The sequence below is a fragment of the Elaeis guineensis genome, chromosome 11, assembly GCF_000442705.2.
Source record: "Elaeis guineensis isolate ETL-2024a chromosome 11, EG11, whole genome shotgun sequence".
Lineage (NCBI taxonomy): Eukaryota > Viridiplantae > Streptophyta > Magnoliopsida > Arecales > Arecaceae > Elaeis > Elaeis guineensis.
In genome coordinates, this window is record NC_026003.2 from 3,726,117 (window position 1) to 3,870,295 (window position 144,179).

Here is a 144,179-nt window from a genome sequence, read left to right on the forward strand (position 1 = left end):
CGTCACTTATCTGATCATGAAAAATCTTTTGCTTGTCTCAAGGTCTTGAAGAAGGGCAAACATCTTTCTGCCAACCTCGAGATGAATCAGGTAAGTACGGCGATCCTCCGATTAAGTTGTTGTATCTCTTTTTTGGAGCTTAGATACTTCATATTGATGATAGTTTTTATTTTCTTGAGATTGAATTTAATTTTTTATTATGACACAAAAAATTTAAAAAAAATTTAAAAGTTACTCCGAATGCACACTTAGTCGGATTCAAGTTCATTTAATATCGTCAAAGTATGCTGAAGGCTTCTTTTAAATCTCGAACATGATAAAAAATTTGAGAGGTTTTCACCAACATATCATCAATATAGACTTTTATATTTTGTCCGATTTACATCTTGAATAGCTTATTGACCAATCATTGATAAGTAGCTTCGACGTTCTTTAAATTGAACAGTATTATTTTGTAACAGTAGATGCCTTTGTTGGTTATGAAGGTAGTATGCTCCTTATCTTCAGGTACCATTCGAAATTGGCCTGCAAAGACATCCATAAAGTTTAAAAATTGATGTCTCGAAGTCGTATCAACTAGTTGGTCAATCTTTGATAAAAAAAAATTGTCCTTCGAATAAGCTTCATTTAGATTTATATAGTCGATGCAGATCCTCCATTTCTCATTGACTTTTCTCACCATACTATATTGACGAGCCAATCGAGATAATTTACTTCTCTGATGAAGTCGGCCGTGAGAAGCTTGTCGACCTCTTCATCAATGACCTTCTACCTTTCAGGAGTAAAAAATCTTTTTTTTGTCTCACTATTCTAACATTAAGATCAATGTTCAATCGATGGGTTATTATTTTCGAAGAAATTTCTGATATATCAGTTGCGGACCAAACAAAAATATCGATGTTTGCTCTTAGTAGATTCACCAGTTGTTACCACTCCAAATCAGCTAATTGTGATTTAATTTGGACCGTCTTCTCAGGATCTTTCTTTTTTAACGGGATAGAAATCAGTTTCTCTATCGGTTCACCTTTTTCTTCATTTTCTTTTTGATCCAATTTACCAACGGACAAAGAGTCTTCAGATTGACTATTCTTTGTAGAGATTAAGAAGCAATGTCGAGCAAGTTATTAATCTCTATACATTTCTTCGACTCCATTTTCTGTTATAAATCAGTCCAGTAAATAGTATGTTAAAACTATTGTTCTCAGGATATTAAGTCCAGATCGTCCAAGTATGGCATTGTAAGCTGATGGAACTCGAATGATTGTGAATGTTAGGAGAACAGTACTTTATTGTGGATCTATTTTCATGATTAAAGGAAGAGTAATTTCTTCCTTTATGATAACTACATCTCCAATAAAATTGACTAATGACATCGAGACTCTTCTGAGTCGGTCAATTGGTAGTCGCATTCGGGAAAAATCAAGTAAAAGAGAACATCAATTAAACTTTCATTACCAACTAAAATTCTTTTTACATCATAGTTTGCTATCATCATCGAAATGACAACAGCATCATCATGGAGAGTGTGTATTCTCCTAACAATATCTTTCGAAAAAGAGATTACATTGTCCCGTCATCGTTTCTTCATCGACTCTTCTTCGAAAGTTGCCCCTCAATCCTTCGATCACCCAGAGATCATATTGATTACTTTCATCATTGACCAATTGTTGATCATTTTCTTAGCTTGTGGCTAAGACTATTGGTCGGTGGAAGGTTGAGTCTGGCAATCTCGTCAAAATTTTTTGAGGTAGCCAATCTAATCAGGACCTCTATTTTATCTCTGAGTTAAATACATTGTTTGGTATCATAACCATGATCATAATGAAATCGATAGTACTTCTTCCTATCATGACTCCTCAATGGCATTTTCATCGAAGATGTTGAAGATACTCCTCTCCTTCAATCTCCATCAAGATCTATACACAGAGAGTAGAAAGAAGAGTATAGGAGTCATACCTGTAATAATTATTCAACCTTAGACTCCATCATTGAGGTGAAGCTCGCTTATTGGTGGTTGACCGACTTGGTTCAATCGGAGCTTCACTTTTTTTTTGCTTCTTTTTCTGACCTTTTCCTTCTGTTTGGAACCGGTCTGAAGCATCTTCGTCTGTGTGAATATACTTGTATGCGTGCTCCAAGAGTTCAGCATAGATTCAGAGGAGAGTTTTATATAGAGAATAAGTGAATCTGGATCTCTTCAGACCCCTCTTCATGGCCGATATGGCCATATCTTCATTAAGATCCCTGACCTCTAGTGTGGCCATGTTAAAGTGAGATACGAAATCCCTCAATGTCTCTATCTCATCTTGTTTGATGAAGAAGAGATTGTCTGATATTCGTGGCATCTTTTGACTGGTGCTGAAATGGACTACAAAAGAATACTCAAGCTGTTCGAAGGAGTTTATGCTCTCTAACTGTAGCTCAAAATACCAAGCTCGAGTAGCCTTCTGAATAGTCATCGAAAAACCAATACATAGGAGGGCGTAAGTTGTCCCCTGGATCATCATGAGAATCTTGTAGCTCTTCAGGTGATCAATTAGGTCAATGGAGCCGTCGTATGGCTCCATCTATGGTATCTTGAATCGAAACAGAATCTACTCATCCAAGATACGTTAAGAGAGAGGTTGGGTAGTGTGAAAGTCATAGTTGTTGGATGACTTCCGACCTTCCATCTAAAGTCGGACAAGTTAGCGATCGATCTCTTTGAACCTACGCTCATCATCAAGCCACCGTTGCTAAAGTAATCCAAGGGTAGAGTCTCCCAAAAAACTTGAGGATGGAGAAGGAGAAGGTTCACGCGGCCTTTTCCCCTTCTTGATGCTATGTATATGGAAAAGAAAAGAAGATCGCCCCGAAGGATGGGCGGTGTGATGAGAATGTCGAGAATATGATTGCTCGATCTGATGAGAATGTTGAGACAGCCGTCATTCTGGAGATGAAAAAGATGAATGTCATGGAGGACGGTGACTGTGCCTGGATGGCACCGAATGAGCCACCGGCTCCTCCATCGATGATTGCTGCTATTGTTATATTTGTTGCTATTGGAGGCTGTGGACCGCCTCCATTAATACCTACATTTGCTGCATTAAAGTAGTAATTTATACGTCCGTGGTAATTACTAGATGTGAAGAGCTTGGCTCTGCCAATGGATGTTGGGGAGGAAGATCTCCCCGATGAAAAGATTGCCTCGCTGATCCAGTTGAATATTGAGCTTTAATTTTAGCTATAATTACTCATATTCTTCTCCTATCTGACACACCAATTTGTTACAGTCAATCTCCTATTACGTCTATTGTCAGTGAAGAGCACCTACAAAATAAAGTCCATACTGATCGAAATTGTGTCTGGCGGGAACCCTCTGATACTTAAGTAAGCGGAGAGTGGTGAATAATAGATAAAAATTCAAAGAGACAGAGTTTTAGCTCTCAAAAGATCTTATCAAATATTGTTCATTTACCTCCTTTTATAAATGAGTAGTTGGTAACCGTCTGTAACGGTTGGAAACATAGGTCCTGCTCGTTCCGGTATTATATGATCGTAGGATGGATGGTTATACCTATCACTGATCATGTTCTAGCCATTATGTGCTTTCTGTGCTGACAGTTTCAGATAAACTGATTATATGTCGGTAATCAAGATATGTCGATCATACGTTGGTAGTTGTGAAAGTCTGAATGACCATCGATTGGTAACTTTGATATACTAACAGTCATCGATCTGAAATCAATCGAGTTGTCATAATTGGAGTCTATTAAATTTGCAAATAGCCAACTATCAGTCGGCCAACCTATTGATAATTGGCAAGTCATGCTTATCAGGCTAATTGAAAGTCAGAATCGAAAAGTTGGCTGAATAGCCCCAGCAAAACTTACTTGACAAAAAGTTTTGTTTATTTTTACTTTCTTCTGTTGTTTGGATTCAGTTCGTTAGATAATTTGATCTAGTATATCATTGTTGCCTATTTTGTTTTTTTAATCCCTTGTCAAGTCTTGTAAGATGAGAACTGAGTCTCCCATTTTTATTTTCAAGTTTCCACTATGAGTACCTCCATGAACCTATATTGATATTGCTCCTTGAGTAAAGGTGTTCTATCAGGAGTTCATTACTCAAATAATATTTAAAAAAATTATTTATTAAAGTAATATACTTTTTAATTTATTTACTAAAGTAATATAAATCTATAAAATACTATTTCAAATGATATTTTATAGTGTCCACGTCACTACCTTTCCATCCCACGTGGACCACCACAAAAAAAAAATTAAACTCATCATTTGAAATGGTGTTTTTGAAAGTGTCATTTGAAATGGTGTTTTCAAAATCATCATTTCAAATGATGACTTTAAATTTTTAGAACAAAAAAAAATCTAAAAAAAAAATTAGTACCAAAAAAGAAAAAAAAAATCGTCATTTGAAATGGTATTTTTGAAAGCACCATTTAAAATGGCATTTTCAAAAATGTCATTTCTTATGGTGTTTATACCTTTTAAATACAAAAAAAAAATACCTGCTTTTCTTCCCCCTCTCCGGTGGCGAGCCCCGGTGGCACCCTCCTTGGCCCGATGATCTCCCTCTCCGACGGTGGTAAGGTCTCTTCCTCCCTCTTCTCTCTTTCCTCCTCCTCTCTTCCTCCTTTTCTCTCCCTCTCCTTGGCCTGCTGGTGGCGGCAACGTGCGCCCCCCCTCCTTGGCCCGACGGCGACTGCCCCCTCCCCACCCGCCCCCCTTCCTTGGCCCGGTGCGGCCCCGCGCCCCTCCCCCCTCCTTGGCCCGACGGCAGCCGCCCCCCTCCTTGGCTCGGTGCGACCCCGCACCCCTCCCCCCTCCTCGGTCGGTGGCGGCCCCATCCATGGTAGCTGCCCCCCCTTCCCACTCGCTCCCCCCTCCTTGGCCCAGTGCGGCCCCGCGCCCCTCCCCCCTCCTCGACCCGACGGCGGCGGCTGCCCCCCTCTCCTTGGCCCGGTGGTGTCCCCGCATGCCCGCCCCCCCCCATCGGCCCAACGACGAACCCCCCGATGGCGACCGCCCCCGACGGCGGCCCCCTTTGGCCCGACAGTGCCCCCCTGGCACTCCACCGGCGATGGCCGCCCCCCAGCCCAAGGCCCCCGAGCGATGGTGCCCCCCACCCCCCGGGTGGCCCCCCTTCCCCGAACCACCCCCTCCCCACCTTTGGCCTTTTGCCCGCGGCCGCCACCCCTCCCCCCAGCCCAAGGCCCTCGGTCGGTGGCAACCCCCCTCCCCCCCGGGCGGCGGCGACCCCCTTCCTCGATTGGTGCCTTCCCACCACCAGTCGGTGCCTTCCCGCCAACTTTCCTGCCCGACATCCTTCAGTCTTTTATTTTTTTATTTTTTATCTCATTATTATCATTATTATTATTTATTATTAATATTGTTGTTTGCTATATTTTATTTAGAAATAGATTTAGACTTGATTTAAAATTGGATCCGAGCCTAATTTAAGAATTTTAAATATGTTGCATTTCATAAAATTGTAGATCCGTCAATTGACCAATGTAGGATATTCTACGACATCCAAATAAAATATATATTTAATTATATATTTTTGTATGGATGCCATAAAATATATACATTGATCAATTAATTATTCAATTTGGACAGTTTGAAAATTATATTTAATTCTATGGATAATTACATTAATCAAACAATATGCAAAGGGTTCGAGAGAAATTTCAAATATTATTTTTCTTTAGTTCACCTCACACATTTTCAGCCGTGTGGAAAGAACTAAAGAGAAATACTGTCGAAATTTCTTTCGATCCTTATTGCGTATCATTTGATTACTGTAATTAACCTATAGAATTGATGTAATTTCTGAATGGGATAGGACCTATCTTTGTCTATTAGTTGATGATAGAATGTATTTATCATGTAAGTCTTTTGAAATGATAAAATAATTACTAATACTAAATTTTTTGATTTTGATATTGTCATAGATTTTTATGAGAAAATGGCCAGTACTCGGGTTCATCTACTATTGTATTATGGTGGCATGATATAGAATGATGAAGCTGGCGTGCAGTACAGTCACCCTGCAAATCGAATGATTAGGGTATCTTCATCATTATCACGTCAAGAATTATTGAACCATTTATACAGTAGTATTCCTGTAGATAAAGAAAAATATGAAATAAAATTGAAATGAAGATCTCCTAATCTATTCGGACAGTTAATGTAGAGCAAATATATCTTAGTTCTAATTGATGACGATGAAGATGTCGAAGAAATACTGATATTTTTTTTAAATATTTAAAATATAGATTTTTAGAATTATATATTAAAAAAGAAGATGTATTGAGCTTTAGATACTATAGTCAGCTTTTAACCTAAGTGGACAATACTCATGGGCCTTCCTCGCCTTTCGTAACTGGCCCAAACCGATAGTGTTGAAATCATATTTGCATAACAATAATCTATTACTGCTGACCCTAGTTGTCTAATTATTCAAAATCCTATGGTGACTTCTTCTGTGTCTTCTACTTTGGTGACTTCTCCTATGGTGGAAGTAGTAATAATTGCGGGATATGACACTCATATAGAGAACGATGACTGGGTAGGTGATGGAATAAATTCTGATAATGTAGACTTTGAGTCAGATGAAAGTGATGATGAAAACTATTGGATGGATGAGGACAGTAGCAGTCATGATGATGATGATGAAGTTGAGCATGGTGATGAAGATGTTCAGCCTAATATTAATATGGAAGAATCTCAACCTCATTTGCACGAACTCTCATAATTTTTTAACAACATAAATTTAGATGATGGTGGTTGTGTTAGTGCTGGTCAAAGATTAAACTCTGACTATCAATTTTGGGACTCCTCGATGACTAAATTTTCTAAAGATCTAATGTTTGAGAGTAAAAATTATCTAAAGAGAACTGTTGATCTTTATCACATTATGAAGTATCAGACATACAATGTAGTTCAGTCACATTCAAAGTTGTGGTCCGTATGATGTGCATCATCAGGTAATGTTCAAAATTATAAATGGAGGCTTCGTGCTGCATTATTGAAAAAATATGGATATTTTCAAATCACAAAATATGAGGATCCTCACACTTGTTTATTTATGGGGTTGAGTCGAGACCACAAACATGTCAGTGGAAGGATGATTGACACACTAGTCCAACATATTATTGAGAAGGATCTCGATGTTAGAGTTGAAGCTATTGTGGCAACCGTTAATGATCAATTTCAATACACAGTGTCATTCAGGAAAGCATGGTGTGGAAAGCAGAAGGCATTGTTTGATATTTATGGAGAATGAGAGCCGTCTTATGCAAAATTATCTTATTATATGGCTGCACTCCAACATACAAACCCTGGTACTATTGTTTCATGGGATTTTTTTTAAATTGTCAATTTCAATGTTCGAATTTTAAATTATATTTTCTAGGCTTTCAAACCATCCATCTAGGATTTTAGACACTGCCGTCCTGTAATCAGCATTGATGGCACGCACTTATATGAAAAATTTAAAGATAACATATTAATTGCAATAGAAATTGATGCAGAGAATAGGATATTTTCATTAGCATATGCGATTATAGATGAGGAGACAACTGTCAGTTGGAGTTAGTTTCTTTTCCAGCTTAGAACACATGTCGTCAAAGATAAAAATTGAGTATGCTTACTTTCTGACCGGTATCCAAGTATATTAAATACCATTATAGATGAGTCTATTGGATGGAGTCTGTCACGTGCCTATCACCGATACTACTTAAGACATATTTGCAATAATTTCAATACTCATTTTAAAAATATATAGATCAAAAGAGCAATATGGCAAGCAAAAAGTATTCATCAAGTTCGTAAGTTCAACTTTATCATGGGTAAAATCAGAACAGTAAATGAAGAGGCTTGGAGTTGGTTGTCTGAGTTAGAAAAAGAAAAGTGGACATTGGCACATGATGACGGCCTACGCTATAGTGCCTTAACTACAAATTTATCGGAGGTTTTTAATAGTATTTTACAAAGAGGTAGAAATGTGCCGATTACAGCTTGTGTTCAAATGATATTTTACGGTCTTATGAAATACTTTAATACGAGATATGCCCCAGCTTTAAGATATGTACAGGAGAACCTAAATAATCTTTTTACTCCTCATGTTGCTATTAAGATTGTTGAAGATCAAGTTAAAGCTAACCAGCACCGAGTAACAGCATTTAACCTTCAAAGAGGTATATATAAAGTGCTTATGAGAAGAGCAAGTGCAGGGTTACGAGGTGGAGAAAATTTTCATACTATTACTTTAACTGAAAGAAAATATTCTTGTGAAAAGTGGAGCATATATAAATATCTATGTTCACACATTTTAGCTGTGTCAAAAAATTATTGTATATTTTAGTGGATTTGTGGATGATGCATTACAATTACAGCATATATGAATGCTTGGAGTTGTGAGTTTAATCTATTACCACATGAAGATTATTGGATGCATACATGTATATTCAAATGTATTCCTAATCATCATCGTTTGAGACCTAAGTAAAAAGACAGATCAAAGTCAATAAGACTACGAAATGAGATGGATGATAGGCAAATAAGAAGTAAGAACCACTGTGGCATTTGTAAAGAACAGGGTCATGATCGCCGTCGCTGTCCTAGGATACTTCAATACACTTCAACTTCAAGCAGTGAAAGAAATTAAAAGCTTTGAAGATATATTTTCACTATTATTTTATATATTTTTGTAAAATTATGTTTTCAATATTATTTTATATCCAGAGATGAACTGAATTATGTATTTAAGTTGTATTATATGACAATATTGTGTTTAAAATATATTTCTCATAAAATAAATGACTATCATATTTTTCATGTTCTAATACACTTGGGCTAATACTATTATTTTAGATTCATTAGCGTGTTATAGCTTACAATCCGCGGCATCCCGACCCTCGAGATAGGAGTATTCTTATATTGTAGGAGCACCATCGATCACAGACTATTTTAGATGACGGCGTAAGCATTCCAATCCTACTCTTACTATTTATATTTTTTATAATTTTTTTTGAAAGTCATATATGTTATCTAATATTATATCTTATTGCAGGAGCCCAAACATCTTCGACTATGATGATCCGATGCTGACTTCTGGAAGATAGAGCACATTCCACCTAGAGTGCTGGATTATTTACGATATCTTGGATTCTATGGAGTGTATCAGATTGGTCGCATACAGATGGATGTTAGTCTTATTACTATCTTGCTTGAGAGATGGTGTCCAGAGACACACACGTTTCATCTTCCATTCGGTGAGGCGACCATCACGTTACAGGATGTCAGCATCCTTACCAGACTACCAGTTATGGCGATCCAGTTATCAGAGTTGATCCCACGCTTACCATTCTGGAGTGGCAGGTTTTGTGCTTATGATTGCTAGGGTTTGAGCCCGATATCCAGTTTTTTGATCATTCATGACTCAGAATAGAGTGTTTGGATGATCGTTATCAATATTTTCACATTGAGGATGATGCACCAGATGAGATGGTGTAGCAGTATGTCAGGGGCCAGGTGCCGCGGTTGCTAGGTGATGTTCTATTACCTGATACTTCATCGAATAAGATGAAGTTGATATTTTTATCATTATTGGAGGATTTAGACTTTGCTCGTAAGCTTAATTGGGGTAGTACAGTACTAGCTTGCCTGTACAGAGCTATGTGTCGAGATTCTTATACTGACCAGAGTGAGATTAGTGGTTATCTTATATTATTACAAGTATGTGAATTAAAAATTTTTATTTCTAATATTCTATTGTAGCTTAGATTGGGTATATCATGTATAATTTTTTTGAAATTTGCAGATTTGAGCATGGAAGAGGATGCCAACTATCAGTCCAATGGTGACAGTTGCTCTAGATACCACCAGTGCAGCATGACCATGATGTTCCTTTCAGACTAGACGAACCGTTAGGATATGGTATAAAAATATTACTTTCTTTACATGAAATTTAATACTGTTTTAAATCTAATAAAATTTATTTAACATGAGTAGACTGTCAAGCTGATGGAACGTTGCATTCAATGTTCACCACGTATCGACGAGAGTGGCACAGGTTTATAGGTGCCAGCTGGATACGTTAGTTGATACACATAGACGGATAAATTTAATTTATTTATAAATATTATTTTATAGTATTCATAATCTATTAAAATTTTAACTTACTAATTTTTTTTATTTAAACTCTATCAGTTTTTGTGGGAGCCATATACAGATGAGATATTGACTATATTACCGCAGATGTGTACAGTTGGATATGACATATGGACTGCTAGGATGCCACTTATTTATTTTGATGTGATAGAGTGACATCTTTTCAATCATGTCATGCGGTAGTTCAACCAGATTCAGGACATCCCAGAGCAGTTTGATACCAGTTAGAGACTTCATCGTATTGATCGATGAGGGAGAACTCGTATTGACTGGCGTATCAGATATACAGAGTACATCACTATTTGGAATGCACATCGAGATCACATAGTTCATGGTGATCCCACTTTGAGAGGCCGTCTATATACCGAGGACTACATGGCTTGGTTTTTTAGTATTATAGTGTGAGTCATTGGACAGCCTTGGTATGCAGTTCCAGGATACGAGGGTGAGAGTTCTGTTGTGCATCTTTTGGTAAGATCACAAAAATTATATTTTAGATCACAAAAATTTTGTATAGTTCTGTTATATCTTTGTTTTATATTTTATAATATATTGCTAATTTTATTTTTATTATGTAGATTGATCCTATATCAGGTCTTATGTTGAACGCTCGTCGTGCTTTATCTACGACTGATGATGATGAGCGGATCCAGATACTGCATGAGATAGAGAGAACAAGTTCGAAAATATTGATGGCGATTAGCGTTGACCCAGATAACTGTGCGCATTGGTATGGAGCAGTCGATGCATCAGATATGAGATATACGACATCACCATATGTTCCACATATGCCATCACCGCATATTCTGCAGATGTTATCACTAGATGCTGCACAGATGCCACCACCTTTTGATTCACAGATGGCAGGGCTTTCTTCCTCCTACATGCCTCAGATGACATCATCAGATACCAGTTGGCGACATGAGTATGACACTTTCTTTTCAGGCCTATCCGTATATCCAAATGAGGGGATTGAAAGGGTCACTCAGCCCACAGATGCTCGATAGTACTAGTTATTCCTGAGCAGCATGACCAGCAGACCTTCACTGCTGTGGGGGAGGAGCTATTACAGCAGAGACAGGAGCAGGAGCAACCGTTAAGGACCTTCTTGAGAAGGTCCAAGCGACCACAGGCACCACGACATCCTTATGGGACTAAGTATTTTTTAGATTTGTACTTAATATTTTTAAAACTTTTATTGTACTATTTTTATACACTTAACATTTTTATTCTATTTTATATTATTAATTATTATATTTATCAAAGATTAATTTAATTTCAAGTGATCGGATGTTATGCTTTATGTACTGGATATACATAGTCTCACGTGTCTCAGAAGATTAGAAGAGAAAAAGTTATGCTAAAAGGGCTATAGAAATTATAATGCAAATAATAATAATATGTCGGATTATTTAATTACATCTCTTGAAATACCCAAAAATAAGCTAAATTTGACAAGTCGGTGGGGAACCAGCAAGGTTCAGACTGATTTTTCGGCAAATGAGATGAACCAGACCGTACTAATACATCTCAGTATGGTACGGGCACGAATCGCTACGTACGGTGCGGTATGGGTCGGTACAGATCGGTAAGATATCGGTACAGTATGATGCAGGCACCAACCACTCGGTGCGGTGCAGTTTGGGCTAGTATAGATCGGTACGGCACCGGTACTGATCGATACGGAGATGATACGACACCAGTACGGTCGGTATGGCTCCGGTACTAGTCGACACCACTATGTTTGTTATTTTTTTCTCTTCTTTTTGGGGGGGCGTTGAAGGGCTTTGAAAATATTATTTAAATTTAAAATTTATTTTATTTTTTTACAGTTAAAATTTATTTAAAATTAAAATTTATTTAAAATTAAATTTTATCTAAAATTAAAATTTATGTAAAATTAAAATTTATTTTATTTTATTTAAAATGTTATTACAAATGGTGATTTTTTATTTTCCTTTGAAAACGTCATTTGAAATGATGATTTTTTTTTCATTTTTTCTTTTTAAACGTCATTTGAAATGCCATTTCATTTTTACCGCCGTTGGAGAGAGAGATCGTCGGGCCAAGGAGGGTGCCGCCAAAGCTCGCCATCGGAGAGGGGGAAGAAGAGCAGTTTTTTTTTTTTTTGTGTTTAAGAGATAAAAATACCATAAGAAATGGTATTTTTGAAAACGTCATTTCAAATGACGATTTTTTTTTCAGATTATTTTTTTTCAGATTTTTTTTTTGATGCTAAACAATTCAAAAATATCATTTCAAATAGTGAGTTTTTTTTTTAGGTGGTCCATATGGGATGGGAAGATGATGACGTGGACATTATAAAACACCATTTGAAATAACGTTTTATAGATTTACATTAGTTTAATAAATAAATTAAAAAATATATTATTTTAATAAATAATTTTTTTTTAAATATTATTTGGATAGTGAACACTTCTCTTTCATATGGCATCATTGAAAAAGACAAACAGGAATCGTCCCTCCTTTTGTTTCTAGAGTGTATGCTAAGAATTTAATAGAACATTTTTGGTTCTGTATGAATGTTGGTAGTTAGCAAGCTTATAGTAGTAAAGACATTTTTCTAGATTGTACTGAGTTCACTCATCGATATTATAAATATCTTCTCATGCCACATCTTGTTCAAACAGACCTGCTATAATGCTTTGTCTTTCTTCTTTTCTTTTTTTGATTCTTCAAGTCATGCTTTTGCTTGTTTTCAAAAAAAACATGTTTTTGGTGTATGGTTACAGTATGGCTTGTCCATAGAGGTTGGATCAGCTTTCGGCGGAACTCGTTAAAATTTGGAGACCCTTTACATACATATTTCACCACTGCAGGACTATGGATCTTATTGCATCTTTGTGTTGCTGGTTTTATTTGAAATCCTAACTGTGACTTTTCTTTATTGATGTTAAAATTTACAGTTTACTGCCGCATAGTGCCTGATATTATAATATCATGGAGTAATCAAAAAGTTGGAGAAGTTTATCAGGCGTCAGTGTGGGTTGTGTGCTCTGGTGCGCTTGCTGGTTTTGTATTATTCAATTACTATGGGCTAAACTCTTGTCAAACATGTTACATTTGATGAAAGAAATAGCAGGGTATCGCGGTTGCTCCAGACAGGAAATACACCTAGCTTGGATGCAAACGAAAATGTTGGTCGGTAGGAGGCCACTGAATTCTCAATTCCAAGAGGAACCCTGTTTGCGAGGAAGAATAGATAGGGCAAGACTTTGGGATGGAGCCAGCAAGACAGCATTACAGTTATCAGTCTTTCAGTGATGTGATATATCTAGGGGGGCTTAGGTATAGGAGACAGCATTTATTCAGTATTTGCTAAAACTTTGCCTCTTGTATTGCATAAATTTAGTTGTCAACTGTTATCATGCCCTTTCATATAACCTGACCAACAAGAATACCCTGCATTGTCATTGAGGCTGTGATTTACGTGTGCTACAAGTTTCTATAGTTGTTTCATATCTCAAGCTCTATTGTTGCAACAATGGTTGAATATTAGCAGTGAAGTTTTTGTGACCTTAGTTAAGTTGGAATAAGGCCATATTTTCTTGTAATTTTGTCTCTATTTTAATTGAATAGGAATGCTTTTTGTTACGGTGATTACCGTGAGCGCCTCGGATCAGCGCTATGTCACAAGACATTTTAAGTTTTCGGATTATCAATACGATCGCTGACTGCCGTATGAACTCAGGAGTCCAGCTCCATACTGAGTTGAGGCATCCTTGAGATTTGACTTGTGTATGAGCTGCTCAGCCGACTTATCTCTTCAACGTACGCGATAGCTATCTATCCCGAATACATAAGATTTGGTGTAACCATCTTCCCTGATCTCATGGAAGCGATTAAGGGCTGAATTATGTCGTCCAGTTTGGCATATCCAATGGTCTGGCAATCTCAAAATCATGCAATTTCACAGTTAATAACCCAACTGTTCGACATCTTTCTATATAAACAATCAGAACCCCGAGGATCCAAGTAAGTTCAATCGAATCTCTCTCAGAAAATCTGTTGCTGCTCTCTTGTTCTCTATTTTTCTAACTTGAGCGTCGGAGGATCATTGCCGGAGTTATAACCTTCGGTTTAAGACTTGTTTTACAGGTGATCCAGCACCAGCATCGTCGTGCGAGGTTTTCAGGTGTCTATTTTTCGACCCCGATCGAGTCCTCGTTGGAGCCACAATCTCTTATTTGAGACTTGTTTTGCACGTGACTCCGGCATCAACATCGTCACATGAGGTTTTCAAGTGTCCATCTTTCGACTCCGATCGATTTCAATAGCAACAGATAGAAGGAGGGCTAACTAATTAGACCCTCAGAATGTTATCGAGAAGTACAGGATGCCATAGGCACAAGCTCGCTGCCGGTGCATATTGCCTCTTGTGCGAAGATGAGAAGTGCTAGATACTATAGGCATAAGATCGCTGCAGGCACACAACGCCACTCGTGAGGGTTAACTTATCAGATCCTTGAGAAGACCTCGGTGACTCCGAGGCAGGGCTAGCTTACCAGATCCTTGTAGAACCCGAGTCGCACGAGAAGCAGAGGGAGATCCTTGAGGAAACCTTTGGATGGCTAACTTACCAAATCCCTACAGAGCCGAGTCACATGAGAAATGGAGGAAGATGCTTGATAGAATCTCCAGAGAGCTAACTTATCAGACATCTGCAGAGCTCGAGTCGTGCGAGAAATGAAGGGAGACCCTTTGGAAACCTCCAGAGGGCTAACTTACCAGACCCTCAAAAAGATCTCAACAACTTTGAGGTGAGGCTAACTTACTAGATCCCTGCAGAGCTCGAGTCGCACGAGAAGTGAAGAGAGATCTTTAAGAAAATCTTTGGAGGGCTAACTTACCAGACTCTCAAGAAGACCTCGACGACTTCAAGACAGAGCTAACTTACCAGACCTCTGCAGAGCCCGAGTCACACGAGAAGCAGAGAGAGACCCTCCAGAGGACTAACTTACCAAATCCTCGAGAAGACTTCGATGATTCTGAGGTGGGGCTAACTTATCAGACTTCTGCAGAGCTTGAGTCGCACGAGAAGCGAATGGAGACCCTTAGAAAATCTTCGAAAGGCTAACTTTTCAGACCCTCGAAAAGACTTCGATGACTCCAAGACGAGGCCAACTTATCAGACTTTTACAAAGCCTGAGTCGTGCGAGAAGCGGAGAGAAACTCTTAAAGAATTTCGTAAGAGCTAACTTACCAGACCCTCGAAGAAGATCTCGACGACTCCATGGCGGGGTTAACTTTCCAGACCCCTACAGAGCCTGAGTTAAGCGAGAAGCGAAGGAAGATCCTTAGGAAACCTCCAGAGGGATAACTTATGAGACCCTCAAAATGCCATCGAGAGTGCAAGATGCCGTAGACACAAGCTCACTGCTGGTACACATTAACTCTCATGCGAAGACGAGAAATGCTAGATGTCGTAGGCACAAGATCGCCACAGGCACATAACGTCACTCATGAGGGCTAATTTACTAGACCCTCGAAGAAAATCTTGACGACTTCAAGATGGAGCTAACTTATCAAACCCCTACAGAGTCCGAGTCGCACGAGAAGCAGAGAGAGACTCTTAGAGAACCTCCAGAGGGATAACTAATCAGACCCTCAAAATATCGTCGAGAGTGCAGATACCGTAGGCACAAGCTCGCTGCTGGTACACACTGCCTCTCGTGTAAAGATGAGAAGTGCTAGATACTAAAAGTACAAGATCGTTACAGTCACATAATGCCACTCATGAAGGCTAACTTACCAGACTCTTGAAAAGATTTTGATGACTCCGAGGTGGGACTAACTTACCAGATTCCTATAGAACCCAAGTCGCATGAGAAGTAGAGAAAGATCCTTAGAGAATCTCTGAAGGGATAACTAATCAGACTCTCAGAATATCGTTGAGAGTGCAAAATACCGTAGGCACTAGCTCACTACTGGCACATATTGCCTCTCATGGAAAAATAAAAAGTGCTAGATACCGTAGACACAAGATTGCCATAAGCACACAATGCCACTTGTGAGGACTAACTTACCAGACCCTCGAGAAGACCTCGATAATTTTGAGGTGGGGCTAACTTATCAGACCCCTATAGAGTTCGAGTCGTACGAGAAATGGAGGGAGACTCTTTGGAAACTTTCGAAGGAATAACTAATCAGACCCTCAGAACACCACTGAAGAGCTCTAGATATCGTAAGCATAAGCTTATCGTTGGTACATACTGCCTCTCGTGCGAAGATGAGAAATGCTAGATGCCATAGGCATAAGATCAACCGCAGACACACAACTCATTTGTGAGGGATAACTAATCAGACCCTCAGAATACCACTGAAGAGCCCTAGATGCTATAGGCACAAGCTCGCCACCGGCACACACAATCTCTTCAGAAGAAGAATAAAAAGATAGATAACGTACGATCAGAGACATTATCTCAACAAGTACTCCTTCCACCTGAGGCATTCTCTCAAACTCAAGAGTAGGGGGTAGTATTGAGATAATTATTATGATGCCTCATATTCATAAATGGCCGGATATATTCAAGTTGTGCTAAACTGCTCTAAATATATTTACTTCAATCGAAGTTATCCTAAGTATATCTATGCTAAAGTTGAGCAATTTAGAACCTTATTCGTGCTGAGCTGAGCACCGAGTATTTTCTCACACTGATCTGAGCACCTATTTGTGTTGTTCTCTACAAGCCGAGTAAAATTCATAAAATCCACAGATACAAGAGGTTCTTCAAATACTCCACTGCAGATTGGAGGATCTCTGTTATGAATGGAGCACGAGGCGTCGGATCTGAGGGTCCTACATGAGCAGTGGATGTAAGAAAGTGTCTAGCAGGAGTCGCCATCTCCAGAGATCCCCCCATCTTCATCATCATTGTCAGATCTTTCTCCAGATTATCGACCATCTTCTCCATCCGTGCTACCTCAGTTGGATCTTCTTCAAAGCATCCCTCGACATTTATTTTTGGTGTCGTCTTCATCGGCACCCCATCGATCGAAATTTTTTCTGGAGAATCCTGTATCACAGTTTCCAATAGTAGGGCCAAGGGTTTAATAGTAGGAGTGGCATGTTCTTCTTCTCTGATCGTGGATCCTGTTTCAGCAATCGAAACCACGATCTGCCTCCTACGAGCCAGAATTTGCTCAAGTCTCTTCACACACTGTGCATCCATTTTGCTCCAAGAGATCACGATAAATAATCAGTACAAAAAAAGATCTGTGACCACCTCTGCAGACCTGTGGCTATCCGTGCCTTCAAAGAGTAAATTTAAAGAAGAAAGAAAATGAAAAACCACCGCAAAGTAATTAAAATCTCGAAGAGACCGTCATCTTCTGAGTGGTTCCATTAGTTATGTTGTCTGTATTAGTCGCATTAGGCTGACGTCACCTGCTTTAAATACAACAGAAGCAGGTGTGAAGGCAGAAGCGCGTGGCATTAGATCCGAGGTATTTTTTGGAGTATTCCTTTTACTTAATCCTCAGACTCAGGAGTAGGGGGGTAGTGTTACCGTAATTACAGTGAACATCTCGGATCAGCATTATATCACAAGATATTTTAAATTTTTGGATCATCAATACGATCGCTAACTATCATATAAGCTGAGAAGTACAGCTGCATGCTGAGCTGTGTCTCTGAGGTCTGATCTGTGTATGAGCTGCTAAGCCGACTTATCTCTTCCACATGCGCGACAGCTGTTTATCCCGAATAAATAACATTTAGCGTAACTATCTCTCCTGATTTCGTGGAAGCGATTAAGGGTTGAATTATCTTGCCAGATTGGCATGTCTAACGGTCCAACAATCTCGAGATCGGGCAATCTCATAGCTAACAACTCAGATGTCCGACATCTTTCTATATAAATAATCAATCTTGCGGACTCAGGTAAGTTCAATCAAATCTCTCTCAGAGAATCCGTTGCTGCTCTCTTGTTCTTTATTTTTCTGACTTGAGTGTTGGAGGGTCCTCAACGGAGCCCCAACCTTCGTTTTGAGACTTGTTTTGTAGATGATTCCAGCACTAGCATCGTGGTGCGAAGTTTTTTGATGTCCATCTTCCGACTCCAATCGATTTTAGCAGCAATACTTTTCATAGTAGCGTGCTTTGGAAAAAAGCACGGAGGAGCAACAGAAATGACATAATTAGGAGAAATTCTAACAGTCTTAATTGATCATCCAGCTAACATGACCATAACTGCAGATTTTCTGTGGCGAAGGATGTTTGTAGTTAGAAATAAATCCGACGAGTGATGTTCATTGGAAGATGATGCATCTAGCTAATTCCTGTCAGAATTTCAAGCATTTTGTAAGCTGCATGCCTTGTGCTGCATCTCGTGCCAGGCAAAATTCAAGAGTTTATGTCATACTGAATCGGACATGATTTCTGCATGCCAAATGTTCAGTAGTTCTAGGAATGGCAAGAAGAAATTTGATTCTTAACTATAGCCAGCCACATAGTTTGCTGCGCGATTGCCTGATATAGTACTCCAAACCTAAAAATTAGTTACTTACAGAGAGTTGGTATAGCCCAAGGATCAACCTAGCTCATTTACACTCGATCTAAGCTCAATGAAGCCACACGAGAGTGACATGATTTAATTGGCAGCCCCAGCATGGAGCCTAGAATTGGATTAAATGGTAGCAGGCTAGTTCCAAAGCCTGGTTGGTCTTTCTCGAGCAAAACAATGGAAGGCTCCATTTCAGAAATGGAGTAGCACTTGCATCAGCTACACTTACAGGTATGCTCAGGAAGCTTTCTCTCTCAAATTTTTAATGTGATAATTGCATTGTGATGAACTAACTTAATCCCTAAAAAAGAAAAGGAAAAAAAACATTTAACCGCTATCTTTGGCTACGATTCGTCTCAACAGCTCGAAAGCAAATTCTACTTATTTTACAACAATGCTGATCGGCAAGAATAATACAACTGCGAGACATGGAATCCATGGATTATGTTGACTGTTCAATAGCGACGTATGAAGTACATGGGTGTTCGAGGTGATGATACGATAGTTCTCACTCAGCCTAGGAGCTAGAGTGCTTTTTAGGGAATTATGTACGATTAGATCCATATGGAAGGACCCCCTACGGTCTTATAATGAATTGATCATCTTGTTTGTAGCATTTGATAATTAATACCAAAATCCAAGCCATGAAATATCATCAACTGCATATTTAAGTCGAACGTCTCTGTGTTTGTCTCGCGTCTGATGTCCAACGGATGGTACGAGACTCGACACCGACATGATGGTCGAATATGGGGCAGGGCAAGATGGTTTGGATCGCGTCTCGACTCGAATTGTAAATTTTTCCCCGCAGGTCACGGGTGGCTGCGCGGAATCAGAGTACCATCTTTGAGAGGCGCACTCTGCTACAACGATACTCTCGGTGATCCCTGCGGGACCTTTTTCTCACAACTATACCGACCATCTATTGTAAAATGAAAGGCCAAGATGGCTCAATAGATGACCGCGTGAAATAGCACGCGGGATACGCACCTAGTTTTCTCTTTTCTGGCCGTCCCGTTCCCAGCCCCGCCGAGAAGAGAGAGAGAGAGAGAGAGCGAGAGGAGCGTGGGAGAGCGAACGGTGGGTTGATTGTTCCAATGGCGGAAGCTCCGTCCGGCCTTCGGATCCTTCTCCACCAACACGTCAAAGAGCGGGCTCCTGTTCACGTCTCCAGCCACGCCGATCGAGACCGAGTTCTTGTTAGTATTTCAGTCTCCTTCTCTCCCTCTTCCTTCTTCCGCTCTCGTTCCGTTTGAACTGTTCTTCCTTGTGGTACCATCACAAGAGAAAATAAATCGTAGCTTTCGGTTCTTCGAGCCCTAGCAATATTCTTGGCTGCACCCTAGGTTTCGAGGTAAGAGTAGGGGTCTCTCTGGGCTCGTGAAGAATAACGGGACGTTTTGATGATATGGTAATGAGTAAAACAGTGAAAATGTGGTAAAAGGGGAATGCTCTTAACAAAGTCATAGCCCCAATTGTTTGTAATTTCTGGGATTTGTAAGATGGAAAGGAGATATTTTGCATGAGATACTGAAAGGCGGACGATTTCTGAGGAGAAAAGTTGAGAAGATTAGGTCCTGGCTACCTTAATTATCACCGTGGCAGGATCTGGACTTAGATGTGGTTAAATTAACTTAAAGTAGCCTATGATGCGCATCTGGGGACTTAATTTCTTGTTCAGATGATTTGGAAGGCAAGATGGACTAGAAGTGCGGTGGAATTTCTTGACTTCATTGGGTAAAATTTATTTCATTGTTCTGTCCATTACCAAAATACATGTTGTATTGCTTTAAGACCACGTCCCCATGGTGAAGAATGTGACGTTCTTTTTGCAGCTTAAGTATGATGCTCACTTACCTAGTCCTATCAGCAAGAATTTCATTACGTTCATCTTTGGATGTGGCGGGACAGAGTTGACCCAAAACATTTTGGTTTGCACCATGTGGTATGAGCAGCCTGATCTGCAAGCAGGACCAGGGAATACTGGAAACATAACCTTTTGTGTGGGATTTTGTGATAACTATAATGAGAAAGACTAAATTATCTTGGAACAATGATAATTTTTTGAAAAAATAAGATTTAGTGGGACGGTTATGAAATGAGAACATGAAGCTGACCAGCAGACTTATTAATGTGAGAAGGAATTGGAGGAACAAACTAGATAGTGGTTCAAATATGAAGTAAGGCCACAAAAGGAATACTTTTTTTTTTTTTTCAAACAGAAAAAAAGAAAGACCTCGTAGTTGCTCTCCTTACACAACAAAAAATTCTATTTTCTCAACCAACCAGGATTAATCCTCCTGTAGTCATCATTACGTCTCTTTTATTATAATTTACTTAGTCGTTTCAATGTGACATTCCCACCACTTCACTTGGTTACTCAGTTTGAATCATATGACACCGTTTGGTCTCCCAAGGGCATCTTTAACATAAAGTTTTTCCTCAATTTAATGGAAATTTGGAGTTGAACATTTGGTAAGGCTTTAAACTCACTTCAAGGAACTGATGAAGCGTCTAAGATCATCATTGTTGATTGGTGTTGGGAGCATTCTAAATTTCTAGCACCTACATGAACTCCTTTTGGAACGGTCAAGGGAGTGCTTAAAATTTAAATGTGAGAAAGAAAAGCCTAGCTTGTCCCACCATACCAAAAAACTTGCAAAAAGCTTAAATGTGTGAAAAATTTAAAGTTTGGGGGCCAATAGCTTAGAGAAGTGTATTGAATGAGTAATCATATTTTGGAGAATAGTGTGTCATCATTTTAACAAGTTAGGGAAAAGAGAAAGCATTAGCTTGAACATGAATAAGGTGAAGTTTATATGGAGGCGTGATTCTACAACTATAGGGTCTGGGAGGGGTTAGTGATTCCAAGTGTTATCTAGTAGTAAATGGAAGTGAACAAATTCTTTGAAGAAAAAAAAACTGAGCTGGATGGTCGGGAGTTTTGGACTAGGATGTTACACGAAAGAAAATTGACTTCTAAGGATCGAATCATGGGAAGCCCACAAGTTTAGAAAGTCATGAAAGGCTGAGGATGTAGAGATGAGATTGGAAAAATGTTCACTGGTTAAGAAGGGAGACTACTGGGAGTACAAATAAAAAAATTGAGGACATTGATCTGAATAGTTTTCGTTTTTTCACTTGTCGGGATCTTTGACAAATTCCAATTTAACAAACCCAATGGAAATTTATTTATTACTTTTAATTTTTAAGATAAGGTAATTATTATGTCATATTTGAGCTTTTTGAGTAAAAGAAACTTATATGATGAAGGTTTGTAGTGATTAATCCTCTTTTGATAGTGACTGATTAAGAAGTGAGACTGCTTGTAAAATTGAGGGCATTGGCCTGAATAGTTTTCCTTTTTCACTTGCTAGGATTTCTGACAAATTTTCATTTAACAAACACAATGGAAATTTATTTATTACTTTAATTGTTAAGATAAGTTAATTATTATGTGATATTTTTGCTTTTTTGGGTAAAAGAAACTTACGTGATGAGGATTTGTAGTGATTGATCCTTTTTTGGTAGCGACTAGCTAGGGTGATGCATCATTGTCATTCCATGTTGAAGACATTGTAGGTTGTTGAAATGGAGGACTGTCCATGATGTCAAGAGGATTATTGTTTGAAAGGATGAAGTTAGGATCGGCGTTCTTCTGTTATGGAATCAAAGTGTTTGCATAGGAAAGAAGATGATCTTAAAATTGTAAGGGCTTATAATGCATACAGCCATACACAATGGCTACAGAAAAATGAGGTGGTATGCAAAATTAATTTAAAAAATGCTACAACAATGACAACACACATTTTTAATGATATATAATTTGAGGAATCTGAATTTGAGAGAGGTAATTCAATGAGGCCAAATTGGAGTTTATAAATGGCATGCCCGTATGCATTTATAAATGGCATGCCCGTATGCAAGCTGAGCACACACAAGCCTCTGCATAAGTAACTATTTAAAGTTAGTCAGCACATGGAAATACGTTACTTCCACTTCCATGATTCATATGGTTACTTCTATATTATGATCTAGGGCAACATACTAACTTTGAAGTTAGTATGTATCTTCTGCAAAATGATGCACTTCGTCATTCAATTCAATTGATGCTTAAGTAGATCTTCTATGAAGTTTAAATTCATTAACCTGATGTCATTGGAGCCTTAATCTTTATTTGCCATCCAGAAAAATTGAACTTAACCTACTTTTTTTTTATTCCAGGAAGTATTTAGAAATGTTATATTGAAGACCGAGCCCCCAGAAAATTTTGCTCTCCAGGCTGTGCAAGAAGCTATTAAACCTCAGGTAGCTATTACTTGATAACAGGATTTTTACTTACAGTATGAGGCACAGTCCTTTAAAATATCTTTCATATTTGTATATGCTTGTAAGCATGAATTCATGCATGCGTGTGCGCATACACTTCTAGGTTATCTTTACATCTCAGATGCCTTTTTTTTTTTTTTTGTTGGCACCATGACTAACCCTTTTGGTATTTGCTTATTAAAATGCTTTTATACATATTTAGTTACTTCTGAGTTGCACCAACAGCAGTAAACACCAGGACAGAAAAAAATTATTAGCACAGAACTAAATTAAAAATGATGCCTACAAGTATATAAAAAAAAATCGATAAGAAGGTTCCTCAAAGATATCATCGTTAGAATTCATATTGCTTAACTATATTCTGCAGGATATTTGGTGATGATTTGTGCCATTTTTATGATAATATAATAAAATCCAACATGCAAATGTTTTTAATATGAGTTTATCAAATATTATCTGTCTTAAATAAAAATTTAATTCAAAGAATTAATACGTACTAATTATATGATGTAATTTGCTAAGATCTTATAAATATATCAGCATTGGCTTTATATTTATTTCTTATTCCGATTGCAACCAATACAACTTGGATTCATACAACTTGAGACTGTATCTCAAGGTTTTAAATACCAATGGGATGGTGGAGCCTCCCACAATCCTAAATGTCAAGATGAAACAAGTTGGGAATTAGACTGGTACAAGATGAGCGTCCCACTATCCTAAGTGTTGGAATCCGGGGCATCCTATTCCATGGAAAAACCAAGATGATCCCATCCCATGATATTTAAAATCTGGATTTATCCATTAACTTTTAATCATCAGTAAAGATGTGGTTTTCCTGAAAAATTTATTATGTATGACTGTGATGCAAATATTATATGTATGGCTTATTATTATTTTCCATATCATAATATGTGAAAAATTATAATAAGGTCCATTAATGATTCTATGTTCTTTTGAAGAAATATTAAGTAGTATTGTAATAAGTTGTGAAAAATTGCGTTTGAGTTTTGGAGAAAAAATTAGATAGTCTACAGAAAGAAGCATATTGTACAAAGTATAATAGGTTTGTGTTGATTTTTTGTTAATGAACTTGTTTCTTTCATATATATTTTCTATTCTCCATGTTTTCTATTTAATATTGTTCTAAAATATGCAAGTTGTGGTCAAAATAACACAACACATTTACTGTAAATTCACAGATGGTTACATAGTTGTGGTCAAAGTTTTATTTATTTTTATTTTTATTTTAGAACATTTTTTTCTGGTATTTATTGATGCACCTATGTGACGTGATTTAGTTGTTCAAGGAGAATATAAGGAAAACATAAAAAGGTCTGCTCATGCGATAACCTCTATTTTCTTTGTTGCTACATTTGCCTTACAAATGGATTTGTCTACAATGCAGAAGTAATTTGATGAGGGCAAGGGGGGAAGAGGGAGGGAGTGGAGAAAGTTATATTCATGGACTTGTTAGAAAAATACTTATTATGTTATTTCTTACTTTTGTTTTTCTTTTTATTATTTCAAATTGACTTTATTTTGAACTGTTGAACTAGTCTAGGAAGACTGCTTTGTGAACCCTTTCTCTCCTATAAGTGAAAATTGCGGCTCTCATTATCAGGAAAAATCCATTGATTTTGTTATATTATCTTATAAGGCTTAGATACATCAAGGATGGCATGTAGATAAATAATCATTTTCTGTTTGATTTCTAACGCCTCATCATTTCAACTTCTCCTTTCCTACTTTCCATATTTCACACCTTGTTCAGTTTCGAGCAAGGTCCACAACACCGGTACCAGGAAGTGTATCAGTATGTTACTTGTTCGATACAATACCGTATGCATTCCATACTAAGACAGGCTCTCAGTACTTTTCTTTCACTCCCAATCATCATATTGCCCAACATGGGCATTACGGTATGGTACTGGGAAATACCAGGCAGTTCTTCTCAGTTTGGACTGGTATGGACAGATTCAACTTATACCGGTCTGAACCTTGGTAACATAAGAGTACCTTACCAAGATGGTTGGTGCAATAGACCTTAGTTTTGAGTGCTGTTGGAATAGGTCAATCTTATTTTTTCCCTTTTGTTCCACTTGGTAATTAGAAGAGATCAATTCATTTGCTTGCCATGCAGTACAAGCAACATCAGCAAACATGGTTTTTAAAATCGAACTGGACCTGCTAGGTAAACCAGTAGTATCGTCAATTGGCTAGGCTTTTGTTTTGAACAGACTACTTAGATGATTGTTTGAAAATTTGGATGATTTTTTCCTTCGCAATTTGACTATTCCTCTCCTACACCCTTGGCATCTGTCAATGATTCTGACAGCGAACAACAAATATCAGAAGACCAAGAGATGGTGGAATAGGGGTGAACTTAGAGCTCTGGCAAGGACAAGTATGATCACTTCTCTCTCCCCCTGAGCACCTCCACTTCTGTCACAATCCTCTTTCAGCGAAGAATTATTATTTTTTACTTATTGGTCAATTGGAATCATTTCCTATTTCTCCATCATAGTAGGACGAAGGATTGGCAGACTTTAGAGTTGTCTGATAGAGAAGTTAGCACTAGGATGACTTGGTTACTTTAATCCTTCTATTGATGGTGGATCCTAGGGCATGAGAGAAGAGTGATCCATATGCTATGTATCAACGTTCTATCCTCACTATTAAAGTTAGCTTCTTTTTATTTGAATACTATTTGCTTATGCTGTATACGACCCTACGCTTCGCCCCAACTAAATGATTCTAATTATTTTGTTTTTCATTTTTAACTATTCTTTGAAAGTGCTTGAAGAACTTGATGAAGTTTTCAAAGTTCTAATTTTTTTAGATATTATATATTACATTTATAATTCCAATTTGTTTTTATTGATATTTATTGCATCATGATGATGTCCTGGTTTGATTTTGATTGACCGCATGGTTGAATTGGTGATGCATAAGGCGGTCATTTTTCTAGTTCGATCAATAGTCTGGATTTTAAATCATTGTTTGCAAGGAGGGATTGTTGTGTCTTTGAAGATAGTTGCAATACTATGCACCTAAGGGGACAAGTTCTCCCAGGACGGCATCTGATGGGTTTCGAAATTTTTTTTGCAATTGACTTGCTTTAAAATTTCTCAATTTGTTTTTATGGTACAGAAATTTGCTTTCACCTTCGGACAGATCTTTCTCTTTTCTTCCATTCACAATAAAAAAGTTTGGGGCATAGGAACATATGTGATCATGATTGCTGCAAATTGTCGGATTTCATCTGCAAGGCCATAGAGGAGAAGTGGAACTACCTAAAAAATGAAAAATTTTTATCTTGCAAAATTGAGAGAGAATAGGGGAAAGAGAAACAATAATATGTCCTTTTGTTTCACAATATATGGGATGATAAACCATAATGATGTTTTCTGATTTGTAAACTCTAATTGAAAAATAATGACAAAAGAGATAGAAGGAAATTTTTGAAGATCCAAGCTTCCAAGTTTTCAATATGTTATCAATGTGCGTATTGCAACATGTAAATACGTGAACACATAGCATGTACAGGCTACAGACCAGTGTATGTAAATAGACATATGTATCTTTGTTTATATATTTGTATGCGTCCATCCATTATGTTGCATAATTTATTCAATGTTCTTGTGCCATATGATTTTCCTCTGGTTGCAGTTCCCGTGCTACAAAATTTGGATCCCTCATTGACTAATCATTTGGTAATTTGTTTACTAATATTTTTTATTTAACATCCTCAACAGAGGCAAACTGTATTGGTCCAAGATGAGAATCAGTCTCTGGAAAATGCTCTTCGAACATTACTTCAGGAACTAGTGGTGAGCTGCTATATCGTGTACTCTTTTTTATTATTTTTATGCTTTATCCATCAATCACTGCATTATTATATTGGAAGAGGATGCAATTATGTTTTTGTTACTGTTCCTATTTCTTTGTAAAATATGTGAGTTTTCTTAGAAATAATTACCTGTCTTTGCTCATAGCAAGTTGTTCACAATGATCAGAAAATTTTTTCACCATATTCTTAATTCACATTATGCAGTGAATGGTAGATAATATGCTCTTGGCGCCTCAATTTTAGATGCTCATATTGGTTTACATTTTTTTTTTTTATGCTTAGTCAGCTGCAGTTCAATCAGGTGAAAGGATGATGCAATATGGACAATCAATTGATGATGGAGAAAATATTCGTGGGCAAATACCATGCCTTCTTGGTATGTAGATGTCAATTTGGTTGCTAAAATTTTTGTTCTTCTTGGAAAACTCTTCTTGGTCTATGTTGTGGGGCTTTAAATATGGACACCATTGGATGCATTAAATGTGCACATAAACATCTCCCTGATATCTTTCCCGTTTTGTTGGTTTGTTAGACATTGTGCTATATCTTTGTGAACGAGGACATGTTGAAGGTGGTATGATATTCCAGCTATTAGAAGATTTAACAGAAATGTCAACCATGAAAGACTGCAAAGAAGTTTTTGCATATATTGAGAGCAAGCAAGATATCTTGGGCAAGGTTTGTAGGAGTTGAATGTTGGAGAGCTACTATAGTTTTTTATGTATTGGTTATCCTTTTCTGATAAATATTTTTTACAGTTTTCTCCATTCATGGCTATTGTAATATTGAATATTCTGGTTGTATTGCTTGCAGCAAGAGCTCTTTGGGCGAGGAAAACTTGTCATGCTGAGGACATGCAATCAGCTTCTTCGAAGACTTTCAAAGGTTTAATTCCTAGAAACTGATTTCTTTTCCGTAGAGCTAAATATATAATTTAGGATTTTATGCAATTAGTATCTAATCAGTAACTGTGATAAATAAAGGGGTTGAAAATTATCCAGATAATCCTAGTCTAAACTGAATTATTTGCTGTATTCTTTGTATGCAATGAAAAAAAATGATATCTTCTATATGTAAGTTTTTTCCCAGCTTGTTGAGCCTAAATGTTTAAAGAGCATTTACTATTAATTGAATAAATAGAGAATAAAATTAAAGTTTTGTCCTTTGTAATTTCCTTGGACAAATATTTCCATTTAAAGGTTTTTTGTATGTATTGGAGATAAACAGTATTTTTTGGGCAAAGAGAAATTATGTGGAGAAGTGTGTTGCAATGAGGCAAAGTTAAACAGAAGATCATGCTTACTAAATGCTGATAGCATTGAGTTTACATGTTAATGTCACAGAAGTTAATTTAGCATTAAAAAAAGGTGGGTTCATCTTTGACCTCATGGATGGATATAAAACTGCATGCATTCATATATATTTGTTTATTGCACTGTCATTTTCACTAGACAAGTGCCTCTGAAGATAGGACCCAAGTTGCCACTCCCTCTAATCTTTGTTATAAAATCTTTAAATTTGGTTATTTTAAGACCTCCATCCAACTTTGGACTTCGTTATGGCATTTCCCATGTTATCATTTCCTACCTTGTTGTCCATTACAACATTGCCACCCTAAAATCACAGGGTGCTTGCATTTTCTTTTCCCCCTCCACTCCTTTAACAACTTGTCCCTCTTCAACCATCTCTGTATGAGGTGCTAGATATGATTGTAAGCTTGGAGAACTAAGACTCTGACAAGGAGTCACTTGGCCTAGAAGCTAGGATTAAGTGCCTAACAAGCCCCTAGTTTACCTTGACATGTGAGGATATCCTCAAGCTAGGGAGGCATGGCGTGCTAAATGCTGTAAATCAAGACTACAATTAACAGAAAATCCTATCTTTTGATGCTTGAATGTTGAAGAAAAAAAGCTATTAAACAAGCTGCAGCAAACTCTACATGAATTTTACCATCAAGAAATCCTAAGCACCCTAATACCAGGGAAGTGGGTGCAAATCCATTCTTTTGTGGGAAAAATGAAGTATTTTTAGTCAACATTCTTTTAAGATTCTGTGGGTTGCTAAGGTAGTATAAATCATCAGGCACCATTTTTCAGCATTATAAGATCATAGTATGCGTAATAGATTATGCCTTTACCAACCTTTCTCGTTACTCACTGCAATTGTGTTAAGCAGTGCCTTTGTCACTTCGATTTTAAGATATTTGGTAAAATTTTTGAAACAGATCTCTCTCCTTTAAAAGCTGAAAAAGGTCTATTAGGAAAAAGCTCTACTTAAGACATGTTGGGAAGTTGGTTTTTTGGGGAAAAAGCTCACTTGATAGACCCAGGTTCAGGTCTCGACAATGAAATTTTTTTAGAAAATAAATTAAAATACTTTTTATTGCCGTAATCATGCAATTACGGATTTTGAATTTAATGTTGTGATGATGAAGAGGATTGTCTTTGTTTTTCGGTGAGCCTTAAGTTTGTATCTTTTTATTGCTGTTATGTTTCTTTATTGCTTGGTATCAGACTGTAAAAATAACTATATTATTAATTATGTTATGTAGATTAAAACATAAAACTAATTTATAAATTAGCAATACTTTATAATAATGGTTTTTGATAATATAATATAATATTACTGTATTGTAATAGTGTTATAGTAAAATGCTATTGTAATATTGTATTAAGATAATATAATTATATTCTATAGCAAATATAAAATTTAATTATTTATTATATTATTTGGACTAATGAAAATAAATAATTTACAAGTTAAGAGCTTCTGATAGTACAAATAGTTAGACAATTGAAAGCTCTATGCAAGATCCTTATGCTGATATTTTTGGATACTAAAGGTACTTTCTTAGTTTGGTTACCCAATGGATGTTAAAGTTCCATGGCACTTGAGACATGTAGTTATCAAACAGCAAATAGCTTTTTGTTAATAGCTCTATAAGCAAAAGCTCTATTGTTGAAAGCTCTACTATTTATAGAAATGCCAAATAGGGCCTAAGCTCGACTATGTAAAGGAGGGAGGGGGCCATGGAGTAGTCCTTGTATTTGGTAATGCTATATGTAAAGGAGTTAGGATTTACAATGGAGATGCTTCAGTGACGTTATTTACCTACCAAGTGTATTTATCTAACATTTTTAACTTTTATAAAGCATATCTCGAATAGCAATGGTGAAAGGATTTGTGGATATTTTATACTCGTTTGAAAGTCTCTAAGATTGTAAGAATGAAGAAGAAGGTTGGGAAACGAATATGTTGGGCTGGCCAAATCGGCCAAATGACTTGGCCTGAGAACAACCAGTTTTGTGCTAGGAATTTTAACCTTTGATGCTTGATCCTACCTAATTTTGGAAGAGCTTAAATTATTCCAGGCCAAGCCTAGCCTGAGGTATTAGGTTAAAACAAATAGTGGCCTAAGTCGTGAAAGCAGTTAAGCAATTCTTAGTTGATAGGGATCTTAATTTCCTAGGACTGCCTAGGGAATTAAGCAATCCTTTTAATGGGTAAAAATATAGTGTAAAGATTATAAAGATAACATGGCTAATCTCTTTTTTCGTCCAAATGATACATATAAATAATGAAGTACACTATTACAGCATGAGGGGACTTAAGATTAATCCAAACCATGGCGTGATTTCATCACAATTTAACCGGCCAAGTCAAAGATAAGAGTAATAAGTTATAAGAAAAGCAAATTGTCAAAGTTAACTTTGAAAAGTACAAAAACCTAAAGCTCATAAATCATAATTGAAATCCCATATTTGGATTCTAAAAAATAAACATTGCAATAGGGGGGCAAATAGTGAATGAAAAGAAAAAAACAGAGGAAAAGAACTGTAGATAGACAAAGGATATGGATGAGGAGGAGGAAGAAGAGAAGGAAAAGGAAGTATCTTTCAAATGAGAAGGGAAGAAAAGGATGAATAACATGAGAAGAGAAAAAAGGAAGAAAAAGAGTATGAGAAAACAAAAAAGGCAATTTGAGACCCTTTGGTAGTCTAGTGACTGTTGGCAACCTCTGTAGGGCTGTTGGAAGTAGAGCGAGCGTTGGAGACCTCCATGAAGGCATCTAGTTTGGCAGTGCATAGGTGGATGGGCAGATGGTAGAGGGCTAATCAGTTGCCTTAGCTTCGAGTGATGAGGGAGGCTTTGGGTTGGGAGAGATTGTGTAAGGAATGAGATTGGTGAAAATATCTTTTTAAGTTATGCTATTTTTGCTTTTAGTTAAAAATTACAATGAGTTTATTCGTCATAATAGTAGAAGTAAATTATAGTGAGAAATACACAATAAGAAAAGGACTATATACGTCTTGTAGTATAAGAGTGCCTAGTCAACTACTACCTAGGCAGTCTAGGCCTAAAAGCCAGGCTGTATGCCTGGGTTCCTGGGCTGCATTTTTGACAATGTTGCAGGGGCCTGGTGTGGGTGTAGCCTAGCCTAAAATAATAACCAAAGATGGATGTGGCTTAGGCCTGGGAAATCTGGGCCTAGTTCAGGTTGTGTTGGTTCAGGCCTAAGCTTTCAAGTCTAGGCTTTCTTTGGGTTAAGGTAAAGCTAAGCAGCATTACAAACTAAGTTTGATTCCTTTTTAAGTTCCTTATGAAGCTTGTGTATAGTTGATGAGCACAAATTTGAGTTCAGAGTATTTGTTTTGGATCATGCAGTCTCTTGAGGTCGATTCGTATCTCTAACTATTTCTGTCCTAGAATTTGGTACATGCAATGTGCATGATATGGAGCATAAATGGCATGGCATAATCTGGGATAAAGAGCCTATTATACATTGTGATCAACAAATTTGTTTGGAAAGTTAAAAATGAAATCTCAAAAGTTCCATGTTGCACAGTTATGATCTTGTATAAAAATAAGCTTTAATCAGAAGTGTGGTTTTTCCTCGGTTTTTTTTTTTGTGGGGGGGGGTGGGTGGGTCCCTTTTCACCCATTTACTTTACAACAATGTTTGAAATTCTTTGGATGTTACGAATTTTCCTAATTATAGTTACCCATGATGGCAGGACTTGTAATGGCTGTGGTATTTGTGGATCTGTTGTGAAGTTAATGGACGGTAGCAGTAGTTGATCAACATAGGAGAGCGTGGTAATGATTTTGGGGAAGTCTAAGCATAAAAGTAGAGAAATATTTAAGACAGAATTTAGGGGAAAAAGCAGTGCGGCCTAAGAGAAATATGAGAAAATAGTTACATGAGAACTGATGGAATCCTAGCATGCCATTTGAAAAAAAATAATTTTCTAGTCTGGCTCCAGGAGGGAGCCCACTTACTGATAAAAGTTTGGCTGCTACAGGGGTTCTACTATTATATATATAGTAGTCATAGAAAATACAAAAACATAAAAAGTATTGGTAAGAAAATGGAGAGGTATCTTATATGCAATGCATGTGACAGAAAAGAATGAGGCTCCACAGAATCTTTTTAAAGAAATGCACTGTGGCATGCAGTCTTTTGGAAGTGCTTGGATTGTTCTTTTTTTTTTTTTTTTTTTTATACATATTTTTCGGTGATTTGATGGGGCCAGGAGACTTACAGGTAGCAGGTATGGTGGGAAAATTATTTTTTGGGATCCTGAAGCGGTGCGTCTTCATGCCTTGGCTGGTCCCTTGAAACCAGCCTCCAGGTTCTTCCATTATATATGGTAAGAACTAAGAAGTAAGATAAGTAGTTCAGAGGCATGGAGGAATATATTTTTCACCTCCTATGTTGTCTATTGTTTTCTCAGGAGTTTTTGGTGGGGATTTCTGACTGTGTTGATTGAACTTAAGGAAATCTGAAGTTGGGTTTTTGTAATTCTTTTGCTATTACGTCAAAAGATATATAAGAGTAGGACAAAGAGGACAAGGGGGAATGTGACCAAAGTTCTTTTACTCTTTGTACTAAAGGATCAGTAGATATTTTGAATGTGGAATTCTTGGGATTTCAAAAGCTTAAAATGGAGCATATGGTTATGTTTTGTAATTGTGACTTGTCATTGCAGTAGGTGAACCTTAGCTGTCTACTGTACTACCTTTTTGATAGTTACAAATAAAAACTTATAAGTTACTCGATGGTAAAACAATTGGCTTTTAAAGATTACTTGTATTTCATTTGTAAATGAATGTCTGGTGTCAGTAACTGATTGCTAGTATCACGAGAATATGCTTGAGTTACATATATTTGCAAGTGTCTTCAAACTACATTATCAAAAGATATGTGATAAAGAATGTAGTATGTTGATGAATGAGATATGTGATATTTTTCTATCTGATATAATGTTGTCTTCTATCTGAGCAACTCTGCTCCATCTTCACAAGTTGTAGCTGTGATTTGTCATTGAATGCTTTAGATTGTTATATTCAGATAGGCTTTCTATGAGGCAAATTTATTTTCTACTCTTAATGAATTAGTTACAATATTTATATACTTTTTGTTTAGTTAAAATTTCCAATTTTATGATAATCATACTCTATAGATGACTCAACAGTCAACAATACTGCTCCATTGTAACATTTTCAAATTTCCAGGCAAATGATGTGGTATTTTGTGGACGTATTCTTATGTTTCTTGCCCATTTTTTCCCATTATCAGAGCGCTCAGGTATCTTTTATCTCCTTGTCCTTACCTCTCCTGTCTGGTCATTATCTTTTGTCAGTCACATCATTTCTTTTACAATCCAATTTTACAGCTGTTAATATTAAGGGAGTCTTCAACACATCGAATGAAACAAAGTATGAAAAAGATGCTCCTGTTGGTATGTAAAATCAAGCAATTTGTGTTTTTTGTAGTTAGTTGTTGCTGCATTTTGTTTTCTTACTTAAAGTAATACTTTTTCTTTTTGGAATTTTCATTTTTCAATATGATGCCCTTTTAAATGTCCCAGGGGTTGCAGTTGATTTTAACTTCTACAAGACCTTTTGGAGTTTACAGGTTAGATTATCCTACATTAGTCGGTCAAGGATCTGAGTTATTAGCATGTTGCCTTTCATAGTGATTTTCTTGCTGAACATTTAGAGTTAGTACGAGCTCTCTAAACAAGATAATTTGGAGAATGCAAATGTAAGATCACATATGAATGATCGCAATATTAACTGATTAAAATAAATTGTGGATATTATAGAGAAAATATTTTCGGGAAAAGATGTTGTACCATTGTAAATGCCACTTTTTGTTATTTAAGATTGAGAAAGTTATAAATATTTTGGATCTCAGATTGGATCTGCTGTCAGAGATATGATGACTCTTCTAAGGTGGATTTTGGTCCTTATATGATATGATCGACTTGCTAGAAGGACCTTGTGCCATCCTGCCTGTTGTGCCTATTAAAATTGATGAAACCTCTTATGAAAATTGTAGGATATAATCATGTGAATAAAGTTTTTGACTGTTGAGATGGATATATTGTGTCAAATCCTTGAATTTCTACAATGGAATAACAAATATTTTTGAGATCCTTATAAATCCAAAAGTATAATGGTACTTGCATCATAATGGAATTCTGAAATTTATCACTGTACAATTACATGGTGCAGCTTGGACCATGTCTGATGACATGTGCAGATGGTAGACGGCTTATCATTTCTGCAGAGAATGGACAGGTTTTCTGCAGTGTGCTTCATAGATAATGAATCCGGCAGAGGTTGTCCAAGAAGAAAACAAGGTTTATACCAGAGCATATATTTTATATCACAGTAACCACCTATTACATTTACATGTAAGAAGTGGATAACAGTATACACAATAATAAATTATTAATATGTCGATCATTTATCAATTTATATGCTTCATGTCCCTACTCTACTACCCAATTTAGTGGAGGGGCACACTAGATACTATCATTATCGCTAGGACAATTAGACAACCAACCCATAATTATGATGACCCAAATGCAAGATCGGAGCTCTACCAACTGAGCTATATCCCCCTAAACCAAGTTGGTTTCGGCTGCTGGATTTTGGCCATCTAGGGCATAGCTTTCCACCACTTCACATGGTAGCACGATGCTTGTATTGTTCTTCCGCTATCCTATTTTCATGGTTTAGCCTGCTCCAATTTTACTCGCCGCTGCTATGGATATTGCTTTTGCTCTCTTTTCTTTTGGTGACTAAGATGTTTCAGTTCGCCAGGTTGTATCTTGCGTGCCCATAGATTCAGCAGCAGTTCGAAATGTTGACCTATTAAAAAATGTGGGAAATCCTTTCAAAATCCTGTGAAAAATCGCATACATTCAGAAACTATAGCATATAAACTTTATATCTTTTAGCTATTCACTCTGCATGTACTAGTTGAACATATGGCAAGTTATATCAAATTCAAGTACTAAACTCATTCCAGTTCTATGCTTATAAGAAATTTTGTGGTTCTTGTGAATTTATTTTCCCCCCCCTTTGCTCAGGAGCATTTTAGTAACCCAGCTTCCACAACACTTGCCCCATCCAAATGGCAAAAGTTTGCATCTAACTTAATGGTACATATCTTTGTTTATATTTTACTAAATTCTCTTAGATGTCCTTTTGAGTTATCTCATGCCATTCTGCAATGGAGCTTCTTTTTCTGAATCACTTTAAACTGCTTAAAATTCATTGTTTACTGGGATCATATTTGTTTAGGTTGTATTAGATACATTTGAAGCTCAGCCTTTGTGTGATGATGATGGAAATGTGAATACTCTTGAACAAGAGGAAGCTACTTTCAGCATTAAGTACTTGACGAGCAGTAAATTAATGGGGTTAGAGGTAACTATGGTTAAAAGAGTATGTTTATTGATCTTATGAAATATATGTCTTTTAGATGTTCTAATATAATTCCATTGATATATTTAATTGTGCAGTTGAAAGATCCTAGTTTTCGCCGCCATATCCTTGTTCAATGCCTTATATTGTTTGACTATCTAAAGGTATGCTACCTGTTTGCACACATCTTACAAATATTTGTATATGTGAGCATCTTTTTCTTTTCATATGTGCATTACATTCGTTTGGAAACTGTTTAAAATCTATGTTACTCGAACCCTTACCTAAAGTATCAGCATTTGTTGCTTAGAAATGGGTATGAATATGGTGTTTGGTTATGAATCTGCAATAAGAAATTTTTAAAGATTAGAAGGATCCCATGCTTTGATTTGCACCCTTCTGTGACCCTCATTTAAGTCCACCATAATTGAAATTTATAATTTGGATGGAATAATTGTATTTCACATCGAACTTTATATGCTCTTTCAGGCTGAATTTACCCTAAATTGTTCTATCATTAAAGAGGCAGCCCACCAACTTCCCATCATTTGTCTCACATGGTTCTTGAAGTTTGAGGGCATGCATGGGTGTCTTAGTTCCATATCAGGCATGTGTTGGGGATATCTTAGATATTTAAGCAAGGCCAAGGACCTTATTTGATAACCTTTTGTCAAACACATTTAAGGTGAGATTCTAGGTTACAAATGGCATGAGCCAACCTAGCTCAAGGTCACGGGCTCTCTTGGGTCTGACCATGAGTTGGTTATGGTGTTTGTAAGTGGATTTTTTGCTTGGCAAGAATGCTAGGGCTTAAAAGGGAGAGCATTTGAGAACCACGCAATGTGTATTTAGTTCCATATTTGGTGTGTATAGGGGAGGCCTTGGGTACTTAAGCAAGGTCAAGGACCCTAATCTTGAACTTTTGGCAAGCCCTTTTGGGGTGAGGATTTTGATTATTACATGAAGCATGATTTTTAGTGAACCCAATACAAAGTTCACACTGAAAACTATAAAAGCATGCCTAAAATCTCTTACATAAGAAACCTTTCACATTCCCAAAGTACTCATTTCCTTCTCTTAAACTCACCTTTGCCTAAAATAACTAGGATGAAGGTTTGCTGAACCAGTATCATGATACATACTAGTCAGCTACCGGTATGGTGCATGTCTGTATCATACCGTGCTGGAATGTATTGAAATGGGGAGAGGGAGGGGAAGCAGGACAGGGAAAGGGAGGAAGGGAGAGAGAGGGATGGAGGGAGAGGGAGAGGAGGAAAGAGGAAGAAGAGGGAAGGGGAGAGAGAGGAAAGATGGAGGCAAATTCACCACGTTACAGCCGCCTCCAGTGGAGTTGAAGGGGGGTTGGTGAGAGAGAGGGATTTGTTGGGTGGGGGGGTGGGGTTGGCGTTGTCCTAGCCACCAACCTTGTGGCTCAGCAGAGTAGGGAAGAAGAGAGGGGGGGAAGGGGATCAAGTGGGAGGAGAGGTGGAAGAGGGCTCAATGGCTCGATCATCGGTGGAGCCAAGTCTAGCAAGGTGGTGGAGGGTGATGGGCTTGGTCACAAGAAGGAGAAGAGGAGGGTATTCTGCTCTGGTGTTGGGTAAGCAATGGTGATCTGTGGTGGCTTTGGCACAAGCTTGGTGACCAGTAAGCCAGTGAGGTTCTCCTACCACCTAACCCCCATGAGCAAAGAGAGCAGCAGGGTCTGGCAAGGTGACCGGGATCTCCATGGTGGTAGGTAGAGAGAGAGAGAGAGAGAGTCTTGACCCTTGCTAGCAGAGAGTGGGTGAGAGAAGAGACATCTTGAACCTTTTGGGACTGATCGGGCATCTTTTATAGCCCGAAACGATCCACACAGTCAAACCAACCTGAGTTGGTGCCGGCTCACGTTGGTGCAGCCCAACTGCCCATTTCCAGTTTGTTTGGCATCCCTTGACCAGGATTAGGGTTCAAAGGATCAGAACTAAACAAAATTAGGATACAGCAGTGAGCTTGTCCATGGGTCTATAGACTAACAGAATAACCTTTGAACACTATGTCCTCGAAATCTCACCATTGACCATCTCTTTTTCTCCTATAAAAAAATAATCAGTTCATTAAAAACAAATTTGTTGGATAAACACGCATATGGTATAATGGGGTAGTGTTTGATGAATAAACCTGAACCTGTACTCCAGCTGATTGGTAGTCAGTTTAGAGTTATGGTTGGATCTTGTCTCCTTGTTGAATTTGTTTTATTTTTTCTTGTTTGGATCAGATTTTAGTATTACATAGACCTAAAGCTTGGCCATTTAAACTGTGTCTATGTATTGCAAATTCATCTGAAGTTCGCTTTTTTGGTATTTTAATTATCTCCAGTAACTGGCTCTATTGTTGTCATATTGTATCTAATGTTCCTCATTTTAAGACACATCCTCATTGATGTAGCTATCTTAGCTAGGCACATCTTTTTCTTATAAAACCTGGTCACTGCCTCTTTTATGTGTATGTGCATATGTATTAGGCCAAATTTCTTGAAGTTCCTTCTTTACTTTAATCTATTAATTCAACGGGTACTTGCTTCTTGTAGCTAGGCTACAAAGCAGTGCTCAGAGATCTTATATTCTTCTTTCTAGATACTATACACCTTCAAGCTGATTTTAGCCAACAATATATTGTTATATCTGAAGTTGGTACGCAAGAGTTAACTATCCAGTATTCTAAAGGTATTATAGATTTATATAAAGCATGGTTGTCACATCATGATGCTGTAATTATATCTTTCTTTAATTTGATTGCCTTAGGACATAACCAGCATTAATGAGATGGTATAAAGTTTGCTAATTATTCTTTGAGTTTATAGTTCAGATATTATTGTCTTACTCAGTACACTGATGTGTTTAATATTTCTTTCTATATAGGCACCTGGGAAGAATGACAAAGACGGCCCCCTAGAAAGCATGGTAAGTACCTGTGTAACTTGAAGTCCTTCAGTGTTTTGTTTTTCATTTTATTTTGTAGATAGGATATCATAAATTTGAATCTCCGTGTTTCTTACGTTCAGAAGGCTTCACACCTTTCCAATTAATGTATCTTCCTCCTCTTGTATTTATCCATTTGTGTTGGCTTGTTTTCCATTTCTAAAATGCATAGACCTATGCTTCCCACTTAAGAGTATCTTACTGAAATGTGGATGTACCTTCCAAATGGATGCTTGAATGTGATATTGTGTGCATTGTTGTTTCACTCATAAGATTAACATGTTTGATTTTTTCTCCCCATGTAATATAAAGAATGTGTAATGTACTTTGTGATCATATACATTGCACACTGTACTTTGTGGCTCAGTAAATTTTATGGTAATCCTTGTACTGGACTTTGCATCATGCAGTTCCTTGTAATATGACTTTTACACGTTTACCTGCATGTCTAAGTACATATGCAGCTGATAAATGCTTCGAGGTCATATTTCAGAGAAAGCTTGAACCACCTCTTCTTTTGTTATTTTTTTAACCATACTTTATCACCAATGTTAGCTTATTTCTTATTGATCCAGAAAGAAGAAATTAAAGCTTGTGAAGAGCGTGTCAAGAAACTTCTAGAGATTATTCCACCAAAAGGGAAGGAGTTTCTTGAAAGCATAGAACATATATTAGAGCGGGAAAAGAATTGGGTGAGCATTATGTCTTGAACTTATTTTATTTTCTGTCTATTATAAAATGATTGCTTTCTTTTCAGAGGTGAGTTGTTCTTGACCTGGGTCTATTTATTTGAAGGTTTGGTGGAAACGAGATGGTTGTCCGGCATTTGAAAAACAGGCAATTGAGAAAAAGACAGGTCAAGATGGAACAAAAAAACGGTACATGTGTTTTTAGTTAGCATGCTTTTCTATCATGCATGAAAGAAGTTTCTATGTTTATCCATGAACGTAAATGATGCTTTATGTTTGGTTGTTTTCTTTCTCACTCTAATGCTTATCTCATCTAATTATATTTACTTCTTTTTCTTGCAATTATCTTTGGGATAATATTGCTTAACTTAACTACATTAGAATTCTTGAAGACTAGAACTACATGGTAAATTCCAAAGGAGTATTGGATACTATCTCAAAGATTTTTCTTCAAACATTTAATCCCCCCACCCTCAAACCACACCCCACCACACGGCCTGCGACATTTGCAAATTTTTCCTTATCTATTTTTTCTTAAAATTTTATCTATCTATTTATAATCATTATTGTTACATGATTAATATTTATTTATTTGAATTTAAATATGCAAAATTTTGTCAGCATGATCTTCAAAAAATTTCCCATGAGATCTCACATTGTTCTGACAAGCTAGTTAGTCATATCATCTGCCTTCTTCTGTAATGGGTCTTTTTTTTTTTTCTATTGCCTTCTCATCCTTATTATCTTCCATATTTGTGTATTAATTCTTGGGAACTCCATAATTGCATTTGCATCCTTATCTCTGCAATCATTTAACTTACTGCTTTGGGGTCTCTTGTGTTTGCTTAACTAGATATGAATGATATATCCCATGTTTATTCCTTGCTGATGTTTTTCTAACCATACCCAGTTTTTGAATGAGTTTGCCCGTAGCTCTTAACCAATAAATGCCTTCACCCCTCCACCCTAGCCGCTTCCCTCTAATCCTGCTGGTGAACAGCCCAAGCAAGGGCCACCTTCTTTCAAGGCAGGATACTGGCAACCCTCCCCCCGTCTTCACCTCCCCTTTTCTCTTCTTCCCATCTTCTCTTCTTTTCCTCCTTGAAACTTCTCATTCCCTCCTCTCCCTTCACTGGAGCCTCTTCCCATCAAGTGTGAAGCCTTCTCCTTAACCATCAACAAACATAGTGGCAGAAGTGAAGACAATTAGGAGGCGAGGAAAATCATGACACAGGCAGCGGTGAAGACCTTGTGGGGTTATTCGCAAGAAGCAACAAGAAGCCCTCTCCTTTATCCTCTATGGAGAACTAATAAGTAGAGACAGTGGTGGCGGAGATGGTTCAGTACGGAGATGGTTCCTTGACACTAAGGAACAGTTAGGTCCCTCTTCCCTCTTCACTTCAGCCCTCTCCAAGGGCTTTTGCACCATTCCCCAACTGTAGTGACCCTTAACCAACATTTGGTTAACACAAGTAGAAGGATCGGTATGCATAAATGGAGTAGTTTATAGGGATTAATTTGCAAATACGGAGTTCTTGGAGATTACTATGCAAATATGGAAGATTGCAGTGATGTATATGTGGAAAGCCCTCTTTGCTCAACTCTCGAGTGTTAATAGTACTTTTCCCAACAAATCAATGCAAGTGTGTCCGTTTATTATTAGAAACCCTTGATTTAACAATGGTAATGTATGCCGGTACCAAATTTGTAATAGCAGCAGTATAATAATCAAAAACGAGGTTTGCCATACCATTCGGTATGGGGCATACCATATCGTATCGGTACGGTGTACCGTTTCTTACTGACACTATCGTATCATATTAGATCACATACCGACATCGTAATAGGATGGTACTGGTATGGGGTCCGGTACTGAGATGGTGAATCTTAATCTGAAATGTTTGAGTAAATATTATTTACAGGAGCCCAAAATATATCATCTATGTTTGACAAACATAAGATGTTGGCTTTTCTTTCAATCCATTTTATTGATACTTCAAATGTTATATGATTCCCCAAACTAGAGAACAGCTTCATAGAGAATGGAGAGGTGCAATTATTTCATTCATCTATGGTTGGAAAAGGATCGTAACCCAAGGTTGCGTAGGATCCTTATAACTTGATCAATGGTGCTTAAAACTGCTAGTCTACTGCCTTCACTATGCTCTACAAATGTTTGAGTTGTATTCTGTCACTATCTGATGATATTCATGCAGATGTGGATTTTAATTGTCAGGTTTGCTATTATACAAGTGGTTTGATTTACTCTATTTTTATGATTGAAGGTCTCTGTGAAGACAAAACATTTGCAAAAGATCAATTGTTTAATGATATACATATAGCCATCCCTGTTATTCTCTCACCCTAGAAGGGACCCTTCTCACTTACCTACATGGTATTGTACATGTTTATATCATAGCCAACCATGCATCTCTTTTGACCCAGTACTAATATTTCTTATTCTCTTGTGCACCATTGGCATCCTCAAGCATCCTTCATTTGGTAGGAAAGGGACTCCCATGTGCATCTTTGTTCCACCACATTTGATCTTCCATGAAGTGACATACTTCCATGAGTTCCATCAAACATCTGATAGATGCATAGATGGTACTGACCTTTGGACAAAATTCTTTGTATATGTAGATGTGACCTCAAATAATTATTCTCTTGTCCTTGAAAATTTTGCTTTTGGTAGATATACAGGTTTGCTAATTTCTCCTGATACATCGTATTTGCATTTTTATAGCAAAATAAGCATAAAAAAATACTTAAAAGTTCTTGCAGGGGCAAAGACACCTTATAAATTGCATTGTTGCTAATAGTATGGCATGTCAATGAACCCAAAATGCAGATTAAATGTCAATATCTATTCATAAGGTTGTTTAAAGTTGTTCCACTGCTATATATCCTTCGAATACAAAAGTTGCTACATCCCAGACTGATTCATATCATCTATTTTCATTTTGTAGTAAGCCAAGGTGGAGACTGGGAAACAAGGAGCTATCGCAATTATGGAAATGGGCAGATCAAAATCCTGTATGTAATACTTTTCATCTGTTATTTGGCTCTTCCAGTGAGCAATGTAACCTTACGAACAGCAATTTAATTTATGGAAGATATTTACTTTTGTATAATACCTGAGCAGTATGTTGTTTTCTAATTCTTTTCTAGTTTTAATGAAAGATAACGGAACCTGATTGCTGGAATGCTAACAATTTCTATATATTTTCATGTGGAGTGGACTTGTTTGTTTTACATAGATAATCATCACAAGAAAAATCTGGAAGGATTTGATTAATTTTCTTTAAGTAGAATCATTTTACTTTTGTTTCTAGTTCTGCAAAATGCTATATTTCCATTTATGAGCCTAAATAAAGACATCAGAGGATTGATGTCAGGTTGAGAAGTTAAGTTAATGTGTGTTGTGTTTATTTACTTTTTGCAAATGTTATGATGATGAGTAGGAGGGTCATAAGGGCAATGTGTGAGAACCCGTGCATGTATTTAGTCTAAGATCGGTTGTGTTAGGGAGGTCTTGGGTATTTAAAGAGGTCCAAGGAACCAAAATGATAATTTCTAGCTAGCCTTTTCAAGGAGAGTAAAGTTTGTGGTATCGGTCGATATCATATCATAGTGGACGTACCATACCATATAGTACTAAATTAGTAGTCTTGTACCATACGGATAATCGATATACCTTGCTGTCTCGTACCATACCGTGTATCGGTATTATAGTAGGATGATATTGGTACAGGATTCGGTACCAAGATAGCGAACCTTATAGGGAAGTATCTATGTCGTTACGTATAATATCAGAGTAGACTCAGCCCATAGCCCATGTAGACTATGAGACACTACAACCCGGGCCTTTTTAGGGATGATCATGATCTGTCATGTTGTTTCCATTTTGATTGGACACTCCCCCACACAAGCAAGCTAAATCATGCGATATTAAATGTCATTACTATGACCATTAAGCCTTGTCCCATTTATGCAAGATTGGCTTTAAGGACCAATGGAGAACATTCTATGACTCGTAGATCTAATATCAACCCTTTAAATGGTGCAGATTTATTTCAAAGCAAATGCTAGATCAGATTCTTTATTTTGCAATTTACAAGATTCTTTTTTGTGTCCTATAATGCTCCAATGTCTAAGAGAGAATCTACATGTTGGGATATCGGATATCCAAAATGTTAGAGTTCAATGGGCTTCAGATCTAATTTTATTGAAGTAGTATGTTGTGTAGTCTTGAGTAAGAAAATTTAGGCATGGTCAGAACTACTTTATGATAGAAAAATTTTTGTTTTCTGGTTTTTCCTCCTAGTGTTCAACTTGGATTTCTCTAGTGAATAAAATATATTACCAGGTAATTGGTATGTGGTGCTTCCATTTGAAAGTAGTTCATCTTATATTTGAAAGCATGTATCATAGGTTGCTAGGTAGTCAATTCATGTAAGCCATCTTGGTAAATATGTTCAGTAGGGAAAGATTAGAATATGTATGGGGATCATTGAATATGATGTGGAGTAAGAATTAAAGTCCTGGTCCCATTGTGGCCCAGGTCAATATGACATCAGGATGGGTAGGGGTGGACTGAAAGACTCTTAACAATAAGAATGAAGAGTGGAAATGAAAGAATGTATCAAAACACTTGCTGTCCCAAGTTTTGGACACAGCCATCCTCTGGTTGGTACCAACCAGGAGGTCGAGATGTCCTGGGTACTGTTCTCTTGTTGAAACAGTATGGTGATGTCAGTACACAGTGGGTACCATGGAGAATAGATATACGGACATCTGAATGTATACAGGGAAAGTTGATTTCTAAGTTACAGTGGTAGATGCGGGGATTATGAAGAAGTGGAAATAGGACTTCTAAACCAACTAGACACGAATGATAACAGAATTTATAAGGCAACCTAGGGCAATGGTGAATTTTGATTTCAAGTGCTGACACATGTTGATCCATGTCTGCTTTTCGATCGATTTTAATATTTTTTGTGTGGGCATGGGCGACATGATGAAGTTAAGGACTTGGTTCTTGTAGCATAATTTACATCTTGACGATTCAATCCCTTATCCAATTATTTGGTGCTCCAATGGAGCACGATGCAATACCAAACTATCAGATGATCCAAATTTGTTTATGTATTGTGCTTGTATTTGTTTAATATTCTATTACTCATGGCCCTTAGGTTATGTTGCCCTTGAGTAACTTGGACTATTTGGCTGTAAAGCTTCTTGGCGTGCATTTGGCTGTAAAGCTTCTCGGCATACATGTTAATTGGGCCTCATGTTACTTGATTTTTTTAATATGTTTGGTTGCCTGCTCCTTAAGTTGGGGTTGGCTATGTTTACATTGGGAAAGATAGATAGACTTGAGCTGTATTTTGATTTGAACTTAGGATTGAGGAAAAGGTGCTATCATCATCATCGCCTCTCTCCCTCTCTTTTGTCTTCATTTCCTCTCTCCCATCTCTAATTTTTTGTCTCTTCTACCATTTCTTCATCTATTCCTCTCTTTTTGTCTGCTGAAATCTGAACTATATCCTGAAATTATATTTTAGATTGATAACAAACCTTCTACCCTAATCCTAAAACCCTAAGAAAGTTCTTCATGACACAAAACCCTATTACCTAAGCCCTAAGGGGGACTAAAAAGCTTCCCTCTTTCCATCAATACACAAAATTGTTCACTTATGCCCTGTGTTCTTTGATAGGATAGCAAACACGAAAGTCGGGGGCAAAACTCTTTAACTTCCTTTTGTTAGGTCCATCAGCGCATGAGCAAGCCATTCCCAAGTTGTCTTGCATCACCACATGTGGTTCAGCACAAGGAACAGCACCTGTTGTCATATTGGCTCGCATACTGTTCCAGTGGGACTTATATCCTTTTGACAAATGTTCAAACAGAAGTAGAGTAATTGCTGCTTGTTATTTAATAAAAGTTGGTTCAGTAACTGCATCAAAGCACTTGACAGAGCAAGACATTCTTCATGCCTTTTGTTAGTCCCATGTAAGAGAGATGTCTTATGAAGGGGTTTGGACCTTGTAGAAGAGATTATTCACTTGCAAGAGAATTGTAAATTATTGGTTATGGCAATGAAAGAGACTGATGAGGGGCACATTCGTATTGCAGGATGTCACTTGCCATGTAATTTGGACATCTATTTTGACTGAAGATAAAATAAATGTTCCCTGGCTTGTCTGAAAGTTCTGCTTAATGAATTGAGAACCTGTTAGTGAGAGGACTTTTGCCTGTTGGCTTAAGAGGGGAAGGCATTCCATGAAGCAGTGAGGATCAACTAGAAGCAATGCCTGACTTCTTGGAAGGTTGAAGGTCTTGGTCATTTATCATTAAATTGACATCAGGCAAAGTCACTGGATCAGTGAAAATAGTGAGACCCTCTTTGGTTGCGGGGATAAAAAAATGTAGGGGATAGAGTTCCCTATTCTTGGAGACCCCTCCAAGATTAAAGGAATTAGTCAAAATTCTATTTGGTTACTGCAGATCCTATTCTTTCTGTAATGATAGCCAGAATAGTGCTAAATGTTGTTTGGTTGCAGGACTGGAATAAAGTAGAAGGGGCAGAATAGAAAACAGCAGCCAGATAGAGCAATAAAGTAAAGAGGAGGGGATACAGTTAAGCCAAATCCAGGGTTAACTTTATATCACCCTGCTCAATATAATAAACTTAACCTATTCAACAGGGATAACTTGGTTTAACCAGAATATGCTTATCCCTGACAAGGTAAGGCTGTTTGGTGGAATAAGGACTTATTCCACCAGTTATTTGGACTTATCCTGGTCCTTATTCCACCAGTTATTTGGACTTATCCTGCAAAACAGGGTCTAATGGTTATTTTTGGATTGCTGATTTAAGTTTGAGTATATTAGTACTTGTTAGAACTCAGAAGTCTTATTTTTCTTTTTGCATAGAACACTACTTGAAACCTGATTTGAATTGCCAATTAATGCTTATTACAGGTTTTCATTTAATTGTTGTCTGGAACCATTTTGTTATGTTTTTCTCTGGACATGCATTTTGGAAGATCTGTTGTTTTGTAGAATGGGAAAATGGAATAAAGGAAAAAAAAAAAACTAGTATTTCCTTGGTTCACAAGTTGATGACTTATAAATTCGCAGCTTATCTCCTGGGGCTTATACTATTTTGTCCTGTGGGATGGCATATGATTCTTTTTTTCCTGAATTGGATTTTTTTTTTTAGTGCTTAGTGTTTCCTAGTCTAATAGCACTTTCTACTACTTCACTTTGTTTGACTTATTTAGCATTCTTAGGATTGCCTTATCTTTTATGTGTACAAGCATTTGACCTTTTCCCTTCCGAAATGGGTTTGACCATGGAGCCAAGTCTGAGTTAAGAAAGCTCAACTTGTTTTTGCATGACTGCCAGTGACTCTTCATGGCCGCCATAAGGCAAAACCCTCGAAACAATACATAAGTGGGAAATGAGAAAAAATGGTTGAGAAATGACCTCGATGCAGGAAACTACAAACATAGTCATAAAATAAGAATGTTATAGATATTCATTTTAGAAGACATGGGAACAAAACGAATTCAAAACTAGTTCTTAGTGAATTCCTGGTAGTCTCTCAAGTCAAGATCATTTTGGTTTATAATCGCAAACTCAATTTGAGGACATTTATTAGGAAACCCTGCTTTTTTTAGTTTATAGTTTCATCCTACAAGATAAAAAAATGATATGATTCAATATTCTGGAATGGAAAGGTGGTTTTATGAAGCTCATTAAATGCCTCAGTTTTTCCTTTTTCCCTTTCCCCATTTGTTTCCAATCATGTTATGTATAGACCCCAAAGAAAGGGGCCGGTGCAGTGTATGTGCATTGGCAACTGGCAAGGGTCAAAGACAAGTTATAGCCTCTCTCAAGTATACACAAGCAAATATTGGTAGGGGATGTCATTTGCAGCAGGTAGCACCAAAGGTCTCGATGGTAGATCAGTAGCCAGTTGCACGATTGACCAACATAGAACCTCCTCTCTCACTGGTGGCTGATGATTTTGCAGGAGGTAGCAACAATGGTCTCAGACTGATTTGCCATCTTCGTACCATGTACCATGCTGGTGCAATGTCGGTGTGCCCGATATAGTGGTTGGTTTGGCGCACCAAGACTCGTTATGCCCCTTATGCTTAGTTTCGGTTCTGTACCAATACGGTATTCCTGGTATGGCACAATATACACTGGTATGGCAAACCTTAGTCTCAGTAATAGGCTAGCAGCTTCGAGTACCAATGACCAACTTCTAACTTCTCTCTCTCTTTTCTCTCTTGGGTCATCCTATCTTACATTTCTTCCTACCAGATCTCCTTAGCTTTCAAGCTTCATTTTGGAGCACATGTTCTGAACAAATCATATGAGTGTTCCAATTCAGTGTCCTTAGTTGCTCCTAGTAATTGGGTTCATGTACTCTAGTGCTGTGCCTAAAACCAGACTTGCTTGCTCAACCCCACCAACATCTTGAATGCATCCATCCCACCAAATGAAAGTCATTCTTTCCATTATCACTTGAAAAATGATATTTGTTCTGTCAAAGTATTCTATGCATCACTTTGTAGTTTCTTTTTTTAATTTTTAACTTCATGTATCATTTTTCTTAAAAAAATGCAAACACCAAACTCTCATAACAAAGAAAATAATCAAACAAGTGAAAGTGGAACGGTATATTATACTTAATAAACATATACTTTTCAAGTGCCTAACTTTGCTTCCTCCTTCCATAGTTAAAAGATGCTTCTTTGCCCTTTTGCTGTTTTGGCTACCTGGTTATTTCATGTGTATTCATGTTCTTGGGCACTAGGGCTTTTTTATTTGTATGTTTTTAAACCTGTTTATATCAAAACAAGCTACCATTTGACTTTGACCAAAAGTGGTGTTGTACATGAGCCATATCAAATTAGGTTACTATCTCTTGAAGATTTTTATTTTTGTGTGCAAAATGGAGAAATACCTTTCTTCTATTATCTGTATATCCTAGTTGCCTTCTTGGTTATGTCCATACTTCGATGACTCTTTAGAGAAAATAACATTATTCTCTCACTGCCAACCAAGGTTTTAAATCTTGTGAGATGGGGCTGTTCTGATTTTTTCCATGGAATGGGATAATCGCTGTCTCGCCTTGCTTGACACTTGGGACAAAGGATGTCCCAAGGCATCCCGATTGGGATGCTAGCGGGACGGCTGCTAGCGGGACGGTTCTGTCTCGACACATGGGATGGTACCTATCACGCCTCCGGCCCGAGATCGCGAGCAGGAGGTCGCGGCAACCGCCGCATACTTATGAAGAACTCTCTCCATAAGCATGCAAGGCATCTCATCACGATATCAATGCATCACAGCAGAATAAATTCAAATAATTATTATTCAACTTTAATTCAAGTAATTAAATCAAATATCTTACATCCAATAAAATTTTACTAAAAATAAAATAATAGATCTAAGTTCAATGAAGTTGACAACGCTAAATCTCGCCTTTAAAAGTTCTGTCCCAATATTTCTTCCCACGCTCGTAATTAATTATCTGAATCTGAAAAATAGAAAGAAAGGTAATGAGCTAGACAGCCCAGTAAGTAACAAATATCTCAACTAGATATTTCAGATATTATATAATTTTCAAGAACAATGCTGCAAATAAACATAAAAATATATTTCATGCTGATTTTATACAAATCCAATCTTTTCAAATATTCACATATAATATAATCATAAATCCGATTTGATTCAAAACACTCGTAACTCAACAGTCTCGACTATGACCAACGTTTAACCCCCATTGGCAGGGTCCACTGAATACTAGCGCACAATCCCCACTGGCAGGGTCCACAAATACCAGCGCACAACTTCCACTGGCAGGGTCCACTAAATACCAGCGCACAACCTCCACTGGCAGGGTCCACTGAGTACCAACGTATAATCCCCATTGGTGAGGCCCACTGAAACATAGTTAGGCTGAGAGCATAAATCCGATCTGTATCAAAATACTTTTGTATCATAATATATCATAATTTTTCACTGAACATGTGCATAATCGACGTACCATAATATTTCAAAAGCACTTTTCTTTCAAAACATAATTTCATAAATCATGCATAATTTCAGAGAATAATTATTTATTTTTAGAATAAATATGAAATATCTCGAGAAGATGGTTCATTACTTACATTTCACAGAGCACTGGATGAATAGATCGACTAACTTCTAGGAGATTCTTCAGTGCCTATTATATTTTTACATTAATTTTAATTCAAAATTAAATCTAAACAAATCTCAAATCAAAATCTCACTTAGAATTACTCTTCCCTAAACTCGATCAAAATCATCAAAATGAAGCCTTCACTGTGCTAATCTTAGAAGGATAACTTTGGAGAGAGAAATCCATCAAGAGAGACAATCTAGAGAGAAAAAATTCTAGAGAGAGAAAGTAGAGAGAGAAAGTTCAATTCTAGAGAGAGAAAGTAAGGGTTCAGACTGAAAGAAGAGAGAGAAATTCTCTCTCATTTTTATTTTATTATTTATTTATTTATTTATTTCTTTTTTTTCTTTTTTTTTCTTTTTTCCTTTTTTTTTGGGCTGGGTTTAAGACCCAATGGGCCGGATGTTACATTCTTTCCTCCTAAAAATAAATTTCGTCCTCGAAATTTTTTTTACCTGTCACCATTGTATTGGAAGCCTGTGTATTCTGTTGAGTAAGCGCATAAACTCTTCTCTGAATTTTAGAAATTTGTCCACCACCCTTATGTTGTCTTTCATAAGTTCTTTGGCCAACTTGATTTTCAGTATTTAGCGGGCAGCTAGCAATTTTATGATTCATCTGGCCACATTTGAAACAAGCACCTGTATTCCAATGGCAATCCTTGTTTGCATGATTTTTGCCACATCTGGAGCACTGCTCACCATCAATCTGTTGAGTCTTATTATCTATTGCTCCCTTAGCTGAACTTTTGATATTTTTATTATTCTGCCTTTGTGTATCATTTGATTTTGCTCTCTTTCTTTGCTTTCTTTCTCTTTTCATGCGTTCTTCATTGACTTCTCTTTCAATTATCAGTGCTTTGTTTACCACATCTGCATAAGTTGTCAATTCATATGGAACCACTTGTTTTCGAATCTCAGTTCTCAGTCCCATCTCAAACTTGTGAACACGTTCTTGCTCACCATCCACTAATCTCGGAGCAAATTTTGCTAACTCTGTAAATTTTACTTCATATTCAGTCACACTCATACCTTTTTGCTTCAAATAAATAAACTCTTGCTCTTTCTGGATCTTATACTCCGAGGAAAATACTGATCGTAGAATGCAATCCGAAATCTTTTCCAGATAAGTATTTCGCCGTCTTGTTCATACTTGCGCTGTAGTCGCTGACAACAGTTGTATGCTTCTCCTTGTAGTAAATAAGCTGCATATCGAATCTTTTCTTCATCAAGACACTCTTGGACAGCGAAGGTCTTCTCCATCTCCATTATTCAGTTATCAGCCTCCAAAGGTTCAGTAGTCCCCTTGAAAGCTGGAGGAGCAAGCTTTTTAAATTCTGAAATGTTGTTCCGTTGTATTGGTTGCTCTCTATGTTGTGGTGGTGGATGCTGATGTTGTTGTGTATCTCGTTGTATCTGCTGTTGTTCAAGCATTTGCTGCTGTATTTGTTGTTGCATTTGTACCATCCTGATTAGGGTCTGCATTAACTGAGCCATATCTGATTCCTGATGTGCTCTCGAAGTACTCCCATTAGGATCTACGACTCCCTCCTCCTGAGGGGTGCCACTGGTCAGATGGAGAGTGCTACCATCCCGTGGTTGTGATGTCTCTTTTGTAATTTCTTGAGTAGTTCTTGTCATTCTACGGGGAGGCATGATAATCTTGTAGTAGTAAAACCTTATTAGATTCATTTATTTATTTGTTAGGATGGGTTTATTATGATGCTTATATTTTAACGTCCCAATATTTCTAATGTTTACCCACCTACACTCATACTATGTCTAATTCTATGTGTTATAATTTATCCACTTATGCTCTGATACCATATTAATTGTCATGCCCCCGGCCCGAGATCGCGAGCAGGAGGTCGCGGCAACCGTCGCATACTTATGAAGAACTCTCTCCATAAGCATGCAAGGCATCTCATCACGATATCAATGCATCACAGCAGAATAAATTCAAATAATTATTATTCAACTTTAATTCAAGTAATTAAATCAAATATCTTACATCCAATAAAATTTTACTAAAAATAAAATAATAGATCTAAGTTCAATGAAGTTGACAACGCTAAATCTCGCCTTTAAAAGTTCTGTCCCAATATTTCTTCCCACGCTCGTAATTAATTATCTGAATCTGAAAAATAGAAAGAAAGGTAATGAGCTAGACAGCCCAGTAAGTAACAAATATCTCAACTAGATATTTCAGATATTATATAATTTTCAAGAACAATGCTGCAAATAAACATAAAAATATATTTCATGCTGATTTTATACAAATCCAATCTTTTCAAATATTCACATATAATATAATCATAAATTCGATTCGATTCAAAACACTCGTAACTCAACAGTCTCGACTATGACCAACGTTTAACCCCCATTGGCAGGGTCCACTGAATACCAGCGCACAATCCCCACTGGCAGGGTCCACATATACCAGCGCACAACCCCCACTGGCAGGGTCCACTAAATACCAGCGCACAACCCCCACTGGCAGGGTCCACTGAGTACCAACGTATAATCCCCATTGGTGAGGCCCACTGAAACATAGTTAGGCTGAGAGCATAAATTTGGTCTGTATCAAAACACTTTTGTATCATAATATATCATAATTTTTCACTGAACATGTGCATAATCGACGTACCATAATATTTCAAAAGCACTTTTCTTTCAAAACATAATTTCATAAATCATGCATAATTTCAGAGAATAATTATTTATTTTCAGAATAAATATGAAATATCTCGAGAAGATGGTTCATTACTTACATTTCACAGAGCACTGGATGAATAGATCGACTAACTTCTAGGAGATTCTTCAGTGCCTATTATATTTTTATATTAATTTTAATTCAAAATTAAATCTAAACAAATCTCAAATCAAAATCTCACTTAGAATCAGACTCTTCCCTAAACTCGATCAAAATCATCAAAATGAAGCCTTTCACTACGCTAATCTTAGAAGGATAACTTTGGAGAGAGAAATTCATCAAGAGAGAAACAATCTAGAGAGAGAAAATTCTAGAGAGAGAAAGTAGAGAGAGAAAATCTAATTCTAGAGAGAGAAAGTAAGGGTTCAGACTGAAAGAAGAGAGAGAAACTCTCTCTCATTTTTATTTTATTATTTATTTATTTATTTATTTATTTTCTTTTCTTTTTTTCTTTTCTTTTTTCCTTTTGTTTCTTTTTCTTTTCTTTTTCCTTTTTCTTTTTCTTTTTTTTTCTTTTTCCTTTTTCTTTTTCTTTTTTTTTCTTCCTTCTTCTACTTCTTCCCGTGGCCTCCCCTGGGTGAAAAAAATGAAACAGGGGACCGAATGGTCCCCTCATACAGTTGGCCGACCGGCGATCGGCCGGCACAGAAATGGCCGGTAGCCGGAGGAGAGCGCACCGCCATCCCAAGGGTCCCAAATCGGTGGCCGGCGACGACCACCGGCGTCCGAAAATCAAAAAAAAATCGAAACCTCTCTCACAACAAAATCCGACAACTCCGATCACCGACGAGCGTGCACACCGGCACGGAAAGAAAGAAAGAGAAAAGAGGAAGAGAACCACATGCTTACCTCGAGCTCCGGCGACCTCTCCGGCGAGGAATTGCGGTGGGCATAATGACGGGTTCTGCGAGCGATTTCCGACGATCTTCGCCGTTTCGCTCCAGGATTCTTTGGTAGGAAGAAGGGAGAAGGGTCTCCCCTTTAAATAGAATCGGAGGAGAGGAGTTTGACTCCTCTCTGATGAGATTTCCGACTCCGATTAGGAGCCGGTCGGGAGAAGAAAATTCCCTGCGGGAGTCTTCTTCATTTTTTTTTTTTTTGGGCTGGGTTTAAGGCCCAATGGGCCGGATGTTACAGTACCCTATTCCGATATCTTTAGGACGTCCCATTGGGACCTGAATCCTTGCTGCCGACACTATCATTGGAACCATGGCAACAACACTATTTATTGCCATCATCTTTGCCAAAGATCCTAGCATAATCACTGCCCCTACTAAGGTTCTGCAAGAACCAATGCATTGCCCCTTGGATTGCATTTAGCAATCAACGTGTTACTTGGAAATGAAACTACCCACTCTGTCATTAAGTTGTCACTGTATACAATGTACATATTTTTGCTACCAAAATCTAGCCTGGTTTGATGGATCTTGTCGAGGATTTGGAGATGTAGAGGGTGCTGTTTGATCCATAATGGCAGAAGATGATCTACCTTAAAGTCGCGGATTTGTGCACAAAAAGAATATCAAAACTTATCGGATTGGCTCCGATCGGACCCTCCGATGTCTAAATTAGGTCGGACTTTAGAATAACAGTAAGACAAATAATAGATGATTAGAGCGGTGTTATCTTGTTTTGGTCAATGTTTGATTGATTTAGAGGTGGTCGGCTTCGAGTTCCGATCTGGTCAGTATGTAGCAGATTTGGAGATGGTTGGCTTCGAGTTTCAATTTGGTCGGTATCTAGCTGATCTAGAGATGTCGGTCTTAGATTTCGATCTGGATGGTATCTAGCCAATTGGAATATGGTCGGCCTTGGGTTCCAATTTGGTCGGTATCTAGCTGATTTAGAGATGGTCGGCTTTGTGATGGTGATGAAACAATAGACGTAGGCGGCAAGGTCGATGAAGTTGACACTGGTGTTGGTGGGGGTGAAGCAACCTAGGCAAAAGGAGATGTTGAGAATGGTGGCGTCAAGGGTGACGAGGCCATTGATGAGGAGGGCATTGGTAGGGCATGATTGTGGGCGATGGCTACCTAGGTGTCAATAGAATCGGAGTTGAGAACCTCAAACGTGCCTTTGTTTTTCCTCTTGTTGGCGGCTTTCATTGTTCTGTTGGGGAGTTTGTTGGCAAGGACCAACTCCATCTGAAGATAGGAGGATAATGTCATGGCCACCTCTTCCTTGTTCTGTCTCTCCCTGTATCACCAAGAAATGGTGCTTGCCCATGTGATCAAAGCGTGTCTTGAGATCCCAAAATCGTGCATCTATATAACATGGCCTTGTCCCCGGATGGTCTTAATACCACTTCTTGCATTTTTATTGCATTAGGCACTGCACCTTGTGCTATGTTCTACCACTCAGTCCATTTCAAGCTCAATAACAATTGCATTTGCGCAGAAGTAATTGAATCCTATGGCAATTGATGCAACCATTGGGACCTTGATCAGACACCTTGGAATGCCGCGAGATAATAGCTTCAAAGATCCCATTCCCAATGAATAAAATATAAGGCTTTGTTATGGGAATGATCACCTCCTCTCTATACATTCTTGGAGAAATGAATATCTTCTCTATCTTCACTTTCTCCCCCATGTTCCTTCTCTTTTCTCTCTTGAGATGAACAAGAAATGCCCTTTCTTTAAATAGAATGGACGTGGGCATTGCATGATGGGAAGGAATTGACAATTGGAGAAATAGAAGGATGTGGGTGTTGGAGGACAGGCATTGGAGAAATAGAAGGACGTGGGCATAGGTGTTGGAGAACTAAAAGTGTCATCATACCATATCATATGCCCCTCACTTTCGAGCTCAAACCATTTTCTTTGGCTTGGACAAAGGAAGTATTTAGATTGACCTGTTTCAGGATCAAAAACTTAAGTGTTATTGACAATCAGTTAGGTGGTATCCGTACCTTTTGATGATTGTATTTGGGGTCGGTATATTTTCGAGCTTGTTACTTTTGAGGTTCCTATTAGGGCCGGGAGTCTCCAGTCCATTATCCTCGTAGTTGAAATTTGGAGGTCTTGGTCGGAGCCAGTGTTTGTAGATGATTAGTTGGAGCCAGAGTTGGAGCTCATATTTTGAAGGTCCCAACCGGAGTCAGGGTGTTTCCCGTTGATTGGCCGAAGCCGAAGCCGGAGCTCGTATTTTGAAGATCTCAATTGGAGGTAGGGTGTCTCCAATCGATTGGCTGGAGCTCATATTTTGGATGTTTTAGCTAGAGCCGAGGTGTTTCCAATCAATTCGTCGGAGCCGAAGCTCGTATTTTGGTGGTTCCAACCAAAGTTGGGGTGTCTCCAATCAATTGGCCAAAGTCGAGGCCGAAGCCGGGGTGTCTCTAGTTGATTGGTTAGAGTTAAGGCCGGAGGTTCAGACCCTTTCTTGGGCACCAATTTGTTGCCACTAAACTTCAGGGAGCTTGGTAGGAGACCGAGCTAGAGATTGGCAAGACGAGCTGGAGGGTGACACCATAACTTGCAACTAAATGTCCACTAGTCGGAGTTTGTGTGGCGGGGGATCCTTCGATGCTTAAATTGGCCGGAGTTTAGGGAACAATCGAGAGAGAGAGAGAGAGAGAGAGAGAGAATTTCTGCTTCAAAGAACTTATCTGAGGGTCCTCTCTTCCCCTCTTTATATAGAGGGGGGTTTATAGGCCATTACGCTTGATCTTCCGAACACAGTTATGATATTTATGGGCCTAAAACGTGGGTAGTTACTACACCCATGATGGCCCGTCGTGGATAGTTATTGCACCCACGATTGCTGGATATGTCGCCCCACATTTGTGTGAATAAAGGAAATGGCCCGAAAGTTTCCATTAGAGCCGGACAGCCCTTTGATTGTTAGTCATCGGTAAATAATCGAGGGGAAAGCTCGGTAAGTAACCAAGGTTGAGAAAGTTACCCCCAATAAAACTGAGGCAGCTCGGTAAATATCCAAGGTCGAAGAATTTGGTTATTCTTGCAACACATATATACATGTCTGCAAATATATATACATCTTTACTACGCAACATTTGTAAATAGATAATGACTATATATTTGATATGTAAGATCCTTACTTAATGAACATCAATATATTTGTCTAAGTTGCAGCTGTTGTGGCATGCAATTTTGAAATCTTTGGCTCATTCAAAGCTGCAAAGTTTTAAATGCATTTGTTCAATGCTGATATGCAAGAACACAAAAAATGAACAAGAAAGAAATGAAGAAAAATATAGTTAAGTTTGAAAAAAAAATGGTGAAACACACCCTCCAGTTTATAGTAGTTTATAATTAGCACACGCTGTTTTGAATTTTGGCTTTATGGCAACAAAATAAACAAGGGATGATAGAAAAAGTAGCACCTAGGATTCTAGCACTAAATAAAACTATTTATTTGCTCCATCTCTCCATCTTTCTTTAGTTTTGAACTTCATGACCTATCTCCTTCTAATTTTGTTATTGTATTTTTGTAGTTGTTTTTCTATTGTCACATCTTTCACTTGCTTATTTTTCATGATTCCTTTCCATGTAGATTTCCTTATTGTATCTTCATTTTGTTTCTCCTTTCTTTCTTTGTTAACCTAACAACCTTTATTACATTTAAGTATCTGTTGCTGTACAACTTTATATCAGATGCTTTCTTAGTATTAATTGAAAAAGGGATTAATATGGACTTCTGTGACTACGGCATATTTCTCTTTCTGGTTTCATTAAAAAGCATTAATGGTCTTTCGCATGTAGAAAACTACAGTGAATGGTCTTCTAGTGAAAGAATTGTTTATTGAAAATGGTCATCCATGGAGGTTCATTCTGACTTAAATAAGGCAAACTTTTCTTTTGTTTTCCAGTAAACTTGAGTGAAATGTTGTGTTTCATAAATAAGAAATAATTATATTTATGGACCATTGGATGCTAGTATCACCTTGCCTTGAGTAATAACCTGGCTCGCTGCCACTGATTTCCTGTAACTTAGTTGTTGTACTTTCATCTATTTTGGCTCTTATTCATGTGTTACATTGCTTGTCTTGATGTCGCTTTCTAATCACTGTGGTGCGACTTTACAATTGTATGATCCTTCTACAGTACTCTTATCAAATTTTCATGGCAAATGCAGAATGCTCTGACAGATCCTCAGCGTGTTCGTATGCCCTCAGTCACCGATTACTGGAAACCCCTTGCAGATGATGTCAGTACCTCAGCAACATCGTTTTGGAAGATACTGATATGATTAATATTTATGGATTAGTTCATTTACTTTTACTTCCTTGTAAACAGTTATTCCTGAACTAAATTTAGAGGCATATAGACGTCTCCAGTTTTGTGTTGTTTTTTCTTTTGTTGCCTTTGCATAATTTAATCAAGTTTTACCTGGTTTCAATATTGCAGATGGATGATTCTGCTGGAATTGAAGCCGAATTTCATCATAAAAATAATCGTGTAAGTTCTGCTCAGTAGCTTGCTTAGAGACCACTAGCAGAATTGACACAGAGATATATGTGATGCTAATTTATCCTTCTACATTTTAATGGCAGTCAGCATGGATTAATAATGGATTGATTCTAATGGATCAATTCATTAATTAGAGGGAAATGTATTTGTTTAAATTCGTTGAAGGAAAATCTTGGTATGCTTGTGGATGTGGTATCCACAACTTGCAAAGGAAGATCTTCAATAAAAAAGTCATTTTTTTGGTTGCTTTTGATATGCAGGTTTACTGCTGGAAAGGCCTTCGTTTTTCAGCTAGACAAGATCTGGAAGGATTTTCTCGAGTATGGCTGGATCTTTTTTTTTTTTTTTGATGGGCTCTAGATTCCTAGTAGGGAGCAACATTAGTCTATTTGTTGTTATCAACTCAAATTGCAAATGCGTGTCGTTAATGCAGTTCACTGATCATGGAATTGAAGGAGTTGTGCCTCCAGAACTTCTACCTCCAGATGTTCGTTCCAAGTTTCATGCTAAACCTAGTGAGAAGACAAAACGAGCTAAGAAGGAAGAAGTAAAAGGTGCTGCAGCACAGCCTGATGACAACCAGGTAGTTCGGGGCAAATATCATCTGTTGATTTTTCTCTTGATGCTGATATCTTATATATTTTCTTCCTATACAAAACAATGTGCTAAAATTGATTCTGTACAAGTATACTTAAGGCATTTGCATGATTAAGGTACCGAAGTGGTTTCCTTGCATCTTCTTGTAAATCTGGAATGAATTAACTCAGCCTCTGATTTTGTTCAAAGATTCTTAGCTTCCTTGGTATTGTACGCTTCTGTCTATTTTGATACCTGAACTGCCAAAAGCTTCTGGAATAAATAAATTCAGCCTCTGATTTGCTCATGTATTTTGAACGTGCTACTCATTTGTCCACTTTATACTCGGAGATGCTGAAGGAAATGTATATTGGTTTATCACTTCTGTGATATTGTTTTGAAGATTATAGTATTATTCACATTTCTTCTTTTCTTTTTCTCTGTCTGGCAAGGTTGCAACGCCAGCAGTGGAGACTGATGGTGGCGGTAATGGTACTGAGCTAGAAGATGGAGTGGCTCCTATGGATTCTGATGCTGCAGCTGTAGAAGAAAGTCAGAAGCAGAGTCCTGAGATGGACTCTGGCCATGAGGCTGGGCAGTCTGAAGCTGAAACAGAAGCTGAAGCAGAAAACAGAAGTGATATCAAAGTGGACGCTGTGACTGGGGTGGCAAGAGAAGTAAATCCAGATACAGATCCCAATTCACTGAGCAAAGATTCACATGGTGGGGATAGAGAAAACCCTTGACTCACTACTTTTATTGCAAAACCAAAATCATCATTGGCATCTGATGGAAAATGGGCGCTGAAAGTTGAAAGCAAGGTCGCGATGTAGCCCCACTCTTCTGGGAGTCTCTGTCCCAGATTTATAATGTGGTAATTTGGTGCAAAAAACACTAATATCTCATAGCCAGAGCACTGTCTCTCAAAGCACAAAAGGGGAGCACATAAGGTTATGTCTTTTCACTACTGACTTGAAAGCTAAAGAAAGCAGAGGTTAGAGGGCATGTTGTTGTTATCCATTGCTTATTATTGAACTCGCCTGTAGGCCATCACGCTTAAAACTGCAACAGCACCACCACACTTAAGACTGACAACAATGACCGGATTTTCAGAACTGAGGACTCTACCGATAAACTATTTGATGTCAAATTCTACATGTATGGTTTCCATTTCAACTTTTTCGTCTGTATTTTGGATGCAAGTTGCTTGAATCATCTTTCCCTTCTGCCTGATGTGTCGTGCAGCCACTTGTTTGACATTAATGCTTTAGATGAACGCGAAGAAACGGAAATATTTTCTGATGGTCGCTGAGGATCAAGTTTACTAAGGACTGGACGTACCAACTTATTTTGGTTAAAAGGCCTGCGCCAGTTTTGTGAAGCATCCTACATGGTCTGGATGTCTGCAAGAGCCTACAGCGATACCTATGCAGAAAGCAAGAAACTAGGAAACACCGATATCTGTTGGCGAAGATTACATGGTTTTTCTTATCAACGAAAGGATCGTCGTTAAAGGATTGATATGAACTGGCTGTTCGCCCACCTTTACAAACTATAGTTGCTACAACACAATAGATGCAAAAAATAAGGAACATGGCCCAAAAATAAGACAAATTCTCAAAGCTGGTACGTAGAAAGTGCCCATAAGCTTGCTTAAGATGCACAAATGCACAGAAATTATAGTTGCTGAGAGAGAGAGAGTATTCACGAAGCATTAATGGGAACTAGGAAGCAAAAAATCCTATTACTGGGGGATCAAGCAACCGATGTTTGAGTGCTTTTCGTTGACTCAAGCTTTGGCTTGTTTTGTAGTCGAGCTGAACTTAGCCAGTTTATTTAATTTCAACCCAAACTTGTGCTGTTTAGAAACTCAAAATCTTTTGAGAATTCCACTTATTCACTCAGATAATTATTTCTACTGTTTCTTAATTCAATAGTTTAAATATATTTTATTATACATAAATCACTTTAAGTTATAATAACTAAATACAAAAATATTTTATATTTAAAATAATTAAAGCAATATATTAATATATGCAAATTATCTATATGTTTATATAGATTAAATCTAGCTCTAGCTTGGATTGTTTGCTAATTGCCCAGTCAGAACTTGCTAAGTTTGAAGCTGAATGAGCTAGCTCATAAACAGTCGCTTGACAGTACCAGTTGGTTTAAGTGAGAGACCGAAGGCATATTTGGGATATGAATTGGGGATAGCCCTTCATGTAGGGATGCCCCTATTCAGATAAAGGCAAGATTCAATCCTATGCTTGTACCACAAATACAACAGAGTTTACCAACAATCTAGTTAGCAAACTTTGGATAAAGAAACTAGTAACCCCAGCTCAACCAAAGAAGAATCAAAAATTGAAAATTAAAGCTAATAAAGGCAAGAAATTGCTATTCTCAGTTCTGTTGTGCCAACAATGAGATGACCGTACGTAGGATGTTTGAAGTTATATTGATATCGGGCTTTGTCTCAGAAGGTAGGTACTCGTGATAAACCAATGTCTACAGATGGGTGAAAGGTTTGAAGCACCAACAGAAGCGGAAGTAGAACAACCAGAGCGGTATTTTTTTTTTAATTTTATTTTTGGTAAAAAACAGCATCAGTCTCACTGCATCGAGATCAAGACCTGTAAAGGAATTTTGTTGGATTAGTTGAATTAACTCTTTTAGGAAACCTTAATTCCACACCATAACCTTTTTTTGAAAGATTTCACACCACAAAGCCCCCATCCCCATCCCGATCCTCTCAAAACCTGAAAGAAATGCCCCTACCAAGCTTTGAAAACTAGTTTAGTAGCTAGATGGCATCTTGATAGATGTGATTGACTTATGAACAAAACCTCCCTTGTACTATTCTTTTACAATCAATGGTGGAAGGTTCCATCTCCAAAAGTAAGCTTTTTAAGTAACATCATGAGAAATTAGTTATAAGGTTAAAAGAAAGTTATCTAATGAAAGAAAGGATTAACATGCTAAGCCATAAGTTTTATAAAGACGACAGAGAATGGGTGATACACCTAATTGCCAGTGAAAAGAGAAGTTCACAAGGAACTCCATTTTCTCCACATTCATCTCACAAGAAAGAATATATGCAAAAGCATCTTGTCTGTTGTCGGCCATTATGACATTCTCATGCAAATTTACCGAGGTTCAAAAAGCCAATGTGCAATAACTCATTTGTATGATGACATGAAAATTGGTAGGATTAATCTGAGAGTAATATTTCAAATGATCAAAGACATATCAAGTTCTCTAGACAAAAATGTGGAGTCTTGGTACCTGTATACCAATACATTTTAAGGTTACAACCCACTTCATAATATTTTAGCGTCATGTTCATTCAGACAGACATAAAGGGACAAAGGTTCACAAACGATAGTATAGAACAAATACAAAAATGAGAAAATATTTACCTTGACCGTAATTCCATTAGAAGCATCATAACTCCTTCAGAAGCATCGTAACAATCAGAGATTTGCATTATTCTAGTTTCTAATCCAAATTCCAAAAACTACTGATGATGCCATAAATTGGCATTCACCACTTAAATTGTTTGTATCAGTTAGGCATCAAGCAGAAAATGATAGATAAAATGCATCAAATTGTATTAATGTTAAAATGCAGCATTACATTTTATTAATGTTATAGCCCAAACCAAGCCCAACAGATCTCAGCCCACCAAAGCCCAAAAAAAAAAAAAAAAAAAAAAAGAAACAGGGGAATCAAACCGGGAAGAAGACTCCCGATAGGAGTCTTCTTCTCCGGCGAGACCCGGGCAAGATCGGACTCCTAGGACCCCTCGGAGTCCTAGGGTTCCCTATAAGAAGACCCCCTCTCCCTTGAGACCAAACATCGGCCTCCTCCCTCTCTCTTTCTCTCCGATTTTCCCGAAGTAGAGCCGCGGACACCGTTTTGATTCTCGTCGTGATTGCCCGCCGACGAGGTCACCGGAGGCCGAGGTAAGTCCTTCTCTTCTTCCCCTCTTCCTTCCCCTTCCTCCCATGCCCTTGTGCGCGGCGGCCGGCGACGAGCGTCGCCGATTTTCGGTCGGGAAAAAGACTCTGTTTTTGGGCCTCTTTTTCGTGAATTTTCAGGCGCCGGCGATCGGAATCGATCGCCGGCCACGCTCCTCCGTGACCGGGGGAGTGGCCCCCCCTCTGCCGCCGGCCTCCACCGCGGCGGTGATGGCCCGAACGGCCGGTCAAGGCCGGAGGATGCCGTCCCCTGTTCCGGCACTGGAAGAACCAAGAAAAAGAAAAGAAAAGAAGAAGAAAAGAAAAGAAGAAAAAGAAAAGAAAAGAAGAAAAAGAAGAAAAGAAAAGAAAAGAAAAAGAAGAAAAAGAAGAAAAAAAAAAGAGAAAAAGAAAAGAAAAGAAAAGAAAAGAAAAGAAAAGAAAAAAATAAATATAATAATAATAATAATAACAATATATATATATATACTTATATATATATATATAAATAAATAAATAAATAAATAAAAATAATAAAAAAAAATGATAAGAGAGAGAGTTTCTCTCTCTCCTCTCTCTTCTTTCAGTCTGAACCCTTACTTTCTCTCTCTGGAATTGAACTTTCTCTCTCTACTTTCTCTCTCTAGAATTTTCTCTCTCTAGGTTGTTTCTCTCTCTTGATGAATTTCTCTCTCTCTAAAGTTATTCCTCTAGGATTAGCGAAGTGGAAGGCTTCATTGATGATCTTGATCGAGTTTAGGAAAGAGTCTGATTTTAAGTGAGGTTTTGATTTTGGGATTTGTTAGATTTAATTTTGAATTAAAATTAATGTAAAAATATAATTTTGGATAATAGGCATGGAAGAATCTCCTAGAAGTTAGTCGATCTGTTCATTCAGTGCTCCATGAAAGGTAAGTAATGAATCATCTTCTCAAGATATTCCATATTTATTCTGAAAATAAATAATTATTCTCTGAAATTATGCATGATTTATGAAATTATGTTTTGAAAGAAAAGTGCTTTTGAAATATTATGGTACATAGATTATGCACACGTTCAGTGAGAAAAATTATGATATATTATGGTACAAAGTGTTTTGATACATATCGGATTTATGCTCTCAGCCTAACTATGTTTCAGTGGGCCCCGCCAATGGGGATTATACGTTGGTACTCAGTGGACCCTGTCAGTGGGGGTTGTACGCTGGTGTTTGTGGACCCTGCCAGTGGGGGTTGTGCGTTGGTATTTGTGGACCCTGCCAGTGGGGGTTGTGCGCTGGTATTCTGTGGACCCCGCCAATGAGGGTTAAACGTTGGTCATAGTCAAGACTGTTGAGTTACGAGTGTTTTGAATCGAATCGTATTATATGTGAATATTTAAAAATATTAGATTTGTATTAAATCAGCATGAAATATACTCTTATGTTTATTTGCAGCATTATTCTTGAAAATTATATAATATCTGAATTATCTAGTTGAGATATTTGTTACTTATTGGGCTGTCTAGCTCATTACTTTTCTTTCTATTTTTCAGATTCAGATAATTAATTTCGAACGTGGGAAGAAATATTGGGACAGAGCTTTTAGAGGCGAGATTTAGCATTGTCAACTTCATTGAACTTAGACCTATTGTTTTATTGTTAGTAAAATTTTATTGGATGTAAGACATTTGATTTAATTACTTGAATTAAAATTGAATAATAATTATTTAAATTTATTCCGCTGTGATGCATTGATATCGTGATGAGATGCCTTGCATGCTTATGGAGAGAGTTCTTCATGAGTATGCGGCGGTTGCCGCGACCCTTGATTCACAATCTCGGGTCGGGGGCGTGACAATTAATATGGTATCAGAGCATAAGTGGATAAATTATGACACATAGAATTTGACATAGTATGAGTGTAGGTGGATAAACATTAGGAATATTGGGACGTTAAAGTATGAGCATCATAATAAACCCATCCTAACAAATAGATAAATAAATCTAATAAGGTTTTACTACTACAAGGTTACCATGCCTTCCCGTAGAATGACAAGAACTACTCAAGGAATTGCAAGAGAGACATCACAACCACGGGATGGTAGCACTCCCCATCTGACCAGTGGCACCCCTCAGGAGGGAGTCGTAGATCCTAATGGGAGTGCTTTGAGAGCACGTCAAGAACCAGATATGGCTCAGTTAATGCAGACCCTAATCAGGATGGTACAAGCGCAACAACAAATACAGCAGCAAATGTTTGAACAACAGCAGATACAACGAGATACACAACAACATCAGCATCCACCACCACAACATGGAGAGCAACCAGTACAATGGAACAACATTTCAGAATTTAAAAAGCTTGCTCCTCCAGTTTTCAAGGGGACTACTGAACCTTTGGATGCTGATAACTGGATAATGGAGATGGAGAAGGTCTTCGTTGTCCAAGAGTGTCTTGATGAAGAAAAGATTCGATATGCAGCTTATTTACTACAAGGAGAAGCATACAACTGGTGTCAGCGACTACAGCGCAAGCATGAACAAGACGGCGAAATACTTATTTGGGAAAGATTTCGGATTGCATTCTATGATCAGTATTTTTCTCGGAGTATAAGGATCCAGAAAGAGCAAGAGTTTATTTATTTGAAGCAAAAGGGTATGAGTGTGACTGAATATGAAGCAAAATTTACAGAGTTAGCAAAATTTGCTTCGAGATTAGTGGATGGTGAGCAAGAACGTGTTCACAAGTTTGAGATGGGACTGAGAACTGAGATTCGAAAACAAGTGGTTCCATATGAATTGACAACTTATGCAGATGTGGTAAACAAAGCACTGATAATTGAAAGGGATGTCAATGAAGAACGCATGGAAAGGGAAAGAAGGCAAAGAAAGAGAGCAAAATCAAATGATACACAAGGGCAGAATAATAAAAACATCAAAAGATCAGCTAAGGGAACAGTAGACTATAAGACTCAACAGATTGATGGTGAGCCGTGCTCCAGATGTGGCAAAAATCATGCAGATAAGGATTGCTGTTGGAATACAGGTGCTTGTTTCAAATGTGGTCAGAAGGATCATAAAATTGCTAGCTGCCCGTTAAATACTAAAAATCAAGTTGGCCAAAGAACTCATGAAGGACAACATAAGGGTGGTGGACAGATTTCTAAAACCCAGGGAAGAGTCTATGCGCTTACTCAATAGAATCCACAGGCTTCCAATACAATGGTGACGGGTATGAAAAATTTCGAGGACGAAATTTCTTTTTAGGGGTGAAGAATGTTATAGCCCAAACCAAGCCCAACAGATCTCAGCCCACCAAGGCCCAAAACAAAAAAAAAAAAAAGGGGAATCAAACCGGGAAGAAGACTCCCGATAGGAGTCTTCTTCTCCGGCGAGACCCGGGCAAGATCGGACTCCTAGGACCCCTCGGAGTCCTAGGGTTCCCTATAAGAAGACCCCCTCTCCCTTGAGATCAAACATCGGCCTCCTCCCTCTCTCTTTCTCTCCGATTTTCCCGAAGTAGAGCCGCGGACACCGTTTTGATTCTCGTCGTGATTGCCTGCCGACGAGGTCACCGGAGGCCGAGGTAAGTCCTTCTCTTCTTCCCCTCTTCCTTCCCCTTCCTCCCATGCCCTTGTGCGCGGCGGCCGGCGACGAGCGTCGCCGATTTTCGGTCGGGAAAAAGACTATTTTTGGGCTCTTTTTCGTGAATTTTCTGGCGCCGGCGATCGGAATCGATCGCCGGCCACGCTCCTCCGTGACCGGGGGAGTGGCCCCCCCTCTGCCACCGGCCTCCACCGTGGCGGCCATGGCCCGAACGGCCGGTCAAGGCTGGAGGATGCCGTCCCCTGTTCCGGCACGGGAAGAACCAAGAAAAAGAAAAGAAAAGAAAAAGAAAAGAAAAGAAGAAAAAGAAAAGAAAAGAAGAAAAAGAAGAAAAGAAAAGAAAAGAAAAAGAAGAAAAAGAAGGAAAAAAAAGAGAAAAAGAAAAGAAAAGAAAAGAAAAGAAAAGAAAAAAAAAATATAATAATAATAACAATATATATATATATACTTATATATATATAAATAAATAAATAAATAAATAAATAAATAAATAAATAAAAATAATAATAAAAAAATGATAAGAGAGAGAGTTTCTCTCTCTCCTCTCTCTTCTTTCAGTCTGAACCCTTACTTTCTCTCTCTGGAATTGGACTTTCTCTCTCTACTTTCTCTCTCTAGAATTTTCTCTCTCTAGGTTGTTTCTCTTTCTTGATGAATTTTTCTCTCTCTAAAGTTATTCCTCTAGGATTAGCGAAGTGAAAGGCTTCATTGATGATCTTGATCGAGTTTAGGGAAGAGTCTGATTTTAAGTGAGGTTTTGATTTTGGGATTTGTTAGATTTAATTTTGAATTAAAATTAATGTAAAAATATAATTTTGGATAATAGGCACGGAAGAATCTCCTAGAAGTTAGTCGATCTGTTCATTCAGTGCTCCGTGAAAGGTAAGTAATGAATCATCTTCTCGAGATATTCCATATTTATTCTGAAAATAAATAATTATTCTCTGAAATTATGCATGATTTATGAAATTATGTTTTGAAAGAAAAGTGTTTTTGAAATATTATGGTACGTAGATTATGCACACGTTCAGTGAGAAAAATTATGATATATTATGGTACAAAGTGTTTTGATACATATCGGATTTATACTCTCAGCCTAACTATGTTTCAGTGGGCCCCGCCAATGGGGATTATACGTTGGTACTCAGTGGACCCTGCCAGTGGGAGTTGTGCGCTGGTGTTTGTGGACCCTGCCAGTGGGGGTTGTGCGCTGGTATTCTGTGGACCCCGCCAATAGGGGTTAAACGTTGGTCATAGTCAAGGCTGTTAAGTTACGAGTGTTTTGAATCGAATCGTATTATATGTGGATATTTGAAAATATTAGATTTGTATTAAATCAGCATGAAATATACTCTTATGTTTATTTGCAGCATTATTCTTGAAAATTATATAATATCTGAATTATCTAGTTGAGATATTTGTTACTTACTGGGCTGTCTAGGTCATTACCTTTCTTTCTATTTTTCAGATTCAGATAATTAATTTCGAGCGTGGGAAGAAATATTGGGACAGAGCTTTTAGAGGCGAGATTTAGCATTGTCAACTTCATTGAACTTAGACCTATTGTTTTATTGTTAGTAAAATTTTATTGGATGTAAGACATTTGATTTAATTACTTGAATTAAAGTTGAATAATAATTATTTGAATTTATTCCGCTGCGATGCATTGATATCGTGATGAGATGTCTTGCATGCTTATGGAGAGAGTTCTTCATGAGTATGCGGCGGTTGCCGCGACCCTCGATTCACAATCTCAGGTCGGAGGCGTGACAATTAAGAACAACAAAAAATGCATCAAGGTTTGCTATGGTTCATATTAGTTGAAAGCTAACAACTTGGTATATATTGTTGTTCCTAATCCTATTTTAATGAAAGGAGCACAAAGGTGAATTAATTGGAGTCATTTATAACGCACAACCTCAGTTAATTTGAACAAAGGACAAAAAGATTGTATGAAGGAAAGAAGAGGGTTGTTTAAATAGCTGTGATTAATCTAATTCAACGTTCATAATTCACTTAGTGAAAAGTCATCTTCATGTCTCACGTTAGAAAGACAAGGAAAAAAAAAAAAAAAAGAGAAGTTCCTTTTACGTTCTGTTAGTGACTGTATGTCAAAGACATCTACATATGCGAACATAATAGAAACCACAGGCTAAATCATCAGTGAGCTCATTCTTACTATTGTTCAAATAATATCATAATTGAATTATCAATAGCTCTTGAACCATTTTCAAAACTTTCACTGCTTTCCTAGTTTTGTTTCAGATTCATAAAATGACTGAAGTTTCAAAATGACAAAGTTCATGAACGATTGATTCCCCTTAACTTAAAAATCATGGAGTGTCAGCTTTTCTAAGTTCCATTCTGTTCCACCCTTTGATCAAACTGTGTATATTACTTATTACTTTGGTTCTCTTTTTGATTTAAATGTCAGTTTGCAGAATTTTTTGAAGTTACAAAATTGTCCTTGCCATTTAAATCTCACATATTAATGTGTTGACTATCTCCAAAAGAATTTTCACTGCTTCAAGACATCACTAGTGGGACTCGGTCCTGCTGGTTGCTCATTATCTGATAGCTTAAGGTTTTGGCATCAAGTGGTTAGTTAACACAATCAACTTCAACAACACCACTCCTCCTATCCAATTGAATAATATTCTTGGTTACTAAAACTATTTATTATATCTTTTTTCTGGTTTTTGTATCTACTATATGGGAAAAGGTATGCAATTAGAGGGCTACCCTAATTTTCTTATAATTTTCTTATTATATCCCTTTTTTTTTTGTTTTTGTATCTTATAATTTTCTTCTCCTCTTTTGTAGAAGATGTTAGCAAGTATAGTAGTGATGGTTCTTTGTTCTCCTCACAGTTGCACCAAAGACCTGGGATTTAATCCCACCTTTAGGATTGGCTGGGGATAAATATTGTGAGAGGGCTACCCGTTATGTAGCCATTTAGAAGACAGAGAAAAAACAGCTTATGTGTGGGTTATGGTATGTAACATGGGTACTTTCTTTCTTTTCTATTCTTTTTCAAAGTCCTGATGCCTTTAAAATTTCTTGGAGTAAGAAGAGCAGGAACCAATGCCCAACATCTCTTCCCAACCCCTGTTTAGGAAGTTCAACAGGGGAGGTAGCACACAAAGACTGTCTTTTGTTTGGTATGGTTGAGCAGTGACACAGATTTTTCTTTCTGCTTTTCCTTTCCTTGAGAATAACGTCATTTCAAAGGGGGGAGATGGGGAAAGAGAGAGAGGGAGGGAGGGATGGAGGAAGGTGGGGAGGGGGTGATTTGGGGGGTGGGGGTGGGGGGGAGAGAGAGAGAGCCTTCCTGTCTTAAGTATATTCCTTTATAAATTCTATAAGAACTTACCAATGTTTGACTAAGATCTTTTCTTTTTTCTAAGAATCCTACAGTCTCAGAAATGTGCAATATATCAGATAATATCTGCTGTCACCTAATCGACTTTATTTCATGTTTATGTTCAGAAGATGTGGTCCAAACAGATGAGGTATAATTTAGATGTCAAAGATAGTGGACAAGGCTACAATTCAGCCAAAAACAGAGCAAACTAATATAATAAGCAGACTAAATAGGCTAAAACTACACATGGAACATTAATAAAAGTCAGAGCATGTAAAGAAAAATTCCAAAAGAGACAATGGAGTGATTCTATTTAATAGAAGCTTGGAATCAAATAAAAAAAAAAAGGCCTTCTAAAAGGGTGGATACCATGATGTATCGCTATTGTTAGTCGGATGTACAGAACAGAGGTTGTATCTATTAGCCAAGCATCCTCCACTAGAGGCTGACTTTCATACATTCAGATCAGAGCTAGAAATCTAATCAATTTCCATGATCTTCACACCACATTTTCCCTTTCGTATTGCAGACAATCTACTACTACGTACACTGAAGCTAGCAAACTTGATGCTTCCTTCTTTTCTCTCCTTCAGCTTATTAGAACTTCTGCACCTTGGAAACGATTGACATTGGTTGACTTCAGCATTTTTGGCTTTCTCGCATCTGAAGTTTCTGCATGGTTTATGAAAGAGATGACCAAATCCACAGAGATAGCCAAAGTAGTGACGAGGATTGATGTAATAGAATGATGAAGAAACAATTCCAGTAACAACTGACGGCTTGATAATCTTCACAAACTCCTCTATCTCAGTGAAGCATGAATGTTCAGAATACGGAACAGAATAGGCATATCGATGAAGCTTTCTTGGAGGTTGTATTTGATTTGTCTCAAGCTGTATCCTGCTGGTAGCACTTCCTTTGCATTCACAGCAATTTTCAAGTGATGTTCCAAAAGTATCATCTACTTTGGGGGATTTCAACCCCCATGGAAGACCGGAGGGCATAATTCCAATGGTGGGATGTATTGTGTTCAATGCCTCAAGTGTCTCAAAGGTGAGACTGTATCGAGGAACAGCACGCACTCTTGTAAGACTGGTCTTTGTTGTAAAAATATTATCAAACCCAAGAAGATGCATAGTTTGCAAACGCTCTGGCCAGACCCAAATCTTGAGTGGGGGAAATCATACAAAATGAAGGTATCAGTTGCGTGCTCACAAGTATAAATGAACAGTAATGCAAGTCATATGGAATGCACACTAATAAGCATGGACTGGAAGCAACTATTTCAATTTTTGACATTCATGTAACTATTATGAGGAGAAAATGAAAAGGCAGTCATTGTCTTATCAATATTAAGTTCTACAGATTGATGAAATTTTGGGTAAGTAAGAATATCTAACGAGTGGAACTGAGTCAAAACTTCTTGATTACAATGAAGGGAAGCACCAGATTTCATGTGAAGAAATGAAGCATGTAAGAACATAAAAGGGAGCAAGCAAACCTTTGTACTTAGAGCTTGTGATATATGAAGCAACAGGCCTTCCTTCCCAAGTGTGTCGATGCCAACGACAATTTCATGGTTAGGATGCTGAGTAATGATATCGACTACCTGCCAATTTGACATCCCTAACAAACTATAAATTTGTATAAGTCAAGTTTAAAAAAGCCATGATTACTCAAGAGAAGACAAGCAAGGTTAAGCATGAAGGATAAGTGAGCATCACCCAACAATTAACAAAAGCAAACTATAGGAAAACGCAGAACTGAACAAAAAAAAGGAGGTTGATGTGCTTGGAAATCCTACTGTGCCAATCATATTTTCATCCAACTTCTCATCTAGTCAAAAACATCCCTCTTTGTCTCTAGATGCTCTTCCACCACAAGAATCAAATGTACATGATATTGAGCTTCTCCTGTAAGCATCAATGGGCCAAGTAGGGCCCAGGCCTGGATCCAACCCAGGACTAAAATGTCAGGCCCAAACCTGGCATGGCCCCTAGATGCCCTGAGGATGCAAGGCCCAAGCTTAACCAAATCCCCGAAAATCTTTAGGAAGGGCAGGGCACTAGTCAGGTCCTGTTCATCGTTTACTTAATATAGCATGTGCCTGATTTTTCTGATTGGGCCATAGGCTGCTAACACTTGCCCAGTCCATTAACGGCCCTAGCCTCGCTCAGATTCTGTGCATTTATACTGTTTTTAGTATCTACTGCTAATGTCAGCATAAAACATATTCTTCCATTTCATGCTACTACACACCGAAGAAGAAGAAGAATACAATCCATTTGATAGGCAATAAGAGAGGCATATGAAATGAATATAAATAGTGTTAGAATACAATCCATTTATGGTGCCCATATGGACTCCTGCACTGCAAAAAACCATTAATAAGGCTTATCTTAGGACTTAACTTTCTGCACTTGTTACAGTAGCATTAATTGTTAATCAGAAGAAGCCCTTTTATGCATGTTCCTGGCAAATAACATAACACTAGATGATGCCTGTAGGAAAGAGGATATGTTAAACTGGAAATAGAGAATCTTAAGAAAAAATGAAGGTTTGATAGTACAAGAAGTGCAGCTTTAGTACGAACATAGGTGGAATTGAGGTTTCAATGAGCTTAAAGAAAGAAAAATGTTACCCAAACATAACATTTACACTATCATGATCCAAGTGCACAAAATGATGAAGAGATAAATAAGTTCTCATTTCTCAAATATGTAGAAGTAGATTAAGGTAGATGATGAGGTGATGTGCCTCTGTGGTAGCTCTTTAAGTGCTGAATACCACTGAAAGGACAGACAGTCTGAAAGAAATCTATAATTGGTTTAGTATGAATAATAATATTCGTAGAGAGAAGAGGATTCTTGAGCATAAGATGAATGCTATAGTGATCGAAAGTTGAGCTGGATCATAGTATCCGGAATCTTCTACCAGAGTTCTATACCCACTTTGGTATATTTTAGAACAATTAAACAAAAAATTTTAGAGCTAGGAGTGATAGCATGCAACAAGGCTATGAGCAGGCATGACAGCCGATAATGTGAGAGATCACAACGGAGATATTATAGCAACGTAAAACATAGGGCAGAGATAACACCATTGAGAACAGAGTATTAGTTTAAGAGTGCAAAAGGATGAAAGAAAAGTCAAAGAAACTCAAACAGAAGTACTAAGAAATAATTTTAAGGTCATTTTCTTCTTTTAAGGACTCAAACTTCATAGAGGAAGAAATGGCCAATCAGAATTCTTAAAATTCATATTAATTGCTATGTTACAAGGCTTGTTTTTGGTTCGTCTGCTTCTAAAATGAAAAATGTAACAAATGAAATGAAATTGCATCATCAAATAATTCGATCAGTAAACAAAGAAAAACAGCTTGGCATCTTTTTACGTACTAAATATTGACTATGGTATCACTTATGACAAAACAAACTATGCTGAATCAAAAGAAAATTGATTTAATTACCAATATCTCTTCGTTCATGTCATTTTGCAGGAATTCCAACACACCTACACTTCTGAGAACAAATTACAGAGCGATGAACATGAGGGAAAAAAAAAATCCAGCAAATGCGAACCTGCTGGGCTGCAACTTCACGTGGAGGAAATGAGAATGATGGATGACAATAGGTATTGTCCAAGTAAAGATTGTTCACTTTATCTCCTTGGAGAGCATCAAGGAGGGTTTTCTTCGCCAGCTTAGCCCTTTCTGATTTCAGTTCCCACCGGAAGTCTCCCGTGTACAAAACACATCCAAACTCCCCACGGAACAAATACATTACAGCACCTACGCAAAACCAATATTTCAGGGTAATCAACTTTTGGTTTAAAAAAAAAGACACAAAAACAAAAACAAAAACGAAATCATTAGAATCAAATGGAAAAAGGATTAACCGTAAATCATAAATGATCATGAATCGATACGACATGGGGAGAAGCTACTTTATATTCAAAAAAATGAAATCTGTTTTGCGGTAAGCTGTAATTAGCAAGGGTCAATGAAGTATTCCTTCAAAAATTCAAATTGTTATAAGATCAAGAAAGAAAAACTGAAACTCAGAAACAGAAAGCCATACCAGGACAGTGGTGAGCATCGATTGGTGTGACGAGGATCTGGACCTCGGATCCGTTGGTCGGGGAGGAGAGAGAAAGGGGATGGGTGCGTCCCACCTCCAGAACCCTAAGCAAGGAGAGATCGAAGCCGGGGAATTTGCAGGGGAAGAGCCGGGCGGAGATCGGGGAGCAGAAGATGGGACCGCCGGACCAGTGTGGGGAGAGGCCCTCAGTGTGGTCGGCGTGGAGGTGGGTGAGGAAGTAGGCCTGGCTCTTCTCGCTCCACCGATCGATCGAGATCAAACCCTTCTGCATTTCTCTCTCTGTCTCTTCTTGCCCTAGACGGGAGCCGCGACGTCGGTGGGAATGGCGGGGAAGACAGGGATTTTGAAATGGAATTAACCCAGTGCGCAGGAGGTGCTTGTTTGGACCTTGGAGACAGAAGCCACGTAAGGGGGCGGGTCAGCGGGATCCAAACTCTAAACCAATATTTTTCATTCTTTATCCAACTTTTAAGGAACATTTGCTTTCGGATCCGAATCAGGGTCGAAAACAAAATCCGAATCATATTCGAAAAATATTGGAATAGGAACTGGGATGACCATATTTCCTCGAAGCATTTTGTTTATGACATAATCAAAATCAAATAGGATTAGAATACTGAAAGAGGTTATGGATTAGGTTTTAGAGATTGGAGCATTTTCTTTTTTTTTTTTTCGCTTTTTCTTTTTTCATGAAATGAGAGGTGGAAGCATCCAGAATTCATTCATAATATTTACAAAAAAAAAGAAATGAATCAAGCCGAGAATGCTCAATTTAGTACAAAATCGGGATAATTTTAGAAGCTGATTACAGATTATCAGGTTAAAGTAGTTCAGAGATTCAGAACTGTAGGTTACACGCATTCAAATTTTGAAGGTGAGGAACAGGACTGTCAACTTCTGAAGACCAGAGTGTACTGCTGACTAGTGTGAAGTTATGGCTTGAGGTAAGATTATAGTTGGCCTATAAATAATTTGATTGCAGCTCTTAACTATGTCAAGTTAAATATGAGTTGTGACCATCAACGTGAAGATATCCTTGGCTCTGTTTTGCTCTGCTCTGACAGCAGATATTTCAAGAAGTTGAGCAGGGATTCAGCTAGCTCCTGCTTCCACCATTTAGATGCCTTGATCCATTCTGTTAATAGAGCGGAACAAGATTTCGTGGTCTATCTGCATCTAGAAGAAACTCATGCATGGTGATCCTTGGCTTGAGAGTAATTTTGAAGAGATTTGGGAACATATCTTGCATACTCTTTCCTTCAAACCAGCGATCGGATCAGAAAAGAGTTCGTTCTCCATTTCCGATTCTGCTCTCAGTACAAAAGTGAAAAAGTGGCCGGACCTTTAATGTACTTTTCCAAGATTAGGAAGCCTTTGAAGATCCCAGAGTTGAAGCGGTAAGGACATTTCTGTCTCTGTAGTATATGTTTTGTATCAACATTCTCCAAGTCGTTGTAGATTCGTTCACGTATATCCACCACCGTTTCAGTAGAAGGCATTTGTTGAAGCTCCTAAGATTTAATATACCTAGATCTCCGAGTTTCTTTAGTTTATAGATGCTCTCCCAACTTACTAGACAATGGCCACCGTTGCACTATTTTTCTCCTCTCCATACGAAATTTCTTCTCTTTCTATGAATCTGTTTGATCACCGTCACAGGAAGGAGGAAGCTTGACATCCATTATGTTGGCAAGGCTATTAGTATAGAATTCACCGAGGCGAGGCCAAGCATCCACCAAGAGATAATAGTTTACCTTTCTAGGAGGACAACTTCTTATCTGTCTTCTATAGTAAGAAGTTTCAGTCAGTTACTCTCATGGAGCCCATTGAAAGAGGAAATCCGAGATATGTGGTGGGCAAATTTGAGAGCTTGCAACCCAGCATCGCTGCAAATCTTGTAGCATGATTTTGTGAAAGATTACTTGTAATTGATATTTAGCGATGCTGGACATGCCGGTAATTGGCATTGAAAAATAGAAGAGCGTCATCAGCATATTGCAAGCATGTGATTTTTCTGATGATGGATAGCGGACCTATACTAGCAATAAGGCCATTTCTAGTTGCATGCTTGAGGATCTGGTTCAGAACATCTGTTACAAGAATAAATAAAATGGGTGAAAGAGGGTCTTCTTGTTTCGAACCCCTCCTCATTTTGATCCATCTCGATGGGCTGCCATTTAGCTGAAGGGCAACCTTATTTGTTCTAAGAATACAGTCCATCCATTTGCACCAATTATAGCTGAATCCTCGTGCCTTTAAGACTGCACGTAAGAAAGGCCAACTCACATGATCGAAAGCTTTCTCGAAGACCAGTTTTAGAAGAACTCTTGGAACTTTCAACCGCGGACTAATCCCTGGATTTGTGCCCTTTTATAAATGCCGCCTGATCACGGACTATTTTGCATTCTTTCTTTTTAGGTATGAGTGTTAGATAAGTATAATTCAGCCTGAAAATATCTATTTTGCAAGCATGAAACTGGTCAAAGAAGGTGCAAATGTCGAACTTGATTATCTCCCAATAGTTCTAAAAAAATTCATTAGGGAATCCGTTTAGGCCTGGAGCTTTTTCCTTTGGAAGGCTGGAGATCGCTTTGTATATTTCCTCCTCTGTAAATGGATTATCCATCTCTTGAGTTTGTAGCAGTTGGACTGGATAGAGAGACTTCCAATCAGCTATTAGTCGTATAAAAAGAGCTGTGCCAACCAGTTTGGAGTAATAACTTAGGAAGGTGTCCTTGACTCTTTGGGTGATGAAGTTGTTGATCCCCTACGTTCAATGCTTGTGATGAGGTTTCGTCTTCTTCTCCCACTGGCATAAGTATGAAAAATTTTAGTGTTACGGTCACCATGCTGAAGCCAATTAACATGGGATCGTTGCTTCCATAGGATTTCCTCGGCTTGCAAAATGCCTTCTAGATGCTCCTTGAGTTCTTTCCATTTGCATTGTTTGGTAATAGATAAACTTCTGATCTCTTCTTGCTAATCAAGGTCCAAGATTTGCACTTTTAATTGATTTTTTTTGCTCAGTATGTTTCCATTAGTAGTCCGGTTCCATGCCTTAAGCCTCCTCAAGAATCCCAATTTCATAACAAGAGTGGCTAATTCATCAGAGGAGATGGGTGCATTCTTCCACCAATCTGCAATCAGATCCCTGAGTTTGAGCTTCAGAGTCCAAAATAATTCAAATCGAAAAGGTTTTTTGAGTGAAGGTTGCTTATCGAAATCCAACTTGATAGGAAAGTGATCAGAGGTAATTTTTGGGAGAGGCATAAGCACTACCAATGGATGATGTTCCATCCACTTAGTAGAGACTAGGCATCTGTCTAGCATTGACATTGACGGAGAGTCATGATAGTTCGACGATGTGAATGATAATTGGTTCATCTTTAGCTCTATTAGCTAATGCTTATCTATAAAGGAGTTGAACTCTTTCGAGACAGAAATGATGTTATTTTTACCTTTCCTTTCATTTGGAAATCTGATAGCATTAAAGGTCGCCAATTATGATCCATTGCCCTGATCATTTACTTTGGATAAGAGCTAGTTCTCGTTGAAAAATTCTGGTCTGTTGCAATGGTCATTGGGTCCATAGACATTCGTTAACAACCATTGCGGTTGTTCCAGTGGATCCTTACGAAGGCGGTGTAAGGAACCAAGGGAGTAGGTACCTTAGTGGAAGGTTAAACCATCGACCAAGGAGGAGTTCCATGCTGTAAGAAGGCCACCAGATGTCCCATTAGCATTAATCGTGCTCCAGTCATCAAATCTAATTCCACAGGAGATGGTTATACTCCTGCTTGTTGTTTCACCAAGCTTGGTCTCTTGAAGACAAACTACTGCATAATTGGCTTGTGTTATCATGTCTTTAACCAGCCTTCATTTTGATGGTTGCCCAAGACCTCTGACGTTCCAAAATAATAGGCTTATTTATCCTAAAGAAGAAACCAAACACCCTTCAGAATAGAGAACTACAGTAGATAGGTAAACAGGGTATATAGTTTACCACCAAAACGTGGTCGAAAAAGCTCTTTGAAGCATGGTGAAACAGCATTTTCACCGACCAAAAATAGGGTGATTTAAAACACAGACGAAGTAAAAGAAGTCGTATATCTAAGGTGCCTCTTGATACTATTTATCTGTATCTTCCTCATGATGCGGAACCAATAGGTGACCATCGTCATCAGTTGCTTGCTGTAGCTAGTGCCATCTCACACCTCTGAACTTGTACTTCCTTAAGCTGGATGATGTCCGATGTGTCGGTGTTGTGGAAGAGTATACCTCTTTTTTTCCAAGGGCTCTAACTTCTGTCGAAGTGAGAGAGTTGAGGAAGAGAACATCCGACGAGTTTAAGTCTTCTTCAATCATCCCAAGGCTCGCCCGGATTCTAGCGCTCCTCTTGATCGGTGTAACAGGAATCTTCTTAGGGCATCGAGGGTTAGGGCTACAGATTGCGGGAGGGGGTGACTGACTTGTAGGATGAGTATTTAAAGCACCTAGGATGGACGAAAGAAGCTGTTCTATCGCGAATCTATGGCCATCCAGCGCGTTTTTGATTTTAAACAAATGCCTATTCCTTGCGTACACGCGCACACACAGGATTCAGCCACGTGGTGGATGAAACTACACCAATTTGCTTCTTAGGTAAGGCTATCTACGGCTCATTGAGATCAAATAGATGAAAAATATTTTTTTTTTTCCCTTGGAGACCGGCCCTCGAAAGTAAGGACACTTTGGGCAGAAACGACTATCTTTCATGAATATCTAAAATAGAGATAATCATTGAAAATGTGAAATATTTAGTAGGAAAAACAAATAGTCTTGAAACAAACAAAAAGAAAAAGAAAGATGAAAACAGTCTTGAAAGTGCAACGATTGCTTCATCTCTCTTGGGAGTGGGTTTTGTGGGAGGAGTTAGGGTTTTGATGATCCCTTGGTCAGGTGGAGCTGGTATCATTCATTTCAGAAAAATAAGAAACTGTAGTAGAAGTTTTGAAATCTTTGAGTTTGGGGGGGTGTAGCTATTGTAGGCTAGACTTTGGAAGGTGTTCAGATGCGCAGAGGTTTCATGCATGCATTTTAAAAATTTTCAACGGAAGAATATTAGATTAAACTATTTAATCTATAAATACATGTATAAGATCTGATCTTAAAATATCTACAAATAGATCTATGATATAAATTTATATGCATAAAAATCTGAATCTAAAATGACAAGCATGTGAACTAAAAAGATAGTATTTAGTAATAGATCTAATCTACCACTTCTAGGGCCCGAATCCAATACCTGAGCATGGATAGTTGAACTCCACGATCGAGAATATAGATCTGAAAATTTTCTCTGATCGCTCGTAGCCGCACAAGCATCCGACCTTTTCGGATGGTCCACACGAAGCCCCTCAAACCGATCAGCCCTCCACGGGAGTGCTAGCTCGCGTAGTCGGCTTCTGATGATGGATTTGACTTGATCTCCTTCTTCAATCACCTCGAACTTTTTCGATGTTGAAGATGGATCAGAGAAGGATACTGAATGGTGGAGAAAAATCAGATGAAGACTCTTCTTTTTGATTTTTTCCTCATCCAAAAATCTAGAACAGTTCTAGGTCTCTCACCCAAGAGGAGAACGATCTCCTCTTTTGTTCACGCTAAGGAGGAAGGAAACCCACTCAATCCTCATGTCTTAAAAAAGTATTTTCGACCCTCTTTCTCTCTGGTATCTCATGGTGAAAAGCTCTCCTTTTTTGGTGCACAAAATTGTGATCTTTTTATGGTTGTCGCATAAATCAGATAAAACAGGATAAGGGCTGGAGTTTATTGCAATTTAAACTCTTTTGAATTTTAATTCAACTCTAACTTTTTTTCACCCTTATCTAACTTAAAGAGGGACTTATTAGAGAAAATTAGATATGAAAATCTATTAGAAAGACCTCTTTTTCTCGTACACAATAGATCCCTTCAAAAATAGCCAACGTATGGGAGGATATGGATAAGGTTTTAAGTTGAAATTTAAACTAATTTAAATTCAAATCAAAATCAATCAATTTTTATCTTTAATGGGTGATAAAAGAAGGATTATTTTTTAATTTTCTCACATATAAACTAATTTTATACAGTGAGAAAAGGCATGATACAATTTAGGTGGTGCTAGGGATAGAGTCCTATTCATTTGGGACTCTAGGATTTAGCCAATTGGATTTCTTTCAAACCAATCCAATTAGACTCAAATAAAATATGATGAATCTAATATAATTTGGCTCCTATAATTTTAATTAAATTTAATCAAATTAATAAATTAATTGAGCTATAGATTCGATCAAATCAAGATCATTTCTCCCTTATCGATTAGGTCATCTCATAACCTAATCAGACTTGACTTGATTGAATCAAATTCAATCAGACTTGATCCAGACTTTAATGCTCAATCAAATTGAGCTAATTAGTGATATAATCACTAATTAATCATTCATTAATAATAGAATTTAAGTCTAATGAGACTCTTCTCTAGAGTCCCTGTCTAGTGAAACTCTTCAGCAGAGTCTCCATCCAGTGGAACTCTTCACCAGAGTTCCGTTGACTGAGATTCTTCAAATTAGTCATATGATCGGAGAGAAACTTTTAATGTGTGTGACCCCATAGGTTTGAACCTAAGTCGGTAGCATAGAAACTGATTTCTGTACCAATCGAAGTAACCATCTAGCAATGGTACCTGACTGACGTCCGATAGGCCGAATGTATGCAAAGCAACACTCAAGAACCTATTTGAATATAGTTATCGTATAATTTATCCCTTTGACCTTTGATGCTAGGATGACTTAGAGTTTAAACTGTCAATTCTTAATGGTACATCCATTATGTATCTCAACCTGATAAATCTTGTGACTCCTCACAAGGATTGCCCTGACCAAGGTCTTACTAAATTGAAATACAAAGCATTCTCTCCAATCTCTTGGAGTGGTTAATTTCATCTTGACTGACGCACTGACTTCACAAGTACTTGACTATGCCCAGAAACCTTTCAATCCTGAATTAGAAATTCAGGTAGTCTGACATCAAAGCACAGTGAGTTGCTTGCAAGTCACCATGGTGATTTCAGATCGGAGGGACACTTATACCTATATTCCTTCGGAGTGATTCTTGATAGTAGAATGCTCCGAAATTGGTCACATTCAGTGAAATATACTTTTACATTTCATCTGCATGCCATACCAGCATTTTCACGCTCCTTGATTAAGAGGACAACCAATCTATATGGCACATAACGACCTACACTTGATATGTCTATCATTCTAGTAATAGCATATCATTTGATCGTGAACTCATTTAAGGACTCAATGATAAATCATTCTTTATCGATTTAAAATAATCCTAAGGACTTTCATCATAACACAGAAGTTCGATACAGAAGATATACAAGCTTATGATGAAAATTATCAAATAATTATTTTATTAATTAATTCATATCTAATTATATCAAATAGTATGACCATCAATAGGCTAATGATTGACTTTGAGACATATTTTTTAACAACTCTCACTTGTATTAAAGTCAATCAGTATAGTATCGTATACCCATCTTCATTTTGTGATCTTCGAACTCCTTTACCATAAGAGCTTTAGTTAATGGATCGATCAGGTTATCCTTTCCGTCGATCTTCTAAAGGTCGAGATCACCATGTTTCATGATCTCTCGGACAAGATGATAGCGACACTGAATATGCTTTATCCATTAGTGTGCCTTCGGCTCCTTTGCCTGAACTATGGCTCCAGTACTGTCGCAATAAAGCAGAATTGGACCATCGATGGAAGGTGCCACTCCAAGCTCGGAGATGAACTTCCTCAGCCACATAGCTTCCTTTGCAGCATCGGATGCCGCAATGTACTCCATCTCGCAAACAGAATCGGCTACGGTGTGCTGCTTGGAACTTTTTCAGCAAACAGTTCTACCATTTAGGGTAAAAATGTATCCTGATATATTTTTACTATCATCACGATCTGACTGAAATTGAAATCAATGTATCCCACGAGTTTTAAATCAGATTCTCCATAAACGAGCCACTGATCCTTAGTATTTCTCAAATACTTAAGGATGGTTTTTGCAATCTTCCAATGATTCTCATCTGGATCTGATTGGTATTTACTCACTACTTCTAGTAAGTATACCACATCTGGTCTTGTATATATCATGGTATACATTATAGAACCCACTGTCGAGGTATATAAAATTTTACTCATACGCTCTCTCTCTTGAGGGGTTATCGGACAATCCTTCTTCGAGAGAGAAATTTTATAGCCTATCGGAAGATAGTCTTTCTTGAAATTCTCTATACTGAACCATTTTAGTATGGTATTTATGTACATTGATTGAGAGAGTCCGAGCAGCCTCTTAGATCTATCTCTATAGATCTTCATCCCTAGGATGTAGGCTACTTCTCTCAGATCCTTCATGAAGAATTATGATGATAGCCATACTTTTATTTTCTGTAATGCAGGGACATCATTTTCAATTAAGAGAATATCATCCACATATAAAATAAAAAATATAATTACTGAATTATTAGCCCACTTATATATATAGGGTTCCTCTTCGTTCTTAACGAAGCTATACGTTCTAATCACCTTATCAAAATGTATATTCCAACTCCGAAATGCTTGCTTCAATCCATAAATAGATCTTTGAATCTTACACACCTTGGACTCATCTGTAGATGTGAACCCTTCAGGCTGTATTATATACACCTCTTCATTCAGCTCTCCATTTAGAAAAACTGTTTTCACATCTATTTGCCAGACTTCACAGTCCAGGTATGCCGTTATCGTAAGCATGATCCGAATGGACTTGAGCATTGCCACAGGAGAGAACGTTTCGTCATAGTCAATACCATAATGTTGACGATATCTCTTGACAATCAGATGGACTTTATAGGTCTCAACCTTTCCGTCTCGCCCCTTTTTCTTTTGAAGACCCACTTACACCCTATGGGTTTTATCCCTTCAGGTGGATCAACCAATGTCCATACATTGCTGATCTTCATGGACTCCATTTTGGATTTCATGGCTTCAAGTTATTTTTCAGAGTCGAACCTCTGTATTGCATTCATATAGGTGACTGGATTCTCATTATTCTCATCGAGCTCAACAGGATCTCCATCTCGGATAAAGAAACCTAGGTATCTGTCCGGCTGATGCGGTACTCTATCGGATCACCTTAAAGATATTTGTATATTGGGTTTCAGATTTGATCTTATCAAATTCGATTCAGATTTAGTTACTGGTGTCGGTTCTTTTACCTGTCGAACTTCATCAAGCTAGACTTTAATTTAGAGGCATTTATTCCTTCACTAAAGAACTCCTTTTTCAAAAAATATATCTTACCGCTGACAAATACCTTTTGTTCAGCAGAGAGGTAGAAGTAATATCTCCTCATTTTCTTTGAGTATCCTACAAAATTATACTTAACAGATCTAGATCCGAGCTTGTCGGTTTGTAATCATTTGACATAAGTCGGACACCCCCAGACCTTAAGATAAGTGAGGTTTGGCCTACGCCCTGACCATATCTCATATGGTATTTTACTAACTGACTTGCTCGGAACATTATTGAGCACAAAACAGACTGTCTCGAGTATATATTTTCAAAAAGAGATCGATAGACTTGCAAAGCCCATCATGGATCGAACCATGTCCAATAAGGTTTGATTCTTTCTTTCTGAGACACCATTATGCTGTAGTATCTCTGGAGGAGTCCATTATGAGAGAATCTCATTCTCTCCAAGATATGTCAAAAATTTACTGAAAAGATATTCACCCCCTCGATCAGACTGAAGGATCTTAATCTTTCATTCAGTTTATTTTTCTACTTCATTACAAAATCATTTGAACATTTCAAATGATTCGGACTTATGTTTCATCAAGTAGACATACCCATACCTAGATAGGTCATCTATAAATATAATGAAATATCTATATCTTCCTCTAGCACTAATATTCATAGATCTACAAATATCACTATGTATTAGATCTAGAACTTCACTAGTTCATTCACCTTTTTCAGTAAAAGATGACTTAGTTATCTTTCCAAGAAGACAAGACTCACAGGTCGGCAATAATTCACAATCTTTGATATTGAGGATATCCTCTTACACTAACCTGTTTATCATACTTTTGTTAATATGACCGAGCCTGAAATACCAAAGGTAGGCATTTGTGACATTATCTAACTTTGAACGTTTATTTAGAGTGTGTATTATGCTCATAGGCTGTGATAATACATAGATACTATTTCTTAATTATCCTCGCATTATTGTAACATCATTCATAATGATATCACAATAATCATTCTTTATTGACAAACTATAACCATCTTTGGCCAAAAGACCAATAGAGATTATATTGATCAAGAAAGATAGACAATAGTGACAATCACTTAAAATGACACTAATAGATTTGAAAATAAGCTCGACAATTTCTAAAGTTCAAATTGAAATTTGACTTTCATCTTCTACATTTAGGAATCTCTCATCATTCTCAAATTTTCTACTAACTTGAAGTCCTTGCAATGAATTGCATATATGAATTAGACTTCCGATATCCAATACCCAGGTAGTAGTATCACATATAGAGAAATTGCAAGGTGTTATCATATAAGCACTTTGATTAGCAACTAATTGCTCATTTCTCTTTAGCCTATTTGGGTCATTATCTACTTGACTCGATTCAGTCCTAAACTTTTTAGCTAGATTGAGCTGAAGATCAATATTCAACTTCTGATACTGGCTATCGAAGTTGGATCCAATAAGCTCATTATTGTCAAACAGTGAGTGGAGCGATAAATTATTTGCCATTTCTGAAAAGAAAGAAAAATATAGACCTAATTAGTATATGAATTAATCAAGCCTAAAGACATAAATTTTAGTCTAAAGGTTCTCTCACTATTTTATACGAATTGGTAGCCTCTACCTCCAATTTGAAGAATTACCTTAATTCTTTAGCAGGTACTAGAATCCACATAGACTGCATACAGGCTCGAGATGGCTCAGCCAACCCATATGCATCTACGGATAGGTTCTCAATCAATTATTTTTTAAAATAATTTTTAGTAATTAATTTTATCTCAGATTTTATTTCAGTAGGTGATGGACCTCCACTAAAAGTCATGGTTAGGTCCAATCATTAACATAAACCTACTCAGTGATTCTAACTAATGAATAATTAGGCCTGAGTATGGCTCGACCAATCCAATCATTCATCAGATAGTACAACAAAGTCATCATATAATGAATAATAATTCCATCATTCAAAAAAATACCAGACGGATAGTGCCTGCAATATCAATCAGCAATAATGGATCCATTACCATTCACCTTAATGGGAGGCTATGATCTAGTTATCATCATAACTAACTCATTTTATGGATCTAATAATTTAAAAAATTTGATTAACATAATTTAATAAAATTAAATACATAGACCAGCTAATCTTAATCCTCCCACTGACTTTACCAAGTCAGATTAGGATGGACTAAAAAACAAGCCGATTTTACTGATAAGTCATCAATCCTCCCACTAACTTCATCAAGTCATGTCGAAGATAAAGATAAGTCAAATTAAGGGCACCTAAATTAGTTGAACTGATTTTCTAGTAAGCATGGGTCAACCCTAATCGTTAAGCAATTTGATCAAAATTTGATTCACCATGTTGGCCAGATAAGTGATATCAGTGGGAGGGATATGCCATTAACTCATCATAGACTCAATCTATATGAGTAGCTCCCAATTAAAAATCATTGGTCAAGACTATCAAACTTACCTTAGACACCAACTGATTAATCAGTTTCAATTGGATCTACTTGTGGATTTGGGTTCGACCGCTGAGTTCAAGATCAAAATCAATTTGGGTCTAATCAAAGACATGGACTCGACCAACTACAACTATTGTATTGGCTCTAGAAAAATTTTGATTAAATTTAATTTTTTTTAATCTATTTGATCTTTGATTCTAACCCTAGGTCTAACTCAGAAATCCATCATCTATGTTTTATGCGAATGATATTAGATCTTTAATTCATAATTTTAGATCTAATTTGTTCAACTTAATTCTCAATTAAGTTTGAGACTATGGGTAGGGGTTTGGTATTTAAAAATAATTTTAAATTTTATAAAATATTTTTTTTATAATTAATTTTATGCACAATCATTTAGATCTGAAATTTGAATCGGCTCATCCTTGGATTGAGCCTTCTCATCATAATGGGTTGACTAAATTTTGAGACTTAGTTAACTCATTAATGATGAACTATTAATCATAATTTTTAGCCTGTTACATTGAGTTAGCTCAACAGAAATTGAGCTAACTAACCAGGATCCTGAGTCGACCCAAACAATATCGAGTCGACTCAACAGGCGAACTAATTTCAGATCAAAATAATTCTGCATAAACAGTAGTAAAATTTATTATAAATTATTTTAGAACTATTCTAAATATATTCAGATCTTAGATTTTATTTGCAAAGATTAGATGCAACTATCTTTCATAAAATGTATCATATACACAATCTTAGAATTTTTGAGAAAAATAAATTTTTTTTTTCGTATTCATCTTCATGAGATATAGTCATAATGGCACCTCTATACGTTATAAGAAGATCCAATTGAATGAGAAAAAAGAGAGATTTAATCTCTATTACCTCTTATGACCGGACGGCCTGGTGACAAACCCAATCTGATTACTTCGCTACTCATATCATCTAATCTAAATAATTTAAATCTAATCTAAATTATTTTATATTTGATTATTATATTTTAATCATATCAAAATTAGTTAATAATTATCATAAATAAAAATCATATATTTTAAGTTAAACTCAGATTTTATAAAGATCAGCATAAACTAGGACAATCTTTGCACTGTAAGGGGTAAACCTTATAGCAGGACAATCTTATATCAGTTTGTGTGATCAGATCTACAACTAATTTTAGATTTAAATATTATATATTAGATCTAATCTAAATTAAAATATAGATCTATATATATATAATATCATGTCATATCGAATCGTGGCTCTGATACCACTGTTGGTGTGGGCAGAAGTTTCATGCATGTATTTCAAAAATTTTTAACAAAAAAATATTAGATTAAATTATTTAATCTACAAATACATATATAAGATCTGATCTTAAAACTCTTACAAATAGATCTAATGATATGAATCTATATATGTAAAAATCGGAATCTAAAATGACAAGCATGTAAACTCAAAAGACAACATTTAGTAATAGATCTAATCTACCACTTCTAGGGTCCAAACCCAATATCTGAGCATAGGTAGTCAAACTTCATGATCGAGAATATAGATTTGAAAGTTTTCTCTAATCGCTCACAGCCACACAAGCGTCCGACCTCTACGGATGGTCCACACGAGGCTCCTCGGACCGATCAGTCCTCCATGGGAGTACTAGCTCGCACAGTCGGCTTCTGATGGCAGATCTGACTTGATCTCTTTCTTCGATCATCTTAAACTTTTTTGATGTCGAAGATAGATCAGAGAAAGATGCTAGATGGTGGAGAAAAATTAGATGAAGACTCTCTTCTCTTTAGTTTTTTTCTCATCCAAAAATCTAGAACAGTTCTAGGTCTCTCACCCAAGAGGAGAACGGTCTCCTCTTTTGTTTACACCAAGGAGGAAGGAAACCCACCCAATCCTCATATCTCAAAAAAGTATTTTTGACCCTCTTTCTTTCTGATATCTCATGGTGAAAAGCTCTCTTTTTTTGGTGCATAAAATTGTGGCCTTTTTATGGTTGTCACACAAATCAGATAAAATAGGATAAGGGCTAGAGTTTGTTGCAATTCAAATTCTTTTAAATTTTAATTTGACTCCAACATTTTCTTACCCTTATCTAACTTAAAAAAAAATTTAACAAAGAAAATTAGGTATGAAAATCAATTGGAAAGACCTCTTATTCTCATACACAATAGACCCCTTCAAAAATAACCAATGTGTGGAAGGATATGGATAAGGTTTTAAGTTGAAATTCAAACTAATTTGAATTCAAATCAAAACTAACTAATTCTTATCCTTAATGAGCAACAAAAGAAAGATTATTTTTTGATTTTCTCATATACAAACTAATTTTGTGTGGTCAGAAAAGGTGTGATATAATTTAGGTGGCACAAGGGACAGAGTCTTATTCATTTGGGACTCTAGGACTTAACCATTTGGATTTCTTTCGAATCCAATCCAATTAGATCCAAATAAAATATGATGAATTTAATCTAATTATACTTCTATAATCTTAATTAAACTTGATCAAATCAATAAATTAATTGAGCTATAGACTCGATCAAATCAGGATCATTTCTTTCTTATCGATTTGGTCATCTTATAACCTAATCAGACTTAACTTGATTAAATCAAATTCAATCAAACTTGATCCAATGATAGAGTTCAAGTCTAGTGAGACTCTTCTCTAGAGTCCTGATTGTTGCTCCTTCGATTGATTTTGATGATTACAAAGCAGTTGAAGGGGTACTAATGTTTCTCACTTGAAAAAGACTTATTGCTCTTCAGGGGTAAAATTATAATTTTATCAAAACCCTGATTTGAAAGTATCAAATGATAGAACAAAAGATTTGTGATCCATTGGTGAAAATTTTATTGATTTTGGACTTGTATTTTGAAAGATATGCATGTTTGAAAATCATGAGTCGACCCATGAGTCAACTCATGGCACAATGAGCTGTTTGGCATGCAAATTTTTTGGCTTGGCACAACCTGTGAGTCGACCCATGAGTCGACCCCCAAGGCATGAGTCGACCCATGAGTCGACCCCTGCTGTTTTTAGGCCAAAAATCACAGAACCTTATCTTCTGATCATTCTCTGATGTTCTTCCATAGAGGTCGACCCATGAGTCGACCCCCAGGCATAAGTCGACCCATGAGTCGACCCCTGTGACAGGATTCTTCCGCAACGGCTAGTTTTTAACCTATTTTAAATACTTTTAATGCTCATTTAATGTGGTCTAACGGCTCTTTTTCAGCCTAGAATATTTTTTACTATTTCTTAAAGCTATAAAAGGGACAAAAAGGTGGGAATCAAGAAGGATAATCAAGAAGAGAGATTTTGAAAAAAGAATTTCAAGTAAACTTTTCAGTCCTAAGCAAGAGCTCATTCAAAGCATTCAAGAAGCCTTTAATCCAAGCTCACCAACTCCTCAAGTGCACATTCAAGTCTCCAACCACCTTGAGAAAATCCAAAAGGATCTTCTTCTCTTTGAGTAAAGTGTATTTAAAGTCATATTTGCTCATTAAAGGAGCTTTCTTTGTACTTATTTGTGCTATTGATTGTTATACTCGGTTTGAGTGATTGTTTTTATTTTGGAAGGATTTCAAAACAAGAGAAGGTTGATCCGAACCTAGAATCGGAGTGTATTGGATTGGTTTGTACCCGAAAAATAAGTGGACTAGCTTGGGATAGCTAGAGTCAGAGTTTCCGACGTTTGTATTCGGGTTGAATACAAGATTAGTGAATTGAAATTCTCAAGTAAGAGCTTGGGGAGTGGATGTAGGTGCAAGGTTGGCACCGAACCACTATAAATCCTTTTGTTTGTGGTGTGTCTAATTGTTCTTCTTTAACTCTTCATTATTCTCTTGCATTCTTGCTCTTAGCCATTAGCCTTGAATTAATTCTACTCTTCCTATTTATTTAGCTTTGTCAAACATTTCTCATAAGTCATAAGTTAAGCTTAAAATTTTTAGAAACCCAATTCACCTCCCCTCTTGGGTTGCATAGCTGGGCAACAAGTGGTATCAGAGCCCGGTGCTCTAGCCCTTCTTTGATCTAAACAATCAAAGAGCCAAAGATCTATGGCAACTCAAGTCGGCACTTCTCTAGCCAAGGGGCAATCCACCAACCGACCTCCACTTTTCAATGGATCTAATTACACCTATTGGAAAGCTCGAATGAAAATATTCATTCAAGCACTCAACTATGATATGTGGAGTATCGTAGTGAATGATCCTCACACACCCACTAAAATTATAGATGGTGAGGAATCAGCCAAACCCGAGAAAGAATGGGATGAGGTTGATAAGAAGATGGCCCAATTAAATGCTGAAGCAATGAATGTTCTTTATTGTGCTCTTGATGCTAATGAATTTAATCACATTTCTACTTGCTCATCTGCTAAAAAAATATGGGATAGGTTAGAAGTAACCCATGAGGAAACCAATCAAGTAAAGGAGTCTAAAATCAACATGCTTGTACATAAATATGAATTGTTTAAAATAGAGCATGATGAGTCCATAACTAGAATATTTACTCACTTTACTGATATTATAAATGGTTTAAAGAGTCTTGGTAAGTCCTATACTAACAGTGAGCTTGTAAGAAAGATTCTCAGGTTCTTACCAAGAACTTGGGAAGCCAAAGTGACCGCCGTCCAAGAAGCCAAGGACTTAAACATTCTACCCTTGGAAGAGCTTCTTGGATTATTGATGACTTATGAGCTAAGCATGAAGCAACATCAAGAAGAAGAAGTCAAAAAGAAAAGAATAATTGCCCTCAAATCCACAGCTCCACCAGATGAAGAAACTGATGACACTGAAGATGAAGAACAGGATGAAGAGATGACACTCATTATCCGAAGATTCAAGAAATTTTTGAGAAAAAGGAAACAAGGGATGAGGAAGAGGCCATTCACAAAAGGGAAATAGAGCAAAGAAAAAGAGAAAGACCAACCCCTTATCTGCTACGAATGCAAGAAGTCAGGACACTTCAAATCCGAATGCCCACAACTGAAGAAAGGTCCCAAGAAGTACAAGAAGAAGATCATGATGGCCACTTAGAGTACGAGTGATGACTCAAGCTCCGAAGAGGAAAACTCAATCGAACAAGCCAACCTGTGCCTTATGGCACACGAAAATGAGGTAATTTTCGAAACTCCTAGTGACTTTACATTTGAAGAATTATATGAAGCTTTTTATGAGTTAGTTGATGAATTAAAGAAACTAGGGATGAAGAACAAAGATCTAAAATTGAAAAATCAATCTTTATTAAAACAAAATGAAAGCATTTTAATTGAGAAATCCACCCTGCTTCAAGAAAATCAAGGTTTAAAGAATGAAATTGCCAAGCTAAAACCAATAGTAGAAAAATTTACCTTGAGTTCAAATAAACTTAATATGATTCTTGATAATCAAAAAGCCGTATATAATAAGGCTGGACTTGGCTATAACCCCTTGAAGAAATAAAAATATCTGAAAAATATTTATGTAAACTCTTTAAGTAACAAGTCTTCTAATATTACTTGCTTCAAATATGGTAGAATAGGACATAAGTCATACACTTGCTTCTCTAATAAGTCTGTAAACTAAACTATAAAAAAAATATGGGTTCCAAAAGGAACCATTATGACTAACCAAAAAGGACCCAAGAAAGCTTGGGTACCTAAAACAAAAATTTGACTTTTGCTTGCAGGTGTGTCTAGCATCCCAAGGAGGAAACAGAAAATGGTATCTTGACAGTGGATGCTCGAGACACATGACTGGTGATGAATTTCAATTCATCACTCTTGATGCTAAGAATGGAGGGATGGTCACCTTTGGAGACAATGACAAAGGAAAGATCATCGGTATAGATAACATTGGTATCACTCCCTCCAAATACATTGAAAATATTTTGTTAGTAGATGGTTTAAAGCATAATTTACTAAGTATTAGTCAATTTTGTGATAAAGGATATAAAGTTATTTTTGAATCGTCTGTTTGCATTGTAACTAGTCCTATTAATGATGGCATTAAATTTATTGGACATAGACATGGTAATGTTTATATGGTAGATTTAAATGATTTAGCCAAAATAAACATGCAATGCCTAGTATCCTTGAATGCTAAAATTAATGAGACTAGTTGGCATTGGCATCGCAGACTTGCACACATTAGCATGCATTCTCTTTCAAAATTAATTAAGAAAGAATTAGTTCTTGGTTTGCCAAAATTAAATTTTGAAAAGGATAGAATTTGTGATGTATGCCAACTAGGTAAACAAACAAGAGTTTCATTTAAATCCAAAAATATTGTTTCAACCTTTAGACCTTTAGAGCTTTTGCATATGGACTTATTTGAACCTACTAGAACTACTAGTCTAGGAGGAAAACGATATGATTTTGTAATTATAGATGATTACTCTCGTTTTACTTGAATTTTCTTTTTAGCACACAAAGATGAAACTTTTCATGTTTTCACTAAATTTTACCGAAAAGTCACTAATGAGAAAGGATTTTCAATTCAAAATATTTGAAGTGATCATGGAACTAAATTTGAAAATCAAGACTTTGAAAACTTTTGTGATGAAAAGGGAATTGGCCATAACTTCTCTACTCCTAGGACACCCCAACAAAATGGGATAGTAGAAAGAAAAAATAGAACTTTAGAAGAAATGGCTCGTACCATATTTTGTGAAAGCAACCTTCCAAGATATTTTTGGGCGGAAGCAATTAACACAGCATGTTACATTTTAAATCATGCTTTGATTAGACAAATTTTAAAGAAAACCCCCTATGAGCTTTGGAAAGAAAGAAAACCTAATATTGCTTATTTTCATATTTTTGATTGTCGATGTTTTGTATTAAATAATGGTAAAAAAAAGCTTGAAAAATTTGATGCAAAATCAGATGAAGCAATCTTTCTTGATTACTCCTCCACTAGTAAAGCTTTTAGAGTTTTTAACAAAAGAACTTTAGTAGTAGAGGAGTCCATACATGTTGTCTTTGATGAATCTAACGATCTTCCTTCAAGGAAGAATGAAGGTGTTGATGATGCGGATCCTCTTATAGAAGGAATGAAGGAGATCACTCTGAATGATTCAACAATTCAAGAGGATGAGGAACATGAAGGCAAACAGGATGAGGGAGGTGAAGAACATCAAGAACAATCTCAAGGTACAAATGACCTACCCAAAGAATGGAGGTATGTTCACAATCACCCTAAGGAGCTAATTATTGGTGATCCCATGCATGGGGTAAAAACTCGTTCTTCACTTAAAGATGTATTTAATCATTGTGCTTTTGTCTCTCATCTTGAACCCAAAACTATTGAAGAAGCTGAAAATGATTATAATTGGATTAATGCAATGCAAGAGGAACTTAATCAATTTGAAAGAAATAATGTATGGACTTTAGTATCAAGACCTAAAAATTATTCAATAATTGGCACAAAATGGGTCTTTAGGAACAAATTAGATGAACATGAAAATGTAATAAGAAATAAAGCAAGATTGGTTGCTAAAGATTATAATCAAGAAGAAGAAATTGATTTTGATGAGACCTTTGCACCTGTTGCTAGATTAGAGGCCATTAGACTTCTACTTGCATATGCTTGCTTTATGAAATTTAAATTATTTCAATGGATGTCAAAAGTGTATTTTTGAATGGATATATTGCTGAAGAAGTCTATGTAGAACAACCTCCAGGTTTTGAAAATCATGCTTTTCCTAATCATATTTTTAAATTAAATAAAGCTCTATATGGATTAAAACAAGCACCTAGGGTTTGGTATGATAGGCTAAGCAAATTTTTACTAAATAATGGTTTTTCAAGAGGTAATGTAGACACAACCCTCTTTATTAAAAGAAATCAAAATGATATGTTAGTTATACAAATTTATGTTGATGATATTATTTTTGGATCTACTAATGAATCTCTTTGTCAAGACTTTGCTAAGCTCATGCAGGGAGAGTTCGAGATGAGCATGATGGGAGAACTTACTTTCTTCCTCGGACTCCAAATCAAACAAACAAAGGAAGGAATCTCCATCACCCAAAGCAAGTACACTAAGAAATTACTCAAAAGATTTGGAATGGAGAACTCCAAAGCAATTGGCACACCCATGAGTCCCTCATGTAAGCTTGACAAGGATGAAGAAGGTAAATGTGTAGACTTAAAATACTATAGAGGTATGATTGGCTCTCTATTATATTTAACTGCAAGTAGGCCTGATATCATGTTTAGTGTTTGTTTGTGTGCTAGATTTCAATCTAATCCTAAAGAGTCTCACTTGAATGCTGTTAAAAGAATCCTTAGATATTTAAATGGTACCCAAACTCTAGGATTATAGTACTCTAAGGACTCACTAATTGATTTATTAGGATATTCAGATGCTGATTTTGCTGGATGTAGATTAGACAGAAAAAGCACTAGTGAAACTTGCCAATTTCTTGGAGTTAACCTAATCTCCTGGTTTAGCAAGAAATAAAATTCGATAGCACTATCTACGGCTGAGGCCGAATACATTACAGCTGGAAGTTGTTGTGCTCAAATCTTGTGGATTAAGCAACAACTCAAAGACTTTGGTATCAAACTTAATGAAACACCCATAAGATGTGATAACACTAGTGCCATAAATCTTACTAAAAATCCAATTCAATATTCAAGGTCTAAACATATTGAAATAAGACATCATTTTATAAGAGAACATGTTCAAAATAAAGATATAATTCTTGACTATGTTTGCACTGAAAATCAATTAGTTGATATCTTTACAAAGGCCCTAAGTGAGGATAGATTCTGAGAAATTAGGAGAAATCTAGGAATTCTTGATCCATTTGCCTAAATGTTTCTCCAATTCCAAAGAATCGATGTCAAAATTTCTTTGAGCTTAATTTTCATCATCTCTCTTGGACCTAAAAGCTCAAGATTATCATTCTCACAATTTGTCATTGAGCAAAAATTCTTCTCCCAAAATTTTGAATTTTTTTAGAATTTATTCATATTTTTTCTGAAATTTTGTGAACCATGAGTCGACCCCCTAGGATCGACCTAATGGCATACTTGAAATTTTCGGCCATCATCCCATGGGTTCATTCCTTTTTAACCAAAAGCCCGTTCATGAGCCGACCCCTTCTTCCTCGTCTTCCTCCCTCCAAGACTCGTCGTCCTCATCTTCATTCTCTCCAAAACCAAGGATTTAGCCCAAGATCATTCTCCCATCACCTCTCCACCTCAAATCACCCCTTGGGAAAGGAGCTTTTTGCATCTTTCTCCCTTGATTGAAGTGGTTGGAGCATGCCCTAGCTTCCACCGTTCTTCTCAAAATCATGATTTCTCTCCGCCAAAATCCCTTTTCATCTTCTAATAACCCTCCTTCTCCTCACCCATTTGATCTTCCGAGTCTCCTTGCTTGCTCTTGTGGTGAGAATGGCCCCAAAGATGAAACTCCCTCAAAGAAGAAAATCAGTCCGTGGGCTGGAAGAAGGCGTCCGCAGGAAAAGGCAAGCTTCTCAGACCTCCTCTACTCCCATTCCGGCTTCAGCGTCTGCACCAGGTCCCTCTCAGTCTTTTCTTAGTCCTAGCAAAATTTCTCTCTCTGATAGAAAGGTAGAAACCGGCAAGAATGTGGACTTCAGATTCTTTGAAAAAGAAGGTTTCTCCTTTGGGTCAAAGATCAAAAATCAAGGTTAGGGTTTTTACTGTTCTCTCAAAGAAGTTACATATGTAGACTTGGTTAGAGAATTTTATCTGAATCTGCACTATGGCAATAGAACAGTAACTTCTACTGTTAAGAAAATTGATATCTGCTTAGATCCTATTATTTTGGGAGAGATTCTACATTTGCCCTATGAGGGATATTCTTACATGGAACTCCCAGTGAAGAAAGAAGGAATCAATGTGATTTTAGGAGGAACCTACTCGGAAAGTCTAAATAAATTAGAAGCCAAGATCTTGTCAATTGAAATGAGAATTCTACATCAATTAGTGACAAAGCTTTTCTTCCCGAGAAGTGGTAGACATGACCTCCTCTCTGGCGGAGACATATGTATAATATTTCATGTGATCACCCAAACCCCCTTAAACCTCCCTGCTTTAATGATTGAGGGCATGAGAGAAACACTGAATAGATCCAAGGCACATCTGTCTTTTGGTATGGCCCTCACACTGGTATTCAGGAGGTTTGGAGTTAGTTTTGAGGGGGAGGCATCTGCTAGGCTTTCTCACTCAGACACTATCAACCAACACACTCTGCACCGCATGAGATTCACTAGGATTGATGGTGGTTGGATCAAGGGTACAGAAGAGAGAGCTGAGGATAGAGTTGAGGACAGAGCTGAGGAAGAAGGTCCCTCATCACCTCTCCATGACTTCAGGGCAGCATCTCCAGACATCCAGTTTGTTTCAGATCCAGAGGCTGGCCCTTTAGAGTCCACCAGGAGGCACACACTAGTTCAGCAGCCAGATAGCAGAGCACCTCCCTCAGAGTTCAGATTGGCTGACGATCAGATTGAGCTGATTTCTCAGCGTGTGGCTTCCTTGATTTCTCGTCAGTGGAGCACTTCTGCTTTTGCACCGGGATCCACATCATTAGATGCATCTGATCAGACCTTGATCCTCCATATCTCCACTATATTTCAGATGATCTCAGATCAGTCAGTTCGGATTCAGCAGCTCGAGGATTACATTTTGAGACTGACTGGGAGAGTACTTGACTTGTAGGGGCAAGTCTTAGCTCTGGCCCATCTACAGCCACAGGAGTGCACTATTGAGGTCACAGATCTAACTGCGGAGGCTGGCAGACTTAGAGGTGTATTGGAGGGTGGATTTGATTTCTTGAGGAGAGAGATTAGAGGCTCCAGTGAGCATGCATCTACACAGTTCACTGCACTGCTTCAGTCTGTTTCGAGAGCTCTGAACGTTCTTGATTCCATCAGGCTCTCTCTTGCAGTCCAGTCTATGGCCTCTCAGCCTTCAGGATCATCTCGCCCACCTACTCGTGCCAGCACCTCCACTCGTGGCAGAGGCAGACGGGGTAGAGGATGAGCTCTTGGTCGTGATCCATCATCTCCCCACCCCATCTCTGATACATCTGATTCTGATCCATCTAGTCATGAGCTCTACTAGATCCTTGTTGTTAGTCATGTCTGTTGTTCTTTCTAGGATCTATCTTTTGGGCCATATAATGATGTTAACTAATTGACTTTTATAGTATGGAATATGTATTGGAACAACTATGGTTTCAATCACTTTTTGATTATATATCTACTCTTGGACTTTTAATTTAATGTTGCTATTTCATATCTATGGTACTCAATGGCATATTTTGTTTTATGATTGCTGTATTCAGGGAGAGTAAAAATTAATGATTAGCATAAGAAGTTTGAAGAAACACAAAAGAGAAAATGTATTCAAAAAAAGAAGGAGAATTAACAATGTTTGATGATGTCAAAAAGGGGGAGAAATTAAAGAAAAATATCAAAAGCAAGATTAATAAAAGTCTTAAAAATACAATGAGTGAATTGCTAAGCAAAAAGTATCAAAAGAAAGATAAATAAAAGACTTAAAAATAAAATGAGTGAATTGGGAGAAATTAAAGAAAAGTATCAAAAGCAAGATTAATAAAAGACTTAAAAATAATATGAGTGAATTGCTAAGCAAAAAGCAAATGAGCAAACTTTAAAATTAATTCTTAGACATGCTCTGATACACCTTAAAATTTGACATGCCCTGATATACTTTAAAATTAATTCTTAGACATGCATTGATACACTTAATTGTTAAACATGCTCTGATACCAAAATTAAATAATCAAATGAGAATGAGCGAATTTTCAAGAAGCTAAGAAATTTGAAAAACAAGCAAATGAGCAAATGAGATATTTTTAAACACACAATTTTCAAATCCTAAGATAAATTCTGCTTTGCTCTGATAACAAAAATAAATTTTCTGCTCTAATACCAAAACCACATAATCAAATGAGCAAAATTTTAAATCATTAAGCAATAGGCAAATTATTTATGGAAATGGGCACATGTATCACATGCCAAAAGAATCAATCTTCTTTTCAAGAAAATGCACTTATAAGTTGGTAGTAAATTTTCTATTTATCTTCAAACTACCTATAATGTATTTCATTCCTTTGAAATTCATGATCATTGATTCACATAAATGCTTTTATTCAAGTATTTTGTCATCATCAAAAAGGGGAAGATTGTTGCTCCTTAGATTGATTTTGATGATTACAAAGCAGTTGAAGGGGTAGTAATGTTTCTCACTTGAAAAAGATTTATTGCTCTTCAGGGGTAAAATTGTAATTTTACCAAAACCCTGATTTGAAAGTATCAAATGATAGAACAAAAGATTTGTGATCCATTGGTGAAAATTTTATTGATTTTGGACTTGTATTTTGAAAGATATGCATATTTGAAAATCATGAGTTGACCCATGAGTCAACTCATGACACAATGAGCTGTTTGGTACGTAGATTTTTTGGCTTGGCACAACCTGTGAGTCGACCCATGAGTCGACCCCCAAGGCATGAGTCGACCCATGAGTTGACCCTTGCTGTTTTTAGGCTAAAAATCACAGAACCTTATCTTCTGGTCATTCTCTGATGTTCTTCCACAGAGGTCGACCCATGAGTCGACCCCCAGACATGAGTCGACCCATGAGTCGACCCCTGTGATGGGATTCTTCCGCAATGGTTAGTTTTTAATCCATTTTAAATGCTTTTAATGCTGATTTAATGTGGTCTAACGGCTCTTTTTCAGCCTAGAATATTTTTCACTATTTCTTAAAGCTATAAAAGGGACAAAAAGGTGGGAATCAAGAAGGATAATCAAGAAGAGAGATTTTGAAAAAGGAATTTCAAGCAAACTTTTCAGTCCTAAGCAAGAGCTCATTCAAAGCATTCAAGAAGCCTTTAATCCAAGCTCACCAACTCCTCAAGTGCACATTCAAGTCTCCAACCACCTTGAGGAAATCCAAAAGGATCTTCTTCTCTTTGAGTAAAGTGTATTTAAAGTCATATTTACTCATTAAAGGAGCTTTCTTTGTACTTATTTGTGCTATTGATTGTTATACTCAGTTTGAGTGATTGTTTTTGTTTTGGAAGGGTTCCAAAATAAGGGAAGGTTGATCCGAACCTAGAATCGGAGTGTATTGGGTTGGCTTATACCCGAAAAATAAGTGGACTAGCTTGGGATAGCTAGAGTCGGAGTTTTCGACGTTTGTATTCGGGTTGAATACAAGATTAGTGGATTGAAATTCCCAAGTAGCAGCTTGGGGAGTGGATGTAGGTGCAAGGTTGGCACCGAACCACTATAAATCCTTTTGTTTGTGGTGTGTCTAATTGTTCTTCTTTAACTCTTCATTATTCTCTTGCATTCTTGCTCTTAGCCATTAGCCTTGAATTAATTCTACTCTCCCTATTTATTTAGCTTTGTCAAACATTTCTCATAAGTCATAAGTTAAGCTTAAAATTTTTAGAAACCCAATTCACCCCCCCTCTTGGGTTGCATAGCTGGGCAACACCGATCCAGTAGAACTTTTTAGCAGAGTCTCCGTCCCATGGGACTCTTCACCAGAGTCCTTATTGACTGAGACTCTTCAGATTAGCCATGTGATCGGAGAGAAACTTCTAATGTGTGTAACCCCATAGGTTTGAATTTAAGCTGGTAGCATAGAAATTGATTCCTGTACCAATCAGAGTAACCATCTAGCAATGGTACCCGGTGTTTTGATAGGCCGAATGTATGCAAAGCAACATTAAAGAACTTATTTGAATATAGTTACCGTATAATTCATCCCTTTGACCTTTGATGCTAGGATGACTTAGAGTTTAAATTGTCAACTCTTAATGGTATATCTATTAGTGTCTCAACCTGATAAATTCTGTGACTCCTCACAAGGATTGCTCTGGTCAAGATCTTACTAAATTGAAACACAAAGCATTCTCTCCAATCTCTTGGAGTCGTCAATTCTATCTTGACTCACGCACTGACTTCACAAATACTTGACTGTGCCCAAAAATCTTTCGATCTTAAATTAGAAATTCAGGTAGTCTGACATCATAGCATAGTGAGTTGCTTGCAGGTCACCGTGATGATCTCAGATCGGAGGGATACTTATACCTATATTCATTCGGAGTGACTCTTGACAGCAGAGTATTTTGGAGTTGGTTACGTTCAATGAAATCTACTCCTATATTTCACCTGCATGTCATACCAGCGTCTCTACGCTCCTTGGTTAAGAGGACAACCAACCTACATGGTACACAACGACATACACTTGATATATCTATCATCCTAGTAATTGCATATCATTTGGTCACGAATTCATTTAAGGACTAAACAATAAATCTTTCTTTATTGATTTAAAATAGTCCTAAGGACTTTCATCATAATAAAAAAGTTCGATATAGAAGATATACAAGCTTATGATGAAAATTATCAAATAATTATTTTATTAATTAATTCATATACAATTACATCAAATAGTATAACCATCAACAGGTTGACAATTGACTTTGGGACATATTTTCCAACAGAAGAAAGGGCAATCTCTGAGGTCTTGTGATGCATTTGCTGATTTTTTGGGTTCGTTTCCACAGTCAAGTCGAAAGATTGTGATAGAATGGAGTTAATGGCTCCAGAGAATTTAAATTTTGAACTGCAAAGATCAGGCCAATTAAGCAGGTTGATCTCACGAGGAAGTGTGAGGATTAGGGAGATAACGGGCATTTTATCCATGTGGCAAAGCACGAGTGAGTTGCCGAATGTTTTGGATAGGAGTTGGTTGGCTCGGACCAGATTCCTTACTATATTGATTAGGTCTAGCCAATAGTTTGGGCCTCCTCCACTGTCGTTGCTTAGGTTTTATCGGTCAGCAATCTGGTTGCCATTAGAGTGGCCGAACTGGTGTCTTGAGGCATTGTTGCAAGGTGAGTGCCCAGTAGGGCCATTCTAGGAACTCTCAATCTTTGCTCTCCTCATGGGCCTACTATTACCTCAATGGTTTTTAGGATGTCCTGAAAATTTTTGCAGTAGAACACCACATCAAATCCAGACAAGTCTTCCCATAGAAGACTGGAGCAACTAGCTCGATGTAGCACTCCGAAGCCAAAGATGATCGTCGCCACGGCCTCAGTTGTCCAGCAAGAAAGCGGCAAGTTATGAAGGGTCTCGAATATTTTGAGCTTGAGGTTGTGTCGTGCCCTTCCTCTATACTAGTTCCAGTGATTGACAGTCAAGGGGAACCCATCTCCTTGAATGTGCCCTTGAGACATCAGTGCTTGGATAGTGTGATTATCTAGGAAAGCCATAAAGAACTAATCGGGAGATAGTTGCTTGGTCCATGAGCCCGCCCTTCTGGCCTTATGGGCAAGGGTTGCTGAGATGTTGTCGACTTTGATTGGACGACCAAAGGACTCAACAAAGGCAGCCCGCTCCAGATATTTAGAGATTTCAGCCATCTCACATGACACTGGAATGAAAAATTTTTAGAGGAGGGGTGTTGAGAGGTTTAGTGTTGTGTGACTGCATGATGCTGTGTATGCTGCATGTTGTAGTGGGCAGTGGAGCGGTGAGCTATTCAGGGTGATCCCTTGGAAAGCTTACAGATTTTGGTGGAGTGGTCAAATTGTAGACAAATGAAACAACAGATGGAGTTTCTGCAGGAGAGCTTGTGATGCTTGTGATCTCCACAGTGGAAGCAAACCCCAACTTTAAAATCAAAGGATCTTCTTTGCAAAAGAGTGACAAAGCGAGTGCGATATGATGACTATGATGACTGGCACATGCAAGCTGTCATGGTTGCTATCAGCTTGAAAATGAATAGATTTATTGTTGCCTTCCTTTACAACATCGACATAAGATCGGCATTGCCCCAGTGACCGGTGGAGATCATTCTGGCAGATATGCTTTCCGGTGCATTGTTGAGTTGTCCCAATATTTTGTGGAGCAAAAGTGTGAAAAGGTTGCTCAGCAACTCAATGAAGATTCTGTTGGAAAACATAGGCAGTTTTATACATGTATTTCGAATTTTTTTTAAATAAATTATAGTAAAAGATAATTAGATTAATTAAATTAATCTAACATACATATGATCTAATCATCCAATCAACCTACTCTAGAATCTATGATATGTTATGTTGCATAAAAAATCTAAAAAATACTGAAGATAAAATCAGCATGCATGCATGTGAGCAGTAGATCACATCTATTTCTAGTCTGAGTTCAGAACTTGATACTTGAGTATGGATCAATGATCATTGCTACTGAGAGATATGATAGAGAGGGTCCTCGTTGCTTGCTTGCAGCTGCATATGTATCTGGTCTCTACAAAAATCCACTCGAAGCCCTGATTTGATCGATCTTCTCGGGAGTGCTAGCTCACATGAAGACCTTCTTCTTGGCTGATTTGGATCCTTTCTTCAAATATCTGGAACCTTTCCAGAGTTGAAGATAGATTTTTGAAGGAGATGAAGAGCTAGAAGAAAGATAGAGAAGGAAACATTTTTTCTCTTATTTTTTCTCTCTTCCCAAACCTTAAGGACGAAAATCCTAGAAAATAGGTTTTTGCACACACCCAAAAGAAGAGGACTCTCCTCTTCTTTTACGCCATGAAACAATGCCAAAGACCCCTTTCAATGTGAAGGTCTCTCTCTCAGGTCTCTTACATGCACAAGAGTGAAATAAAACTCCTTTTGTTTCAACGTGTAAGGAGGTGGGATGAAGAGTCCTAGAGGTCATGGACTCTTGATGTGTTGTCACCCTTACTCAAAAATTTATACCAAAATATATTCAAAAAATATGGGATGCCTCTTTCCATATTTTTTTAAGATAAATCAATTCTCCAACTGATTTCTCACAAAAAATCTCCTCAAAATATCACACACATAAGGAGAAAAAAATAAGTTGGTGGCAAGGTCTAAGAGATAATGTCAAACATTATCCATATGGTATCCTATTTCAATTTAGATTTGAACATAACATTTAAAATCAGACTCTAGCCAAATTTGGATGTGAGATAGAGAAGGAAAAGAACTCTTTAGCATGAAAAAATCTCATACAAAAAATTATTTCAGTATGAAGAAAGATGGCATGCAAATTTTGAAGCGCAAGGAAGGAAGAGTCCAATTCTATATGGACTGTATGTTTCCTTATTTGAATCCAAACTAAATCACATCTGGCTTAACTCAAATAAAATATATGAAACATAATTTAATTAGGTTCATAAATTTTTAAATTAAATTTTAATTAAATTAAGAATGGATTGAATCAAAGTCCTGATCAAATCAGAGAATTCTTCTTTAGCAATTAGATCATCTCATAATCTAATCGGGTCAAACCTAATTGAATCTAATTCAATTAGATTTTATTTAATCTTCTTCACTCTATCAAATTGAGCTAATCAGTAATCTAATTATTAATTAATTTTTTATTATTTTACTAACTCTTAGTAAGTAAATTTACTGTAATTTTTATATAAGATTAATCATCAATCAAATTGACGATTAAGTTTTTGAATGATTTTCAATCGTTGATCAGCCATATGATCAGTCAGAAACTTCTTTTGAATGTGACCTCATAGATTTGAATCTAAGAGATCAATAGTATAGAAATAATTTTTTTAAACTAATCGATATAACCATCTAGTAATGGTGACCCGACGTCTGGATAGATCGAATGATGGTGAAGCAATATTTAAGAACTTACTGATGTATGGTTATAGTATAATTCATCTCTTTGACCTTAATGCTCGAGGATGACCTAAGATTTAACTGTTAATCCTAGATAAGTCATCTACATTATATTTCAATCTTTTTCAAATCCATCACATGGATTATCCGGGCTCAGATTTTGCTAAATTGAAACACATTGATATATTAAGTCCTACTAATTCAGAGGGGTCAATCCCATCTTGGCTCACGCATCGATTTGTCAAGTACTTGACTTCATCCACAAACCTTCCATTACTAAATTAGTAACTCAATTAGTCTGATATCAAAATACAGTGAGTTGCTTGTAAGTCACCGTGGTAATCTCAGATCAGAGGGATATTTATACCTATACCCTTTGCGAGCTACCTTGATAGCTGAGTGCTCCACAGTTGGTCATGTTCAGTGACGATGTACTCCTATATCTCACCTACATACCATACCGATGTCTTCACACCATTTGGTTACGGAAACAACCAACACATATGGCACATAACGACCTACACTTGATATTGCTATCATCCTAGTAATAGTGTACTGTTTAGTCACGAATCAATTTAAGGACTATACGATAAATTCTATTTTATCGATCAAAGTAGTTCTAAGGACTTCATCACAACATAAGAGTTCGTTAGAAGATATAATCTTGTGATGAAAAAGATCAAATAACTTTTATTATTTATCAATTCATATACATTGATAATTAGTACAATCGTCAAACGATTGGCTTTAGGACATATTTTCCAATAACTCTCACTTGGACTAAAGCTAATCAGTATAGTATCATATATCTATCTTTGATTTATCATCTCAAAACTCTTAGATATCGAGGGTTTAGTAAATTGGTTGGTCAAATTCTTCTTTCCATCGATCTTCAAAGATTGACGTCACCTTAATAGATTTTTTGAATAAGGTGATAGCGATGCAAAATGCTTAGTAAGCTAATGAGACTTTGACTCCTTAGCATGAGCTATGGGTCCGATGCTGTACAATACAGTAGGACTATCATCGAAGGGTGCCACTTCTAGCTTGCCAGTAAACCTATACAATCCAATAGCTTTCTTTGCAAGTATCGAATACTACAAAATATTCTGCCTCATAATTTAAATTTGGCTATATTGCTCTGCTTGAAATCTTTCTAATAGATTGCTCTATTATTTAGAGTAAGGATATATTCTGATATATTCTTACTATTATTATATCCAACTAAAAATTGGAGTCATACTCTATAAGTTTTAAGTTAGATTCTTCACAATTGAGCCACCGATCCTTAGTATTTCTAAAATACTTAAGGATGACCTTCTAGTGATTCTTATCCGGATGTTATAGGTATCCACTCACTACCCTAGTGAGTATATCATATCCGATCTCATATATGGTGTTCATGATAGAACAAATTTTACTCATAAATACTTTATATACATTGGACTTAGAAAACTCAAGCAGCCTCTTAGATTTATCTCTATAGATCTTCGTCCCTTGGATGAGATATACTTTTTCCAAATCTTTTATAGAGAACTATTATAACAATGAAACCTTTATTTTTTATAATATAAGGAATGTCATTCTCGATTAAGAAAATTTTATTCGCATATAAACTAAGAAATACACTTATAGAACTATTATTCTATTTATATTTGCAGGATTTTTCTTCATTCTCAATGAAGTCATGCGTTTTGATCACTTATCAAAATGTACATTCCAACTCCAAAATATTTAGCATTGTCACAGAAGAAAAATATCTTATTATGGTCAATACCATAATCTTGATAATATCCTTAGACAACCAGATGAGCTTTATAGGTCTCTACCTTCTCGTTTACGCTACTCTAATCCTATTAGAGATTCACTTATACTCTATGGATTTTACCCCTTCGAGTGGATCAAGAGTGTCTATACTTCGTTGACCTTCATGGACTCTATTTTGAACTTTATGGCTTCAAGTTATTTAATCGAAGTTGAACCACTGCATGGCCTCTAAGTAGGTGATCAAATCTTTGTTGTTCTCATCGAGTTCAATAGGATCACGTTCCGAAACTAGAAATTGAAGTATCTATCCAACGGATGTAGTACTCTATTGGATCTTCTTAATGATGCTTTTACAACGGATTTCGAACTTTTATCTTTCGAACTTCATAATTGAGGGTTCAGTAGATTGTGTCGGTTCTTTTATCCGTCGAACTTCATAAGTTCTATATTAAAAGTATCAGTACCTTCATCAAGGTACAACTTTTTTTAAAAAAATACCAAAAACTCTTATTCTTTAGCATGGTAGAAAGTTATATCCTCTAGATTCTTTGATGTTATCCTATAAATTAATACATATAGAATCGAGATTTAAGTTAATCAATCTGTAAATGCTAGATATAAAACAAACACTCTCAAACTCTAAGATAAGAAAGTATCGACTTACTCTAATTCATATCTCATATGAAGTTATTGCGACTGATTAATTTGGAATCTAGTTCAGAACATGATAAATAGTCTTAAGAACATAACCTTACAATAAGACTGGTAGATTTGTAGACCCCATCATGAATCAAATTATGTTTAACAAAGTCGATTTCAATAAGAGAGAATTCTATTCTCTTCTAGATATGTCAAAAATTTACCTGAAATGTATTCTCCTCTTTGGTCTAACCGAAGAGTTTCAATGCTCTTCCAAATTTGTTTCTCTATTTTATTATGAAATTATTTAAATATTTTAAATAATCTAAATATATGGCAAACATGTTCGTAGATCCAATATATTAGTATATATCAGATTCAGAATATTATTGGCTCGTTCATCTTTTTTCAGCAAAAGTTGACTTGATCATCTTACTAAGAAAATAGGATTAACATGTTGATAATGATTCATAATCATTGACCTCAAGAATTATCTCTTGTTAATCCTATTCTTATTTATATAATCTAGCTTAAATTGTCAAAGATAGATTTTCATGACATTATCTACTCTAAGGAGTTTGCTTGATTGATGTGTACATTACACTAACAGACTATGACTATTCATAAATATCATTTCTCAGTTGTCCACATAATTTTGACATCATTCATGATGATATCATAAAATCATTAGACAATAGTGACAATCACTAAAACTTCACTGTTAGAATTGAAAATAGGCTCAACAATTCCTAAGATCAGAATTGGAACATAACTTCTATCTCCAATGTTCAGGAACCTCTTACCATTTCCAATCTTTCTACTATCATGAAGTCGTTGCAACAATTTGCATAGACTTTCGATATCCAATACCCAAGTAGTAGTGTCATAGATAGAGAAATCACAAGATATTAGCATATAAGTATCTTGTTAGCAACCCTTTGCTTATTTCTTTTTTTTAGCCTGTTCGGGTTAGGAGACTCTACCAGACCAGATTAATCTTAGACTCTTTTGTCAGTTTGGACTTCTCAACCCAAGCATGACTCTTTTACACCTTTTTTTTTCTTAATTTTTTAAAGAATTATTGCCCTACTGAAGAGACATCTTTAGAGGTACAAAAAAACTTCTTTAATATTTGAAAGATTTTCTTCTACTGAGCATCATTGAATTTACAACTAAATTCATGTTCTTCACTGCTCTCAGAAAATACTACATGGTGATATGATTATTTAGCCATTTCTAATAAGTGCCTTGGATCACATCATGTGTGTTGGATATGGAAACTTTAGATGCTGGATCTATAATCATATTTAGGATCCATTCATACTTTAGAACTGTTTACAACTTCTGATACCATCTATCAAAGTTGGATCCTATAAATTAGTTACTGTCAAACAGTAAATGGAGCAACAGACATTTAGCCATAACTAAAAGAAAAACATAAGATCTCTATGTTTATGAATTGATTAAGCCTAAAGACTTGGACTTAAATCTAAAGGTTCTTCCACTATTTTAGTCGAATTAGTAGTCTCTACCTCTAATCTGAGAAATTGTCCTAATTCCTTAGTGGGTACTAGAATCTACATAGACTGCATACAAGCCCAACTTTGGTTGGCTCATTCATGTACATCTATGGATATGTTCTTAATCAATTATTTCAGTAAATAATTTATAGTAATTGATTTAGCTCCAGGTAACTTTTCAATTGACTTTGATCTTCTCTGCAAGTCCTGGTCAGGTCCAACCATTAACATGATCATATTTACGAATCCAACTACTAAATAATCAGGCCTGACTTTGGCTGGCTAATCTGACCACTTGACAGAGAGACTCGACTAAGTCATCATATTATGAATGATAATTCCAACAGCAGATGAACACCAGACCTTTGAGCCTCTAATAATCATCATACTAATGGACCTATTATCACCTAATTTAATGGGAGGCTATGGTCTAGTTATCTCTATAACTAGCACATTTTATAGACCTAATAATTTAGAACATTTAATTTATAAATTGAGAAGAGAAGAGATCAACCAGTAAACTATAATCCTCCCATTGACTTCACCGAGTCATGAAATTGGATCAGGGTCATGCTGGTTGAAATGGCACCTAGATCAGTCATACTGGTTAACCTTAATGGCATAGATCAACTCAAATCATTTAGTTATCTAATCAAGACATAATTCACCAAATTGGCCAAGTAAGTGAGATCGGTGGGAGAGTCTGCTAAGCTTGTCTTAAACACCATCGAAATGGTCAGATAAGCTGCTCCCAATTAAAAACTACCAATCGAAATGCCAAACTTACTTTAGATACTAATTGGTTAATTAGTTTCGATTTGATCAAGTTAATAATTTAGGTTCAATCACTGAGCTACAATTAAAGTCTATTTGGTCTAATCAAAGACATGAACTCGACCATCTACAGCTAGTGTATTGGTTTTAGAGAAACTCTGATTTAATCTAATTCAATATTTGATTAGATTTAATCAATTTCTCTACATAGTCCATTAAGTCTTTGATTCTAACCTGAGATCTAACCCAATTAAGAGGATCTGATTTGAGCTAACTCATACCCTTATATTTTATATGAATGATATTATATCTTTAATTATAATTCTAGATCTAATCGATTCTATACTTAATTCTCAATTAAGTTTCAGCATCAACATGGGTTTAGGTTTAGATTTGAAACTATTTCAATTTTTTTATTTTATAAATAATTTATAATAAATATTATGTAAAAAATTTTTATTCTAAAATTGGGTCGACTCAATCAACATTGAACTGGCTACATAAAAGGACTGGGTCAACTCAGTTCAAAATTAGATCAGTTTAGTAATTATGCGAGCACATTTTAGATTTGAAAAGTTTTATAAAATTTTAAAATAAAATTAATCATAAACACCTTTTAGATCATATCTAAAATTTTTATGATTCAAAATTTTATTTTCTTATGATTAAAATAATTTTAATCAGATAGATTAGATGTTTTATTTTTTAAACAACTTTGTAGCATATACAACAAATCTAGGGTTTTATGATCTAGAATTTTGTAGAAAAATAAGTTTTTTCTTTCGTATTTTTCTTTATGAGATCTAATCACATGGCACCCTTGCACATCATAAGAGCACTCCATCGAATGAAAAGAGGGGGTCTTCAAACCTTTCTTGCTCCTATGATCAGATGGCCTGATGATCAACTCAATCTAAGTACTTGCTAATCGGATTATCTAATCTAATCATATATCATATATGCATAAATTTAGATCTAATCTAAATTACATCAGATTTGATTACAATCTTAGATTATATCTAAATTAGATCATAAACATCATATGCATGACATAAAATCAAATTTTACCAAGGATGAGTATAAACTAGGACAATCTGTTCACTATAAGGGATAAATCTTACAGCAGGATAATCTTATTTTAGTTGATACGATCCACTATTAATTAAATTTAAATCTAAATATCACATATCAAATCTAAATATAATTAAATTTTAGATTTAATATATATTAAATCATGTCATAACGAACTTAGGCTCTGATGCCACTGTTAAAAAATGTAGGCGATTTCATATATGTATTTCAAAATTTTTTTAAATAAATTATAGTGAAAGATAATTAGATTAATCAAATTAATCTAACATGCATATGATCTAATTATCAAATCAACCTATTTTAGGATCTTTGATATATTATGTTACATATAAAATTTAAAAAGTATTAAAAATAAAATCAACATGATGCATGTGAGCAGTGGATCATATCTACTTCTAATCTGAGTTTAGAACTCGATACCTGAGCATGGATCGATGACCACTGCTACTGAGAGATATAGTAGAGAAAATTCTTACTAGTTGCTCACAGCCACACATATGTTCGGTCTCTATGAGAAATGCGCTCGAAGCCCCAATCTGATCGATCTTCTCGAGAGTGCTAGCTTGTGTGAAGATCTTCTTCTTGGCTGATCTGGATCTTTTTTTCAAATCTCTGAAACCTTTTCAAAGGTTGAAAATGGACTTCTAGAGAAGATGAAGAGGTGAAAGAAAGATAGAGAAAAAAATATTTTTCCTCTTATTTTTTCTCACTTTCCAAACTCTGAGGACCAAAACCTTAGAAAACAGGTTTTTACACACACCCCAAGAGAAGAGTGACTCTCCTCTTCTTTCATGCTATGAAACCATATCCAAAACTCCTCTCAATGTGAAGGTCTCTCTCTCAGGTCTCTTACAGATACAAAAATAAAATAAAACTCCTTTTATTTCAATGTGTAAGGAAGTGGGATGAAGAGTCCTAGAGATCATGGACTCTTGATGTGTTGTTGCCCCTACTCAAAAATTCATTCCAAAATATGCCCAAAAAATATGGGATGCCCCTTCCCATTTTTTTTCATGGTAAATTAGTTTTCCAATTAATTTTTTACAAAAAATCTCCTCAAAATATCACACACATAAGAAAAAAAAATAAGTTGGCGGCAAGGTCTAAGAGATAATGTCAAACATTATCCATATGGTATCCTATTTCAAATTAGATTTGGACATACTATTTAAATTCAGATCCTAGCCAAATTTAGATATGAGATAGAGAAGGAAAGGACTCTTTGGTATGAAAAAATCTCATGCAAAAACTATTTCAGCATGGAGAAAGGTAGCATACAAAGATTGGTGTGCAAAGGAGGAAGAGTCCAATTCTATATGGACTCTATGTTTCCTTATTTGAATCCAAATCAAATCATATCTGGTTTAGTCCAAATAAAATATATAAAATTTAATCTAGTTATGTTCATAATTTTTTAATCAAATTTTAATCAAATTAAAAATTGATTGAACTAAAATTCTGATCAAATCAAAGACAATTCTCTCTTAGCGATTAGGTCATCTTATAACTTAATCGGATCAAACCTAATTATATCTAATTTAATTAGATTTTATTTCATCCTCTTCACTCAATCAAATTGAGCTAATCAGTAATCTAATTGTTAATTAATCTTCTATTACTTCACAAACACTTGGTGAATAAATTTATTACAACTTTTGCATAAGGTTAATCATCAATCGATTTGATGATTAAGCCCTTGAACGATTCTCAATCATTGATCAGTCATATGATCAGTTAGAAATTTTTTTTGAATATGACCTCATAGATTCAAACCTAAGCTAGTAGGATAGAAATAACTTTCTGAATCAATTGATATAACCATCTAGCAATGGTGACCCGACGTCCGAATATGTCAAATGATGGCAGAGCAATATTTAAAAACCTATTGGCATATGGTTATCGTATAATTCATCCCTTTGATCCTAATACTCGAGGCTGACCTAGGATTTAATTGTCAATCCTAGATAAGTCATCCACATTGTATTTTAATCTTTTTCAAATCCATCACATGGATTATCCGAGCTCAAATTTTGCTAAATTAAAATACATTGATACATTAACTCTTACTAATTCGGAGGGGTCAATTCCATCTTGACTCATGCACCGATTTGTCAAGTACTTGACTGTATCTAAATTTTTCATCACTGAATTAGAGACTCAGTTAGTTTGACACCAAAGTACAGTGAGTTGCTTACAAGTCACCGTGGTGATCTTAGGTCAGAGGGACACTTATATCCATATTCTTCACAAGCTATCTTTGATAGTAGAGTGTTTCATAGTTGGTCATGTTCAGTGATGATGTACTCCTACATCTCACCTACATGCCATATCAATGTCTCCATACCATTTGGTTATGAGGATAACCAATGCATATGGTATACAATGACCTATATTTGATATCACTATCGTCCTAATAATAGCGTATTGTTTGGTTGGAATCAATTTAAGGACTACGTGATAAATCTTTCTTTATCGATCAAAGTAGTCCTAAGGACTTCATCACAACATAGGAGTTTGTTAGAAGATGTAATCTTATGATGAAAAAAGCTAAATAATTTTTATTATTTATCAATTCATATATATTTATAATTAGCACAATCATCAAATGATTAGTTTTAGGACACATTTTTCAATAGATTCTATAGATTTTCTACAGGAAAGGTGGGAGAGGTAGGATTGTTTTGCAGGTGCCACCCATTTCAAGTGGTGGAGGGGGGTTTTCTAGAGTCTTTGTCCATGTCATGTGGGTGTGCAAGAGGGTGGAGGTTAGGTGGCGACTGATAAGGGTTTGGGATATTCGAGGCTACCAGGTTGCACTTCAACAGTACTTTTTGGGGTCCAAGGGGAACCAGGTTAGCTCCAGAGAGAGGTGGCCCAAGGGTGGTGGCCGATATAGTCAGTCTACCATTTTGGTGGTAACCTCAGAAGCATCGGTTTGTTTAGGACTGCAGACGGGAGGATTTTGGATGCCTACAAGCTTGAATAGTAGTCCAGATGGTTATAGAGATTGGCACAAGGGGCTTTAGAAATAGAGAGTTGCTGTTAGGCAATCGGCTGGCATGGATCTGAGCTCTGTAAGTTACTCTGCAGTGGCAGACCTTCTGTCTACATGAATATTGGTGGGTGGCGGTGCGTGAAGGAAGAGGCTCCTTTCCCCATCGAAGGTCTCTATCATAGGTTGAAGATTTGTTGCTCTCCAAATAAGACCCATTTCTTTGATTTTTCTCTTGCTTTCTCCCAGCTTGACGAGAAGAAGCTTTCTTCCATTGGTACTGGTTGGATAATCATAGTCTTGAGGGCAGAGGGAGTGGGATACTCTTTAGGTGCTTAAGGGTGTATAGGTTTCTCGCTCTAAAATCGTTAGAGCTCCTCTCTCTAAAAACATCCATCTCCTATTTTTACAATAGGCCTCATCTGTAAATTATGTTCTAGATTGGAGCATTTTCATTGTCCTCGAATGGGAATAAGATTTCTTTCAGCCACACAGCTGGAAAAGGATTCATGCATTTCTATTTCCATTTTAGATTCCAACTTTTCCCAATTAAATTTATCTTTATTAACTTTTCTTCTTGGACGGACCCATTCAAGTCCATTGGAATCTAATCCAATCTAGTTCAATTTTCTAAACCTTCAACAATCAAGAGTTGGACAATCTCCATGACCTTCTAAGGCTAATTGAAGGAAGGACATGAAGTGGCTTTTGAAAGCATCTAAAGCATTTAAATCTTATAAAATATAGAGAAAATTATAGAGACACCTCTTAAAATTTGACCATTTTACACTTAGATCCCAAAAGAAATCACCCACCAAAATTTTGAAAATATTGCAAAAGAGTTCAACTATCTGTCTCTATTAGGCAACATTATAACATGAGAGTAACTGAGAGGTTAAGTTTTATAAAATATCATAAATACCCTTCTCTTTTAGTTACTCCAGAAAATGGAAAAAACAAAGAAAAAATCTGGAAAAAACATAAAAAAATGTAGATTGATCAATTTTTTTCTTTTTTCTTTTTTTTTTCTCATTTCTTTCTCTTTGTCAAAGATTTATGGGAAGGAAAGCACAGAGGGAGATTGGAGGGGGAACACCGACATCGATGACGGCATCCGTGAGAGAGAAGCCGATGATGGAGACTGACAAGAGGTGGGCATCTGCAAGGAAAAATGCAACGGTGGAGACCGATAGAAGGTGGGCATCCACAAGGGAAAAGGCTGACACTGGTGAGGGCATCCGTGAGGAAGAAGGCAACGATGGAGACTGGTGGGAGGTGGGCATCCGTGAGGGAGAAAGCGATGATGGAGACCGACAGGAGAAGGTGATGATGAAGACCGGCCCAAGGCAGGTGTCCATGAGGGGAAGGTGACGGTGGAGACCGATGGGAGGTGGGCATCCATAAGAAAGAAGGCCGATGCCAGTGAGGGCATCTATGAAGGTGAAGGTGATGGTGGAGACTGGTAGGAGGCGGATGTCCATGAGGGGGAAGATGATGGTGGAGATCTATTGTGAAGGACATTGGGCCGTGTCTGGCACGGCTTGGCCCAGGCCCATCAGGCAATGCCAGGCATGGCACGATTAGCCTCAGGCCCCAATCCAACACGGCCCTAGGCCCAGCGAAAAGCATCTAAATTCTATTGGAAAAGGATTCATACATTTCTATTTCCATTTCAGATTCCAACTTTTGTCAATCAAACTTATCTTTATTAACTTTTCTTCTTAGACGGACCTATTCAAGTCCATTGGAGTCAAATCCAATCTAGTTCAATTTTCTAAACCTTCAACAATCAAGAGTTGGACAATCTCCATAATCTTCTAAGGCTAATTAAAGGAAGGACATGAAGTGGCTTTTGAAAGCATCTAAAGCATTTAAATCTTATAAAATATAGAGAAAATTATAGAGATAGCTCTTAAAGTTTGACCATTTTACACTTAGATTCCAAAAGAAAAAAATTTTAACCACCCACCAAAATTTTGAAAATGTTGCAAAAGAGTTCAGCTGTCTGTCTCTATTAGGCAACATTATAACATGAGAGTAACTGAGAGGTTAAGTTTTACAAAACACCATAAATACCCTTCTCTTCTACTTACTCCAGAGAATGTAAAAAACAAAGAAAAAATCTAGAAAAAACATAAAAAGAATGTAGATTTATCAATTTTTTTTTTTTCATTATTTCTTTCTCTTTGTCAAAGATTTGTGGGAAAAAAAGCACAGAGGGAGATTGGAGGGAGAACATTGACTTCGGTGATGGCATAGATGAGGGAGAAGGTGGTGATGGAGACTGACAAGATGTGAGCATCCGCAAGGAGAAAGGCGATGGTGGAGATCGATGGGAGGTGGACGTCCACAAAGAGAAAGGCTGACACTGATGAGGGCATCCGTGAGGGAGAAGGCGATGATGGAGGTCGGTGGGAAGTGGGCATTCATGAGGAGGAAGGCGATGATGAAGACCAGCCGAAGGCGGGTGTCCATGAGGGGAAGGCGACATTGGAGACCGACGGGAGGTGGGCGTCCATAAGGGAGAATGCCGACTCCAATAAGGGCATCCATGAGGGTGAAGGCAATGGTGGAGACTGATAGGAAGCAGGTGTCCATAAGGGTGAAGATGATGGTGGAGATCGATTGTGAAGGGCACTGGGCTGTATTTGGCACACCTTGGCCCAGGCCCATCAGGCCATGTCAGGCATAGCACGATTAGCCTCAGACCCCAATTTGACATGGCCCTAGGCCCGATGGATGGTGGATCGTGCCTGGCATGGCCCGTTGGCTTGTGGGCCTCTTCTTTTTTTAAAAACAAAATTGCAAACAGGCCATGCCAGGCACGACCCATTTTGGTCTATTATGGGCCATGCCTGGCATGACTTGTTTGAGGTCATTATAGGTCGGGCCTGGCATGGCCCATTTTGGCCCATAACAGCCAAAAACAGCTATTTTTGGAGTTTTTAACCTTTTTACCCCTCCCAACAGCCATGAAATAGCTATTTTGAGGGGTATTTTGGAAAAAAAATTTATGAATTCCTATAAAAGCCCCCTCCTCTTTTATTCTCATCACACCAAATCTACTCTTCTCTCCTTTTCTATTACTACTATTTCTCTCTTCTAGCAATATTGTAAGTGTTTTAGTAATTTAATTTTTAGTTTGTATTTTGCAAGTTTTCAAGTGCTATACAAGAGGAGGTTCTTGTTGAGGAGTACAAGAGGAGGTCCTTATCGAGGAGCACAAGAAGAAGCTCACAAATCTCGATGCTGCCTCTACTCAATTCCTCCACCTCTACTCAATTCCTCCACCTCCAATTAGTTTTTATTTTTTGATTTACAAATTTAGAAATGGTATTTTATGATGAGAGCCATTTTAGTGTTCTTCTTATTTTTGAGGGAGAGAAAACTAATCCTGTTGCTTCTGCTCTCTCTGAAACTAGTCAAGGTCAAACCCCTTCCTGTAAGAGGACTAGTGCAGTTTGAAAAGATTTTGAAAGATATTTTGTTGACGGAGTCTGGAAAGAAAAATATAAAAAATATGTCAAATTTTATAGTTATGCCAGTAGCAGAGGAATTGACCATTTGAGGAGACATCAAGAGAGTTATAGGATGAGTGACTCTCATCTCCAAAGTATCCTCAAAATACAAGGAGGATCTCTGATAGGTAATTTTGCATATAATCACGAGAATAAAAAAAATACTAGTTAAATGGATAGTTAGAGATGAACTATTTATATGAGTCTTTTAATTTTGAAGAATATGTTCAATTAATCCTACAGTCTACTCACATAGTAGGCGTACTTTTAGAAGGATAGCTATGACAAATTTTTTTAGTAACGAAACAAAATTTAATTGAGACTCTCTATCTTAAATTCAAAAGTTTCACTAACTTCTAATATTTGGTCAGCATCAATAGGTAGTAATTATTTTATTTCTATTATTGCTCATTATATTGATAATGATTGAAATTTAAATAAATGTATTCTTGCTTTTCGTGCCTTTGATTTTCCATATTTTAGACAATAAATTTCAAATATTATTTATCAAATGGCATATTCATCTAGAATTAATGATAAAATCATATCTATTACTTTTGATAATGTATCTAATAATAATTTTGCTGTTACATTATTGAAGGACTCATTACATTCCATTTTAAATTACTAGTTGTTACATATTAGATGTGCATGTCATATCTTAAATCTTTTTGTACAAGCTAGCATGGGCATGATCTAAGATGTAATTTCAAAAATTAGAAATACTATTCTTTTTATTCATGGTTCAAGAGCAAGACTTCAAAAATTTAAGCAACTATATATAGATTATGATAAATGTTTAAAAAAATTTAAACTTGATGTAATGATTCATTGGAATTCAACATATAGCATGATGCATGATGCATATCCATATAGAAACTTATTAAATACATATATTAATGATCGTGGATTAGGTTTTGTATTGATTGAAACTGATTAGACTAAAGATAAAATTTTAGAAGATTTTTGGTTACTTTTTATAATGCTACTAGCATTCTTTCTGATATTTATTATCCAACTTCATGTTCGTTTTTATAAAATATAGATTTGATAATGTTTTAATACCTATTATTGAATAAATGGAATATAAATGGAATGAATATTGGGACAAGATATGTCCTATGCATAATTTAGCTACTTTATTTGATCTATGAATTAAATTGAGTGGTGTGCTAATTTTACTTGATGTATATTGTAAAAATATGATGTTGAATCCTGAATCCACTAAAGCTAAGGTAACAAAATTTTTTTATAATATTTATGCATTATATAATGAAAAAATTTATGAATCTAGATTATTAACATAAAGCTCTATCACTTCTTCTAGTAGCTTTTGTTCATCATCTATTTTTAGTTTTATTGCATATAGAAGATAGACACATGCTTCAAGTTCATCGGCATCTTCTTCATTTGCTTTAAGTAGTAAACTAGAATTTTATTCATGAAATGATCTTCAATCTGCATGTGATGAAAATCAAATAAATAATCTAAATTTGTTAGCTTGCTAGAAAGATGTTAAAAATCAATATCCTATCTTATTTACCATTACACATGATATTTTAGTTGTGCCGATATCCACAATAGCATCGAAATTCACTTTTAGTGCAGGTCGGTATGTTCTTGATAAAAAGAGAAGTCGGATGACTAGCGAGATAGTAGAGATGCTGCTCTACTTCAAAGATTGATTAGATGTAGAAGTGAGGCTTCAAGATAAAGATAGACATTCTACTGCATCTTCTGATGAAAACGACACAAACGAGACCGACAATTAGTAGAATTTTTATCAAGCTAGCACAGAAGAGCAGAGAGAGTGTCTTGAAAGAGTTCAGCAAGAGTAGAGAGAAGTTAGTATGATTTTATCTATTTTTTTATTAGTTATATTATATTTTTTAATTATTGAGATGAGTCAACTCTATATTTTTTTTTTCTCTCTCTCCTTACTGTACTCTGGAGGTCAGGCCTAGCCCCCTCCCTTCCTATACCATTTTGATATTTATTAATAAATTGGTAAGGGTCCATGCCAAACTCCCCACCTAACAAGGTGGCTTTATATTTAAATCCCTAGTCTCCAACCTTTTTTTAGTTTATTCATGCATATTTTTTTATAAATTTTAAAAAATCCTAAACGGCTCATGCCTGAATGGGTTGTGCCTGGGCTCAGCCCAAACCCAGGACATGTCATGGGCGGTTCGATCCATTGCCCATCTCTAGAGATCATTGGGAGGTTGGCGCCCATGAGGGGGAAGGTGATGGGGGAGACCGACAGGAGGTGGGCATCCGCAAGGGGGAAGGCCAATGCTGGTGAGGGCATCCGTGAGAGAAAAAGCGACGGTGAAGATCGACGGGAGGTGGGCATCCATAAGGGTGGTGACGATGGGAAGAAAGGCGACAGTGGTGACAATGGGAAGAAAAGCACCTAAGGGAGATCAGAGAGAAAGGTCAATGCTAGTGACGATGGAAAGGAAGGCGACAATAGAGACCAACGGGAGATGATGGTGGGAGAGTAGGGAAGAGGTCAGAGTGAACTAGGACAAATCATAGAGCATATCTATGATGGACGGTGTGCAATCAGGAATTAGTGAAATACAAGGGGTAACATGGCGTGTTATCCACCATGGGATTTTGTGCGGTCCAATTACACTTGGTCCATAGGAAAAATAAAAAATTCAAATATAAATCGAGGATATTTTAGTCATTTTATCTTTTTTGTTAATGCTATTAGACCAAAGACAGATGGCTAGGGCTCTTTACAACATTTTTAAAGTTTTGGTGGGTGGTTGAAATTTTTTCTTTTGGGATCTAAGTATAAAATGATCAAACTTTAAGGGGTATCTTTGTAATTTTTTCTAAAATATATTATTCTAAGGGAGTCATGAACCCAACATTATGAATACACTATTTGGATATCGAAATCTGAATTAATGAAAGTATTATGTCCTTGAATGCTTGTTTGTGTGCTCTGCTTTGCATGGTCGATGTTATGTACACTCTGGTGGTTTCTAAAGTGCCTTAATGGATTTTGAGGAATGTTGTGTTTGAGTTTAAATTGAAAAAGTTTTAAATTTTAAAAGATATATAATAAAAATTTTATCTATTAAATTTTAGTTGCTTAAAAACTTTAGAACACCTTTTACTTGATGCCTCTTTCCAAAGAGTTGTGACTCTTTGGAAGGAAATGTTGGGTTTTAAGGAAATATGATATTGCCAAAACATCGATCTCCTCAAAACTGTGGCATCTTCTTGGTCATCCGAATAGACTTCATAATTAGGCTCTAGAATCGACTACTTTGGCATATTTAAAATTATTCAATTTCTTCTCTTTCACTAGTGCTTTGACTTCCGAAAAACTCTCGTTTGCTCTGAGGTAAAGATTCTTTTTTTTTTCCTTTTTTTACTTTTTTTTCTTAGCATTCGGATCAAGCCTCGCAACGATCATGCTTGTTAGAGGATGATCGGCTTAGCTGAGTTGTTGTCCTTAGCTATGAGATCATTGCACACTGCACATAGAAGGCAATCATGTTCTTAGGGTAAGCTCTTTTCATTCTTTTATTTTACCTTAAGTAGTTTGTTATAATACTATCTTAGAATCAATTAAATGACATCGTAATTATCAAAGTAAATTGATTAATTTTTTTAATAGCTTAAAAATGCAGGTTATCATTATATTAAAAATTACTTTTCATTATTTATTGAATTTAATTCCATAGAACTAACTTTGCTTTACTCGTATAAGATTAGAAAAAAATTAACTCAATTTTCTAAGAGTCCTTTAAAAAATTGATTTTCAATAATTTTTAATAATACAATTTTTTTTTGTGATTTGCTTTGAAAATAGTGCAACTGATTTTCTATAATTTTTAACAATACAAAAATTTTTTGTGATTTTGAATTCTTTACAAAATTTTTTTGCAACTTTGAAAGCTGTGCAAATATTTTCTATAGATTTAAAAATCTATTTAGAAATTTGTTGAAGCTTTAAAATTCTATGCATAAGTTTTCTATAACATTAATTTTCATGTAAATTAATTTCTATAGGCTTCAAATTTGGTGTAGAATTTTTTCTACATCTTTAAAGTCTCTGTAGAATTTTTTTGCATCTTCAAAAACTATGAAAAATTTCCCTTGCTTTGAAAACTATACAAATTATTAATTGTTCTTTCAAAATACATATTACTACTACTTTGAAAAATGTGTAGAATTATATAGTTATTCTATTTATCATATTCTTAGTATAATTATTTAATTTTGCTCTTATTATTGTTATTCTTTGTTACATGTATTTTGAAATCCAAAATTATATTATTGAAAAGTATTAATTAATTACTCAAATATATAAAGCTAAACCCCTTGAAACTTGTGTTTGAAGAACAAATTAAATAGCCAAAACATGAAAATGGCTTCATTTGATGATTATAGTGCAACAAAACTTGAAAAATTTAATGAATCATTCTTTAGAAGGTGACAAAACTAAGTAAAATATTGGCTCACAAATTTTGGATTGATCTCTACCTTAAAATTAATAGATCCTAGACCTTCCTTTGGATCAATTTTTCTGTTGACTCCATAATTAATTTTGATAATTGCCAAACTTTGAGTATTTATGAACCTAATCATATATTTTAAAAATAAATGTAGATCTTTTTAGATGTTTAAATTGAAGAAATAATAAAAGAAAAAGATATCCTTAAAAGTCACTAAGTCAAGGGTCTCAAAGAAGAAATTTCAAACTTTAGACTTAGTGGAGTCGACCCTAGAAAGAAAGGAGCTAATCTTTGCGCTAAAATGAGCTTAAAATATAGAGTTTTTGAACTTCAAGATGCAAATAGTTAACCTCAGGGATAAAGGAGTCCACTCTAGTGCATTGGAGAAGTCTAGCACTTAGCTAAGCCGACTTGAAGTAGATCCGAGCCGGCTCTATTAGAAAAAATAGAGAGCTATTTTTTTAGATCCTGTGGATTGAGCCCACTTATGACAAACTCGAGCTGACTCATGATAAACTCGAGTTGACTCATGACAAGCTCAAGCCGACTCGAAGTCATAAGAAGTCGACTCCAAGAGAAAAGGAGTCGACCCCAAGTATAGGGCCAGCATAACGGCTAGTTTTCTGCAATATCTCTAATAGCTATTTTTCCACTCCAACAGATAGTTCAAGTCCTTCAACGGTCTAAACTCCTTTTCCAGCCATTGTCAAGGAAATTAAAAGATGGAGAATCGAAAGAAAAATGAGAAAAGTAGATTAAAAAGAGAAAACTCTTAGATTGAGTGAGCTTCATTAAAAATCATTGAAAAGAAAAGAAAAGAGAGGATTGAGTGCACAGTTTCGAGAGCTTTCAAAGGAGAATCATCACCACCTTCTTCCACATTCTTTCAAACTTCATTTGAAGAAGAAATCAAGCATCAAAGAGCAAATCACTAGCTGCTTCTCCATGCTCAAAAGAGTTCCATTTTTATTTTTCTTTTTGTGCTAAAATTTTATATATTGTATTTTGTTTCTTTACAAGTTTCTTTGAGAGAAAAAAACTTGGGGATTAGATTTGTCCAAGTCAAAAATTGAACATTGTATAGGTTTTGGTTGGTGAGTCCAAAAAACCAACTAGGTTGATAGTGAGTCCAAAAAATTATCGGTATAAGATTTAGGTTGGTAATCCTGAAAAATCAATTAAATTTATTTGTGAGTCTAGGTAAAACAATCACACTATAATCAGAGAGATTATAATAGAATTTTTAAGAGGAGCTGGGACAGTAGACGTAGGTGTGGGTTCTACCGAACCACAATAAAATTTTGTATGTTTGTATTGTGTCTCTTGTTCTATTACTTATCTTGCATGCTTTTAATTTTAGCTTCACATAGTTTAATTCTTATATAGTTATTTATATATCTTGATTCCGCTACTGGTCATATTGCATATGTCACCACCATATCTTTTAGATTAACATTGAAACATATACTTATTTAGTGTTTAGATTTGATCAAAATTTTTAATCAACCCAATTCATCCTCCCTCTTGGGTTGCTATCTTTCTAAAAAATAATTGGTATCAGAGTGGATTCTCTAATATTTGATTATTGACCTAGCGATCTTGAGCAAAAGATCATGGCAATCCAAATTGAATCTTTTGCCAATGAAGGTTATTCTATTGATGGACCATCACTTTTTAATGGACTAAATTATATCAATTGAAAAGCTAGGATAAAAATTTTCATACAAGTACATAACTATAATTTATGGAGGATCATAGTCGATGACTCATATGTTGCTCCTAGATTGATTTTGATGATTACAAAGCAGATTGAAGGGATACAAAATTTTAAAATGAAAAAGTCCTTATGCTCTTCAAGGGCAAAATCGTAATTTACTAAAATCCTGATTTGATAGTACCATTTGGTAGAACAAATGATTTGAAATCTATTGGTGAAAATTTCATTGTGTTTGGACTTATATTTTTGAAGTTATGAAGGTTTGAAGTGCATGAGTCGACTCATGAGTCAACTCATGGCACTGTGAGCTGATTGGCACGCAAAAATTCTCCTTGGCACGCTAGTTTTCTGGCTTGGCACGACCTGTGAGTCGACTCATGAGTCGACCCACAAGGCATGAGTCGACTCATGAGTCGACCCCTGCTAATTTGAGCCAAGAAATTCCAGAAAAGCATTCTCTGGTTTTTGCAACAGAGGTCGACTCATGAGTCGACCCCTGAAGCATGAGTCGACTCATGAGTCGACCCCTGCGACGGGAAATGTCAGCAACGGCTATTTTTTTGCCCATTTTAATTACCATTTATGCTTCCTAAAAATCCTCTAACGGCTCTTTATCTGCCTAAATTATTTTCTCTTGCTTCTAATGCCACAAAATGCTTAATTTGATGAAAGAAATTGCAGATTAAATAGCAGATCAAACGTGAAATCAAATGTGAAGAGAAAAGAAGAGAAAAAGAAGAAAAAGAGAAGAACAGAAGAGAGGATCCAAAATTTGCAAGAAAAAGCCTGAGATCAACGAAATATCCATAGAGAAAAAGAGAGAGGATCCACAATATACCAGAGAGATTGTGAAAGAGAAAAGGAAGATCTTTCAAGGAGAGAATTCTTCACGCCTATCGTTTCAACCTTGATCTAGAGATCGTTCAAAGCTTTCAAGAGATCTTCAATCAACAATCAACCTCTTCTCAAGCGTTCAACCGTTCATTCATCTTGAGAAAATCTGAAAAAGGGGTTCTTCATTTGAGTAAAGCTTTTATTGTTATATTTGCTCATTTAAGGAGCTGTTATTGTATTCATCTGTGCTCTAAACATTCTTACTCTTTGTGAGTTTTTGCTCTTGTTTTTGGAAGATTTCCAAAACAAGGAAAGGTTGATCCGAACCTGAAATCGGAGTGTTTTGGGTTTGCTTGTACCCGGGAAACAAGTGTTCTAGCTTGGGATAGCTAGGGTCGGAGTTTCCGACGTCTTGTATTCTAGCTTGGGATAGCTAGTGTCGGAGTTTCCGACATTTTGTATTCGGGTTGAATACAAAAGATAGTGGATTGAAATTCCCAAGTGGGATCTTGGGGAGTGGATGTAGGTGCAAGGTTAGCACCGAACCACTATAAATCCTTGTGTTTGTGGTGTGCTTTATCGCTTTATCTTATTTCTTTATTATATCCTTGCAATACTACTTTAGGTAATTAATATTGATTTAAAGCCATTGTTTTGTTCTTCATAAGTTATTTGTTGGGCTTAAAATTTTTAGAAACCCAATTCACCCCCCCTCTTGGGTTGCATAGCTGGGCAACAAGTGGTATCAGAGCCAGTGCTCTAGCCCTTCTTTGATCTAACAATCAAAGAGCCAAAGATCTATGGCAACCCTTGTTGGAACTTCTCTAGCTGAGGGGCAATCAACAAACCGACCTCCACTTTTCAATGGGTCTAATTACACCTATTGGAAAGCTCGGATAAAGATTTTCATACAAGCACTCGACTATGATATGTGGAGTATCATAGTGAATGGTCCTCACACACCCACCAAGATTATAGATGGTGAGGAGTCAACCAAATCCGAGAAAGAATGGGATGAGGTTGATAAGAAATTGGCACAATTAAATGCCAAAGCTATGAATGTTCTTTATTGTGCACTAGATGCTAGTGAATTTAATCGCATTTCTACTTGTGCATCTGCTAAAGAAATATGGAATAGGTTAGAAGTCACCCATGAGGGAACAAATCAAGTAAAAGAGTCTAAAATAAACATGCTTGTACATAAATATGAATTGTTCAAAATAGAGCATGATGAGTCCATAACTGCTATGTTTACTCGTTTTACTGATATAATCAATGGTTTAAAGAGTCTTGGCAAATCTTATACTAACAGTGAACTTGTAAGGAAGATTCTCAGGTCACTGCCAAGAACTTGGGAAGCCAAGGTGACTGCCATCCAAGAAGCAAAGGACTTGAACACTCTACCTCTAGAAGAGCTTCTTGGATCCTTGATGACTCATGAACTTAGCATGATGCAACATCAAGAGGATGAAATCAAAAAGAAAAGAACCATTGCCCTCAAATCCACAACTTCACCTGATTATGAAACAGATGACTCTGAAGATGAAGATCAGGATGAGGAGATGGCTCTCATCACCCAGAAATTCAAGAAGTTTCTAAGAAAAAGGAAACAGGGGATGAGAAAGAAATTTACAAAAGGGGATCAAAGCATAGAAAAGGAGAAAGATCAAACCCCTATATGCTACGAGTGCAAGAAGTCAGGACATTTCAGATCCGAATGTCCTCAATTGAAGAAAGGTCCAAAGAAATTCAAAAAGAAGGCAATGATGGCGACCTGGAGTGCGAGTGATGACTCAAGCTCTGACGAGGAAACCTCAACCGAACAAGCCAATCTGTGCCTGATGGCACATGAAAATGAGGTAACTTCTGAATCCACTAGTGAATTTACTTTTGAAGAATTGCATGAAGCTTTCTATGATTCAATTGATGAATTAAAGAAACTAGGGAAGAAAAACAAAGAGCTGAAATTGGAAAATCAGTCCTTAGTGAAACAAGCTAAAATTCTTTCAATTGAAAAATTCACATTGATTCAAGAAAATCAAAACTTTAAGGATGAAATTAATAGGCTGAAATCTATAGTAGATAAGTTCACCTTAAGTTCAAACAAGCTAAATATGATCCTTGATAATCAGAAAGCTATATATGATAAGGCTGGACTTGGTTATAAACCCCTGAAGAAACAAAAATTTTTGAAGGATATTTATGCAAATTATTCAAGCAAAAAGCCTACAAATATTACTTGTTTTAAATGTGGAAGAATAGGACATAAATCATACACATGTCTTATTAACAAATATGCAAACACAAAGAAAATATGGGTTCCAAAAGGAACCATTCTGACTAACCTGAAAGGACCCAAGAAAGCTTGGGTACCTAAGACAGAAACTTGATCTGTGCTTGCAGGTGTGTCTAGCATCCCAAGAAGGAAACAGAAAATGGTATCTTGACACGGATGCTCGAGACACATGACTGGTGATGAATCACAATTCATCACGCTTGATGCTAAGGATGGAGGGATGGTCACCTTTGGAGATAATGGCAAAGAAAAGATCATCGGGATAGGTAACATTGGTATCACTCCCTCCAAATACATTGAGAATGTTTTACTTGTTAAAGGTTTAAAGCATAACTTACTCAGCATTAGTCAATTCTGTGATAAAGGGTATAAAGTAAGTTTTGAATCAACTGTATGCATTGTGACGAGTCCTATTAACGATGGCATTAAATTTATAGGACATAGGCATGGCAATGTTTATATGGTAGACTTGAATGATTTAACTAAATTAGACATGCAATGCCTAGTTTCCTTAAATGCTAAAATAAATGAGACTAGTTGGCTGTGGCATCGTAGATTTGCACATATTAGCATGCATTCTCTTTCAAAATTAATCAAAAAGGATTTAGTTCTCGGTTTGCCAAAATTGAATTTTGAAAAGGATAGAATTTGTGATGCATGCCAATTAGGTAAACAAACTAGAGTATCATTTAAATCCAAAAATACTATTTCAACTTCTAGACCTTTAGAGCTCTTACATATGGATTTATTTGGACCAACTAAAATCACTAGTCTAGGAGGAAAACGATATGGATTTGTAATAATTGATGATTACTCTCGTTTTACTTGGGTTTTCTTTTTAGCTCACAAAAATGAAACTTTTCAAATTTTCACGAAATTTCATCGAAAAGTCACTAATGAAAAAGGGTTTTCAATTCAAAATATTAGAAGTGATCATGGAACAGAATTTGAAAATCATGACTTTGAAAATTTTTGTGATGAAAATGGAATTGGCCACAACTTCTCTGCTCCTAGGACACCCCAACAGAATGGGGTAGTTGAAAGGAAAAATAGAACCTTAGAAGAAATGGCCCGTACCATGCTTTGTGAAAGCAACCTTCCAAAATATTTTTGGGCGGAAGTTATTAACACAGCTTGTTACATTTTAAATCGTGCTTTAATAAGACAATTTTTAAAGAAAACCCCCTATGAACTTTGGAAAGGAAGAAAACCAAATATTGCCTATTTTCATATTTTTGGTTGCCGATGTTTTGTATTAAATAATGGCAAAGAAAAACTTGGTAAATTTGATGCAAAATCAGATGAAGCAATCCTTCTAGGTTACTCCTCCACTAGTAAAGCATTTAGAGTGTTCAACAAAAGAACCTTAGTAGTTGAGGAGTCCATACATGTTGTCTTTGATGAATCTAACGATCCTCCTTCAAGGAAGAATGAGGGTGTTGATGATGCAGATCCACTAATAGAAGGTATGAAGGAGATCATTCTGAAAGATTCAGCAACTCCAGAAGACAAGGATCAAGAAGATGAACAAAATGAGAAAGGTGAAGAAATTCAAGAACAACCTCAAGGTACAAATGACTTACCCAAGGAATGGAGGTATGTTCACAACCACCCTAAGGAATTAATTATCGGTGATCCTATGCATGGGGTAAAAATACGTTCTTCACTTAGAGATATACTTAATCATTGTGCTTTTGTATCTCAACTTGAACCTAAAACTTTTGAAGAAGCTGAAAATGATCATAACTGGATTAATGCTATGCAAGAAGAACTCAGTCAATTTGAAAGAAATAATGTTTGGACCTTAGTGAAAAGACCTAAAGATTATTCAATAATTGGCACAAAATGGGTCTTTAGAAACAAGTTAGATGAGCATGAAAATGTAATTAGAAATAAAGCAAGACTGGTTGTTAAGGGATATAATCAAGAAGAAGGAATTGATTTTGATGAAACCTTTGCACCTGTTGCTAGATTAGAAGCCATTAGACTTCTACTTGCTTATGCTTGCTTTATGAAATTCAAACTATTTCAAATGGATGTTAAAAGTACATTTTTAAATGGATATATTTCTGAAGAAGTATATGTAGAACAACCCCCAGGATTTGAAAATCATGCTTTTCCCAATCATGTCTTTAGATTAAATAAAGCTTTATATGGTCTAAAACAAGCACCTAGAGCATGGTATGAAAGGCTAAGCAAATTTCTACTAAATAATGGTTTCTCAAGAGGCAATGTAGACACAACCCTATTTATTAGAAGAAACCAAAATGATATGCTAATTATACAAATTTATGTTGATGACATAATTTTTGGGTCTACTAATGAATCCCTTTGTCAAGACTTTGCTAAGCTTATGTAGGGAGAGTTCGAGATGAGCATGATGGGAGAACTCACTTTCTTTCTCGGACTCCAAATCAAACAATCAAAAGAGAGAATCTCCATCACCCAAAGCAAGTACACCAAGGAACTACTCAAAAGATTTGGAATGGAGAACTGCAAACCTATTGGCACACCAATGAGTCCCTCAAGTAAGCTTGACAAGGATGATGAAGGTAAAAGCATAGACTTAAAATACTACAGAGGTATGATTGGCTCATTATTATATCTAACTGCAAGTAGGCCTGATATCATGTTTAGTATTTGCTTATGTGCAAGATATCAATCTAATCCTAAGGAATCTCATTTGAATGCTGTTAAAAGAATCCTTAGATACTTAAATGGTACACAAACTATAGGGTTATGGTACTCTAAGGACTCACAAATTAATTTGTTAGGATATTCTGATGCTGATTTTGCTGGATGTAAATTAGATAGAAAAAGCACAAGTGGAACTTGCCAATTTCTTGGAGTAAACCTAATCTCATGGTTTAGCAAGAAACAAAATTCGGTGGCACTGTCTACGGCTGAGGCCGAATACATTGCAGCCGGAAGTTGTTGTGCTCAAATCTTGTGGATTAAGCAACAACTCGAAGATTTTGGAATCAAACTTAATGAAACTCCAATAAAATGTGACAATACAAGTGCCATAAATCTATCTAAAAATCCAATACAACACTCAAGATCTAAACATATTGAAATAAGACATCATTTCATAAGAGAGCATGTTCAAAATAAAAATATAATTCTTGAATATATTAGCACTGAAAATCAATTAGCTGATATCTTTACAAAGGCCCTTAGTGAGGATAGATTCTATGAAATTAGGAGAAATCTAGGAATTCTAGATCCATTTGCCTAAACTTCTCTTAATTATTATCAAATATTCTTAGATCTCAATTTCCAACAACTATCCTGGTTTCAAAAGCTCAGTTTTATCACTCTAAAAATTTATCATTGAGCAAAATTCATTCTCTCAAAATTTTGAATTTTTCTGGAATTTATTTGTATTTTTTCTGATTTTCTGAACTTCATGAGTCGACCCCCATGAGTCGACTCAATGGCAAACTTGTAAATCCCACCAGCTTCCATCGGGTTCATTATTTTTAAAACGGGAAACCCTGTTTATGAGACGACTCATCTTCTCGTCGTCTTCCTTCTGAAAGCCATCCTCTCCAACTCTTTTTGCTCCAAATCCAAGGATCAATTCTGAGGCAATTCTCCCTCCTTCTCTCCACCAAAAATCGCCTCCTTGAAAAGAACTTTTCTGTGCTTTCTCGCAGTGATAGGCGCGGGTAGAACGTGCCCTAGAACTTCACCGTTCATTCAAAATCTACTTCTTTTCTCCACCAAAATTCTTCTTTACTCTTTTGTGATCCCTCCTCCACTGAATTCAAGTCTTCTTGTCTGCTACTTTATTGGATATGGCTCCAAAGATGAAACTTCCCCAAAGGAGGAAATCAATCCGAGAGCCTGAGGAAATTGTCCGAAAGAAAAGGCATGCTCAGTCTTCCACTGTTCCCAATCCAGTTTCAGTACCTGCTCAAGGTTCCTCTCAATCCTCCATAAGCCCCAGTGTAAATCTTCTTTCTGATAGAAAAGTAGAAACCGGGAAAAATATAGATTTTCGGTTCTTTGAGAAAGAAGGCTTTACTTTTGCTACCAAGATCAAAAATCAAGGATGGGAACTTTATTGCTCTCTTAAGGAAGTCACCTATGTTGATCTAGTCAGAGAGTTCTACCAGAACCTAAATTATGGAAACGGGTCTGTGACTTCAACTGTAAAGGGGATTGACATCTGTTTGGATTCTAGGATATTGGGAGAGATACTTCAGTTGCCTAGTGAAGGATACTCATATATGGAACTCCCAATTAAAGAAGAAGGGATCAGAATTATCTTAGAAGAAGATTTTTCAGGAAGTTTAAACAGATTGGAAGCAAAGCTACTGTCCATTGAGATGAGGGTCCTGCATCAGATTGTGACAAAACTATTCTTTCCTAGGAGTGGTAGACATGACTTACTATCTGGCAGAGATGTATGTGTCATGTTTCATATCATCACTCAGACCCCCCTAAACCTCCCTGCACTTATGATAGAGGCCATGAGAGAAACTTTGAACAGATCCAAGGCACACTTGCCTTATGGTATGGCCCTTACTAGAGTATTTAGGAGGTTTGGAGTTAGCTGTGAGGGGGAGACACCTACTAAGCTCTCACATGTGGACACTTTCAACCAACACAGCCTGCACCGAATGGGAATTACAAAGACTGTTGGTGGTTGGATCAAGGGCTCAGAAGAAAGAGCTGAGGAGAGAGCTGAGGAAAGAGCTGAAGACAGAACTGAAGGCAGAGTAGAAGAAGAAGGTCCATCTTCTCCTGTACATGATTTCAGGGCAGCTTCACCAGATACCCAGTTCATTCCTGATACTGAGGCTGGCCCTTCTGAGTTTACTAGGATGTCCACACCAGTGTATCAGCCAGAGAGCAGAGCACCTCCATCAGAGTTCAGACTGGCTGATGATCAGATCGAGCATATATCTCAGCGTGTGGCTTCTTTGTTGTCTAGCCAGTGGAGTAGTACTTCTTTTGCACCTGGAGCTACTTCTTCTGATCAGACCATTACTCCCCACATCTCCACTGTATTTCAGATGATTTTAGATCAGTCCGTCAGGATACAGCAGCTTGAGGATACAGTCTGGAGACTTACTGGCAGAGTTCTTGACTTGCAGGGGCAAGTTCTTGCATTGGCCCATCCCCAGCCACAGGAGTCTACTATTGAGGTCATAGACCTCACTGCAGAGGCTGGAAGGCTCAGAGGAGCATTAGAAGGTGGATATGAGCTACTGAGGAAAGAGATCAGAGGATCGAGTGAGCATGCTACCACCCAGTTCACTGCTCTACTTCAATCTGTTTCCAGAGCACTGAACGTACTTGATTCTATCAGACTCATGGTATCAGCCCTAGTATCTCAGCGTTCTCAGCCTCCCAGTTCATCTCATTCTCCTACTCGTGGCAGAGGCAGACGGGGTAGAGGATGCACTTCTGATCCATCATCTTCTCATACTATATCTGATGACTCTGATCATTGACTTATCTAGATCTTAGGAGTTAGTATCTTGTTCTAGGATCTATACCTTGGGGCCATGTATTGACATTTAGCTGGTTGAATTTTATGTATTGAAATAATTATAATATTAATGGAATCATCTTTTACCTATATTTCTACCTCTTTGTAATGATTATATTTTGGTTATATTTCAATCTCTGATACATCTATTGAAATATTATCTTCTCCTTGTTGTTGTTTGCTATTGATAATTGCTATATTAAGGGGGAGCAAACATCTGTGAAAAACTCTAAAGAGGAAGAAATTAAAGAATATTTCAGAAAAAGAAAGGAAAGAGTTAACTATGTTTGATGATGTCAAAAAGGGGGAGAAATTAAAATTAAACAAAAATTGAAATTAGACAAAAAGCAAAACCCTAAATTATGAGAAAAAGGGGGAGAAATTAAATTAAAACAAATATTGAAGAAAATATTGAAGAAATTAAACAAATATTGGAGAAATTAGATAAAAACAAGGATTGAAAGATTAAACAAAACTTTGAGAAATTTTGGTATCAAAATTTGGTATCAGACAGAACTTTAACGAAAAATTATCCATCAAAAGCAAAATCATGAGAACAATGCAAATAAGTATTTTTTTATATAAGCTCTGATATTCAAACTTGCTTTTGAAATTTTACTCACCTTGATACATCAATAAGAAATTTGTTTTACTCTGATACATCCTACAATTTCTTTCAACTTGATCTGATACATGATAACATTTGATCTGATACAGTGTGAAGGTTTCTCTAATATATTATAACATTTGCTCTGATACTGTATGAAATTTTTTCTGATACATTAAAAATTTTCTTGCTCTGATACATTATAAAATCTTTTCTGATATCATTGTAAAAATTATTTTTGCTCTGATACATAGAAAAAGTTATTTATCTTCTCTTGCTCTGATATATCTTGAACTCAAAATGATCTAATACCCTTTTCAAATCTTTAAGAAAATGGACAAACTATTTTTGCATTTATATTACATGCCAAAAGAATCATACTCTTTTCAAGCATATACACCTATAATGGATTCTTTTGAAATTAATGCTTTAACATAAATATTTTTGTTCATATGTTTTGTCATCATCAAAAAGGGGGAGATTGTTGCTCCTAGATTGATTTTGATGATTACAAAGCAGATTGAAGGGATACAAAATTTTAAAATGAAAAAGTCCTTATGCTCTTCAAGGGCAAAATTGTAATTTCATTAAAATCCTGATTTGATAGTACATTTGGTAGAACAAATGATTTAAAATCTATTGGTGAAAATTTCATTGTGTTTGGACTTATATTTTTGAAGTTATGAAGGTTTGAAGTGCATGAGTCGACTCATGAGTCAACTCATGGCACTGTGAGCTGATTGGCACGCAAAAATTCTCCTTGGCACGCTAGTTTTCTGGCTTGGCATGACCTGTGAGTCAACTCATGAGTCGACCCACAAGGCATGAGTCGACTCATGAGTCGACCCCTGCTAATTTGAGCCAAGAAATTCCAGAAAAGCATTCTCTGGTTTTTGCAACAGAGGTCGACTCATGAGTCGACCCCTGAAGCATGAGTCGACTCATGAGTCGACCCCTGCGATGGGAAATGTCAGCAACGACTATTTTTTTGCCCATTTTAATTACCATTTATGCTTCCTAAAAATCCTCTAACGGCTCTTTATCTGCCTAAATTGTTTTCTCTTGCTTCTAATGCCACAAAATGCTTAATTTGATGAAAGAAATTACAGATTAAATAGCGGATCAAACGTGAAATCAAATGTGAAGAGAAAAGAAGAGAAAAAGAAGAAAAAGAGAAGAACAGAAGAGAGGATCCGAAATTTGCAAGAAAAAGCCTGAGATCAACGAAATATCCATAGAGAAAAAGAGAGAGGATCCACAATATACCAGAGAGATTGTGAAAGAGAAAAGGAAGATCTTTCAAGGAGAGAATTCTTCACGCCTATCGTTTCAACCTTGATCTAGAGATCGTTCAAAGCTTTCAAGAGATCTTCAATCAACAATCAACCTCTTCTCAAGCGTTCAACCGTTCATTCATCTTGAGAAAATCTGAAAAAGGGGTTCTTCATTTGAGTAAAGCTTTTATTGTTATATTTGCTCATTTAAGGAGCTGTTATTGTATTCATCTGTGCTCTAAACATTCTTACTCTTTGTGAGTTTTTGCTCTTGTTTTTGGAGGATTTCCAAAACAAGGAAAGGTTGATCCGAACCTGAAATCGGAGTGTTTTGGGTTTGCTTGTACCCGGGAAACAAGTGTTCTAGCTTGGGATAGCTAGGGTCGGAGTTTCTGACGTCTTGTATTCTAGCTTGGGATAGCTAGTGTCGGAGTTTTCGACGTTTTGTATTCGGGTTGAATACAAAGGATAGTGGATTGAAATTCTCAAGTGGGATCTTGGGGAGTGGATGTAGGTGCAAGGTTAGCACCGAACCACTATAAATCCTTGTGTTTGTGGTGTGCTTTATCGCTTTATCTTATTTCTTTATTATATCCTTGCAATACTACTTTAGGTAATTAATATTGATTTAAAGCCATTGTTTTGTTCTTCATAAGTTATTTGTTGGGCTTAAAATTTTTAGAAACCCAATTCACCCTCCCTCTTGGGTTGCATAGCTGGGCAACATCATACATTCCCAATGCATTAATTGAGCATGATAAAGAAATAATCTAGCTGAATGCTAAGGCAATGAATATGCTTTATTATTCATTGGATATAAATGACTTTAACTTAATTTCTTCTTGCATTTCAGTTAAACAAATTTGAAAGAAATTGGATAAAATCTTTGAGGGAGCTCTCGAGAAGATAAGAAAGCTCTTCCCAACATATACCTCATAGCTCATGAGGATAAAAAGAAGAAAAAGAAAAAGAAAACAAAGAAGAAAGGAATCAATGATTAAAAGGGAGCAAGACAAAGATGAGAAAAAAGAGAAAAAAGAAGAAAATATTGCAAATTTTTGTCTCAAGGCCAATAATGATGAGGTAAATCTTAATAACTCTTTTAATTTTTTTTGATGAATTATATGAAGTCTTTAATAATTTAATAGATGAATAAAAAAAGATGAGGCTGAAAAATAAAGAACTTAAAAAGTCCAATCTATTTTTGATTGAAGAAAAGAATGTGATTTTGATAGAAAAGATGATCTTTTGAAAGAAAAAAATGATAGATAAAAAAAAATTCTTTTGAAATCTAAAAAATCTCTCATAGAAGAAAATACTAAGCTAAGAAGAGAGATTAGAATATTAAAGCTAATTGTTGAAAAGTTCACATTTTGTTATGAAAAGCTTCATTTAATGTTGAAAAATCAAAAATCTATTTTTCACAAAGCTGAAACTGGTTTGAACTCTTTAAGAAAATAGAAAATAGTCAAAACTATATTTTCAAGGGCTTCTTATAAAAACCATTCAATTATTTGCTATAGATGTAATAAAGTAGGATATAAAATTTTAGAATGCAATGTTAAGAGAATTGGTCATATTTTGGCAAAACAATTTTGGGTTCCAAAAGGAGCCATGTGCACTAACACAAATGGAGCCAAGATGGCTTGGGTGCTAAAGTTTAAAAAGTGATTTTATAGATATACTAAGCATCCAAGAGCATAAAAGGAGCAAATTCTTGAAAAAGGATGCTTAGGACTTAAAAGGATAGGTGATGTATGATAAAAGCTAAACTTATTTTGATATCATGCAATCATTGTTTGCTAAATTTATTGTGTGAATGATTGATTTGACGCTTTATATGCATTCATGAAATTACAGTGCATATTGTGATAATTTCATTCTTTAATTTGAATATTTTGACACTCTCTTAAGTATATGTATCATTTTGATTGGTATAAGCATAAATTTTACCTTAAAATTCAGCATGCTCTCATAACTCATCAAATATTGTCAATTATTTAAAAAAATTAATTAAAATAATTTTGATTGTATAAGATCATTTTTAGATGTAAAATTTATAAATTAATTTTTGACATTCTCACAAGACATATGACTATTAGAATATGTTAAAAATAGCATGATTCAAAGAACATCAAGATAAATCATCAATTCATAAAAGATATCATGCTTGATGTTGTAGACTTGCATTGCGTTATAGCTTAACCCTCAAGGATTTGAAAATCTCTTAGTTGATCTTCACCCTTAAAGCCATTATCTAGTTTCCCCTTAACTTAATCTTATTTGATTTGAATGATTTTTTTTTACCCCTAATTGATTATCTCTTGATCTCTCAAATTGAGTTGAATATCATTCTTGATCTTTGATTCGATTGTCCATTTATTTCTATTCATTTTAATCAATTTTTCTTGATTTGAAACTTCTTAAACTATTTTTTTGTGTCAAGGAGGAGCCGACTCGTAACTTCTTAAAGAAAAATAGTTCTATGAGGAGTCGACCCATATTCAATGTTTCCTCAATAGATTTGAAACTCCTTGATTTGGGTTGGGTTTTTAATTGGAGACATCTCGAGGCTCTATTCATCGTTTCTCATTTCTTTTGAGCAAAAATCATTTCCAAACCCCTCTTCCATCAAAATTGGACCTCCCCTCGCCATCTCTACCTAATTCTTTTGATGTTTGCGCTCTAATGGCACCTCAAAAGTGATTCATCCAAAGGAAGATGAAGTCTCATACAAAAATTTTAGAATTTTGGGCTTTTCTAAGTTATTATTTCATGCAAGAAAGGATCAAACATCAAGATGTATCGAAAGTCTAATTTTCATAGTGAAAGATGTGCAGATTGAGATGGATATTGGTAGCATTGGATGCATGCTATGTATATAGACCGATAGGAGTACCTCAGATCATCTCAAGCAATAAGACATCAGATTGAGATTTATATTGGATCGAGATAATGTTCTAGATATCGAGGATATCAGTGCTAGCACTCATGCTATAGCAGATGATTATGATGAGACTCCTACAATAAAATCTATTATAGTAGATATCAAAATTTAGGAGCCAGCAGAGTAATATGAGAATCTACTTCTCCTTCATAGACTAATCATCTAGAGAGTTTACGTTATCTACTTGATAGATTGGATAAAGATGCACTTGTTGAGAGAGTCTCCATCAGGATCATAACTTTAGTTTGTGCAAAACTTCAGAGGCACAATAAGTGAGAGGAGATCCTTTGAAGGTTCTATTATTTGATCAGGGAGGAGTCAAAAAGATTGATTCAGGTACTTACTTTAGTAGGAGAGGATGTTCGTGATCCAGATTAGTAATCTGGAGACATTAGACCACCTTCTCCTTTTAGTCAGTTTGGATCTATATCTTAGGATTATCCTAACTTATACTTACTTAGGATGCTAGAATTTCTTTCATAGAGATTTAGTAATCCTAATAATCCATTTTTGTCATCTATGTAGAAATTATTACTCATATGTTTTGTATGTTTTCATCATAATTCTATATTCATATTTTGGCTAACCAATGAAATCTAATCTTTTTGGAAATTGAGTGTGTTTGATGCTTACATTTGTATTTATCTATTTGATTGAAATTATGTATTATTTATAAAACTAAGGGAGAGAAAAATATGCTCAAGTAATACTTACCTTTTAATTAAATATGCATAATTTGGAAGAAAAAGGGAGAGTTTCAAAAAAAATGAATCTTCTAGCATTTATCATTAAAAATAGGGGGAAAAATCAAAATTAATAAGAGAAACCATTTGTGAACTTAATAAGAGAAACTTTACTTATTTTTATTAAATCATATGGATTTATTTGAGCATTCTTGTGGTTTTGATTATTTAATTCATTTTGAGCAACCATTCATACTTTACATATTTTGATCATATTAACAATTTTAGATAATTAATTGGTATCAAGAACTCATTTTTAATCTAAAAAAGAATTTATTAATGAACATTGATACTTTGTTTCCATTGATTGATATCAAAATATGGATTTGAAAAATACTTTTCCTGAATCTTTTGAAATTGATATCATGAAAAATATTTCAATGAAGGTATCATTTATCTTTAAAGCTAAACATTTAAAAAAAACTTTAATTTTATTCAATTGGTATTAGATAATTTACTATTTGTCTTGTATTTCATTGATCTATTATTTGGCAAAAAGAAAAGAATGTTTTTGTCTCAAATTTGATTATGCAAAGCTATATTTTTGATAAAATATCATTTGAGATAAATCCAAAACAAATCATTGCCTTTTCTAAACTAAATTGCATAATACTTCTTATGAAAAGGATAAAATGATCTTTTTGAAGAATAACTAAAAATCTCTTACTTTGAATAATTTGCTGATATCAATTCAAATTAATTTATCATTCTAAGTTATCAAAACTGTTTGATTTGAATCGGTATATCTTTTCACTTTAAAACTAAAATAATTGGTATCTAAATTTTTTTAAAAAAGTTGCTATTTCAAAAAATCTGATATCAAGCTGAATTTGAAATATATTTTTATACTTTACTATGATTGATTATCTTTGAGAAATGAATTTATAATGTGTTCATTTTAAAATCTTTAATTGGTATCAAGATAGTTGCTATTTAGATTGAATCATAAAATATTTGGTATCAAGAAGAATTAAATTGATTATTTTTTAAAGATATAAACTCAAACTTCTACCAACTAATATTAAGTAGAATTTCTCAAAAAGATTATCATAATTGGTATCAAAATTCTCATACTTAGTATCAAATAGTTTATTCTTGTTTTAAATTTCATTGCTTTATCTTTTGACAAAAAAAGATGTACTATATCTCAAATTTGAATTTTCATGGCTATATTCTTACTATTACATCATTTAAGATAAATTCTTATAATATATGTTTAAATGATCTACTTTAGTATCAAAAAAGGGAGAAGTATTTTTAAGGTTATATTATTCAAAAAAAAATTCCATCTCTATTGAATCTTTAAAGCTTAAAGTGATTTTCTTACCGAAATTTTGGTTTTAATGCTTAAAATCCTTAAAATTGAAAAGTTTTATAGCTATTCCCTAAATGCACTTTTGAAATTATATTTTCTAAAAAAGGCTTTATTTGTAAAACTAAGGACAGAAAGCATTAAAGAAGAAATAATTAGTTAATTGAAAATACTTTTGAATTTGAAAATCTAAATTTGAAATTTAGAGAATATGAATTTAAAGATTAAATTCATGTTGAATGTGCTTAATTTGATAGAAAAAGGGGGAGTAAAGTTGAAAAGTAAAATTATCCAGTATTAATCATAAAAAATAGGGAATAAAATATTATTAAAATATTAAAAAATAATTTTTTGGTACTTAATCTCAAAAATAGGGGGAGAAATACTTTTTGTGCTTTATCTTGATTTGATTGAAAATTTTCCAAATTGAAAATTATTTTTTCTAATTGATTTGAATAAGATTAAATTTAAGTAGGTTTGACTTAATTTGAGGATAATTGAATTTTATAATCTAATTAGGACTAGAATTCAAAGTCTAATTAAATTAGGTTTGACAGGATATTAAATTGAATTCCAATTGTATCTAAATCGAAAATTATTTTTTTCTAATTGATTTAAATCAGATTAAATTTATTTAAACTTGACTTAATTTGAAGGTAATTAGATTTTACAATTCAAGTAAGATTTGGATTTGAAGTCTAATTAAATTAGGTTTGACAGAATTTCAAATTAGATTCAAATTGAATTCGAATTAGATTTGAATTGAATCTAAATTATATTTTTGGACTATTAGTGATAGAAAAGTATCACTGTCGCTAATTTCATCATTAATAATATTTTTTTTAAAATTATTATTTAGATTTTTTAAAAAATTATTAACGATAGTAAAATTTTTGTCGCTAATAACCCTAATTCACCATCACTAACAACTATTTTATGTTAAAAAATTATTAAAAAAAATTGAAAAATTTAAACACTATTTGCGATGGCTTTTTTCATTGCTAATAATTAAGTTACCATCGCTAATAGTATTAGTGACAGTAAGATTTTTGGTTAGTTTTGTGGTGGCTAAAAGGTATTATTAGTGATAGAATTTTTTCTTTCACTAATACCATTACTAATATTCAATATTCTTGTGGTGGCTCTTTACCATCTTGTTATCTCATCCACCCTCACTAGCCCTTGTTTAGACCATTTTTCAATAGGATTACATTTGCACTAAAAGACTTTAAATGTTTTATTTTTAAATTTGAAAAATGATGGATTAAAGAAGATGACTTAGATTGAGTAGTGCTTGAAAATTAGAGGAAAATTGAGCTTGGTGATTATTCAAGTAATTTTGTTGATTGTTTGGATTAAGATATGATCCATGTTAGGTTGCACAAGGATAAATAGAGATCATTTGCTTCAATATTTCAATTCCTACTCTAAATATTAGGAGATAATATATTGGTGCTATACTAGGTGTAAGCTTCTAGCTTGAATGAGTCTCGAAACTCATTCAATGGGATGGTGAAAGAAACATGAACATTATTGATGGGAGATGTTAGCATAAGTTATAAAATTTTTCATACCTGCCCCCTCCCAAACCAGACCCAAATTGATAAGAAGCAAATTTGTCTATCAAGTTGAGATAGAAAATAGGTTGTCCATAGATTACGGTACCTGCTGATGTTGGTTTTTGTTCCTTCATTTGATATTCTTTCATGTGACATCTATCTTAAGAAACATACTGAAAAATATTTCATAACGGATGCACATTAATGTTAGCCAACTTGCTATTATAAGAAATACATCCTTTCAGTTATCATGGTTTTTGTCTTATTTGAAGCTTATGATTTTCGTAAACTAGCTAAAAGTAGGTCATCTGAAGAGATGAGGGCTTGTTACTTGTATGTGTTTCATCTATGATTTTGGAAAATGGATGTCTAAAAATTTCTGTTCACCTTGGCCTCCTACCACAACAATGATAGATCATGCTCCTTTTTCCCTATGTATTGTCTACTTTTAGGCTTTATTGTTCGACATTAATTGAATCTATTTCTGGTCGGATGTGTTTGCTCAAGCATCCAAATGAAATATGTAGTCTTTTCCCTCTATGTCGACATAAGAAATGTTGGGGCAAGGTTGTAGTGACATGCATAATAGTAACTTCATGTACAATTATAATTTTTTTTTCTTTTTCTTTCTCCTTCTTTTTACAAACATATGTCTTAGATTGTTTTCAATAGGCTTGATCTTTTGCATTATAAATCCAAACCATTAGCTAGTATCACCAAATAGAAAATCATATAATATGCTAGCATTCCTTAAATCAATATAAATGAAAAACTATCTTTTCTAATTATATGTCCAAACTGGATACGATATTGGTGAAACCAAATCTCGTCACACCTTTTGGCTATTGATAAATTTTCTTCATAAAATAATAACAATTTAATGTTAAAAATAATTATGATGTGTCAATTATGTTGAATATATAAAGATGTTTAACTCATATATGTCCTCATGACATTTTGTAATATATTAATTATAGTTTATAATGCACCATCAAGTGGGAAATGAAGGGGGAAATACGGGTGTGGCATGGCTTATTTCAATGGAAAGAAGGATCTTCACATGATCCAAGACAATCGTAAGCTGCTTTTGCTGCAACAACAAAATAATTTTTGAATTAGAATATACATTTACACCTACATGTACAAATATTTATCGGGACTTCGAGCATAACTAAGTTGTACTACATGAATGTTGAATATAAAAAAACAATGTGTTTTGGCCTTCATGTCTACATATTCTTCCTATTTTCTCCATTGAAATAGAAGATATGTAGTATAAGCGAAGAACATAGAAAGAACTATGATGGCCATTAAAATTTTATGGACAATTGAAGAGGAAGAGGAAGCCATGCCGAACTTCTTGATCTAGTTTGAGAGTATGCACCGGGGTTTCAAATTTATATTTTTCTAGTATATTTCTTTTGTGTAGCAATTATGATTGTCTCAAGGGGGCTTTATTTCCTTTAATTGCTATTAGCCACGGTTCATTGTATCATTTTCATCGGAGTTTCTAATATCTAATTAATAGGATGGTAGCATTTTATTTTGTTTCATTTCTTCGAGGCATCTTAATTAATACTAGTGAATTAAATGACTAGGTGGTTGTTATTTTGCAACATGTTTGAGAACAATAGATCGATTATTGGATAATAAGCATAATTCATAATCAAAATAAAATCATCTCTAAGTCTTTTACTATAGGCTTGCTCCATCATTGGACAAATACGGTTATAACACCCCAATCAATCAAAGATCCACCTGCACGAATCTCAAAGCAGCCTAAAGGGAGTCTAACTCATCCCCCTTCGATGCCTATTTAAAGGGATGAGGTTCCCTTGGAAGCCCACCTCCAATGGCCTCCAAAACATCGCCAAGAAGCAAAGATCTTTATCCTCCATTTTCACCGAAGATCACGGTGAGACTAAGAATTGAGCATATTATGGATCATATCATATATCCTAGGATCTTTTCTAATTATTTGAAACAATTTACCATGCAAAAGATAACACATGGAAAAAAGGCCATGCATGCAGGAATTCTAGTTTCCACCATCACAAGCACATATGTAATTATTCTAATAAAACAAATATCATGTCCATTTATTCAAGATAATCATCTGCTATCCATCAACTTTTAATCATTTTTAGATAGAATGAGTTAGAAGGATTATTTTTTTTAAAAAAAGATTTTAGAAATGGTTGTAGAAATATGAAAATTTGTCTCTAAGCAATTCTATGAACTTCAGCATTACTTTTTCTTTACATTTTCAGCTTGCCATTTTGCATGCTTCAGGCTTATTAGTGACAAAGAAGTGATTCTGGATGCCACATAGTCTGATGAATTTTTGAAAATGGACGTCCACATGATTTAATACGTAAAAACAGGATCAAGTTGGATCTTATGATTGAAGGGATTGTATGATCCATAATAAAGAACCAGACCATATGATCTTGGATGAGCTTGATGACATTGCTGCTTGCTACTGTGAGTTCACTATCTAAAAGTTCCAATACTTGATTATTGACTATTGAGTGAAGTAGAAGGCCATCAAGCCAATGCTACGGCTATCCTTCACGCTACAGCCTTTTTACTACATGTTGTCCATATTAACACTATCATGCTTTCTAAATTTTCTCTTGGCAATCTGAGGGGAAAAAAAAATAGAGTAGCCTTATGGATTGTTTTCTAGAACTGATGGTATATGAGCATGCTTGAAAGTCCTGCTTGACAATTTCCAGCTCAAAGCTCCCAACTGCATGCCCCCTCTAGTTTTCTCCACAAAGCCAAATATAGCTAACTTGCAAGGGAATGCTAGCAATTGAGCAAATCCTCTAAAAAAAACAAATCATCTACACATTTTTTTTTTGTATTCATTTTAATATCAAAATCAAATTGATTTCCTTCTAATATGATGCATATTTATTACATTTTAGGTGATGACTTTTTTTTTTTTTAGTTCACTTGAATGTATTATGCATCATCAATCTAGTGTCTATTACACCAGCTGTAACCTTACCAAATTGAAATATTATGTTAATGTGATAGTGTTGGAAATAGTGTCCCAAAGCCAATCGTCAGTCTGTTGACGGTTGTGCTCATTTTTGTATTTGTACATAAATTATGAATTAATAAAAATTATTTTGATATTTTTCATCACAAAATGTTCCATTTTCTAATGAACTCCTATGTTGTGGTGAAGTCCTTAGGACTAGTTAGACTCGACAAAGGAGGATTTGTCGTTTAGTCCTTAAATCTGTTCGCGATCAAATGATATGTTGTTACCAAGGACGACAACGTTTATCAAGCTAGGTCATTGTGTGCCATATAGGTTGGTTGTCCTCTTAACCAATGAGTGTGGAGACACTGGTATGGCATACAGGTGAGATGTAAGGGTACATTTGCACTGAACGTGACCAACTTCGGAGCTATTTCTGCTGTCAAGATTTGCTCCGATGGAATATGGGTATAAATATCCCTCCGATCTGAGACCGTCACGGTGACTTGCAAGCAACTCACTGCACTTAGGCACTGGACTACTTGAATTTTTAATTCAGTGACGGAAGGTTGCTGGGTGTAATCAAGTACTTGACTTGTCGGTGCGTGTGTCAAGATGAAATTGACCACTCCAGTTTAGGAGCTGTGTACAGTCATGTTTCAATTTAGCAAAATCTTGGTCAGGGTAGTCCTTGTGAGGAGTCACAGGACTGTTTGAGTTGAGCACGATTCGGATGATCTGATCAGGATTGACAGTTTAACCCTGAGTCATCCTAAACACAGGGGTCAAAAGAATGAATTATATAGTAACCATATTCATGTAGGTTCTGAGTGTTACGATTGCGACCATTCGACCTATCCAATCGTCGGGTACCATTGCTAGATGGTTACTTCGATTAGTACAAAAATTGGTTCCTGTGCTACCGGCTTAGGTTCGAACCTGTGGGGTCACACACATTAGAGATTCCTATCTGATCTGATGGCTGGTGTAGAATCCTACATGTTTGGGACTCAGTGATCGAGAATCAAGATTCTCTGATCATGAGTTCTACACATTATGGGTACCGGGGTCAAGAGTCCCACTGGTTGGGACTTTTCGATCAGGGTTACATATCGATGAATTCTGATGCCTGATTATCCATCGGATTTGCACAAAGTATTTATGAGAGATTTTATTAGTGATTTGATCACTAATTAACTCAATTTGATGGAGTAATTATTTTTGGATCAAGTCTAATTGAATTGGATTCAGTTGGGTTTGACCCGATTAGGTTAAGAGTTGACCTAATCGTCGAGATGGTTTGGTCCCTGATTTGATCAAGGATTGGGCTTAGTCAATTTTTGATTTGATTAAGATTTTATTGAGCCTAATTAAGCCTAATTAAGTTGAGTTTAAATTAGTCTAATTGGACCTAACTTATTTGGTTCAATTAGGTTGGTTTAAATAATGAAACCATCTTGACCCAATCTCCATGCGCCACCTCAGTTCCATTGCACCCATTTGAATTCATGAGAAGGAACTTCTCATGAATTTTTTCCTCACGCCAAGCCCTCTCCACGCCCCACTTTAATGTGCTAATTGATTGGATAAGGATGATTGGTTGGCCATTCAAATTTAAAATAAAGTTTGAATTTGAATGGGCAATCCATCTTTGCGCCCTATCCCTTTTTTAACACCCCATTTATTATATGAGAAAAATATTTCTCATGAAATCACTCCATGCACAATTTAAGCTATGCCTCATGCCTTTAGTGGATAAGGGATGAGTTGGTGTCCATTTGAATTCAAATTTGATTTGAATTCAAATGTGTAATTACTCATCTTTATCCTTTCTTTTGGATAAGACGTTTGACGTTGTTATAAAAGGAGGAGAAGAGTGGAGCGTGTAGGAAGAAGATTTTTTGGAGAAAAATTTTAGGGTGTGAGAAAGTCTTGTGCATGAGAAGGAAGTCCATATCCTTCTAAGAGAAAAAGAAAGAAAAAAAAGAAAAGTGGGTGCAAAGTTTCCGATGAGTTTCCTAGAGTTTTAGCCTGGGGTTCGAGAAGTGAGAAAGTGAGCTATGAATGTCGTGAGCCCATAAAATCTCAAAGAGATCTTCAACATCCTCTCAAGCACGTCTGTTGATGATTCAGAGCATCCAAAAAATCGACAGACATTGATCGAAGGAGTTCGATCAGCATCGACCGTCAAAAGGGCTCTACAATGAGCTAGCACTCGTGAGGAGTCAATCAGACTGGAAACTTTATGTGGATGATCTGCAGAGATCAGACACACTGTGTGACTACATCATGATGATCAGACTCTTCCAATGGTGATCAGATTGCGACGATCTACTATCCGCACAAAGGTATTGTGTTCTGAACACATTACAGTAAAGTGTTTACTGTTCGAATTTAAATTTTAAATTTAAATGAATGCATGCTATATATCATATTTAGATTCTAGTGTAGGATAAATTTCTATTAATTAATTAGATTAATTAATATTTTTCACTATAAAATTATAATTTTGAAAAAGTTTTAAAATTATCATTTTACCCCTGCACTGAATTTCACAACAAATGATATCAGAGCGGGTTCTTAGATATGATATATATATTTGTATGCATAGATTAAGTTGTAATCTAAAAGTTTAAATTTGAAATTCAAAATTTAAAATTTGAATTTTGAAAGTTGTTCGAAAATCAAAATTCAAAATTTGAAATTCAAAATTTGAAATTTGAATTTTGAAATTTGAAATTCAAAATTTTAAAATTCAAAATTTGAAATTTGAAATTTGGTTGAAATTTTAAATTTTAAATTTAAAATTTAAAATTCAAAAATTGAAATTCAAAATTTGAAATTCAAAATTTTGAAATTTAAAATTTGAAATTTGTTTGAAATTTGAAATTCAAAATTTAAAATTTGAAATTTGAAATTTGAAATTTAAATTTTGA

General features: G+C 36.2%; 2 protein-coding genes across 2 annotated transcripts; one reads left to right on the plus strand and one right to left on the minus strand.

Moving 5' to 3' along the window:
* The first annotated feature begins 19,693 nt into the window (after nt 1-19,693).
* On the plus strand, nt 19,694-59,434 carry LOC105053713 (THO complex subunit 1). Its single transcript, XM_010934973.4, has 21 exons — nt 19,694-19,899; nt 22,925-23,008; nt 26,788-26,862; nt 27,165-27,258; nt 27,415-27,560; nt 27,696-27,767; nt 33,399-33,471; nt 33,560-33,625; nt 33,755-33,801; nt 35,267-35,338; nt 35,481-35,606; nt 35,702-35,767; nt 38,504-38,545; nt 39,139-39,255; nt 39,359-39,441; nt 42,222-42,288; nt 57,291-57,362; nt 57,563-57,613; nt 57,886-57,945; nt 58,059-58,208; nt 58,654-59,434. Exons 1-21 carry the CDS (start codon nt 19,798-19,800, stop codon nt 58,945-58,947), a joined length of 1,959 nt encoding a protein of 652 aa, XP_010933275.1. The 5' UTR covers nt 19,694-19,797; the 3' UTR covers nt 58,948-59,434.
* A 9,966-nt stretch (nt 59,435-69,400) lies between these two features.
* LOC105053712 (uncharacterized) lies at nt 69,401-73,787 on the minus strand. The gene is made up of 4 exons (XM_010934972.4): nt 73,193-73,787; nt 72,695-72,903; nt 70,615-70,722; nt 69,401-70,279 (listed from the first exon to the last, which is right to left on the minus strand). The coding sequence occupies exons 1-4, from the start codon at nt 73,482-73,484 to the stop codon at nt 69,593-69,595; spliced, it is 1,296 nt and encodes a 431-aa protein (XP_010933274.1). The 5' UTR covers nt 73,485-73,787; the 3' UTR covers nt 69,401-69,592.
* Nucleotides 73,788-144,179: the final 70,392 nt, after the last annotated feature.

Bases quoted from the DNA above. Each gene is read 5' to 3' on its own strand.
- LOC105053713 (XM_010934973.4), top strand. From the start codon at position 19,798: ATGGCGGAAGCTCCGTCCGGCCTTCGGATCCTTCTCCACCAACACGTC. The intron at 26,863-27,164 runs GTGAGCTGCTAT...TTTTATGCTTAG, and splicing joins CATTACTTCAGGAACTAGTG to TCAGCTGCAGTTCAATCAGG. The intron at 38,546-39,138 runs GTAAGTACCTGT...TTATTGATCCAG, and splicing joins ACGGCCCCCTAGAAAGCATG to AAAGAAGAAATTAAAGCTTG.
- LOC105053712 (XM_010934972.4), bottom strand. From the start codon at position 73,484: ATGCAGAAGGGTTTGATCTCGATCGATCGGTGGAGCGAGAAGAGCCAG. The intron at 72,904-73,192 runs GTATGGCTTTCT...GGTTTTGCGTAG, and splicing joins CGATGCTCACCACTGTCCTG to GTGCTGTAATGTATTTGTTC. The intron at 70,280-70,614 runs GTTTGCTTGCTC...CCCCCACTCAAG, and splicing joins CACAAGCTCTAAGTACAAAG to ATTTGGGTCTGGCCAGAGCG.